This window comes from Bos indicus, chromosome 10 (assembly GCF_029378745.1).
Source record: "Bos indicus isolate NIAB-ARS_2022 breed Sahiwal x Tharparkar chromosome 10, NIAB-ARS_B.indTharparkar_mat_pri_1.0, whole genome shotgun sequence".
Classification (NCBI taxonomy): Eukaryota; Metazoa; Chordata; class Mammalia; order Artiodactyla; family Bovidae; genus Bos; species Bos indicus.
The window spans coordinates 22,009,511-22,131,406 of NC_091769.1; the positions used below are offsets into that span (position 1 = coordinate 22,009,511).

A 121,896-nucleotide genomic window follows, 5' to 3' on the forward strand; every position below is an offset into this window, starting at 1 on the left:
TTTAATTTCATGGCTGCAATCACCATCTGCAGTGATTTTGGAGCCCAGAAAAATAAAGTCAGCCACTGTTTCCCCATCTATTTCCCATGAAGTGATGGGACCAGATGCCATGATCTTCGTTTTCTGAATGTTGAGCTTTAAGTCAGCTTTTTCACTCTCTTCTTTCACTTTCATCAAGAGGCTCTTTAGTTCTTTTTACCTTTCTGCCATAAGGGTGGTGTCATCTGCGTATCTGAGGTTATTGATATTTCTCCCAGCAATCTTGATTCCAGCTTGTGCTTCCTCCAGTCCAGCGTTTCTCATGATGTACTCTGCATAGAAATTAAATAAACAGGGTGACAATATACAGCCTTGACGTACTCCTTTTCCTATTTGGAACCAGTCTGTTGTTCCATGTCCAGTTCTAACTGTTGCTTCCTGACCTGCATACAGGTTTCTCAAGAGGCAGGTCAGGTGGTCTGGTATTCCCATCTCTTTCAGAATTTTCCACAGTTTCTTGTGATCCACACAGTCAAAGGCTTTGGCATAGTCAATAAAGCAGAAATAGATGTTTTTCTGGAACTCTCTTGCTTTTTCGATGATCTAGCAGATGTTGGCAATTTGATCTCTGGTTCCTCTGCCTTTCCGAAAACCGGCTTGAACATCTGGAAGTTCACGGTTCGCGTATTGCTGAAGCCTGGCTTGGAGAATTTTAAGCATTACTTTACTAGCGTGTGAGATGAGTGCAGTTGTGTGGTAGTTTGAGTGTTCTTTGGCATTGCCTTTCTTTGGGATTGGAATGAATCCCAATTTCTCCAAAATCCCAGTTTCTCCATTGTTGCCCTATAAATAAATTCTTCAGTATCATGGTTTTGGATTCTGTATATATGCATTAGAATACGATATTTATCTTTCTCTTTATGACTTCATTTGGTATAATAGGTTCTAGGTTCGTCCACCTATTAGAACTGACACAAATGAGTTTCTTTTTTATGGCTGAGTAATATTCCATTGTGTATATGTACCACAACTTTTTAATCTATTCATCTGTCAATGGACATCTAGGTTGCTTCCATGTTCTAGCTATTGTAAATAGGGGTGCAGTGAACAATGGGATACGTGTGTCTCTTTCAATTTTGGTTTCCTCAGGGTATATGCCTAGGAGTGGGATTGCTGGGTCATATGGTGTTTTTTTTTTCCCTAGTTTTTAAAGGAATCTCCATATCGTCTTCCATAGTGGCTGTATCAATTTACATTCCCACCAATAGTGCAAGAGCATTCTGTTTTCTCCTCACCCTCTCCAGCATTTATTATTTGTAGACTTTTTGATGATGGCCATTATGACTGGTGTGAAGTATATCTCACTGTAGTTTTGATTTGCATTTCTCTAATAATGAGCGATGTTGGGCATCTTTTCATGTGTTTGTTAGCCATTTGTATGTCTTCTTTGGAGAGATGTCTGTTTAGGTCTTTTCCCCACTTTTTGATTGGTTTGTTTGTTTTTATGGTATTGAGTTGTATGAGCTGCTTGTATATTTTGGAAATTAGTACTTTGTCAGTTGTTTCATTTGCTATTATTTTCTCTCATTCTGAGGGTTGTCTTTTCACCTTGCTTATAGTTTCCTTTGCTGTGTAAAAGCTTTTAAGTTTAATCAGGTCCCACTTGTTTACTTTTGTTTTTATTTCCATTACTCTAGGAGGTGGGTCATAGAGGATCTTGCTTTGATTTATGTCATCGAGTGTTCTTCCTATACTTTCCTCTAAGAGTTTTATAGTTTCTGGTCTTACATTTAGGTCTTTAATCCATTTTGAGTTTATCTTTGTGTATAGTGTTAGGAAGTGTTCTAATTCCATCCTTTTGCACATAGCCATCCAGTTTTTCCAGCACCATTTATTGAAGAGGCTGTCTTTGCTCCATTGTATATTCTTGCCTCCTTTGTCAAAAATAAGGTATCCATAGGTGCATGAGTTTATTTCTGGGCTTTCTATCTTGTTCCATTGGTCTATATTTCTGTTTTTGTGCCAGTACCATACTGTCTTGATGACTGTAGCTTTGTAGTATAACCTGAAGTCAGGAAGGATGATTCCTCCAGCTCCATTCTTCTTTTTCAAGACTGCTTTGGCTATTTGGGATCTTTTGTGTTTCCATATGAATTGTGAAATTTTTTGTTCTAGTTCTGTGAAAAATGCCATTGGTAATTTGATAGGGATCGCATTGAATCTGTAGATTGTGTTTGGCAGTATAGTCATTTTCACAATACTGATTCTTCCTACCCAGGAACATGGAATATCTCTCTATCCGTTTATATTGTCTTTGATTTCTTTCATCAGTATCTTATAATTTTCTGTGTACAGTTCTTTTGTCTCCTTAGGTAAGTTTATTCCTAGATATTTAATTCTTTTTGTTGCAATGGTGAATGGGACTGATTCCTTAATTTTTCTTTCTGATTTTTCATTGTTAGTATATAGAAATGAAACTGATTTCTGTGTATTAATTTTGTATCCTGCAACTTTGCTAAATTCACTGATTAGCTTTAGTAATTTTCTGACACTATCTTTAGAGTTTTCTATGTACAGTATCATGTCATCCACAAACAGTGAGAGCTTTACTTCTTCTTTTCTAATCTGGATTTTTTTAATTTCTTTTTCTTCTCTGATTGCTGTAGCTAGGACTTCCAGAACTATGTTGCATAATAGTGGCAAAAGTGGACACCCTTATCTTGTTCCTGATCCTAGGGGGAATGCTTTCAGTTTTTTGCCATTGAGAATGTTTGCTGTAGGCTTATCGTGTCTGGCCTATACTATGTTGACGTAGGTTACTTCTTTGCCCATTTTTTGAAGACTTTTAATCATAAATGGGTGCTGACTTTTGTCAAAGGCTTTTTCTTAATCTATTGAGATTATCATATGGTTTTTATCTTTCAATTTGTTAATATGGTGTATCCCATTGATTGATTTGCATATATTGAAGAATCCTTGCATCCCTGGAATAAACTCAACTTGATCATTGTGTATGAGCTTTTTGATGTGTTGGTGAGTTCTGTTTGCTAAAATTTTGTTGAGGATTTTTACATCTGTGTCATCCATGCTGTTGGCCTGTAGTTTTCTTTTTTTGTGATGTCTTTGTCTGGCTTTGGTATCAGGGTGATGTGGCCTCGTAGAGTGAGTTTGGAAGTGTTCCTTCCTCTGCAATTTTTGGAAAGAGTTTTAGAAGGATAGTCATTAGCTCTTCTTCAAATGTTTGATAGAATTCTCCTGTGAAGCCGTCTGGTCCTGGGCTTTTGTTTTTTGGGAGATTTTTGATCACAGCTTCCACTTCAGTGCTTGTAATTGGGTGGTTCATAATTTCTATTTCTTCCTGGTTCAGTCTTGGAATATTGGAACTTTCCTGAGAATCTGTCCAGGTTATCCATTTTCTTGCCATATGGTTGTTCATAATAGTCTCTTATAATCCTTTGTATTTCTTCATTGTTGTAACATCTCCTTTTTCATTTCTAATTTTGTTGATTTGACCCTTCTGTCTTTTTTTCTTGATGAGTCTGGCTAGAGGCTTGTCAATTTTGTTTATTTTCTCAAAGAACCAGCTTTTAGTTTTATTAATCTTTACTATTGTTTCTTTCACTTTCTTTTTCATTTATTTCTGCTTGGATATTTATGATTTCTTTCCTTCTACTAATTTTGGTGGGTTTTTTTGGTTCTTCTTTTTCCAGTTGTTTTAGGTTTTAGGTATAAAATTAAGTTGTCTATTTGATGTTTCTCTTGTTTCTTGAGGTAGGATTGTATTGCTATAAACTTCCCTCTTAGAACTGCTTTTGCTGAATCCCATAGGTTTTGAGTTGTCATGTTTTCATTATCATTTATTTCTAGAAATTTTTTGATTTCCCTTTTGATTTCTTCAGTAACCTGTTGGTTATTTAGAAATGTGTTGTTTAATCTTCATGTGTTTGTGTTTCTTACAGTTTTTTTCTTGTAATTGATATCTAATCTCATAGCATTGTGGTCAGAGAAGATGCTTGATACGATTTCAATATTCTTAAATTTACTGAGGTTTGATTTGTCACCCAAGATATGGTCTATCCTGGAGAATGTTTCACGTGCATTTGAGAAGAAGGTGTATTCTTTTGCATTTGGATGGAATGTCCTGAAGATATCAATGAAATCCATCTTATCTAATGTATCATTTAAGACTTGTGTTTCCTTATTAATTTTCTGTCTTGATGATTTGTCCATTGGTATGAGTGGGGTGTTAAAGTCTCCTACTATTATTGTGTTATTGTCAATTTCTCCTTTTATGTCTGTTAGTGTTTGTCTTCTGTGTTGAGGTGCTCCTATGTTAGGTGCATAGATATTTACAATTGTTATGTTTTCCTCTTGGACTGATCCCTTGATTGTTATGTAGTGTCCTTCATTGTCTCTTGTAATCTTCTTTATTTTAAGGTCTATTTTGTCTCATTGCTACTCCAGCTTTCTTTTGCTTCCCATTTGCATGGGATATATTTTTCCATCCTCTCACTTTCAGTCTATATGTATCTTTAGGTCTGAAGTGGGTTTCTTGTAGACAACATATATATGGGTCTTGTTTTTGTATCCATTCAGACAGTCTGTGGCTTTTGGTTGGAACATTTAATCCATTTACATTTAAAGTAATTATTGAAGTGGTTTCCTCTGTGTGAGTTCTCATTATTTGATACTCCCTAGGGTTAGTTCTCTTCTTCTGGGACTCCTAGAAGCCCTTGGAGTCAATGCTCCCACTCCAAAGGCTCAGGACTTGATCTCTGGCAGGAGCCCCCTCCCCAGGGACTGCAGGAGCCCACCCTGATGGTGACCAGGAGCCAACCCTCATACCACCCGCTCGCCTGTCTGCTCATGCGAAACTCACTGACCATCCGGGGCCATCCCACTGCGTGCTTGCTCTTGCATGCCCCAGATTTATCATTTTAACCACTTTAAAGTGTACTGTTTGTTGGCATCAAGTACATTCACATTGTTGTGAAATCATCACCATTATGCATCTCCAGAACTTTTTCATCATCCCAAACTGAAATTCCATATCCATTAAATAGTGACTCTCTATTCCTACCCACACTTCCTGGTAACCACCATTCTACATTCTATCTCTATGATTTTGATCACTGTATAATAAACTGTGGAAAATTATGAAAGAGGTGGGAATACCAGACCACCTGACCTGCCTCTTGAGAAACTTGTATGCAGGTCAGGAAGCAACAGTTAGAACTGGACATGGAACAACAGACTGTTTCCAAATAGGAAAAGGAGTACGTCAAGGCTGTATATTGTCACCCTGTTTATTTAATTTCTATGCAGAGTACATCATGAGAAACACTGGACTGGAGGAAGCACAAGCTGGAATCAAGATTGCCAGGAGAAATATCAATAACTTCAGATATGCAGATGACACCACCCTTATGGCAGAAAGGTAAAAAGAACTAAAGAGCCTCTTGATGAAAGTGAAAGAGGAGAGTGAAAAAGTTGACTTAAAGCTCAACATTCAGAAAACGAAGATCATGGCATTTGGTCCCATCACTTCATGGGAAATAGATGGGGAAACAGTGGCTGACTTTATTTTTCTGGGCTCCAAAATCACTGCAGATGGTGACTGCAGCCATGAAATTAAAAGCCACTTACTCCTTGGAAGGAAAGTTATGACCAACCTAGCTAGCATATTAAAAAGCAGAGACATTACTTTGCCAACAAAGGTCCGTCTAGTCAAGGCTATGGTTTTTCCTGTGGTCATATATGGATGTGAGAGTTGGACTATAAAGAAAGCTGAGTGCCGAAGAATTGGTACTTTTGAACTGTGGTGTTGGAGAAGACTCTAGAGAGTCCCTTGGACTGCAAGGAGATCCAACCAGTCCATCCTAAAGGAAATCAGTCCTGGATATTCATGGGAAGGACTGATGCTGAAGCTGAAACTCTAATACTTTGGCCACCTGATGTGAAGAGCTGACTCATTTGAAAAGACCCTGATGCTGGGAAAGATTGAGGAGCAGGAGGAGAAGGGGGCGACAGAGGATGAGATGGTTGGATGGCATCACCGACTCAATGGACATGAGTTTGGGTGGACTCCGGGAGTTGCTGACGGACAGGGAGGCCTGGAGTGCTGCGGTTCATGGGTTTGCAAAGTTGGACACGACTGAGCGACTGAACTGAAGTGATACCTCATATTAATGGAATCCTACTATATTTTTCCTTTTATGTCTTGTTTATTTCACTGAGTATAATGTATTCAAGTTTCCTTCATGTTGTAGAGTTTTATTTATCAGAGTTCCATTTCTTTTAAGGCTGAATAATATTTCATTGTATGTACTTACCACATTTTGTTTATCCACTCATTCAGTCTGTGGACATTTGAGTTGTTTCTACCTTTTTGGCTATTGTGAATAATGTTACTATGAACATGGATATAAAATATCTGTTCAAGCCCTTTCAATTTTTTTGGGTTTATGTCTAGAAGTGAGATTGCTGGATGATATGATAAATCTACATTTACTTTATTTAGGAACTGCCATATTGTTTTCCACAGTGGCTGCATCATTTTGCACTCTCATCAGCAATGCATGAGAGTTCTAATTTATCCACATTCTTGACAATAGTTGGTATAATCTGTTCATAAAAATGTTTTAAATACTATTCATCTTAATGGATATAAAGTAATATTTCATTGTGATTTTAATTTGCATTTCTCTAATCATTAGTGATGCTACACATCTTTTCATGTACTTGTTAGCCATTTGTAGAAGGATTGTTTGTTTTTGTTGTTGAGAACATAGTTTTTTAGCTTATAGTGGCTATATAACCCCTTTTTAAAAATCTTTCCATTGTAATTGGGCCAGTTAAATTTTCTATTTCTGTTTAGATTTTTAAAAATTCTCTTTCTTTAGGGATTCATCCATTTCCTCCTGGTTTTCCTATTTGTTGCTGAAGAGCTACCCATGGTATTTTCTTACATAGATCATTTTATACCCTAAATTATAGTTATTTATGTATATCTTCCTTATTAGATTTCAACTTCTATTCAAAGGATAAATTAAGTATTATCAATGAAATGTGCATTTCCTTGAATATAGTATTCATATAATAATTATTTAAGAATAAATTAACATGTGAATTCCATTATTTAATTAATATTTGATTTACCAATGACTTAAATTTCATTAAAATATTGAACATGTTAGTAACAAGTTTCATAGGTTAAATACTGTATTTAGCTTTGAATAAGATTAATATGACATTCAGAATATAAAATTTATAGTATTTCAAACAGAAAAGCTTTTGTTAGCAACTGGTGTGAAATTCAAAAGGAAGAGAGGAAAGGTAAGATGAGAGATAGATGGAAAAAAACTAACATTTAGTGAGACTTATTAGGTTCCTGTCACTATTTAAGTTTCTTGCATAGAGTATCTCATTTGACTTTTATCATAATCCTTTGGAATGGCCATTGTCATCCCCATTTTACAGATGAGAAAACTGGGGCTCAGGGAAGTAAACAACCGGAAAGAGGAAGAGTCTTTCTAAATAGGAATGAAGAATTTCTATGAATTTTTATACTAAACAAAGCATAAGTAGGTTATGTGCAAGATAATAAGCAGCTAGCCTTTTTTTTTTTTTGAATTTTTACTGATATATATCTGTGGCAAGAATGTAAGTGTGAAATGAGAACAGTGCTAAATGAGGACTGGTCTCTTCTCCTCAAAGTTGTTAGATAAACAGACACAAAGCAATATGCCTGAAAGTACTTTCTGAGTATGGATATTACCTATGACTACAGATTGGTGTTAGAGGCTTATGGTGAATTACAGAGCTAGTGCATGCATGCGTGCCTGCTAAGCTGCTTCAGTCATGTCCGACTCTTTGTGACCCTGTGGATTATAGCCTACCAGACTCCTCTGTAATGGGATTCTCCAGGCAAGAATATAGGAGTGGGTTGTTGTGCCCTTCTCTAAAGAGCTAGTACCTGCTATCAGAGAGCTATATTCTGCTGGGAAGCCAAGCAGACGTTGATGGAATGAAGAGAAATATTCAGATCTGATAATTACTAAAAATGCCTTGAGAGGCCACAGAGCTTATGAATTGCTGCTGAGTTGCACAGTGACTGGCGCCCCAGAAACATGTCATCAAGCTTTTTGTGGATGAGAAAGCCTCCATCTGTTGCAGAGGCCTGATGCTCCCTTAGCTTGACTGGGGATCTTATGTGCAGCCTCTTGGATCCACAGGTTTATTAGAAGAGCTTGTTCACCTTCTCCCTAAACACCTGCTTCACCTGTTTGTTCCTGAGGGTGTAGATGAAGGGATTGAGCACTGGGGTCACCACAGTGTTGAGCAAGGCCACCACCTTGTTCCTGTCCTCCCCCTGGCTGCTCTTGCCTGACCGGACATACATGAAGATGCAGCTGCCATAGAAGAGAGAGACAACAGTGATGTGGGAGGAACAAGTTGAGAAGGCTTTCCACCTCTCCTTGGCTGCGGGGAGGCGCAGGATGGTGTGGAAGATGTGGCCATAGCAGGCAGCCGTCACGGACAGAGTGCCCAGGAGGCTGACGTTGGCCAGGATGAAACCTAGAAGCTCGATCAGACTTGTGTCTGCACATATGAGTTCCAGGAGTGGAAAGCTGTCACAGAAGAAATGATCAATGATATTGGGACCACAGAATGGCTGCTGAAATATGATGGAACATGGAATGGCTATAAGAAGGAATCCCATGATCCATGAAAAAAGAGCTAACTGGACACAGACTCTTTTGCTCATGATGGTGACATAATGCAAAGGATTACATATGGCCACATACCTGTCAAAGGACATCACTGCCAGTAGGAAGAACTCTGTGGTACCCAGGAAGAAATAGAGGAAAAGCTGGAGAAAGCAACTGGCTAGGGAGATGGTCCTGTTTCCAGTCAGGATGTTGGTCAGCATCTTGGGGAAGATGACCGAGGTGAACCAGATCTCTAGGACAGCAAAGTTGTGGAGGAAGTAGTACATGGGGGTGTGGAGGCGCCTGTCCATGAGGGTGAGGACCACGATGAGGAGGTTCCCTAGTAGAGTGAGCAGGTAGGTCAGGAGGAGCCCCAGGAAGAGGAGCAGCTGCAGCTCACAGGCCTCTGAGAGCCCCAGCAGGATGAACTCGGTAACAGTGGTGTGGTTCCCCATGGCTCCTCTGACCTTTGCTGGGAATGCCCAATCAGTGGTGTGCAGCATCAGGAATCATGAGGTTCTGGATCTGAGGACATTTGGAATGTATAGGAAAAAGTGCTGAATGTACCATTTAGAGTTGTAGAAGTCCTTTTTTTGTTCTTTTTTTCTTTCTTTTTTTTTTTCCCAAGCCTCTTTGAGGCTACTTGTCTCTTTTATTGCGCCTGGTGTTTCTACGTGGTAACAAGTGGTGTTGCCAGGGATGCTAAGTAAACATCCTCAACCAAAAGTTATTCTTGCTTGTTTTTGTTAACTGAAATTTTATTTCTGTTCCTCAACAATTCCTTTGCCTCTGACTTTCATTACCTTTCACTGCCTTTCATTTTTATCTTTATTCTAATATTGGGTCTTCATTCATAAGTAGTCCCTATTTGAGGCTGACAAATATTTGAGGCTGGAAAAAATAGCAAAATGGCTAAGTTAAGCCATTTTACTTAATTTAGTCATTCACTATACAGATCCATACTCCTGGGTAAACTGATTATTCATAAACACTCTATTGCTATTTCAGTGTTACCTGAAAATGTGATGCCTTTCACTAGTTTTTGGATTAATAAAGAGAGAAGAGGAAATCTATGAGAGAAAAGCACAATGCTTACCAATCAAAAAGAGAATAATCCAAGTAATGTATGCACAAATAAAAATTTGTTAGTGGAAAAAAATTTGTTAATGGGAATTTGGTATTTATCCTAATGTGGACATTGGATTTGTCCTAATGTGATAGATCCATAGTCTCCTGATTACATATTCCCATGGGCTCAAGATACAATAGACCCTTTGTTTTTAAAAAAAATTTTAGCTGTTTTATATACATAGGTTTCAGCACATGGCATTTCAGCTTGGAACCATCAGCTTTTCAAATCCTGTTTATCCTTTAAGTCTCTCCTTAATGAGTGCTATCATTTCCATAAAATCTTCTCTTTTGAATGCATGAGTCTCTGTATCCCTCATAATTTTATTATATATCACAACTTTTATTGTGTTTTATAGTTGTTTTTCATCTTTGTATTTTATATAGCCCTTAGAACAAGTTTCTTGAAACAATCAGCTTTAATAGCATGTATTGAATGAGTGAACAATACCTCAAATATCTGTGGGATGGATTTGGTGGTTTTTGACACACAATAGATTGAGGATGTGTCACTTACGTGGTACTTCACAGAAGACAGAAATCTTGCTGTCATGTGCCAACTGGCCCATCTGAAGAGGGTTTGCTTTTCCTCATGAGAAGGTGGAGACGTCTCCCCACAAACATTCTCTAAGGAGTAACTCTCCATCTTTGAGATAGTCTGGAGTTTGAGCTAGTAAATAGAGGTCTGTTTGGGTCTGCTAGAATGCTTCCAGCAGAAAACAAAACAAAAGCAAAACCCCAAACCTAAAAAACAGCTCTTTTTAAAAGTCCGCCTCCCTACAAGTTTCCTTCCTTAAGCATTATCAACTACTCACTTAATTATCAGACAGAACTGTAGCAACAATTATTTTTCAGTCACTGGAGAATAAGATTGGGACCCAGTTTAGGTACCTGGGGTGAAGGAAATGCTAGGGGATATTAGTAGAGAGGATGAAATGGTAAACTATATAAACTTTACCTTTCTTATGGTTTTGCCTTCTCTTCAGCACAGGCTACACTAGTCAAAGTTATTCCAAAGCTACTATTGTATCTAACATTTGTTTACAGGTATTAAAGAGCACAAAACAGTTGATCAGCCTCAGAGAATATAACTAAGGGCTCTTCACAAGGGGTTATTTCTAGGCTCAATATCATTTATCTTCTCAGCAATTTGAGAAAGAACTCTCTGTGGCCCAATCATGCAGTTCATAGGTGAGTCCAGGTGGTTGAGAAACTTACCCAACTCATTTTAGAAGAGAAGCAGGATCCAATATGAGTATGATATCCAGACACATCATCAGGAGCTAATAGAATGAGTATCATTTAGGCAAAGTCCTGATGGAACATATTGGGAAACAAATGGGAATAGAGACTAAGGTGAAGAAGAATTGGCTGGGGGTGGAAGGAGAAAGCTCTGGGCTCATACTGAATCATGAAGTTAGTGCAGATAAATCATGAAAAGACACTGTGATTAGCCCAAGGATATGTCTCACAGACAGGATGGCTAATAAACTTTTTATTTTTTCCCTACTTCAAATGGGAGGTCAACAGCTGGGTGGGACAGTCTTCCAGATACAAAGGGAAGGGGTCCACTTCATGAGTTCAGGTATTTCTCCTTTTATCCTTCAGACTTGGTGAGTGAACTGGGAGACGTGCCTGGCACCCTGAAAGCCTAGGCATGACTGCACTATTCACCCAGACTATTCATTGTTTTAAGGGTCAGTTATGCAGTACCCGGTAGGAAAGTCTTTGTGGGTGCCCTGGAGGTTTGTCCTGCCTCTCTATAGTTCTAGTACTTAGAAGGAGGGTGAGATCTTCTCCTTCTAAGGAAAATCATTAAGAGTTTCAGGCAGACTTGATGCTCTCCAGAGCTTTGGGTTTTTCAAGGGGACAGCTACACAGAGCACAAGGAAGGACAGACAAATTTCCTCAATGTGAGTAACTTAATGGTTCTGCCTGGACAAACATTGGCTTGCCTAGCACTGACCTGGATGGTGGGACTGAAGCTACAGATGAGACCCAGTGTGTGTGTGTGCTCAGCGTGCTCGAATATAGAAGATAAGTGCCAAGAAAAGCATGGTTTGGGGAAGTCACTGTTGCTCTGCCATCTGTGCAAGGCCATAGTGGAGATTACCTTCTGGCCCAGGGTTAGGTTTCTAGCTGCCCTCTGAAAAGTGAAAGTGTTAGTTGCTCAGTTGTGTCCAACTCTTTGGGACCCCATGGACTGTAGCCCACCAGGCTCTTCTGTCCATGGAATTCTCCTGGCAAGAATACTGGAGTGGGTTGCCATTTCCTTCTTCAGGGGATCTACCCGACCCAGGGATTGAACCCAGGTCTCCTGCATTGTGGAGAAGGCAATGGCAACCCACTCCAGTACTCTTGTCTGGGAAATCCCTTGGACGGAGGAGCCTGGTAGGCTACAGTCCATGGGGTCTCGAGGAGTCGGACATGACTGATGTGTCTTAGCAGCAGCAGCAGCAGCTCCTGCATTGCAGGCAGATTCTTTGCTGTCTGAGCCACCAGGCAGCCCTCTAGGGAGATTCCAATCAGGCTATCTAAAATACACTACTCACAGGATTTCAGAAGATAACCTGGTTCACATGAGTATATCTTGAGCTTGATCTGAGTGCAGATCTTATACCATTGGTATGAGACCCCTATCTCTCATGAATTTGATGGCATCCTTTAAGAACAACAGTTCTTTTCCAAAGTATCCTGAATGGTCATTTGGGTTTTCCTGGGTGGGAGAATGATTTCCTTAATTTTGTCATCATTCAATTCACAGGATCTGATGAGGCCAGAATGTCTTGAAAATTTCCAAGTTCAGCAAGCTCATCCTGGGAAAAGCCTGGGAAGCATTCAGTTACCATTTAGTGGAATCTTCCTTTATCCTCCTTTTGGACTAATTGAGGGTGATTTTGACTGATAAAGACTTCTATTACATTCTTCACGTTGGGCCAGTCTCTGTGAGATATTTCTCCTGTGGACAATGGGGCTCTATAAGACAGTAAATGAGCTACTCCTGGAATAAACACATCTCCTTGTGGAAGTGACATAAGGGTTGGAAGATTTGGATGGCAGCTTTGTTTTCTTCAGGGATCTACTCTTATCCTAAGATTTATGGTCCCTGGGTTCCCTGGAGAATTAGTATAATGACCCTCACTCAGCTTCTGCCCAACTCTCTTGCCTGTTCCTTATTACAACTTTTCAAATAAAAGTTTCAGCTGTTTGTTCAAGTCAAGAATAACGTTACTTTTAAAGTGATACATCTAATTATTCTTCTGAAGTTGAGGGTCCTGTCTAACATTAGATAGTCCTACTATCACAGGGATGTAAGGAGCCATCACGGGCAATGTAGAACCTTGAGATTTCCTTGGTGGTCCAGTGGCTAAGACTCTGTGCGTCCAACGCAGGAGACCTGGGTCTGATCCCTGGTTGAGGAATGAGAATCTCACATGCCGCAACTAAGATTCCATGCAGCTGAATAAGGAAATACAAATATTAAATATTAAAAGAAAGCTAAAGTGAGGGTATAGAGGGCCCAACCTGTTGATGGAAATTTTGGCAAAGTCACGTTGTAGAAAAGCATTTGGGATGAGAGATATAGTTCTGGCCATATTTAGAAAATACAATCTGCCATGTGCGGGTAATATTATTGCCTATTTCATGAGGCTCTGTGAGTATCAAATGAGAACTGTTCTTAGTATAGGACTTAATCAGCTCTTAAGTATTGATTTACTTGCTTAAATTAAGTGCTTAAATATTGATTAAGCATTTAATCAACACTTAAGTAGTTAATCAGTACTTAACGTAGTTCCTAGTGCATTGGAAAGGCTCAGTAAGTGTTACCATAATTATTACTTGAAGCTTGCCCTTTGGACGGTTTTTGATTTTCTGAATTCTGGTTCTCAGAGAAATCTGATTAAGAGTAGACAATGTACAAAAAAAAAAAATACAAGTGAAATTGAGTAAAAGTGTATTGTGGTTACCTTTTAAATGTCTTCTTGTCACTTTAAAAATTCTGAAGTTGGGAATTTCCTGGTGGTTCAATGGTTAGGACTCTATCCTTCCAATGCAAGGGGCACGGTTTTAACCCCTGGTGGAGGAATTAAGATCCCACATGCCAGAAGGCCAAAAAAGAAAAAAATAAAAATTCTGAAATACAGGGCAGCCTGATGTGGAACTAAGATGTCCCAAACCAGGGGAAAATGCTTTGTGACCCACTTACTTTGTGACCCTCTTACTTGCTTTGAAGTGGTGAAAATGCTTTGGATCCGAACTTGCACCAGAACATTAGCACCTATTGCTTTTGGCTTTGTTTTCTCAGTGTTAAATCTGTTGCAATGAAATCAGTATAAACTTCCTTATCAAGGCTTGCAGAACTGTTTTTTATGACTGGAAAAGTCATAGATTTTCAGGCTTTTGAAATCTAGCAGCAGTATCTTTGGCTTCCCAAAGTGTTTTGAGATGAACACGGAGACAATGAACAACCGCTGACAAACTCAGCTTGTGCTTTGTTGTCAATTCTGATAACTTGAATTCCCCTCTCCTTGGCTCTGAAATTGGTGTCACACCTGCACTAGCTACCAGGCAAATGATCTTTGTATCTGTTTTCAGCTGTGAAAATGTGGTCTTTTTATCACTGTGGACAAAGAAGGACATCTTTGTACCTCAGCACTTTGATTTGAAGGTGATGTCAAACAGATTTTGATGCAAATAAAATATTCAGTTGTGCCAAGAATTACAAATAGAATCTTGTGACTTTGTTTCAGTTCAGAAAAATGTGGAATGAATTAGGGAAAAATATATTAAAATAACATTATTGGTTTCCTTTTGCTACAATATAGTTTATGTTCCTCCTAGGAAGTTTTAGAAAAGCCAAGCAAAGAGAGAAAAATAAAAATCCACCTGCATTCTTATCACCTGGATAAAATAATTATTCACGTTTTAGAATAAGCATTTTTGCATACATACATTTATATACACCGCAGAATTTTTTTAAAAATTGGTCATGACGCACATGTTGTTTAGCATTTGGATTTGTTTAAATAAAAAAACTTGATAGAGGGACTTCCCTAGGAGTCCAGTGGCTAAGACTCTGTGCTTGCAATGCAGGAGGCCAGGGTTCGATCCCTAGTTAGGGAACTAGATTCCACATGCTCCAACTAAGAGTTTGCATGTTGCAACTGAAAAAAGAGTTTGAATGCTGCAACTAAAACAACAAACAAACAAAAACAAAACAAATAATAGAGTGTGGAGGTCTTTCCATGTCAGTAATTACATAAAATCAATTTAAATGATTTTAATCAGTTTCCTATTTGTCTCTCTGCATTTAGATTGTTTCCCATTCCCACAATTATAGAGTGTGTACTTGTACAGATATTTAAAATTTTCTTTAAAAAATTATAGAGGTAGTACACATTTAAAAATTCAAATATTATAGAGAATTATAAAATGAAAGGTAAAAGTTTTCTTTCCTCTTCCTCTACTTCAATTAAAAACAAGCATCTGATAATTCTTTCTGACTGGGATTGCTCACATGATTATTATTTTAGCTTTAATTAATGCCTTTGGTTAATTATATCTTTAATTAATATTTCTGTCTTTAGTAATATCTCTGTCTTTTTCCTTGGTTCATCATCTTTTAACAGTGTCCTGGGCTATATTCTCAAAGATGAGGAATTTATCACTGGTGCAGTACCTCCCACTTCCGTAACCCCTCCAACTCCAGAATGCAGTAGTTATTTTTTTATGTAGTTAACAATATATAGTATAATTGAGTCTCTATTCTTATTGTTAACTTTAGTGTTCCTAGAAATTCTGTAATCAAAGATTAATAAATTGATTATCCTTCCATCTCTCTTTTCTGATATTTTTAGCTATATTGTAATTTTATATTGACTAGATTTATAACATTCCTGTTCTGTTCTATAACTCCAATTAAATCTTCATATCTCATCTCTAGGTTAATTTTAGAAATGGAAAATTAATAAGCAAAAACATTTTTCATGTGATTAGATAAATACCATTATAAGAGTTTGATTCAACCCAAAGAAAGAAATGTAACTAATGTCATTAAAACTTCGTTGCTGGAAGGAAAATCCTTCAAATATTAAAGTCTAATCAAGGATGAGTCCAAGTTTTGTAGGTCTTGAATCTTATACAACTGGGGAGCTGTATTTCAGGAGAAGAAACACAAAATTACAAATACTCGCAGTTAAGGGCTATGCCTTGGTCTTGGAATGGTCTTTAGTGAGTGGGAAGCTCTGAAGCTTATTATTACTAGTTTCCTAGAAAACCTGTCTCTAGGTCTAGCAGATCCTTTTCAACTTCTTTTCAGAATCACTTCTCATAAGTCACATTCAGCTGCTGCCATATATCTAGTGTGTATCCTGTGTGTCCCCTTTCTTGGCTCCCTTTTCATTTTTCTAGAATCTTTCTCTAGCATTTTATTTCACAAAAACCCCATGGTACACTATACTCTGAGTGCTTGTGTGTTGCATATGCAATTATTTTGCCTAAACTTGTTTGATTTTGGGGGCTTGATTTGGGTTGATTGTTTAGAAATTTAAGTTCAAAATTGTTTTCCAAACTTGGAGGATAAATGAGGAACTAACAGAAATGATTATTGGAGAATGGAGCAAATAGGGATGAGAGTGACCTCTAAATGTTTTTTAATATAGTTTCATTCTTTTACCAAGTAAAAATATTATTTGAGTAATATAAACATTCCACCCTTTCCCTATCCTCGAAAGTTTGAAATAGTATCCAATTGTCTTTGAGCATTAAGTGTTGATTAGAAGTTTGGTGCCATTCTCTTTTTTTGAAATTTGTTTATTTATTTAGGCCACTTTGAGCAGCATGCAGGATCTTAGTTCCTGGACTAGGGATGGAACTCGTGTTCCATGCAATTTAAGTCGGGGGGTCTTAACCACTGAACTGCCAAGAAAGTCCTTGGTGCCATCCTTATCCTTATTTCTTCTAGTAACCTATTTTCTCACTGCCTCTCTCAGAATTTTCAGGATTTTCTCTACTCTTGGAGTTCTGAAATTTTACTAGATTGAGCCTAGGAGTGGGTCTTTTAAAAATTAATTTTATTTGCCTCTACATAGATCATTTAAAAATGAAGACTTCATGAAGTTTGGGGAGATTCTCTTCTGCTCTTTCTTAGATTATTTCTTTTCTGCCATTGTCTCTGTTTGAAACTTCTCTTAGATCTTTGACTTTTGGATCCATCTTCCATGTGTTATTTTTTTTCTTATTTTTGAATTATTTACCTTCTAGTTTCCACTATAGGACATTAAATTTAAATATGGTTTCTTATGATCTTATTTTCATTTTATTATTCACACAGTTCAGTGTAATTTTTTGACATTTGTATTTTTAATGTTCCAAAACATTTTTTTCCCCTCTGATTGCTCCTTTTTCCTTACAGACTATATGCTTTAATGAGAGTCATACTTACTCAATCATTTTGAGTACTTCATGAATTTGGGGGTGGTGCTCTTCTGCATAGCTTGTGGGATCTTATTTACCCAACCTGGGATTGAACCTGGGTCTTTAGGACTGAGCATGCAGAGCCCTAACCACTGGACTTCCCAAATATTGCATAAATTAAATAAAATTTTTAGTTTCCTAATCACCTCAGGTTTCTCTGATGTTTGTTGCCCTTTTGTTCATCTTTGTGCCTCTTTCTTCATGCTATTGATTTTTATTCAAATATTTGGTGGTACTTGAGAATCTAATTACATTTATGAACAAACACTGTTAAATAAGGGATGCTGGTGTGGGTTTTTCTCCTGAGAGGAAGAGGTCACTTGAATGAAAAAGCCAACTGCTGGCTCCGTGTAAGCTGGCTAGGTTTGTCAAGAGGTAGACTTCTCTCTAGGGTGGGAAGGTAGAAACTAGGCAGACCAGTGGCAGCCAGGTGGGGCTTCCCAGGTGGCACAGTGGTAAAGAATCCACCTGCCAGTGCTGGAGATGCAGAAGACCTGGGTTCAATCCCTGGGTCAGGAAGATCCTTTGGAGGAGGAAACAGCAGCCCACTCCAGTATTCTTGCCTGGGAAGTCCCTTGGATAGAGGAGCTGGTGGGCTACAGTTCATGGGGTTACAAAATGACTAAGCATGCCTGCACACGTGTGGTTGCTGAGTAGTCCAATTACATTTTGAAGACTGGAAAGCTAATTAAAGATTCAATAATAAAAAGGGGCAGAACCAGATAGAGTCACAGCTCTATTTTGTCTAACATTTCAAGACAAGATAATCTCAATAAGGTCATAGAAAAAGATGGAAATCTCTATGATTCCTTTTGAGAAGCCACCATAACTTTAACCTAAAACTTAAAAATTAGGGAAAGGAATATAAAACAAGCTTGCTTTTGAATATAAGAAGAAACTCTCTAAATTAAATACTAGTAAGTAAAATCTGGTATTTATCAAAAGGATAATAAATAATGTCTAGAAAAGTTTATTTTAGAAATACAAGAAATTCAGTATCAGAAAATCTAGCAACATAAGCTAGAACAATAAAAAATTAAAAATGATATGATCATAACAATAGATGCTGAAAACTTCTGATAAAATTTAGCAGCATTCTTAATTTAAAAACTCTATAAAAATAGGAACAAAAGCAGATTTTTAAAATATAGCAAAAACCAATTACCAAACATGCCAGTAGAGCTAATTGAAATATGATTTCAATTAAAATTAGGAACCAGATAAGAATGCTTGCTATTAACATTATTATTTCTAGCAAATACAATCACACAAAATGAAATAGCTGGTCAAGATGTTGGAAAAGAAGAGATAAACATAAGCTGGTGATATGATTGCGTTAAAACCCCAGAGATTTAGTACTATATCACTGTAGTTAATAAAGAATATGCCAATAGGAAAAATAATGTATTCATAGCAAGAACTATAACAATAAAAACTATAAAATACTTGTTTTAAACAAGAAAAGGAACATCTTTATGAAGAAAATTATTTTATACAAAACCGGAGCAAATTGAAAGACATACCGTTCTCTTGGGAAGCCTTGATATTAAAAAAGTTGATTCTTTCAAAAGTAAACCCAGAGCTAAGACTCTGAACGCTCAGTGCAGGGGCCTGGGTTTCATCTCTGGTCAGGGAGCTGGACCCACCATGCCTCAACTAAATATTCCACACGCTACAACTAAGGCCAGTACAGACAAATAAATATTTTTTGTAAAGTTAATCCAATGCCATTTTAATTGGAATACTAACTTGGGACTTTCCTGGTAGTGCAGTGGAAAGGAATCTGCCTGCCAATGCAGGGGATGTGGGTTGGATCCCTGGTTTGGAAAGATCCCACATGACTCAGAGCAACTAAGCCCATGCACCACAACTACTGAAGCCCGTGAGCTCTAGAGCCCTTGACTGAGCCTGAGTGCTGCAACCACTGAGCCTGAGTTCTGGAGCCCGTGAACTGAAACTACTGAGCCCTTGTGTCGCAGCTACCAATGCCCGTGTGCCTAGAGCCTGTGCTCTGCAACAAGAGACGCCACCACAGTGAGAAGCCCAAGCACCAGAACAAAACAAAGAGTAACTCCTGCTCACTGCAAGAGAAAGCCCTCACAAAGCAATGAACACCCAGTGCAGCAGAAAATACATACATGAAAGAATACTAACCTGTGTGTATGTGTGTGTGTATGAATAAAACAATGTTTAACTAAAAGAATAAGTGCCTTACAATAGGGAAGAAATTTTTTGTGTGAGGAAATGTTAAAAACTAGCAATGATCTGCTTGCCTTACTACGTATCAGAATGCACTTCAAAGCTCCATGGCAAATCAGCATGACAGAGACATAGAGTAGGAGTAGATTGGTGGAAATTGAATGAAATATCCAAATTAGATTCCATTGTGTGAGAACTTAAAATACATGAAAAGTGGACTTCCCCGGTGGTAGAGTGGCTAAGAATCCACGTGCCAGTGCAGGGGACAGGGGTTCAATTCCTGGTCCGGGAAGGTTCCACATGCCTCGGAGCAACTAAGCCTGTGCACCACAACTACTGAGCCTGTGTGCCACAACTACCGGAGCCCATGAGCTCTAGGGCTCTTGAGCCGCAACGACTGAGCCCAGGTGCTGTAGCTACTGAAGCCTGTACACCTAGAGCCTGTGGTGCACAATAGGAGAAGCCACCACAGTGAGAAGCCCGTGCACCGCAACAAGGAGTAGCCCCCACTCACCGCAACTAGAGGAAACCTGTGCGTAGCAATGAAGACCCAGCGCAGCCAAAAAAAAAAAAAGGGTAAAACCACTAAAAAATATATATGAAAAGTATTGCAATCAAATAAAATGGGAAAATGAGACTTTTACTATTTATTTATTTCTACTGTGGGAAGATTGTATTAGTAGTTACTATGTTGAGTGCTGTGGATGACTGGGATATGGTGGAAATAATGGGATTTTTGAATTACAGTTTTCCACATCAAACCACCAAAAGTTGCAAGTAGTACATGAGTTTAGTAAAGTTTCATGATACAAAAGCAATAAACAAAAATCAGCTGAGTTTCTATACGCTAATAAAGAAGTATCATAAAAATTAAGAAAACAACACATTTACAATTGCATTAAAAAGAACAAAATACCTAGGTATGAACTTAGCCAATGATGTGAAAGACCTGCACGATGAAAACTGTAAGACACTTCAATAAAGAAACTGAAGAAGAAACAAACAAAAATATCCTGAGAACTTCCCTGGTGATCCAGAGGCTAAGACTCCCCGCTCCCTATGCAGGGGGCCGAGGGTCAGTCTCTGGTCAGGGAACTAGATCCCACATGCTGCAACTGAAAAAAAGATCCCATGTATTGCAACTAATACCCAGCACAGTCAAGTAAATAAATATGTAAATAAACATTAAAAAGAAAAATATTCTATAATCAGGTATTGGAAGAATATTGTTAAGATGTTCCTCCAGTTAAAGCACCTTACACATCCGATTCAATCTCTAACGCAATTAGAATGGCATTTTTCACAAAACAGAGCTAACAATTCTGTCATGTGTGAGGAATCAAAGAGGACCCCCCCAAAAGGCAAAGTGATCTTACAAAAGGAGAGCACAGCTGGAATCAACTGGCTGACTTCAAACTAAACTGTGAAACTACAGGAATCAAAAAAGTATGGATTTGGCACAAAAACAGGCACACACACCAAAGCAATATGGTACACAGATGGCTATTCATGTGGAAGATATAAGCTGCTTTTTCTGTAAACAAGGACTTTGTGGCTCTAGAAAGACAATTTCCTCTGTCTTGGTTATTTTGTTTTTAATTGAGACTTGTGGAATTGAGGCACAATTTTATTTTCTTTTAGCTTTTCATTTTGACATAACTTTTGATTTGCAATTGTGAGGAATTCCCGTATGTCCTTCACCCAGATTCCCTATATGTTAACAATGTACCACATTTACTTTATCTTTTTCTCTCTTGATATATTTCTCTTAGCATAAGTTTAGTAATAACTTCTTAATAGTTATACTACTAATATTATATATTAATATATGATACTGCTGCTGCTAAGTCACTTCAGTCGTGTCCCACTCTGTGCGACCCCATAGACGGCAGCCCACCAGACTTCCCCGTCCCTGGGATTCTCCAGGCAAGAACACTGGAGTGGGTTGCCATTTCCTTCTCCAATGCATGAAAGTGAAAAGTGAAAGTGAAGTCGCTCAGTCCTGTCCAACTCTATCGACCCCATGGACTGCAGCCTTCCAGGCTCCTCCGTCCATGGGATTTTCAAGGCAAAAGTGCTGGAGTGGGGTGCCATATAGTATATATTGGAGAAGGAAATGGCAACCCACTCCAGTACTCTTGCCTGGAAAATCCCATGGACGGAGGAGCCTGGTAGGCTACAGTCCATGGGGTTGCAAGGAGTTGGATCTAATATAGCATAGTAAGCTTAGTACATTAGATAGCCTCTCATATTTTCTGTCCATATTTCTCTGATCATCTTGATAAATTTTATAACGTAACCTAACATACTTTGCAACTTGCTGATGTTCCCCTGAAACTTCTAAAATCTGGATCCTTACCCTCATTCTCCATCTTTTTCTCTCTTAAGATTTACTTGACTAAACTGATCATTTGTCCTATAGCACGCCCACAGCCTCTTACTGTTTACATCCTCGTGGTGCTGTGCAACCCATTCCTCTGCCCCTCTGTTCTCTGAAGCCTGGTTAATTCAGTGTAGAAGCTTGATTAGATTCAGGTTTGATTATCTTGGCAAGAGCATTTCATATGGTTGGATTCTAATTCTTTCATACTTTCTTTACTTAGTAGCTGGAATACTTCCACAAGGAGATTATTATCAACTATTTCGTCATCCTGTCTAGATTGTTACTTTTGCAGAAAGGAGTCAGTGAATTCTGGTACCAGCCTCAGTAATTAAAAGTCGTTTGGGCTTGTTATAAGTTATGAAGAACCGCATCTGAATATCAAACAGGAGTTCATTGAGACGTCAGATTACTGGAAGTAATTCACAAATATTGTTATTAGGCTATTATTATTTCCTTCACCTAGCTGTGCCTCAGGACTTCTGTTTAATTAAACCCTGTTCATGATTTTTGATAAACTTTAAGGTATTCATTTAAAATGAGTAATGAAATAATGTAACAGTGAATCACATTTACTTATTTACTTTTGTATTGAAGAGCAGGAAAGCAAAAGAGAAATTTGTCCCTTTTGTTTGAGAACACAGTTAAATTTATTCTTATCTGACTCTTTCCCTATGGTTGATTAACCAGCTGTGTTTAATTTTGAAAGCTTATAAAAATGAGTTTCTTATCAGCACAAAACAAGGCATTTTATAATACAGCATCTGAAGTTAAAAGTCTTTTAGGTCCAAGGAGATTATTTTTACAGTTTTTCATTAGAGCTGACTTTCTGTAGCTGAAAACTACATTGCCAAGACCAGAATAACTAGTATTCTGGATGGAATCTAGATTTTGTACATGCAGAAAATACAACTGGAGCTCTGTTACGTGGGGTAGAGTGGCAGGGCATGAGATAATGGGGTTCCCAGCAGATGGTGTCATTTTTCCTGATCCAGCAACTTCCTGCAGCAGAATTGCGGTGCACCCCATCACAGCACAGGGTTTCCCAGGGGGCGCTAGTGGTAAAGAATCCGCCGGCCAATGCATATGATGTGAGACATGAGACATGGGTTGGATTCCTGGGTGGGAAAGATCCCCTGGAGGAGGAAATGGCAACCCACTCCAGTATTCTTGCCTGTAGAATCCCGTGAACAGAGGAGCATGGCAGGCTACAGTTCATGGGGTTGCAGAGGGTTGGACACGACTAAAGTGACTTAGCACACACACAATCACAGCAGAGGTAGTCTGACTAAGGGTTCCTCAGAATTCTGCTTAGGTCCTGTTCCTCCAGTCCTTCCACTGATTTTGTGAACCACACACAAAAAATCACCTTCTACTTATACCAATTTGAATGATTTCTGGTATCTGTAACCTATTTCTCACTAAAAATAAAGCTATTGATTTTTGTGTATTGTTTTTGTATTGAGCCATCTTAACTCTATTGGCAGTAATAGTTTTTCAGGTAATTCTCTGGAAGTTCCTAGTTAAAAACTGTTCAGTTTTCAGCTTCTCTTTGCTAATTCCTTCTTCATTTCTCTTAAATATTTTCACCTTATATTGGTAGGCAATAATGAACATTCTGTTGTTTTTCTAACTTTAGTGGGGAAGTTTTTTATCTTTCCCAACTGAAAATAATTCTGACTTTGGAGATTACAGATATATAACATTATGAAGATATTTATCTTTTCCCATTTTATTAAGAACTTTTAACCTAAAAAAATTAAGAATGTAAATTGATTTTTATAAAAATTTTTTTCCAGCATATATGGAAATAATTATGTTTCTCTTTTTCCTATTCATATGGTGAGTTATTTTAATAGATTTCCTAATATTGAATCATCCTGCATTCCTTGAAAAATTACACTTGGTTATGGTATCTTATTTCTTTACTGCTTCACTGGATTCTTATTGCAAATATTTTGTGATTTTTGCACTGATATTCATAAGTGGGTAGTTTTCCTTTTCTGTATTATTTTTTTTCTGTTTCCTACTGATGCAGTGCTTGCTTTATGAAAGATTTCCTTATTTTCTGTGCTTAGTTCTGAAATGGAGCAGGACCATATGGTCCTTGCCTTTCTACCGTGTTCTCTGCCTGCCTTTTGTGTGTGGAAAACTTTAATCAAAGAATAAGTTTAATCAGAGAAGTGAGAAATGTGGAAACAAAGGAAAACAGTCTGAGACCAAACAATAATAATGTCATCATCAAGCATAATCAAGCACCTTTAGTTCTTTCTCAAGGGCTGTAGATAAATATTCTGAGCCATATCCTGTGAGCTGTCTTATAGATACTAAAACACCAGGTGGAAAAGTTAACTACATGATGACCAGATTGCACCCAGGACTCCAATTGCCACAATTCTGAGAACTGATCACAAAGAAAGGGGATCAAATGGACCCCGGAACTGAAGACTAACTGTACCTAAAACAACCAAGATGATGCTAGTCAGACCACTGATGACCAATTTGAAGATGACTGTTAAAGATAACTGTGATGTTTCTGCGTGTTGCCCACCCCCCCACCCCACCTTAAATACCCTCACCCCCTGCTTGAGGGAGCGGGGCAGGGGGGCAGTGAGTCGACCTCTGGACAAGTGTCTGCTACCCTCTCCCACCAGTTGCCGGCATGTGAAATAAAGCAAACTTTCCTTTCCAACAACCTGGCTTGCTTATTTGCTTTTGAGCAGTGGATACCCCATGCATACCTTTAACAGTTCTGATGAATTCTCTGCTGGTGATTTTGGGGTGGGGAGAGAGTGTGTAGAGGGTAAATGACAGCTTTCTTTATTCTATGTTACTCTGTACTACTTGGTGTATTTAGATTTTCCATCTTTTCTAGGGTCAGTTTTGATCCATTTCATACAAGTTTTCAAATATATTTGGATATATGTGAGCAAAACCAAATATATATATATATCTTTATACACACACACACATATATATTTCTGCTGTGTCTGGTTATTTCTTCCTTTCCTATTTGGTGTGTTTGTGCTTTCTCCTTTTATAAAAAGTTAGGCTAATAGATTAACAGTTAATCTATTAGTTGATTTTCAAAAATCAGTTCTTGTATTTGCTGTTTCTGGTTATAAAAATTCACTATTTTGTGCTTTTCTCTATATTAATTTCTTCCTTCTAACATTTCTTCCTAATATATTCTTTTGCATCCTCAATTCAGTAATTTTTGTTCTTTCTTGTTTATTAATATAAGCATTTTAGACTATGATGTTTCTCTTGGTGTTTATTTAACTATATAATTTAATATGTAAGGTAATAACATTAACAGTGGCGAACAAATCAGCCTCTCATGAAAACAGTTTACAACTATGTATGAACACACAGTCTTCTGAAAACAAACATTTTACACACATATGGTTTCCTATAACAAATATTTTTAACTTCAGTGTTATAAGACAATGATCCATGGAAGTATTAAAAAAAAAATCTTTCAGTAGAGACTTCCCTGGAGGTCCAGTGATTAAGACCCTGAGCTTCCACCTCAGGGAGCAAGAGTTCAATCCCTGGTCAGGAAATTAGGATCCTGCATGTCATGTGGTGTGGCTAAAAAATAATTAAAAGAGGGAAAAAAAATCTTTCAGTACTGTGGGAATGCTCCTTGGTCTTTTTAGTTGACTGATTCAGACAAACGGTCAATTCTGTACACACAAGATCCAGAAAAAAAGTAGATTTCACTAAATTTTTGAGTAACTTATATGTAAATATTTTTGCTGTTTTCTATCTATAAGATTCAATGGTTGGTTTATGACTCTGCTTTCTTAAAGCCTTTGTGTCAGTGGGCTCCCTTTCTTTCAAGGCAATTTGTTACATTGTTAACTAAGGGTTACAACGTTTGTCTTCAGTCATAATTTCTAACCAAGATCAAATTAGTGCATATCAAGCTTATATTTTTCTGATTTCAGTGTTAGAATTATTTTAATATTTCACCATTGAGTATAGTCATTAATTAGGTTTCTTGTGAATATTTGAAACTTTTTCTGATCCTTAGGAATTTCACATATCCATTGAAGCATAGATGGTCACTAATAGTTAAAAAATTGCATCAGGTGGTGGGTTTGGGATGTTCATTGCACTATTTCTTTTTTAATGCTTTCCTGTGTATTTAAACATTTTCATAGTAAAAAGCTGGAAAAAACTAGATCTGTTTATATAATTATGAGACATCTAGGAATGCTTCGGAAATTATAAAAGAAGAAAGTCAGTCAGTCATGGGGAAGGACACAGTAGCTGTTTGAATTAAAAGCAGACAGTTGTTGCCTTCTGTTGTTTTTCCTCATGGACAGCGGGAATTGCTCGTGTGTGACAGGAAGTATTTAGGTCGGAGAGTACAGGAGGGTATGACTTTTTGTAGGAGACTCTGCAGTCCATTCTAAAGGAGATCAGTCCTGGGTGTTCATTGAAGGGACTGATGCTAAAGCTGAAACTCCAATACTTTGGCCACCTCATGTGAAGAGTTGACTCATTGGAAAAGACCCTGATGCTGGGAGGGATTGAGGGCAGGAGGAGAAGGGGATAACAGAGGATGAGATGGCTAGATGGCATCACTGACTTGATGGACATGAGTTTGAGTGTACTCTGGGAGTTGGTGATAGACAGGGAGGCCAGGCGTGCTGCGATTCATGGAGTCGCAAATAGTTGGACACAACTGAGTGACTGAACTGAACTGACTGGTGCAGCTACTTCCCCTTGCTTGTCTTTAAGAGCTACAGGTGTAGCATGGTGCAAGCGAGATGACTATCCCTTTGGCTGGAGGGAGGAGACAGAGAATAGTTTCTCAAACAGATTCAGGAGCAGCTGCAACTCACAGAACTATACAGGGTTAGTAGGATGGTGTCCAGTAGGGTTCCCAGGTGGCGCTAGTGGTAAAGAACTCAACTGCCAATGTAGGAGATGTAAGAGATGTGGGTTTGAAGCCCTGGGTTGGGAAGATCCCCTGGAAGAGAGCATGGCACCCCACTCCAGTATTTTTGCCTGGAAAATACCATGGACAGAGGAGCCTGGCGGGCAACAGTCCATAGGGTTACAAAGAGTCGGACATGACCAAAGCAACTTAGCACACATGTCCAGGTATAAATTAAGTTCTGCCTATACAGTGGACCTGGTGAGCTCCATAGGTTCCCTCTGTGGTAAAGGTTCTGCCTTGCATCTTGCCCAGAGCAATTCCATTAGAACTTTTTTTTTTTTTTTGGGGGGGGGGGGACAGAATAAAATAAGTTTTACTTTTATATTCAACTGCTTTCCCTCAGATGGTTGCACAATAATGGGTAGTTGGTGGGACGTGAATCAGATCATCTTTAGACAGCATTTTCAGCACAATCTTTATACAGAACAAAATACATTTCTCCACATTGTACTCAATGCAGCAGAGCCCAGACTCTGGGGCTGTTGTTTTTAATCCTCAGTGGAGACTTCAGGCTTTGCTACTTAGCACATTCTCCAGGGCTCTAGTTACCTGATCAGCACTGAAGTTGTTCAGAGAGACATTCTTCTCTTGGCCAAATGCGTAGCGGGCCCAGAGCTTGGGCTGCACATCCGAGCACTCGCGGATTAGGATGGGCAGGTCGGGATTCGCTTTCTTCAGCTCCACATAGCGTTTCTCAATGAAGTCCCTGACGCCCTGGCTGCCAGGCGAGCGCTGGCACAAATGGATACGAATTTCACGAAGACCCAATTTGCCTCGGACCCCAGAATCGCTGCAGCCGCCGCCATCGCGGCTAGTACTCAATCATCCGCTCCATTAGAACTTTAAGCACAAGGCAGGGAGGGGCCCTGGAGTTCATGGAGCCCAGGTTATTACTCTTCTGGGAAAGGTCAGTTCACACCAACCTAGCACTTAACAAAAGTAGGGGATTTACCATCAGAGAAACAGACTTTAAGACATCGGTCAGGCAAATTTCCCTGACAGTAAAAAGTCATGCACACAAAAAAGAGTTGGTGCCCACTATATCCAGAGCTATACTGAGACTATTCAGACTTTAGGGTCGTTTCCAGAGTGCCACGCATGATAACATCTAGGGGAGTGGGTTCTGGATTCTGACCTGAATTTAAATCCTGACTCTTCCAGCAATATGTAACTTTGGAAGCAAGCGCCTTATTAGTCCGTATGCCTCCGTCTTCTTGGTGGATTGAGTATCATGATAACAGCACCTAACTCATAGGGTCTGCTTGGAGGATTCAAGGAAACATGTGAAGCACTTGGAACAGCACATAAAAAATGTTCAATTAATGTTCACTTTTATTATTTAGCTTAGTTGTGTTGCATCCTCTTTGACAAGCCACATGCTCTTCATTTTGTGGTCACTTGGCTACCTTAAACAGAACAAGTTCTCAGGGCTGAGAAACAGCTACTCTTGGATCTTCCTGATCACCCAGCTGCAGAGGGTTTCCAGACTCTCAGGAGCTTCTTGCCTTTTTAGGTTCATCAAAACCATTACATTCTCCAGACAGAAAAGGCGAAATAGAGGCTTTCCTGGTGGCTCAGATGGTAAAAAAATCTGCCTGCAATTTGGGAGACCTGGGTTTGATCCCTTCGTTGGAAAGATCCCGTGGAGGAGGGCATGGCAACACACTCCAGTATTCTTGCCTGGAGAGTCCCCATGGACAGAGAAACCTGCAGGGGCCCATGTGGTTGCAAAGAGTCAGACATGAGAGACTAAGCACAGCATAGCACATAGGTGGAATCTAAAAATAAATGATACAAACGAACTTACTTACAAAACAGACTCCCAGACTTAGAAAATGAAGTTACGGTTGCTGGGGGAAAGGACTAGTTGGGGACTTTGGGAAGGTCGTGTACATACACAGCTATGTTTACAATGGATAACCAACAAGGAGTTACTGTATAGCACATGGAACTCTGCTGAATGTTATGTGCCAGCCTGGATGGGAGGGAGTTTGGGGGAGAATGGATAAATGTATACTTATGGCTGAATCCCTTGGCTGTTGACCTGAAACTGCCACAACATTGTTAACTGGCTGTACCTCAATACAAAAGAAGAAGTGAAAGCTTGGAAAAACAAACCAAAACATAACAGTCTCAGCTGAGAGGACTCTGACCCTTGCTCTTGGGTTCTGTGGGTGAGGGAGCAAGTGCACCATCCCATGGCAATGGCCTTGGAATCTGTCCTCCTGCCTTTTCCTTCTGAGCTATGGGTGTAATTGTGGGTCATGAGATTCACTTAGCGCAACCACAGACGGCCCCAGGGGTCCTGCTAGATTATCCTTCATCTGCATTCAGGAATAATATCCCTAAAAAGGCCTTGGTATAAGCCATTTTGGGGGAGACTTTGTGACTCCATGTGTCTGTGGTACATAGATGTGTTTGGATGGTTTTCCAATTTCTATGGAATTTTGAAACTTGGAACCCTAAGTGCTGATTCACTGAGGGAAACTTCTCCCTCTCTGGAGTGATGGTGTGAGGTTTCTCTGGAGGCTCATTACAGCACTGTGATAACAAGGCCCCAGCTACCTCAAATCCCTTGGCTGTTGATTGCTCTAACTTTCAAGCTGGAAGTTTGCCCTTTCATCCCCCTGTTGCAGAGCATAGTAACTTTGGAAAAGTTGAATGAGTCTGGTTGACAGAGTGAGGGGAAAATGGTAGGCAAGGCCCTTTCAAGGGTGGAGCAGTGGGGTTATGAGCATGGGCATTGTGTGACTGTGATGGGCAGGACTGGACCACACTCAAAGAGCTGCAAGATAATTCCCCTCTGTCCCTTTCCTAGAAATCTCTGCCTGTCCCTGTTCCTGTTCAATGAGCTTGCCCCACCCTGAGTGGGCTTCTCAAAACCTGGGCCCAATTCTAGGTGTGGGCCCCCATACTTATGGCCTTTCTCTGTTCAATGTCACCTCTTTAGATGGGCTTTTCCTGCTCATCTTATTTAAGACAGACCCTCTTCCCTTTTCTGTCCCCTTACTCTGCTTATTTTTTTTCTTTTAATTTTTTATTGCAAGGTATTGGCTTTACAACATTGTGCTGGTTTCTGCCATACATCAACATGAATCAGCCACAGGTGTACATTTGTCTCCTCCCTCTTGAACCCCCTCCCATCTCCCACTACTTATTTAGTTTTATTCATAACCCTACCTGATATTTTATTTATGTATTTATATTTGTCTGTCTTCCCTCAGTTCAGTTCAGTTCAGTTCAGTCGCTCAGTCATGTCTGACTCTTTGCAGCCCCATGGACTGTAGTACGCCAGGCTTCCCTGTTCATCACCAACTCCCGGAGCTTGCTCCAACTCACGTCCATTGAATCGGTGATGCCATCCAACCATCTCATCCTCTGTTGTCAGGGTCTTTTCCAATGAGTCGGTTCTTTAAATCAGGTGGCCAAAGTATTGGAGTTTCAGCTTCAGCATCAGTCCATCTAATGAATATTCAGGACTGAGTTCCTTTAGGATTGACTGGTTGGATCTCCTTGCAGTGCAAGGGACTCTCAAGAGTCTTCTCTAACACCACAGTTTAGAAGCATCAATTCTTTGGCACTCAACTTTCTTTATAGTCCAACTCTCACATCCATACATGACTACTGGAAAAACCATAGCTTTGACTAGATGGACCTTTGTTGGCAAAGTAATGTCTCTGCTTTTCCCTACTAGAAGGAAAATTCTGTGGGGGCACAGATGGGTGTGTTCATCATTGTGTACTTAGAACAGGGTTGGCATCGAGGAGGTGCTAAGTAGGCATTTTTAAATGAAAATAAGAAAGCAAAACACCTCTTTCCCAGAGGAGCTGTTGCATGGAGGAGAGTAGCTGTTGGGTAGGGGTGGAAGGGGAGATGTACATTTCTTGCAGCATTTTTCAGGAGCTTTGGGTATGGGATTCAGGAGTGCCTTTTGAGAAAGGGATATGAGGCATGAGAAAACTAAGGGTGAGTCATTTAAACCAATTCCCATCCTCTTGGGATGATTGACCTCTCTTTGAGAATGATACCAGTTAACTTGAGTTGTCTTCAGCACCTTTGGTTGTTCCGATGAGATGAGCTTAATACGTGCTCATCTTTGGGCCTCAGAAATGGGACCTAAAGTGATCTGAAGTATGGAGGATGAATACTCAAGAAGATAGGCTTGATTCTAGCCAGACAGGACCACTTCTTGTTTAAAGCCCAATTGTGGGCTTCCTTGGAGGCTCAGTGGTAAAGAATCCGCCTACCAGTGTCAGAAACATGAGTTCAATCCCTGATCTGGAAACATCCCACATGCCACAGGGCAACGAGCCTGTGTGCCACAACTATAGAGCCTGTGCTCTAGAGTCTGGGAGCTGCAACTACTGAGCCATGTGCCACAAATACTGAAGCCAGTGTGCCCTAGAGGCCATGCTCTGCAACAAGAGAAGACACTGCAATGGGAAGCCCTTGCAAGCAATTAGAGACGTCCCCACTCTCCACAACTAGAGAAAGCCCATAAGCAACAATGAAGACCCAGCACAACCATAAATAAATAAATAAAATTATTTAGAGCACAATTGCCTTTGGTCTTCCTGCTTTTGCTTCTGCCATTTCTCCCAACAAGAGTGCCCTTCCTGCTGCTCCTCCCCCTTTCCAACTGCTACCCTCTCTTCTAGACTAAGTTCAAATTCTTTTGTGAAGCTTTCCCAGCCATCATGGGGAAGAGCAAACTTTCCTTCCTCTAAACTCCTTTAAGTCTTACTATTCATGCATTCATGACATTTCAGTTCAGTTGCTCAGTCGTGTCCGACTCTGCGACACCATGGACTGCAGCACGCCAGGCCTCCTTGTCCATCACCAACACCCAGAACCTACTCAAACTCATGTCCATCGCATCAGTGATGCCATCCAACCATCTCATCCTCTGTCATCCCCTTCTCCTCCCACCTTCAATCTTTCCCAGGATCAGGGTCCTTTCCAATGACTCAGTTCTTCACATCAGGTGGCCAGAGTATTGGAGTTTCAGGTTCAGTATCAGTCCTTCCAATGAATATTTAGGACTGATTTCCTTTAGGATGGACTGGTTGGATCTCCTTGCATCCAAGGGACTCTCAAGAGTCTTCTCCAACACCACAGTTCAAAAGCATCAATTTCTCGGCACTCAGCTTTCTTTATGGTCCAACTCCCACACCCATACATGACCACTGGAAAAACCATAGCTTTGACTAGATGGACCTTTGTTGGCAAAGTAATGTCTCTGCTTTTTAATAAGCTGTCTAGGTTGGTCATAACTTTTCTTCCAAGGAGCAAGCATCTTTTAATTTCATGGCTGCTGTCACCATCTGCAGTGATTTTGGAGCCCCCAAAAATAAAGTCTCTCAGTGTTTCCATTGTTTTCCCATCTATTTGCCTGAAGTGATGGGAACAGATGCCATGATCTTAGTTTTCTGAATATTGAGTTTTAAGCCAACTTTTCACTCTCCTCTTTCACTTTCATCAGGAGGCTCTAGTTCTTCTTCGCTTCCTGCCATAAGGGTGGTGTCATCTGGATATCTGAGGTTACTGATATTTCTCCTGACAATCTTGATTCCAGCTTGTGCTTCATCCAGCCCAGCATTTCACACGATGTACTCTTCATATAAGTTAAATAAGTTGGGTGAGAACATACAGCCTTGACATACTCCTTTCCCGATTTGGAACCAGTCTGTTGTTCCATGTCCAGTTCTAACTGTTGCTTCTTGACCTGCATACAGATTTCTCAGGAAGCAGGTCAGGTATTCCCATCCCTTTAAGAATTTTCCACAGTTTATTGTGATCCACACAGTCAAAGGCTTTGGCATAGTCAATAAAGCAGAAGTAGATCTTTTTTATGGAACTCTTGCTTTTTCAATAATCCAGCAGATGTTGGCAATTTGATCTCTGGTTCCTCTGCCTTTTCTAAAACCAGCTTGAACATCTGGAAGTTCATGGTTCATGTAGTGCTGAAGCCTGGCTTGGAGAGTTTTGAGCATTACTTTGCTAGCGTGTGAGATGAGTGCAATTGTGTGGTAGTTAGAACATTCTTTGGCACTCCCTTTCTTTGGCATTGGGATGAAAACTGACCTTTTCCAGTCCTGTGGACACTGCTGAGTTTTCCAAATTTGCTGGCACATTGAGTGCATCACTTTCACAGCATCATCTTTTAGGATTTGAAATAGCTCAACTGAAATTCCATCACCTCCACTAACTTTGTTCATAGTGATGCTTCCTAACGCTCACTTGACTTCATATTCAAGGATGTCTGGCTCTAGGTGAGTGATTACACCATCGTGGTTATCTGGGTCATGAAGATCTTTTTTGTATAAAGAATACACAGACAAACTATACAAAAAAGATCTTCATGACCCAGATAACCACGATGGTGTGATCTTCTGTGTATTCTTGGGCTTTCCTGATAGTTCACTTGGTAAAGAATCTGCCTGCAATGTGGGAGACCCCGGTTCAATTCCTGGGTTGGGAAGATCCCCTGGAGAATGGATAGGCTACCCACTCCAGTGTTCTTGGGCTTCCATTGTGGCTCAGATGGTAAAGAGTCTGCCTGCAGTGCTGGAGACCTGGGTTTGATCCCTGGGTTGGGAGATCCCCTGGAGAAGGGAAAGGCTACCCACTCCATTATTCTTCCCTGGAGAATTCCATGGACAGTCCATGGGGTCACAAAGAGTTGGACACGATCGAGCGACTTTCACTTTCACTCTGTATTCTTGCCCCTCTTAATATCTTCTGCTTCTGTTAGGTCCATACCATTATTGTCCTTTACTGTGCTCATCTCTGCATGAAATGTTCCCTTGGTATCTCTAATTTTCTTGAAGAGATCTCTAGTCTTTCCCATTCTGTTGTTTTCCTCTATTTCTTTGCATTGATCACTGAGGAAGGCTTTCTTATCTCTCCTTGCTATTCTTTGGAACTCTGCATTCAAATCGGTATATCTTTCCTTTTTTCCTTTGCCTTTAGCTTCTCTTCTTTTTTCAGCTATTTGTAGGGCCTCCTCAGACAACAGTTTTGTCTTTTTGCATTTCTTTTTCTTGGGGATGGTCTTGATCACTGCCTTCTTTACAATGTCATGAACTTCTGTCCATAGTTCTTCAGGCACTCTCTCAGATCTAATCCCTTAAATCTATTTGTCACTTCCAATGTATAATTGTAAGGGATTTGATTTAGATCATACCTGAATGGTCTAGTGGTTTTCCCTACTTTCTTCAGTTTAGATCTGATTTGGCAATAAGGAGTTCATGATCAATGGCACCCCACTCCAGTACTCTTGCCTGGAAAATCCCATGGATGGAGGAGCCTGGTAGGCTGCAGTCCATGGGGTCGCTAAGAGTTGGACACGACTGAGCGACTTCACTTTGACTTTTCACTTTCATGCATTGGAGAAGGAAATGGCAACCCACTCCAGTGTTCTTGCCTGGAGAATCCCAGGGACAGGAGAGCCTGGTGGGTTGCCGTCTATGGGGTTGCAGAGAGTCGGACACGACTGAAGTGACTTAGCAGCAGTTCATGATCTGAGCCACAGTCAGCTCCCGGTCTTGGTTTTGCTGACAGTATAGAGCTTCTCTTCTTTTTGGCTGCAAAGAATATAATCAATCTGATTTTGGTATTGACCATTTGGTGATGTCCATGTGTAGAGTCTTCTCTTGTGTCGTTGGAAGAGGGTGTTTGGTATGACTGGTGAGTTCTCTTGGCAAAACTCTGTTAGCCTTTGACATGCTTCATTTTGTACTCCAAAGCCAAATTTGCCTGTTACTCCAGGTATCTCTTGACTTCCTACTTTTGCATTCCAGTGCCTTATAATGAAGAGGACATCTTTTTTGGGTGTTCTAGTAGATCTTGTAGGTCTTCATAGCACTGTTCAGCTTCAGCTTCTTCAGCGTTACTGGTCAGGGCATAGACTTGGATTACTGTGATGGATACCATGAATGGTTTGCCTTGGAAATGAACAGAGATCATTCTGTCGTTTTTGAGATTGCATACAAGTACTGCATTTCAGACTCTTTTGTTGACCATGATGGCTACTCCATTTCTTCTAAGGGATTCCTGCCCACAGTAGTAGATATAATGGTCATCTGAGTTAAATTCACCCATTCCAGTCCATTTTAGTTCACTGATTCCTAGAATGTCGACGTTCACTCCTGCCATCTCCTGTTTGACCACTTCCAATTTGCCTTGATTCATGGACCTGACATTCCAGGTTCCTATGCAATATTGCTCTTTACAGCATTGGACTTTACTTCCATCACCTGTCACATCCACAACTGGGTGTTGTATTTGTTTTGGTTCCATCTCTTCATTCTTTCTGGAGTTATTTCTCCACTGATCTCCAGTAGCATATTGAGCACCTACTGACCTGGGGAGTTCATCTTTCAGTGTCCTATCTTTTTGCCTTTTCATGCTGTTCATGGGGTTCTCAAGGCAAGAATACTGAAGTGGTTTGCTATTCCCTTCTCCAGTGGACCATGTTTTGTCAGAACTCTCCGCCTTGACTCGTCTGTCTTGGGTAGCCCTACACGACATGGCTCATACTTTCAGTGAGCTAGACAAGGCTGTGGTCCACGTGATCAGTTTGGTTAGTTTTCTGTGATTGTGGTTTTCGTTCTGCCTGCCCTCTGATGGATAAGGATAAGAGGCTTATGGAAACTTCCTGATGGGAGAGACTGACTGAGGGGGAAACTGGGTCTTGTTCTGATGGGTAGGGCCATGTTCAGTAAATCTTTAATCCAGTTCTCTGTTGATGGGCTGGGCTGTGTTCCCTCCCTGTTGCTTGAGCTGAGGCCAAACAATGGTGAAGGTAATGAAGATGATGGCAACCTCCTTCAAAAGGTCCAATGCACGCACTGCTGCACACAGTGCCCCCGACCCTGCAGCAGGCCACTGCCGATCTGTGCCTCAGCTGGAGCCTCCTGGACACTCATGGGCATGTCTGGGTCAGTTTCTTGTGGGGTCACTGCTTCTTTCTCCTGGGTCCTGGTGGGCACAAGGTTTTGTTTGTGCCCTCCTAGAGTCTGTTTCCTCAGTTCTGTGTAAGTTCTGGCAACTCTATGGTGGGGTTAATGGCGACCTCCTCCAAGAGGGTTTATGCCATACCCAGGTCTGCTGCACCCAGAGCCCCTGTGGCAGGCCACTGCTGACCCGTACCTCTGCAGGAGACACTCAGACACAGTTCTGGCTCAGTTTCTGTGGGTTGGGCATGCATTTCATGCCCTTCCCAGGTCTGAGCATCTCAGGCGACCAGGTGCCTGGTGAGCGCACTGTCCCAGGAGGGCTGTGTCTCAATCACCTCCCCAGTCCTGGCCGCTCTGTTTCCCTGGTGTGCTGCGAGAGTGCTGTCTCAGGTGTGCTGTCTCCTTTGAAGAGCAAATCTCAGGCTGCTACCATCCTGGCAGATGTCAACCATCCAGGATCTCAGGAAGATGTAGTTAGCAGCTGGGAGCCTGCTCACAGTTTGGTGAAAGTGAAAGTGAAGTCGCTCAGTCGTGTCCGACTCTTTGCGACCCGGTGGACTGTAGCCCTCCAGGCTGCTCCGTCCATGGGATTCTCCAGGCAAGAATACTAGAGTGGGTTGCCATTTCCTTCTCCGGGGGATCTTCCCTACCCAGGGGTCAAACCCAGGTCTCCCACATTGCAGGCAGACGCTTTAACCTCTGAGCCACAGTTTGGTGGAAGATGCCATCTCTGGAGCTGAGATGTAGTAGCCCCTTGCCTTCCGGCTCTGGCTGTCACAAGCCTGCCTCTCTGCCTTTGGGTGGGGAGGGTCTAGTACTAAGCTGGATAGCTTTCCTTTGGTATTTGCTCAATCCTTTGTTCTGTGAGCAGGCCAGGCTGTGTTAGGTTGTTAGATGAGAGCCTTTTTCGGAAAATTCTCTTTTCCAAAGTTGCAGTTAGGCGTGTATTCTGTAGGGTTTTTTTTTTTCCTCTCCCAAGTATGTGATGTTGCCTTCTGAGATTCCAAAACTCCCCACAGACCCGCCTGTGAGAGGGTTTCCTATTGTGTGGAAACTTCTCCTCCTTCATGACTCCCTCCCCAGGTCTCCATCCATCACTCTTTTGTCTCTCTTTTTGTCTTTTCTATTTTGTTCTACCTCCTTGTGAAGAGAATGGGCTGCCTTTCTGGGAGCCTGGTGTCCTCCGCCAGTGTTCAGAAGTTGTTTTGTGGAAGTTACTCAGCATTCAGATGATCTTTTGATGAATTTTTGGGGGAGAAAGTGGTCTCCCCTCCCTACTCCTCCACCATCTTGACTCAGCAGTGACATTTGGCCAGGAACAATTTGGGGGCAACTCAAGGACTAACTAACTTACTAACTAGCTAACTAACTAACTGAAGTCTTTGGCTTCTCGAGTCTTTGAAAGTCATCCTTCCTTTGGTGCTTAAGATCACAAGTGCCCAAGCTCAGACCCTGCTCCACAACTGAAAGTTCAGCTATGGACTGGTTCCCCGCCCATGTAATTCCCAGAGAACGCTTACACTTTCCTGCTGGTTCTGGAGTTCTGCTAGGCCATCTTGTGACCAGCTTCTTCAGCTGCTCCCACTTTCCCCATACCTCCTCACCCCCAGTGCAGATGAAGGCCCCTCTATTATCTGTCCAAGCACATCAGAGACCACCTATAGTACCTACCAAAACTTTGGGAAATGAAGGAATTCTAGTATAGGAAAGAGGGAGGAAAATCCCATAGAACAAGATACAGGAAGTTATTAGTGTCAACCAGCCACCTACCTACACAGGCTATTTTTTTCTTCTGTACTTTCCTCATCTCATTCTGCTCCCACCTGGCCATAAACCTACATTTTGCCATATAGTACCCTTACCTATATCTCTCTCTGTTTCTTTCATCTCTGGGTGCAGGATTCTGATCTTTGAGACCCAGGAAGAAGGTAAAACCCCATTTTAACCTCATACTCACTTCCCAGGATACATCTTATTCTGCAGAGACAGATCTCATTCCATAATGCAAGCTGTTTCTATGTCACGAAGGAGAGCGGTGTAGCTCTATCTGTCTTAAGTCATTGTTTTGGCTTTGCTGCTGTTAACGCGAGTGTATGTTCCTCGGTTTTTTGTCTCGTCACAACAAAGATTTGGAGCAACGGACATTAAAGCCCTCGGCGCTCACAACTCTCGGGTCTTGGACAAACCATGCTACAGCTCTTAGGCAAATCAGTGTTACAGTTCTATTTTATTTAGAAGATAGCAGGAGAGTGAGAAAGAGAGAGAGAGAGAGAGAGAGAGAAAAGAGCGCACGCACGTGGCAGAGAGAGTCCGAGAGAAAGCGCTTTGGCTCCTCCTTTTATATGTTTTTTTCCTCCACCTGGGCCTGCCCTATGCAAATTAGGCTTAGCCAGGAGTGCTGTTTGTTCTGCCTGAAGTCTTCACTCTGGTCCTCGGACCTTCCTTTGACCTTCCTTGTCTTTTAGCCACTGCCATTTTGGACTCCTTTTCCCTATTCTACCTACCTAACACTGCCATAAAGCCATTGAAATGTTTTCCCAAACAAATATACGCTCTTCCCAAAATTGAATCTGAAAATTGCTGATAATTTTTAAATAAATTATTCTGGCTTTTAGACATTACATATTCAAAACTCTGAGGATTCTATCTCATTAGAACCCTCCAGTACACTTTTGTTTCTTTAACTGTCTTTGTACCTTACAGAAATTAGCAGAATAGTAAAGCATCTCAGTTCAGTTCAGTTCAGTCGCTCAGTCGTGTCTGACTCTTTGCGACCCCATGAATTGCAGAACTCCAGGCCTCCCTGTCCATCATCAACTCCCAGAGTTCACCCAAACTCATGTGCATCAAGTTGGTGATGCCATCCAGCCATCTCATCCTCTGTTGTCCTCTTCTCCTCCTGCCCCCAATCCCTCCCAGCATTAGGGTCTTTTCCAATGAGTCAACTCTTCATGAGGTGGCCAAAGTACTGGAGTTTCAACTTCAGTATCAGTCCTTCCAATGAATACCCAGGACTGGTCTCCTTTAGGATGGACTGATTGGATCTTCCTTGCAGTCCAAGGGACTCTCAAGAGTCTTCTCCAACACCACAGTTCAAAAGCATCAATTCTTTGGCACTCAGCTTTCTTCACAGTCCAACTCTCACATTCATATATGACCACTGGAAAAACCATAGCCTTGACTAGATGGACCTTTGTTGGCAAAGTAATGTCTCTGCTTTTCAATATGCTATCTAGGTTGGTCATAACTTTCCTTCCAAGGAGTAAGCGTCTTTTAATTTCATGGGTGCAATCACCATCTGTAGTGATTTTGGAGCCCCCCAAAATAAAGTCTGATAGTGTTTCCACTGTTTCCCCATCTATTTCCCATAAAGTGATGGGACCAGATGCCATGATCTTCGTTTTCTGAATGTTGAGCTTTAAGCCAACTTTTTCACTCTCCTCTTTCACTTTCATTAAGAGGCTTTCTAGTTCCTCTTCACTTTCTGCCATAAGGGTGGTGTCATCTGCATATCTGAGGTTATTGATATTTCTTCTGGCAGTCTTGATTCCAGCTTGTGTTTCTTCCAGTCCAGCGTTTCTCATGATGTACTCTGCATATAAGTTAAATAAGCAGGGTGACAATATACAGCCTTGACGTACTCCCTTTCCTATTTGGAACCAGTCTGTTGTTCCATGTCCAGTTCTAACTGTTGCTTCCTGACATGCATATACGTTTCTCAAGAGGCAGGTCAGGTGGTCTGGTATTCCCATCTCTTGAAGAATTTTCCACAGTTTATTGTGATCCACACAGTCAAAGGCTTTGGCATAGTCAGTAAAGTAGAAGTAGATGTTTTTCTGGAACTCCCTTCCTTTTTCGATGATCCAGCGGATGTTGGCAATTTGATCTCTGGTTCCTCTGCCTTTTCTAAAACCAGCTTGAACATCAGGAAGTTCACAGTTCACATATTGCTGAAGCCTGGCTTGGAGAATTTTGAGCATTACTTTACAAGCGTGTTAGATGAGTGCAATTATGCGGTAGTTTGAGCATTCTTTGGCATTGCCTTTCTTTGGGATTGGAGTGAAAACTGACCTTTTTCAGTCCTGTGGCCACTGCAGAGTTTTCCAAATTTGCTGGCATATTGAGTGCAGCACTTTCACAGCATCATCTTTCAGGATTTGAAATAGCTCAACTGGAATTCCATCACCTCCACTAGCTTTGTTTGTAGCAATGCTTTCTAAGGCCCACTTGACTTCACATTCCAGGATGCCTGACTCTAGGTGAGTGATCACACCATCGTGATTATCTTGGTCATGAAGGTCTTTTTTGTACAGTTCTTCTGTGTATTCTTACCACCTCTTCTTAATATCTTCTGTTTCTGTTAGGTCCATTCCATTTCTGTGCTTTATCAAGCCCATCTTTGCATGAAATGTTCCCTTGGTATCTCTGATTTTCTTGAAGAGATCTCTAGTCTTTCCCATTCTGTTGTTTTCCTCTATTTCTTTGCATTGATCACTGAGGAAGGCTTTCTTATCTCTCCTTGCTATTCTTTGGAATTCTACATTCAAATGGGAATATCTTTCATTTTCTCCTGTGCCTTTTGCCTCTCTTCTTTTCACAGCTATTTGTAAGGCCTCCTCAGACAGCCATTTTGCCTTTTTGCATTTCTTTTCCATGGGGATGGTCTTGATCCCTGTCTCCTGTACAATGTCACAAACCTCCGTCCGTAGTTCATCAGGCACTCTGTCTATCAGATCTAGTCCCTTAAATCTATTTCTCACTTCCACTGTAGAATCATAAGGGATTTGATTTAGGTCATATTGGAATGGTCTAGTGGTTTTCCCTACTTTCTTCAATTTAAGTTTGAATTTGGCAATAAGGAGTTCATGATCTGAGCTACAGTCAGCTCATCTAGGAGGAGATTAATGGTGTCATCTGATAAAGGCCAGGGGAATCTGTCCCTCCCTTTTAAAGGCTCCAAAAGTGTCTGGGGGTGGGTGTGTCATGTTTTAAGAGAGTCACATCAAAGAATGTACCTAGGACTGATGAGCATTTCAGAATGACACTTTGTTAATTTGCAGGAGAAATAGGACTGCTAGACCTATTTCTAGAAAATTCTAAAGAATTCTCTGCTCAGTGCATTTTCTCCCTCTGCTCCCTTCCTCTTAGTCAGTACCATTCCCTGAGATCTCTCTGACCCTTTGTAGAAGAAAAGTATGTTCTTCCCTCTTAGACAGTGGATGTCTAGTCTGAAGAAATCTTGGGAAGCAAGGAAAACTTCAGAAAGAGATAAAAATTCCTCCTTGGTCATTCTGCCTGTCAGGGAGCAGGCACTGGGCTGCTCACTTGGATGAGCCCAAAGCCATCCAAAAGAACAGGGGTGGCCACTCCCTGGATAAGATTATCCTTCCTGGGACAGAGCCCCTGGAAACTATGAGACAATGGCAGTCTTGAGGTGTGGTCCCCTCCTCTACCGCTAGAGGTCTGCTGTGAGCTGGTGAGGAAGGCAAGTCATGGGCAGAGTAAAAGGTGAGACGTGGAGGGTGAAGGGGGTGGAAAGGTGCTATTGCTTGATTACTTACCAAGAACTTAGAAATAAGGGAAATGGATGGTCTTGATCAGTGATTCTTAACGTTTTATGAGTCACAAACCCATTTGAGATTTTGACTCTTCCTACCCCTGCAGCCATTGAAGTTAAAAGATCGTTTCTCCTTGGAAGAAAAGCTATGACAATCTAGACAGTGTATTAAAAAGCAGAGACATTACTTTGCTGACAAAGGTCTGTATAGTCAAAGCTATGGTTTTTCCAGTAGTCATGTATGGATATGAAAGTTGGACCATAAAGAAGGCTGAGCACCGAAGAACTGATGCTTTTGAATTGTGGTGGTGGAGAAGACTCTTGAGAGTCCCTTGGACTGCAAGGAGATCCAACCAGTCAGTCCTAAAGGAAATCAACACTGTATATTCATTGGAAGGACTGAAGCTGAAGCTCCAATATTTTGGCCAGATGCAAAGAGCCGACTCATTAGAAAAGACCCTGATGCTGGGAAAGATTGAAGGCAGGAGGAGAAGGGGGCGACAGAGGACATGATGATTGGATGGTATTATCGACTCAAAATTCTCCAAGCCAGGCTTCAGCAATATGTGAACCGTGAACTTCCAGATGTTCAAGCTGGTTTTAGAAAAGGCAGAGGAACCAGAGACCAAATTGCCAACATCCGCTGGATCATGGAAAAAGCAAGAGAGTTCCAGAAAAGCATCTATTTCTGCTTTATTGACTATGCCAAAGCCTTTGACTGTGTGGATCACAATAAACTGTGGAAAATTCTTCAAGAGATGGGAATACCAGACCACCTGATCTGCCTCTTGAGAAATTTGTATGCACATCAGGAAGCAACAGTTAGAACTGGACATGGAACAACAGACTGGTTCCAAATAGGAAAAGGAGTATGTCAAGGCTGTATATTGTCACCCTGTTTATTTAACTTATATGCAGAGCACATCATGAGAAACGCTGGGCTGGAAGAAGCACAAGCTGGAATCAAGATTGCTGGGAGAAATATCAATAACCTCAGATATGCAGATGACACCACCCTTATGGCAGAAAGTGAAGAGGAACTCAAAAGCCTCTTGATGAAAGTGAAAGTCGAGAGTGAAAAAGTTGGCTTAAAGCTCAACATTCAGAAAACGAAGATCATGGCATCTGGTCCCATCACTTCATGGGAAATAGATGGGGAAACAGTGAAAACAGTGTCAGACTTTATTTTGGGGGGCTCCAAAATCACTGCAGATGGTGATTGCAGCCATGAAATTAAAAGCCACTTACTCCTTGGAAGGAAAGTTATGACCAACCTAGATAGCATATTCAAAAGCAGAGACATTACTTTGCCAACAAAGGTTCGTCTAGTCAAGGCTATGGTTTTTCCTGTGGTCATGTATGGATGTGAGAGTTGGACTGTGAAGAAGGCTGAGCGCCGAAGAATTGATGCTTTTGAACTGTGGTGTTGGAGGAGACTCTTGAGGGTCCCTTGGACTGCAAGGAGATCCAAGCAGTCCATTCTGAAGAAGATCGGCCCTGGGATTTCTTTGGAAGGAATGATGCTAAAGCTGAAACTCCAGTACTTTGGCCACCTCATGCAAAGTGTTGACTCATTGGAAAAGACTCTGATGCTGGAAGGGATTGGGGTCAGGAGGAGAAAGGGACGACAGAGGATGAGATGGCTGGATGGCATCACTGACTCGATGGACGTGAGTCTCAGTGAACTCTGGGAGTTGGTGATGGACAGGGAGGCGTGCTGCGATTCATGGGGTCGCAAAGAGTCAGACACAACTGAGCGACTAATCTGATCTGATCTGATCTGATCGACTCAATGGACATGAGTTTTAGCAAACTCCAAGAGATGGTGAAGGACAGGGAAGCCTGGTGTGCTGCAGTTCATGGGGCTGCAAAGAGTCGGACACGACTTTGAGCGACTGAACAACAACCCCCACCCTAATCTACATAGGCACACTATTTTGCATACAATATAAGGGTTTTTCCCAGAATACCCTGAAGTTCATCTGTGGACCTTTTTGTCTAGACTATGAACTCCTGGAGGGCAAGGACTGGGCTTCTGTGCTGATGTGTGTCCTGTGCCTACCCAAAGTGCCTGACATAAAGGAAGTGCTGATAAATATTTGTTGAGAGCTAAAAGGCAGAAGCAAACCTGTATTTGCTTGACAGAAGCCAGGCCAGGGTGTGCAAAAGCCAGGGGCATCAGTGCCATGAGGGGCTTTGATAGTGACAGCCCTGTCACTGTTCTGGACCTGATGGTGTGTGAGCTCTTCACCCTTCCAACCCTCTGGTCCTGACCTAGTGTGACCTGAGACATGTAGGTCAGTGGTGGTCTGAGGAAGAGATGAGAGGTGACATTTTGAGGATTCTCACACTGCTACCTGGTTTTTGCAATGGCATGATATCAACTTATTCTAAATGCTTCTCTAAAGTCATCGTTCAGCTGCATTTACTGAGCTTGATAAATGCTGAGGACTGAATGACCATAACAGCTGGTCTGGGTCACTTAAAAGTCCTCTGCCACTGCTAGAGAAGCAACAAGAGGGACCATTATTATCACTGCCATTTTTAGAAACTTCTATATCACTAACACCCTGTGAACCATGCTGAATAGTCATGCTGCTCATAATTGGCTCAGGGGTAAGTTCTATAAGTTCAGAAAGGGATGGGACTCCATAGTAAAGAGAACTGAGTCCCAAATATCAGAAGCTTAATTGAAAAGGGTCTATCAATTTGGAAGTCCACAAATTCAGATTCTCCCAAAGTCCTGCCAGAATGACAGATACACAGTGAACGGAAGGTTTGGTGCTGCGCACAGCCCATCATTCACACACCATCTTCCCTGGTGGTGAGCTCCCTGTGAGGGAGTCCAGAGTCCTTCCCTGAGAGTTATCCTCAGTCTGGGGCCACCTGTGTTTATCAGATCTATTTTTATATCCTTGAGTCAAAAATGAATCCCTTTAAACCCCTGGGAAAGCCCTTATTTTATATGCAACTTTGCATATGCAAAGAGATACGAGGGGGCACTTCTTACCTCTATTTGCTACAGAATTCAAGGCACTAATTAACATAGTGGATGCTCTGGGGTATGAGCTCAGGAAGTATGCCAGTAGGTAGATAGATGCTATTTGCTTTTCCCAGATGCACTGAAACCCCAACTCTAGCCCAGCTGAAATATGCTGCTGGTCTAGCTTAATAATAGATATTTGCCATATTTTATTTTTTTAAGAATTTTTATGTGGGCCATTTAAAAAGTATTTAACTTGTTACAGTATTGTTTCTGTTTTACTTAATTTATTTTCTTGGCCGTAAGCCATGTGGGATCTTAGCTTCTCCACCAGGGTTCAAACCGGAACCCCCTAAATTGGAAGGCAAAGTCTTAACCCCTGGATCACCAGGGAAGTCCCATGCCTTATTGGTAAAAATTACCTAATGGCTTTTTCTTCATTCTTGTTCTTTGTTACCTTTCCATATATTTGGCACTGTTGACGCTCCTGTCATCTTGAATTTCTCCTCCCCTGCTTGCTAAACCTGCACGATTCTGCTTCTGTTGGTTTGCTTTTTATTCTCCAGGGGCTTTCACTGAGCCCCATTCTGTTTTTCCTTCTCTACACAAACTTCTCCACAGTGTACAGTTTTGTATCTACCCATTGCTCACTCACTCACTCACTCACTCCTGTTCACTCATTACTCAGCCTCTCTCATGTCCCTTATGTGGTACTCGGCTTAGAGAACACCAAGATGAATAAAATCCAGTTTCTGTTTTCAGGGAGTCATATAACCAATAAGTGGTAGCCTGACTCAGTATCTGGGTCTTGCACACATTCCAGTGCTCTTTGCCCTCTGTGTAAAGACTCTAAGGTACACATGCACACTCAATTTTAATCTCACGTCTTCCATGACTCCTTTGCCTACAACTCTTTCACTGATTTTCTTCTCCATCAAACTGTTCTAGTCAGGAGAACTGGGTTTTATACCTTCCTCAATTTACTTAGGTTGGGGAACTCATCTGACCTGCATTGGACTTAATATCTTCATCTGTGGGATGAGAAGGTCATAGCACCTGGATTCTTCCATCTCCAAAATGCTATGATTGTTTACGATTGGAGGAAGGTGGTGGCTAATACAAAACAGCAATTGTATAGTGAAGCTAATGCATTTTTGGGAAAAATTTAGCATCCTTATGGGGGTTGCTAGCACATCATAAAATTGTTTGCTGGTCTGGAAAATATTTATCTTTATCACTTATTATAATTAGCTAGTTGCTAGAGCTAGTAATATGTTCAGATAAAGGGAAGGCAGGCATGGGAAGAGTTGACATTAAAGCAAGATAAGATGGTAGCCTTGAACTTTCTGGAAGGCTATGTAGGGACTGTCCTCATATAGGGACTGTTCTGAGATCATTGGCTTTTATAGTAAGTTTGTGCCTTAATCCATAAATTTATGTGTTATTCATGTTAAGTAAATTTCTGTAGAGTAACTGTTCTGCTTTGGATCTTGAAAAATAACTTCTTGATTAGAAAAATAATATTCTTTTCTTAATCATTGATATTTTGAATTTAAAAAACAGGTCCATTCAAGCTGGTTGACTAAAGGGTCATGTGTACATATGTGAAAGGATGAAATATTATACGGCAATGAAAAGAAGTCACATGCAGCACTCTTGAACCTTACAAATACAAGGTTAAGCAGAAGATGTGAGACATAGAGCAATACCTACTACATGGATCCATTTATATGAATTTCAAAAACAGGCAAAACTAACCCATGATGTTAGGAACCAGGATAAAGGTTACCTTTAGAATGTAGGGAAGGAGCTAGAGAGGGTCTTCTGGGATGTTAGTATTGTTCTATCTCTTGACCTAGGTGGTGGTTACAGGCATGTGTTCAGTTCATAATAATTCATGAAGCTTGTGATTTGTGTGCTTGTCTGTGTCTGTGTTATATTTAAGTTTTAAATGTTAAAAACGCTTGAGCTCTACTCTGTAGATTCCTGCTTCCAAGTGCAAGAAAATTATGTTTAGGTAGGGAGAACCCAGCGTAGGTGAGAGCAGGGGAGCACAAGAGCTGAGCTATAGAAATTAGGTGTGTGGAGAAGACATTCCAGTTGGGCTAGCAGCAGGCAGAGTGGAGGAAGTGGTTAGACTGAAGTAAAAGACGTGTACCAGAGTGTGTAAGGTGGGAGCTGAGGCTGGGAGGTAATTCTGGGAAAGACCATGGGTGGGGCTTTGAGTACCTAGCTGAGCAGCTTGGTTTCTTCTTTTGGCTCATGGAAGATCATGGACAATTTGGCCTATTGATAGCAGAACTTTAGGATGTTGGAAAGGAGGGGTGTCCAGAGCACAGAGTGGTAGGGGTGGACACAGTTGTCAGGATGGGACTGGAGAGTGGTAGATGAGGACTCTGAACTCTGAGACTCTCTGAGATGTGTCTGGTGGTGTTGACCTTGGCTAGTGCTCCAACTCCAGTTCTTGCTAGTGTAGACACGTTTGGGTTTGCATCCTTTCCTAAGTGGGCTTCAGGGGCATCGGGCTCAGGCTCAGTGTTCAGGGGCAGCTTGGTAAATTGCACCCCTGAGGACTCCCCCATGATTGGATCCTCCTTGGAAAGTGTGTGCTCTCACCGGAGCCAAGCCTGCTCGCCCCACTCCAGTGAAAGCAACCATGGGACCCATACTTGAGACCCTTCCATTGTATTGTCCCTCTCAGCCTTTATTGTGCAAGTCTATTTGCGGCAATAGAAGCCTCCACGTGACAGTGCCCAAGCCTGGGGCTTCCCTGTGGGCAGGACATGCTGGAAACTGGCCAGCGTGCCTCATTTGGGCTAATGTGAGTATTGCTGAGCCCCTTCTGTAGAATGCAGACAGTGGAGGACAGTTCATTTCAGGAACCCCAGGCAAGAAGGGTTCAGCAAAATTCTCATGTAGAGAACCATCTTCTATTGTCTTCACTCTGGTTGTTTGTAGACAACCAGATATGCTGTCCAAGGAGAATACAATAGATTAAGGCAGAACTGTGATCTGATGAGATGTATTCCAGGGCCAGAAGTGACAGTGTTTCAAGGTGGAATGTTTAGTATCTCATAAAAACGCTTGCTCCTTGGAAGAAAAGCTATGACAAACCTAGACAGCATACTAAAACCCAGAAACATTACTTTGCCAACAAAAGTCTATATAGTCAAAACTATGGTTTTTCCAGTAGTCATGTATGGATGTGAGAGTTGGACCATAAAGAAGGTTGAGCACTGAAGAATTGATACTTTTGAACTCTGGTGTCGGAGAAGACTCTTGAGAGTCCCTTGGACAGCAAGGAGATCAAATCAGTCAATCCTAAAGGAAATCAACCCTGAATATTCATTGGAAGGACTGAAGCTGAAACTCCAATACTTTGGCCACCTGATGTGAAGAGCCGACTCATTGGAAAAGACCCTGATGTTGGGAAAGATTGAGGACAAGAGAAGAAGGGGGAGGCAGAGGATGAGATGGTTAGATAGCATCACTGACTCAATGGACACGAGGGACAGGAAACCCTGGCATGCTGCAGTTCATGGAGTTGCCAAGAGTTGGACATGACTTAGCAACTGAGACAACAATAGCAAAAAAGACAAGGAAAACAGGAAGTGTTCTTTGTCAGTATTACAGGGTAGTAGAGCTTCTTGAAAGAACAGCAACATTTGATTATGGTATGTTTATGATTTCCTAAGGCACTTCATGGGAATTATCTTTTTTTCCATTTTGAGCTTCTCAACCAGGCTGTGAAAAAGACAGGGAAAAGAGCCCTGCTTATCACGTGAGGATTTATGTGCAGATGTCTGGAAAGGTGAGATGATTTGTCCAGTCTCAAAGGTGGTAAGAAGTAGAATTTGAAACCAGGTCTTTTGGCTCCATGTCCAGATTTTTCTGAGTACATTAGCTATATTTCCCCTGACAGGATTCAGCTGTCCTGCAGTAATCCTAGGAGACATTTAGCCCTAGGGATACTTGGCTTAGCAGTCTCCGAAAACAACTGATGGGAACATGGTCTGTGTTGGGTTGAGGGGACAGAAGAGAAGAAAATGAGAGAAGCAGAATAATAATTGCTGCCCATCAGGTGAGTGCAGTGTTCCTTTTCTTAAGAAGCAACTAGGAGTGGGCTATAGGCTTTGAGAGGACTGGAGAGGGAGCAAGGAAGATGGCAGCATCAGAGGGGGCAAACCACCATCCAGCAGCTTGCTGGTGAGGCTACCCCCTTCCTCCTTAGCCGGGCCAAATGTATAGACAGTAGCTGGGTCAAATGTATAGACAGCATGGGAGGCGCCAGTTGGTCAATGGATGGCCCAGCTGGACTGACGGCTACTTACTGGAATGGATGGGCCCAGTACTGGAATGGATGCCACTCCCTGTAACTTCATAAAGAATATAAAAATCCAATAGACTAAACGTTTCAGCTGTCTACACCATGTGCATGCTCATTAGAGACAACTTTATAGCCAGGACAGAAGTCCAGATGAGTGGAAAATGAAAGTGTTAGTTGCTCAGTTGTGTCAGACTCTTTGCAACCCCATGGACTGTAGCCCACCAGGCTCCTCTGTCCATGGGATTTCCCAGGCAGGAATACTGGAGTGGGTTGCCATTTCCTTCTCCAGGGGATCTTCCAGACCCAAGGATGGACACTGGCTCTCCTGCATTGCAGGCAGATTCTTTACCACTTGAGCCACCAGGGAGGGGTTCATTTCCCCTGTTAGGTGCTACTGGTCTGATGTGGAGTACACTGTGGCTTTTGATCAAGGTAATTACTATAGAAGGTTCTAGATGTCTGCAAAACCTGGATGAGCAGATCTGAGCTTAGAGGTAGCATGATTTCTGGGTTGCCTAAAGCGCAGAAGATCCTATTACAATCTAATGCATGTATTTTTGCCTTCATTAAACTTTTTCTTTTTACTAATTTGGCCATGACCATGTGGCATGTGGGCCTTGAGCTCCCTGAACAGGGTTCCAGGACTAGAGATTGAACCCAGGTCCCCTGCATTGCAAGGTGGATTCCTAACCACCAGACCACTTCACTTCCTACTGAAGGGGAGTCCCCTTCAATAAAATTTTTTAAAAATTAAAAAAAAGAATTTATATGGATTCACCATCGCTTCAACATTTGTTTTTATCATATTGCTATTTTTTGTGACCCTATGGACTATATATAGCCCACCAGGCTCCTCTGTCCAAGGGATTCTCCAGGCAAGGATACTGGAGTGGGTTGCCATTTCCTTCTCCAGGGGATCTTCCTGACCCAGGGATTGAAACTGGGTCTCCTGCATTGCAGGCAGACTCTTTACCGATATAAGGGGTATAAGAATAGTATCTGGACATCACCAGATGGTTAACAACGAAATCAGATTGACTATATTCTTTGCAGCCAAAGATGGAGAAGCTCTATACAGTCAGCAAAAAAAAAGACCAGGAGCTGACTGTGGCTCAGATCATGAGCTCCTTATTGCCAAATTCAGACTTAAATTGAAGAAAGTAGGGAAAACCACTAGACCATTCAGGTATGACCTAAATCAAATCCCTTATGATTCTACAGTGGAAGTGAGAAATAGATTTAAGGGACTAGATCTGATAGATAGAGTGCCTGATGAACTATGGACTGAGGTTCGTGGCATTGTGCAGGAGATAGGGATCAAGACCATCCCCATGGAAAAGAAATGCAAAAAGGCAAAATGGCCATCTGGGGAGGCCTTACAGATAGCTGTGAAAAGAAGAGAAGCAAAAAGCAAAGGAGAAAAGGAAAGATATAAGCATCTGAATGCAGAGTTCCAAAGAATAGCAAGAAGAGATAAGAAAGCCTTCCTCAGCGATCAATGCAAAGAAATAGAGGGAAACAACAGAATGGGAAAGACTAGAGAGCTCTTCAAGAAAATCAGAGATACCAAGGGAACATTTCATGCAAAGATGGGCTTGATAAAGCACAGAAATGGTATGGACCTAACAGAAGCAGAAGATATTAAGAAGAGGTGGCAAGAATACACAGAACTGTACAAAAAAGAGCTTCACGACCAAGATAATCATGATGGTGTGATCACTCACCTAGAGCCAGGCATCCTGGAATGTGAAGTCAAGTGGGCCTTAGAAAGCATTACTATGAAAGCATTACTAGTGGAGGTGATGGAATTCCAGTTGAGCTCTTTCAAATCCTGAAAGATGATGCTGTGAAAGTGCTGCACTCAATATGCCAGCAAATTTGGAAAACTCAGCAGTGGCCACAGGACTGGAAAATGTCAGTTTTCATTCCAATCCCAAAGAAAGGCAATGCTAAAGAATGCTCAAACTACTGCACAATTGCACTCATCTCACACGCTAGTGAAGTAATGCTCATGCTCAAAATTCTCCAAGCCAGGCTTCAACAATATGTGAACCGTGAACTTCTTGATGTTCAAGCTGGTTTTCGAAAAGGCAGAGGAACCAGAGATCAAATTGCCAACATCCACTGGATCATCGAAAAAGCAAGAGAGTTCCAGAAAAGCATCTATTTCTGCTTTATTGACTATGCCAAAGCCTTTGACTGTGTGGGTCACAATAAACTGTGGAAAATTCTTCAAGAGATGGGAATACCAGACCACCTGACCTGCCTCTTGAGAAACATATATGCAGGTCAGGAAGCAACAGTTAGAACTGGACATGGAACAACAGACTGGTTCCAAATAGGAAAAGGAGTATGTCAAGGCTGTATATTGTTACCCTGCTTATTTAACTTCTATGCAGAGTACATCATGAGAAACGCTGGGCTGGAAGAAGCACAAGCTGGAATCAAGATTGCTGGGAGAAATATCAATAACCTCAGATATGCAGATGACACCACCCTTATGGCAGAAAGTAAAGAGGAACTAAAAAGCCTCTTAATGAAAGTGAAAGAGGAGAGTGAAAAAGTTGGCTTAAAGCTCAACATTCAGAAAACGAAGATCATGGCATCTGCTCCCATCACTTCATGGGAAATAGATGGGGAAACAGTGGAAACAGTGTCAGACTTTATTTTTCTGGGCTCCAAAATCACTACAGATGGTGACTGCAGCCATGAAATTAAAAGACGCTTACTCCTTGGAAGAAAAGTTATGACCAACCTAGATAGCGTATTGAAAAGCAGAGACATTACTTTGCCAACAAAGGTCCATCTAATCAAGGCTATGGCTTTTCCAGTGGTCATGTATGGATGTGACAGTTGGACTGTGAAGAAAGCTGAGCACTGAAGAATTGATGCTTTTGAACTGTGGTGTTGGAGGAGACTCTTGAGAGTCCCTTGGACTGCAAGGAGATCCAACCAGTCCATTCTAAAGGAGATCAGTCCTGGGTGTTCATTGGAAGGACTGATGCTAAAGCTAAAACTCCAGTACTTTGGCCACCTCATGTGAAGAGTTGACTCATTGGAAAAGACTCTGATGGTGGGAGGGATTGGGGGCAGGAGGAGAAGGGGACGACAGAGGATGAGATGGCTGGATGGCATCACCAACTCAATGGAAATGAGTTTGAGTGAACTCTGGGAGTTGGTGATGGACAGGGAGGCCTGGCATGCTGCAATTCATGGAGTCACAAAGAATTGGACATGACTGAGCGACTGAACTGAACTGAACTGAATTACTAATGAGATCAAGCATCTTTTGGTACATTATTCTGCATTTCCTCCTGCTTAAATGTAGTTCAGGTCAAATGTTTGGTCTACTTTTTATTAGATGGCTTATCTATTTTTTATGGCTTTGTAAAAATCAATATATTGATTCTACTATTCGTACTAAACATTTGTACATTATCTGTCACAAATATGTTCTCCCTGTTTGTGATTTGTCTTTAACTTTACTTTGGGGTTGTTTAATAAACAGAAACTCTTAATTTAATTTAATTATATACACATATATATATTTTGGCCACATGCTGTGCGATTTGCAGTGTCTTAGTTAATCAAAATTGAGAGCTTGGACTGTCAGGAAATTCCCAGAAAACTGTTAATTGTAATGTAGCGTAATTTATCCATGTTTCCTTTTTTGTTTAGAAATTTTCTGTTCTTTAGTAAACTCTTTTGTATACTAGGGCCCAAAACAATATTCTTCTCTCTTTTCTTCTGGAAGTTTTGATTTTTACTTTTAATTTTCTTGTCCGTCTGAAATGGATGGTAATGTCTGATGTGAGGTAGGGAATCCAATTTTACTTTTCCCACATATAGACAATCAGCAACACCACCTTCCGTTCATCTCTGACATAGAGCACTGTGCCATATTTGTGTGGGGTTGTTTCTTGGCTCTTTATTTTGCTCCGCTGGCCGTTTTGTGTGTATCCGTGTCATGACCACCTTGCCTTAATCATTCTTGTTTTATGTCTTGTTATCTGCCTAGTCAAGTCCTCACTGCCATCTTCTTCTTTAGCAATGTCTCGACTATTCTAGAGTCTTTGCTGATTTACATTTTACTCCCAGAATGGGATCATAACGTTATTGCTGGTTGATAACTTGCTTAAAAAAAAAACCTTAATAAATATTGTGAATATTTTGGAATTACATAATGCTGTAAAATATAATTTAAATAACTACATGATATATTATAATGTAGATATTCTATAATTTACTCATTTCATCCCCCATTCTTGATATTTAAGTTGTTGCCAAATTTTCCTTGTTATAAGCAGTTTTGTGGTGAATATTCCTGTGGTAAAATATTCACGCCTATTTTCTCAAGATGGAAGTAGGATGTCTAAGGATTTGCTCAATTTTAAGGTTTTTTGATAGAAATTACTATGCTATTTTTTAGGAAGTTCATATGAACTGTGTGATAATGAGGTCTCAGGGCAGGCACCCTTACTAAAAGGGAACATTATCATTCCCAAAACAAAAAGCAAAAAGAACCCTCACATTTTCCAGCTCCATGGGCAAATAATTTAAGACCAGGTTAAATTTGGTTTACAAATCTAATCTGGATTACCACATTCTGTGTATTTTTCTAGTGAATAGCCCTGGGATTTCGTACCGTGAACATGCACGTAAATATCATCTCCCTTTGTCCCATTAGAGGTACTGAGCTGGGCGGATGGCCCATGGAGGATCAGAGTGCCGCGTTGATGGAGTTTATCTTGCTGGGATTTCCTCTCAGCAGGCAGGTGGAGCTGCTGTTGCTGGTGCTCCTGCTGCCCACGTTCCTGCTGACACTCCTGGGAAACCTGCTCATCATCTCCGTGATGCTGTCCTAGGCCCACCTCCACACCTCCATGTACTTCTTCCTGTGCAACCTCTCCATCCTGGACATCCTCTTCACCTCTGTCATTTCCCTGAAGCACTGGCCAACTTAGTGCTTCCCAGCTGCCCTTCTGTGACTCTGACATCATTAACCACTTCTTCTGTGACAGTGGAGTTTGCTGGCCCCCGCCTGTGCGGACACCACTGCCATCGAGCTGATGGATTTTATGCTTTCATCCATGGTCATCCTCTGCGGCATAGTCCTCCTGGCCTTTCCCTACACGTACATCATCTTGACGATAGGAAGCATCCCTTATGTAAGTGGAAGAAACAAGGCCTTCAAACCTGTGCTTCCTACTTGACCATACTTGTGATTCCCAGCAGTATCACGGTGTTTATCGATGTGACTCCCTTCCAGAAAGAATATCTGGAGGTCAACAAGGTCCCTTCAGTCCTGAGCAGTGTCGTGACTCCATTCCTCAACCCCTTCATATATACTCTGAGGAATGATACAGTGTTGAGGGTCCTCAGGGATGTGTGACTGGGTTCGAGTGGGTTTGGAAAAGAGGATGAGGACAATGCTGAGGAGAGGAGTGTCCTCTGTCAGTGACCACAGAGGAGGGGGATAGTTCCTCTTCCTCTTCACTACCAGGTACCCATTGTGCAAACTCCCAGTACTAAAACAGAGGAATTTTTTAGAAAAGAAAAAGAAAGGGGCATCCCAGGTGGTCCAGTGGTTAAGACTCTGTGCTTCCATTGCAAGGGGAGTGGGTATGATCTTTGGTCGGGGAACTAAGATCCCATATTCCATGCGGCATGGCCGAAAAGCAAAAATTAAAGAAATAAATAAAAATAAAAGAGAGGACTTGCCTTAGCAAGAGTGAGCTAGCTGAGGGATCCTCAGTGGTCTATAGCAGAAAGAAGCTGAGCTTGGAGACAGGGACTTGGACTCTGGCCTTGGTTCTAACTCTAACTCTGTGGCCACAATGGTGTCACCGTGTCACCTGCCACTCTGGCCCTCAGTGCTGTCCTCTGAAGTGCATCAGGGCTTGACTTGATGATTTCCAAGTTCTGTCCACACTGAATATTCCAAGAATTGCAGAAGGGTCTACAGCCTGTGTGTGTCCTATTTGAAGTTCCAACATATTTGACCCCCTTTCCTCATGGATCCTGAATACAACTCTTCTATCAACTTGACACAAAGTCTTTCCTAGTTCTTTCTCCATGGACGCCCTTTCCTTCTGTTTTCTCTAAGAAGCTTTCTAGGAATAATCTTCATTATTCTCCAGGCCATTGTCATATCTGTGACGCACTGTCTTCCCTCAGTGGACATTTGTAATGACTGTGGTGGATATATGTAGTCCATGTTATTTAATAACACTGCTTTCTGTACTAGAACATGTTCATAACACCCAACACGCTCGCATGCTTATGTAAGACACGCCCTCAGCTTCCAAGGACTGACGCGCAGATGGATAATTTGACTGAAGGCACAATCCATTGCCTGGCCAGTGATCTATGACCTGTGTGGCTTGGCTAGGACAGATAAATTGTACAAACAAATGTCTCTTTTTTGAGAGTTTGAACTAAGAGATGCAGTGATTCTACAAGACAATGGTGATGTTCCTTCTGGAAGCTCAAGGAGACTTGGTGCCTGGAGTGGCCATTTGGGGCAGGTACAAGCTGATGAGTAATTACTTTGGTGGGGGCAGGGATCCCTCCATCTCTCTTTTTTTTTCTTCTTTTTTTTATGATTGAAGTGTAGTTGATTTACAATTTATGTTAGTTTCAGGTGTACACCAAAGTGATTCAGTTATATATATTCAGCTATGTATATTCACATATGTGTATATATGAATATATATTCTTTTTCAGACACTTTCCATTATAAGTTATTGCAACAAGCTGATGAGTAATGAGGAGCCCAGTCTGCCCATCATAGAGAATAATAGAGAAAATAGAAAATAGAGAAGAGATGGATGAGAGTCTACTCAGTTGCAGAGACATAAGAGTGAAGGGCCCTCCTCTGTAATGACTTCCCAGGTCAAGACACTGACAGCTTTATTTCCTGTTCCTGAATTTGATGAAGTTGCCAGTACCCATATATCAAACCCCTCTTTATTGAGCGCTTTTGGGAAGGTCATTATTTCTCATGACTAAAAAACAGTTTGAATAAAGCTCTCTCTCTGCACCAAGTGTAGCCCTTCCCCCTTTCTGAGGAATTAGAAAGATGCCTATTTCTAATTAAACTTTTTGAATTCTTGGTGCCCAGACACTGCCTCAGATATTTGACTGGCACCATGTAGGTCTATGGCTCAGGTTAGTTCAAGCCAGACTTTTCTCAATGTCACCAGAAACACTAGGGTTTACATTCCTGTCCTCCCTGACCTCTAGCACTGCAGTATCCACCTTGCCTGAATTAACACCTGTGCTTTTCATGGAACACACACCTAAGGCAACTCTATAGAGTGCTGTGGAAGCAAAGGCCACTCAAATGAGAATAGGGGCTGTGGACTTCCCTGGTGGTCCAGTGGTTAAGACTCTGTGCTTCTGATGCAGGGGGCCCAGATTCAATCACTGGTCAGGGAACTAGAATGCAAATGGTGACAAATGGTGTGGTCAAGACCTCTTACATTTGTCACAGGTAATATCCTAATTTCATCTGGTAATTGCATAGCCATCTGTTAGCTAATTGGCTTTATCCAGAGGAAAAATAAACTTCTCATATCTTTATGACAGAAGGTAGTTTGAGAGTGAGGCGTCCTCCAAGCTAGGTTCTTATTCTCCCATGGAGACTGGGAGGAAGGGTGCCATCTTTCTTGATTCTACTTCAAAGAGATGGTTCCAAGGTCCTGAAGAAAGACTTGCTGGGTCACAAAGCTGGCCAGAGGCTGATTTAAAATTTAAAACTAAAGATTTATGTACATTTAAGATTTATATACATAAATATACTTTAATATTTATGTACATTTCAAAGAACAGACAGAACTCACAAGTTTTCTAAAGTATATATCTCAGAAAAGGGTAAGAGACAGCTCTTCTCTTATTTTCAGCAGGGAGAATTTAGCCTTGTAGATGAAAAATTAATCAGTCAATCTAATAAACAAATGGAAACTTCTATTTGAGCTGACTTTGAGGATTATAATCCAGGAGGAGCATCTCAGAAAGCTCTGAGAACTGTTGAACCAGTAAGAAGTCAAGACACAGTTATATGAGTTCCTTGACATATGACATATGACAAAGGGTTGTATATCAAATGACATATTATTGACAGTTTATGTAATCCAGATCTAAACTTCATTATGGACTTCCCTGGTGGCTCAAATGACAAAGAATCTTCCTGCAATGTGGGAGACCTGGGTTCACTTCCTGGGTTGGGAAGATCCCCTGGAGAAAGGAATGGCAACCCACTCCAGTATTCTTGCCTGGGAAATCCCATGGACAGAGGAGTCTGGCAAGCTACAGTCCATTGGGTCACAGAGAGTCTGACATGACTGAGCGACTAACACACATACACACACACACTTCATCATGGTAGATCAAGTTACACCTTATAAGGTCAAAAAGAAATGTTATCTTTTGAGGGTGTGGCCTCCCTATGTGGCAAGTGGGATCTTCCCTGATTAGGGATAGAACCCATGTCCCCTGCATTGGGAACCCAGAGTCTTAACCACTGGACAACCAGGGAAGTCAGAAATGCTATCTTTAAGTTGTCCTGTTGATTCTAAGAGAATGTTGCTTTTTATGTTTGAGCAGGTATTCCTGCCAACTGGGGAGGTTTGGTTGATGCATAATTCAGATACACAATGCACAGTGGGGAAGAGAGGAGGCTAAAGGGCAGAGAAGAAATTTTTCTGTTAAAATTTTTCTTGTCTTGCTATAACATGAATTTTACCTCACAGCCTCTTACTTTACTTCTATTTGACCTTACCCAGCCCTCTGGGAGTCCATTCCTGCAATGCTTTTTGCTTCTCCAAGCTTTGTCAACTATTAGGTAAATCCCTGTCCTGGGCTAGGTAGGAATCAAAGTGGGCACACCTGATTCCCATCTGATAGTGACAGAGGAATATAAATCAAAATGAGGATCACCTTTGACTGGAGAGCTTTTTTGTTTCTGATCTTTAACTATAAAAATACACATTCATTGTAAAATTTCAGCCAGTACTGAAAATAAACCATAAAATAAACCATGAGAATTTTATCAGCCAATTCTACTCTCCAGCAGCAAACATTATTAACTAAGCAATTTGTGTTTTTGAGACCATGCACCTCAGATGGGTCTTGAACCCACATCTTTTAACTGAGATCATACACTTGGTCTTAGGACTTAATAAAGCTTAGGTTCTTGATGTCTTGTCACAGAAAGAATTCAGTTAGAGACAGTGATAGGTAAGGAGTGGACTTAGGAGAAGCACATTCCACAGACAGGTTGTGGACTGTCAGAAGGTGAGAGGCCCTAAAATATAGGGCCTAAAATATGGGGTGGTTAGTTTTTGCTGGAGTCCAGCTCCAGCAGCCAGGGAATCAGCCTGAAGGGGTGAGGGTGTTGGTGGACGATGAACTAGCCTCTGACTCATAGTACGGAACTACATCGGTGAACGATGATGTAGTCTCTGACTCACAGTACGAAACTACATGTTTATTTCAAGCTTCAGCTTCTCTTTTATACTTTGACAAAAAGCATTAGGTCAGAGGTCTGACGTTTTTAGTTTCCCCCACCCAGATTTGGGGCTTCCCTGGTGGCTCAGAGGTTAAAGCATCTGCCTGGAATGCGGGAGACCTGGATTCTATCCCTGGGTCGGGAAGATCCCCTGGAGAAGGAAATGGCAACCCACTCCCGTACTCTTGCCTGGAGAATCCCATGGAGGGAGGAGCCTGGTAGGCTACAGTCCATGGGGTCGCAAAGAGTCAGACACGACCGAGCAACTTCACTTTCACCCAAATTTACTGTACTTAACTTGTGATTACATTGTAACTCATGCTACATTCCTCAGTTTATTTCTTTTCTTTCTAAATCCTGTTTGCCCCTAGCATCTTAAGATCACTATCTCCTAAAAAAGGCTTCTAGCTATTCTTAATTATTCCTAAACCCTAAACTCAGCAATGCCAAAAATGCTCAAACTACCGCACAATTGCACTCATCTCACACACTAGTAAAGTAATGCTCAAAATTCTCCAAGCCAGGCTTTAGCAATACGTGAACCGTGAACTTCAGATGTTCAAGCTGGTTTTCAAAAAGGCAGAGGAACCAGAGATCAAATTGCCAACATCCTCTGGATCATCGAAAAAGCAAGAGAATTCCAGAAAAACATCTATTTCTGCTTTATTGACTATGCCAAAGCCTTTGACTGTGTGGATCACAATAAACTGGAAAATTCTGAAAGAGATGGGAATACCAGACCACCTGACCTGCCTCTTGAGAAACCTATATGCAGGTCAGGAAGCAACAGTTAGAACTGGACGTGGAACAAGAGACTGGTTCCAAATAGAAAAAGGAGCACGTCAGGGCTGTATATTGTCACCCTGCTTATTTAATTTATATGCAGAGTACATCATGAGAAATGCTGGGCTGGAAGAAGCACAAGCTGGAATCAAGATTGCTGGGAGAAATATCAATAACCTTAGATATGCAGATGACACCACCCTTATGGCAGAAAGTGAAGAGGAACTCAAAAGCCTCTTGATGAAAATGAAAGAGGAGAGTGAAAAGTTGGCTTAAAGCTCAACATTCAGAAAATGAAGATCATGGCATCTGGTCCCATCACTTCATGGGAAATAAATGGGGAAACAGTGGAAACAGTGTCAGACTTTATTTTTTGGGGGCTCCAAAATCACTGCAGATGGTGACTGCAGCCATGAAATTAAAAGACGCTTACTCCTTGGAAGAAAAGTTATGACCAACCTAGATAGCATATTCAAAAGCAGAGACATTACTTTGCCAACAAAAGTTCGTCTAGTCAAGGCTATGGCTTTTCCAGTGGTCATGTATGGATGTGAGAGTTGGACTGTGAAGAAAGCTGAGTGCTGAAGAATTGATGCTTTTGAACTGTGGTATTGGAGAAGACTCTTGAGAGTCCATTGGACTGCAAGGAGATCCAACCAGTCCATTCTGAAGGAGATCAGTCCTGGGATTTCTTTGGAAGGAATGATGCTAAAGCTGAAACTCCAGTACTTGGTCACCTCATGCACAGACTTGACTCATTGGAAAAGACTGTTGCTGGGAGGGATTTGGGGCAGGAGGAAAAGGGGATGACAGAGGATGAGATGGCTGGATGGCATCACTGGACATGAGTCTGAGTGAACTCCGGGAGTTGGTGATGGACAGGGAGGCCTGGCATGCTGCGATTCATGGGGTCGCAAAGAGTTGGACATGACTGAGCGACTAAACTGAACTGAACTGAACTGAAACTCAGCAATCTTCTTTTGCCATAAATATTTCCCTCACAAACAGGTCTCAGATAACAATCCTTCCCATGGCCTCAAGCTGCAGCCTACGTGCTTATCCTGGGACATTCTTTGTAAAGATCATTGAACAAATGTCAATGGTTATTTTATAGATTATTTTCTGGGCACAACTGTAGAAGGCTTTGTGCTTTCTCGTGCTTCTCTCAAGCACCTTAACATTCTTTCCAGCCAACTCAACTGAAGAAAGGAAAGAACAAGTCAGAATCACAAGGCCTAACTCCTTCATCCTGGGGCCGTGCCTGCGAGATGAGCAGAGGGGGTTGGGGCTGTGCCTCCATTTTGTCAGTAATGCCTAACACAGCTCTGGACAAGTTTTTATGCGTTGGGTAATTTCATAGGCTAATAAGTGGGAGATTTCCAGGAATTAGGCCACCGCCCACTTTTTGGACTTTCATGATTGGCCTCAGAACTGTCATGACACTGGTGGGTGTGTCATGAATTATAATGAATGTATAATGAGTCTCAAGGTCCACTGGAAGTCAAATCTTCTGCCATCTTGAGCTGCGTTGGTTCTAACCAGTTTTTTTTTTTGTCTTTCAAACTTTTATTTAAGGGAACTGATCCATGATGGATTTTAGATCTTGTTGAATGCAGCCACGTCCATAGATTGTACATACTTGTCAAAAGCAGTGATCTGCTCTCCAGCATGTCTGTTCCAAGTTTGTCATCTTCAACTACACATTGTATTTGAAATTTTTTAATGCCATACCCAACCGGAACTAGTTTAGAAGAGCCCCAGACCAAGCCGTCTGCTTGAATGCTTCTGACGCATTCCTCTAGTTTTGCCATATCAGTCTCATCATCCCAAGGTTTCATGTCTAATAAGGTGGAAGACTTGGAGACAAGTGCTGATTTTTTGGCTTTCTTTGACTCATACTGGGCAAGGCGTTCTTCTCTTAGCTCTTGGCTTCTTCACTTTCCTCTTCCTCCTCAGATCCAAAGAGATCAATGCCACCATCATCTTTACTATCTGTAGCTCCTCTTTCTGTGGTGTCTTCCACATTGGCAGGGCCATACTTGCCCAAAGCTTTCTTCACTCCTGGCAGGCTGGCCTTTTCCTTCTCATAAGATTTGATGTGATTATACCAATGCAGGGCATGACATAAGTCGGCAGGTGGTGGGCCAGAGATGGCTTCAAATACTGCCACATCTGCTTGTGATGGCACACACCCCTCCATGTAACTCTTGTCCGCCAAGTAGTCATTGAGCACCTGGAGGCCAGCAGGGCTTTTCAAAACCCATGGTGATGGCTAATCTAGAACTGGGAGGCAGTGGAGGAAAAGAGGCGAGCAACTGGTCAGCGCCAAGCGCTGAGGAAAAAAGGCGGTTCTAACCGGTTTTTGTCATGCCCTACCGCTGTGTCTTTCTTTTAAAGGTTGTTCCCTGCCCCCTTCCCTCCTGTTTCACTCGTAGAACATGCACATATTTATTTATACAAACTTTTATTTTACAAAAATGGGATGGCATTATATGAAATGTCTGCAAACTGATATTCTAAAATATCATTCCATGTCAATACCAACAAAACTACATAATTTAGGTGTCACATTTATAAACAATGGACACTGAAATTTCTAGTATATTGTTAATGGTGCTAAAATTTATTAGCATAAATTCCTACTCTTAGTTCTTGTTGTTGTTTAGTCACTAAGTTGTGTCCAACTCCTTTGCGACCCCATGGACCTGTCAGGCTTCTCTGTCCGTGGGATTTCCCAGGCAAGATCACTGGAGTGGGTTGCCATTTCTTCTCCAGGGGGTCTTCCTAACCCAGCGATTGAAACTGCATCTCTTGCATTGCAGGCAGGATTTTTTACTGCTGAGCCACTAGGGAAGCCCTGATTATCTTGTAATAGAATATAAAAGTTTCTTCCCTATTACAGGGTGGCTGCATTTTTATATTCTATATTTACTGATATAGAAAGAATACATGTATATATATACATATGTGTTTAAAATATTTAATGTGGTTATTTCTAGATAGTGTAATTATGGATGATTTAGAAAATATTTTAATTAATTAATGTATTTATTTATTTTTGGCTGCACTGGGTCTTTGCAGCTGCTCTTGAGCTTCTCTAGTCGTGGCGAGTGGGGGCTACTCTCTAGTTGCGGTTTGTGGGCTTCTCGTTGTGGTAGCTTCTCTTGTTGCGTTACTCGGCCTTTATGTGCACGGGCTTCAGTACAGTAGTTGCTGCTCACAGGCTTAGTTGCTCTAAGGTATGTGGAATCTCCCCGGACCACGGATCTAACTGATGTCCCCTGTATTGGCAGGCAGAATCCTATCCACTGGACCACCAGGGAAGTCCTGAATGATTTTTTTAAAGTCCTGCTTCTCCTTATTTCTTTAAAATGAAAATATTCTGTTCACAAAAAAAGGAAAAATTTCCCAGAACTGAACTTCTGCTCAGGTCAGAGTCCAGTGGAACCATCACATCTACCTGGGAATGCAAAGAATGAGCCCTAACATTGCATTAGTTTTTTTGGCAGCCTCATCCTTTACCACTTCAAACTGACCTTTCAGTCCACTAAAACCTTCATATTGGTTTAACATTTTCACATGAACTGCGTCCTTGCTTTACTTGTTTGGTTCATTTTTTAGTGTAAGAGACTTGTCATTTGTCCCTCTCATAGTTTGATCACATCAGAGAGCAACCAGTGCAGTTTTGTAATTGGTGAAGGCTCTTTTTTTCCTCAGCAGTATCCTTTGGGGGAAACAAAATACTGGAACTTCACACAGGAGAACTAGCTGTCCCCTTTGAGCCTCTCAGGTAATTTTTCTTGGAACATTTTGAAATCTGACTTGAAATCTATAAAAGTTATGTCTGACCATCTTTCTTTGACATTCTAGGAAGTGACAAAAACAAAATAGTAACAGACTCATAGACACAGAGGACAAAGGAGTGGTAGCCAGAGGGGACAGGGCTGAGGGAGCAGGTGAAATGGGTGAATGGGATGAAGAGGTACAGGCTCCTAGTTATAAAATAAACAAGTCATGGGGGTGTAATGTACAGCTCAGGGGCTAGTGTCAATAATATTGTAATAACTGTGTTGGTGACAGATGGTTACTAGGCTTATCATGGTGATCATTATATAATGTATAAAAATATCAATCACTATGTCATATACCTGAAACTAGTATAATATATCAATTATAATTCAATGTAAAAAAATTCTAGTAAGTGAAACTGTCAATAGGGCAAGAATATACTAGGTGCTCTGCTTCCAGCAGAGGGAGACTTGGAGTTGATGCCCTGATTCTGGGACCTCTGGCACCTTGGTATCTTGCCTTGGAACAGTTTTGCAACCTGAATTTAAAAACCATCATCCCTCCATGTCTTCCTTTAATCTTAACATCTATTCTGTAACTCCTGCCAGGTGTTATTTTCCTGTCATCCAAATGCTTTCACTTACAGTTTTGTGATTTCCTTTTGGACTTATAAACTAACTGTTGAATCTTTAATTACATCTGCTTCCTCTGAACACTGTTATCTTTCCATGGTCATCCTCCAGTCATGAGTTCTACATCAACTATTTGTCTTCTTGTGAAAAGATTCGGCCTTGCAGACGCCGCCACCCCAGAGCTTCCCTTGCTGTCTAGCCATGGTCAACCCCACCGTGTTCTTCGACATCGCTGTTGACGGCGAGCCCTTGGGCCGCGTCTCTTTTGAGCTGTTTGCAGACAAAGTTCCAAAGACAGCAGAAAACTTTCGTGCTCTGAGCACTGGAGAGAAAGGATTTGGTTATAAAGGTTCCTGCTTTCACAGAATAATTCCGGGATTTATGTGCCAGGGTGGTGACTTCACACGCCATAATGGTACTGGTGGCAAGTCCATCTATGGCGAGAAATTTGATGATGAGAATTTCATTCTGAAGCATACAGGTCCTGGCATCTTGTCCATGGCAAATGCTGGCCCCAACACAAATGGTTCCCAGTTTTTCATCTGCACTGCCAAGACTGAGTGGTTGGATGGCAAGCATGTGGTCTTTGGCAAGGTGAAAGAGGGCATGAATACTGTGGAAGCCATGGAGCGCTTTGGGTCCAGGAATGGCAAGACCAGCAAGAATATCACCATTGCTGACTGTGGACAAATCTAATAAATTTGACTTGTGTTTTACTTAAGCACCAGACCATTCCTTCTGTAGCCCAGGAGAGCACCCCTTCACCCCATGTGCTTGAAATATCCTATAATCTTTGTGCTCTTGCTACAGTTCTTTGGGTTCCATATTTTCCTTATCCCCCTCCAAGTTTAGCTGGATTGCAAAGTTAAATTTATGATTATGAAATAAAAACTAAACAATTAAAAAAAAAAGAAAAGATTCAAGTTCCTTTACCATCTGGTCTCTGATGCAGCACTTCCAGGCTTTAGGATTTTATTAAAGTTAACTAATTATAGAGTAAAATCCCTTGAAATTGATAAAAAAGAAATGATATTCCCTCTTATTCCAAACAATCTTAGAATGTCACCATTTTTTCATAAAAGAACATAGCTTAATCTTTGTAGGGTTAGAAAGGATATAATTTCAGAATTAAAAAGTATTGAAAAAATATGATTTCATTTTAGACCAGAAATCCTTTATCACGGTCCAGCTCCATTCTGCAGATTCATGTAGGAAACCACTACTGTAATACCTGTTTGCTTGTTTGTTTTTAATTTATTTATTTTTAAATTAAAGATAATTGCTTTAAAGAATTTTGTTTTCTATCAAACCTCAACATGAATCAGCCATAGGTGTACATATATCCCCTCCCTCTTGAACCTCCCTCCCATCTCCCTCCCCATCCCACTCCTCTAGATTGATACAGAGCCCCTGTTTGAGTTCCCTGAGACATACAGCAAATTCCCATTGGTTATCTATTTTACATATGGTAATGTAAGCTTCCATGTTACTCTCTCCATACATCTCACTCTCTCCTCCGCTCTCCCCGTGTCCGTAGGTCTGTTCTCTATGTCTCTGTCTCCATTTGAATATTGACTTACTTATTTGGTTCTTCCAAGTCTTAGTTTGGCTTCCCAGGTGGTCCAGTGGTAAAGAATTTGCCTGCCAGTGCAGGAGACATAAGAGACGCAGGTTAGATCCTTGGGTTGGGAAGATCTCCTGGAGAAGGAAAGGGCAACCCACTCCAGAATTGTTGCCTGGAAAACTCAGTGGGTAAAGGAGCCTGGTGGGCTACAGTCTATGGGTCACAAAGAGTCAGACACGACTGAGTGACCACACACACACACACACACACACACACACACACACACGCACAGGTCTTAGTTGTGGCGCACAGGCTGGGATCTTTAGTTGAGGCATGTGAACTCTTAGTTGGGGCAGGTAGGATCTAGTTCCTTGCCAGGGATTGAACCCTGGCCCCCTGCATTGGGAGCCCAGAGTCCTAGCCACTGGACCACCAAGGAAGTCCCTGTAATACATATTTAGGCAGCTTTATTTGGACACTTTTCTCTTTCCCTGAAAATTATGGGAAGTACATGATGCCGGTTTTTTTAGTTACCGTATAATTTACCAGAGGTCCATAAATCTTTTGTTATAAGTCACAAGCCCTCCCCCAAATCCTGTTCTCTGACCCCATGTCAATTATCGGGTGTCAGCCTTGTGCTCTTTCTTTTCCAAAGTCAGACTCTTCACACAAAGATGAAAATACCATCCACAACCCTATGTCCTTCAGAGTCATCTTTGTCCCAGGCTTCTTAAGGTTGTATAACTTGTTTTCACATGTATCAACTCAAATACGAGATTGCCTAATTTTAACAGACTCCACATCAGGCCTCAGAACACACTGGAGGAAGGAGTATCATTAGCAAGGTCAGGTCTGCAGAGCGTTCCTCCTACCCTTTTACATAATCACCAACCAACAGACTGGGGTCTTGTCTTCCTGGGTTGGAGGAGGGCTCTGTGCATATATTGGCATCAACAGATCCTCCTTAATCTTGGAATTCATCATACTCATAAGTGTCAAGCTAGGATTGTCTTTCCTCCTCAACCCTAGTGAAGAGTGGTATTTAGTAGGATAAAGGTAAAGACTTCTCTGGTATAATAATGGTGAATAATGCTATGGAGAACAGTCAACATGAGCAAATGAAGAAATGGTTTGTCTTGAGCTATTCCCCCTGGATGGTGTTGGGACTGACCCTCAAAATCTCAGGTGCCTCACTTGCTTCTTTCCGCTAGACCAGGACCCTGGGGACTTCCCCGGTGGTCCAGTGGTTGAGAGTCTACCTTGCAATGCAGGGGATGTGGGTCTGATCCTTGGTCAGGGAACTAGGGTCCCACATGCTGTGGGGCAACTAAGCCCACGCACTGCCATAACTGAAGAGAAGCCCATGTACTGAAACTAAGACCTGACACAGCAAATAAATATTTTTTAAAAAGAGAGAGTTATAGATAAACCAGGACCCTGGTAGAGAGGGTGGAGCTCAGAGAGAAAAGACCCTCAAGACCCCATCTAAGGAGGATTCAGTGTGAACTGATAGGTCACATGATGAGAAAAGTGATGTCTTGCATCAGTTGTTGCACACTATCATCAGTCAGTAGGATTATTTTCTATCTGGTTACAGACTCTACCTGCAGCTGTGGGCTTTTGGTATGACATGCCAGAGTGAAGAGGTATTCATCAAGATTTCATCACCCTTTTGGCAATGAAATCAGACTGCATTTTTAGCACACGTATTTTGGTGTCTATCCTCGAGGAGGAAGTTATATTTAGCACATTTTCTGCTAGCCACTGAACAGTGCAAGACCTTCTGAGTCTGGAGTTAGTCACAGCCCTTTATGTCTGTCTGTGGAAGGTCTCCTTGTAAACTGCTAGGCCTGTGAGGAGCCTGAATTTATAGCGTGAACTGTAACCATAAATCCTTAGAACCCACCAGGAAAGGTGCCGATTGGGTGGTATGTTCATAGTGATTTCTTAGTCCCTGCCCTGGGAAGGTTAGGAAGGCCCCTGTCAGATAGAGTGTGTGTGTGTGCACGCTGGCATGCATTCACGTGCTGGGTGTGGTAGTATAAACAGGGCACTCTGACTGACCTTCCTCAGACTTAAAAAAAATTTTTTTTGAGTGGAGTATCGTTGATGTACAATGTGTTAGTTTCTGTTGTACAGCAAAGTGAATCAGCTATACATATACATGTATCCATTTTTTTTAGATTCTTTTCCCATACAGGTTATTACAGAGTATTGAGAAGAGTTTCCTGTATAACTAGTGTATAACTATACATTAGTCAATCTATTTTATATATCAATTACAATTTCCCAATTTATCCCCTCCCTCTTTTCTCCCCTGGTAGTCATAAGTTTGTTTTCTACCTCTGTGAATCTATTTCTGTTTTGTAAGTAGGTTCATTTATACCCTCAGATCCTTCTTGTACCTGCTTCTGAGCAATGTGTTTGCACTGTGTTGGAAAATCAGGTCAGTATGTTATGCAGCCTCCCAAAGAGAAGTGGTTCTGGAGCACACAGGGGATGGACTTTCAGGGCCATAGGCCCTACTTCTCTACATGGATCTTCTGCGTCAAGGGTCAGAGACACAAAGTCCCTTAGATCAGTGCCTGCAGACAGGGGGCATCAGAATCTCCCAGGGCATGTGTTTAAATGCAGATGTCACGGTCTAACTCCACACAGGTAGACTGAATCAGACTCTGGGGTATACAGTCTGGGAATCTATATTTAAAAAAGTACCCCAAGTTGTTTTGTGATGTGAGCAGGTTTGCTGACTACTGTCTCACTTGGCCTTTTCTCCAAGGGGATGGTAGCAGCACTCAGTGCTGGCATCAAGCCCTTTTGACTTTACCTCCTAAACATTTCTTGAATCTTCTATGTGTCCACTAGTCCCTGGCCAAGTCCAGGCTGCCAGCATCTCTGGCCTGGACCACTGCAGTGGCCTCCAAGCTTCCCCTGCAGGGACTCACCCCCCACCAGTCAGTGTCCACATAGCAGCAGCGAGAGTGGTCATTTCCAGTCTCAGATTCTGTCACACTCCCCTAGATTCTGACCTTGACTCTGGTTATTGTTTCCCATTGCTTTTAGATGAACACGACATTCTTCTCACAGCCAGAGGCCCAGATCCCCATCCACCTCTCCAGCCTCATCTCCCAGCCATTGTCCCTGCTAATCCACAGACCTGCCCCCACCCCCTTCACTGCCCTTCCTTCAGGCTCAGAGGTCATCACCTCTCCAGGTATGCCTTCCCAACCTCTCAGGGGCCACACTTTTCAGTTGCAGTTTTATACTGATTGATGTAATAATGTGATTAAACACGTTTCCATGTAGAATGTAATTTCCCATAAAGGCAGGGACCATGTTTCTTCATTATCATAGCCCTAGTGCTTAGCACACAGTAAGCACTAAATACCTGCCTTGGGAATTCTTTGGCAATCCAGTGGTTAGGACTCGGCACTCTCACTGTCAGGGTCCCAGGTTCAATCCCTGGTTGGGGCATTAAGATCTCACAAGGAGTGTGATGTGGCCAAAAAAAAAAAAAAAAGCAACCCCCCCTGTCCTGGCCTCCATATGGCAGGTGTTGGCAATCAAGCAATCTTCAGTCACAGAGAAGATGCAGGTCCTGGGATGGACCTGAGCTTTGTAATTATACCCAAATTACATTATGTAATAAAATCACATACAGATTACTAATTTGTCTATTCATTCATTCATAATGGCAAATGCAGTATTAAGTGCCATTTTGAGATGCTGAATTCTGTGCCTAGCTGGAGTCAGCCAGCACAGCAGGCACTGCTGGTAATGATTTGAACACGTTTGGACACTTGGCACACCTCACTTCTCTTGGCTCATTCAAAATAAACATTTACTGAACAAGAACTAGGTGCCAGACATGCCCCTTATTGCTTCAGCAGCTTGTGGTCTGGGGAGGAAAGACAGACATGAAACAAGTGACTACAAGTGTAAGTTTTACAAAGGGGCATTTGAGTAAGCCACGGAGACACCAGAAGGGATGCAGGTCTCGTCTGGGAGGGGGTCAGTGGCAGGCTTCCCTGCATAATGCATAAGGAATACTTGAACTGAGGTTGAGGATGAGTGGTTTCCCTGGTGGCTCAGATGGTAAAGAATCTGCCTGTAATGCTGGAGACCGGGGTTCTATCCCTGGGCCTGGAAGATCACCTGGAGAAGGGCATGGCAACCCACTCCAGTATTCTTGCCTGGAGAATCCCATGGATAGAGGAGCCTGGCAGGGTGCAGTCTATGAGGTTGGAATGAGCTGGACACCACTGAGTGGCTAACACCAGGTAGAGGCCAAGGTGAACTTCAGATGACAGGGCTATTTAATGGACAGCAGGGAGCACTCAGTTCAGCCTAATTCTCTTGTGAATTGGGGCTTGGCCCACCCACCCCTCATCTATCCTCTCAAGTGGTTGGCTGAGATGACCTGTGCTGACCTGGAGACTGGGCGGGGTCCAGAGGGCAGATGATGCACTAAATGGGAGGTGGGGGGGCTTGTGCATGGGTACCTCTCAGGGCCCCTCCTCTGACTCAGACATCACAGGAGAGGTTGTGAATTCAGCACCACCCCAGCACTCTTGTCAGAGCAATATTAAACATCATCACCATGAGCGATTTTGATTCATTTCTTTATTAATATAGAAAAGGAGCCCAAGGCAGCTGGACCAGTAGTACAAAGCACCAGGAGTTAATACTATTCTGGTGAAAGGGTTGGCTTTACAAAAGTGAAGAAGTAGGTGGGAGCTACCCTAGTTCTGGGGCCAGGCCCCGCCTACTGCCCAGAACCAGTCCCCGGGAGAGAGTGACAGGTAGGTCGGGGACAGATGAGCTGGAGACCAGAAGGACAGGCAGCAGGGATGGAGGGCCAGGCAATGAGAACCATCCTGTGGCTGATGAGGACAGGGAACTAACTGCTGGCTGGAGGCTCCCCACTGGATCCTGGGCAGAGGTTCACGTGAGCAGGCAAAAAACCCTGCAGATACTAGAGACAATGGGGATCCAGACACGGCTTGGGGTTGAAGGGCCTTCCCTTCTCTCCATCAGGGGTCACTGTTCTCAGTACTGTGTGGGTGGGGCTTCAGGGCCCAAGGCACAGAGGGAGGCCAGAGGCCTCCCAGTGGGAGAAAGAAGGGGCAGGGAAGGAAGCAGTTGAGTGTTCCGGGCTTAGGCAGCCAGGGCTGAGACACAGCAGGAAAACAGAATCCTTGTACAAAGAGGCTGGAATGTGCGGCCAGGTGGGCTTATCCTTGGCCAGGACCAGCCCCGTGACCTCCATGCCTGCCTCAAACCTTAGCAAACAGAGTCCGCCAGGAGCCCTGAGCTGTTTCTCCATGGACCAGCCATGCCCTGCCCTTTGCCTCCTCTGCTAATGAGAGCTTTGGATATGACCTCTTAGGTCACGAGAGCTCCAGGACCTGCTCTTGGTAGCTCCCCAACCAGCCCCTGAACAGAACTGGCATGGGCTGGGGGGCCAGGGGTGATGGAGGAGGAAGATGTCCTGCATGGAACCTCCCCCACCCCTGCAGACACACTCCAGACCTGGGCAGGCTGTTAAGAGCCTCTCCTTTGTGCAGGAGGAGCAGCTGCCCTCCCTTGGCACAGGGGGCGTGGCTTGGTGCAGTCCCCTCACAACCACCGCCTGGTGACGCCGGCATGGAGAGAATGGGGTGGCACTCTACAACCCTTTACGCTCTCCCAGGGTGGGGAGTGCAAGGCCTCTAGCAGCTTTTGCCTCCAGCCTTCAGTGTGGGGTCATAGTGCTCTTTGTTCTTCTGTGGTCCTGCCCTGGGGACAGCCCAAGACTCCACCTGGCTGGCACATGTTAGTCGGTGAGGAAAGGACAGAGGGGTAAGTAAGGAGACAGGAAGGTGAGAGCAACTCTCTGGCTTTCTCCACGTCCTCCAGGAAGAGCAGCTCAATCGACTGAGTCGCAGATCTCCTCCACCACCGCGTTGAAGATGTGCGGCTGGTCTGCGTACACGTGGTGCGAGGCACCCTCGATCTCCTATGGAGGGAGGACCCCGCCAGGGGCAGGATGGCCCTTTATTCTAGGCACTGGAAAGCAGCCACACCATTTCTTTCTCTTGTAAACCTGCTCGCCTGCTGCCATAAGCACTTATTTTTTCTAAGACAACTGTCCACCTTTCTCCCCATATCTTGCACTTCCCAGTGGCAACCAGTGAATCCCAATGTCTCATCCTTACTTCTCCTATGGTCCCTGATTGTATCTTTCCTTCCACACTAGTCCCACCATGCTCATGGCACCCATAGGTTCGATACCCAGGACCCGTGAGGCACCAGTCTAAGTAAGCACGAAGTGAAAATTCTTCAGCCCCTCTGTCCATGGACTTCTCCAGGCAAGAATACTGGAGTGGGTAGCCATAAGTAAGCACACTCCTTAGCAAATGAAGGTGGAGGCAGGAGAATGGTGGGAAGGCTTCTTGGCAGCCTCTATTGTACCCAGCTCTGATTTGGAGTGAGAATTACAGGGGAAGAGGGCAGCATGCTCCCTATGCCTGACTACTGGACAAGAACCTGCCTTTTAGCTTGACTGGCTACACAGAGGCAAGGAACCCTGAATTATGATATTACAGAGAGCCAACCCTTTCAAATTCATGACCCTATCTCAAACTTTCCACTCTTTCTCCCTGACTCTCCCGTCACCCTTCGCTACCTGGTCTCTTAGCTACACTGAGTCAAATCAACACGTGCTGCATGTTGCAAGATTTCCACCTCAGTCTGTCTCCCCTGGTGGCAACGTACCAAATCTCGGACGTAGGAATCCGGCCGCTGCAGCTTCACCTTTTTTCCCGTGCTGGTGTCTATCCAGGTGTTGGCCCCATAGATCATGGTGATGGGCACATCTTTTCGAATCAAGTGAATTCGCTCTAACATGGGGCGCCGGGCCCAGCCAAAGGACTCCATCATGGCTTTGAATGCCGTCTCCCCACTGGAAAAGCAAAACAGGGTGAGGCGATGAGTAAATGCCACAGCATAAAATGTCAATCTGAGGGTCCTCGGAGGCTGGGGCACATCTTTGGCCTCTTTTTGTTTACCTCCAAGCCCAGCACTAGGCTCAGTAAATATTAGGAAGATTACAAGACAGGACTGAATCTCCAGAGGGTCCGCACAGAGATGAGGTAGGAGGGACACACATGTGAAAACCCCTTGGCGCTGAGGAGTGCCATATTAACCTGTATTACATACAGGATAATATGTATTTAACAGCTATTGATGTGGCAGCCTGGGCGGAGGGTGGGCACATACGAACAAGACACACGCAGTGCCTGCCCTCCCGGAGTTCCCATTTTCCTCATCCTTCAGGCACTACATAATGAATTACAGGATTAACTTAACTTCAGATTTCCCAAGAATTATGAAAGGGTAGGGAGTTCTAGGAGAACACAGATTAGGGAGTTGGCTGGCTGGGGCTGGAGGAGAGGGTCGAAGGGCTCCTTGAAGTGGGCTCTGACGGGCAAGGCCTACAGAGGCACAGAGGGTTAACTGAGGAGCCTGGGGAATGAGACGTCAGGCTTGCGAGGACCCAGGGGGAGTTTGTGCTACCTGAGAAGCAAGGACGGCCAATCTAATCTACTTTGCTCCCTGGTCATTTCCTGAGGGAGAGCTTTCAGAGGCCGTGTCGGGAGGGGTCTGCAAGGCTGGAGGGGAAGCCAGCTGTCCGGACGGCTCTGTCACTGCTGTGGGAAGCAGGCAAGGTTGGGGAGACTGGCACCCAGCAGGCTTGGTCTGTTACAGGGTTATGTTCCCAGTCTCCTTAGCATCCCTGAGATGAAGGGGAGCCTGAGTTCTGCACAGGTCACCAGGAACAGAGTCCTTTTCTAAGACACTGCAGCACAGGGGAACAGTCATGGACTCTGGAGTCAGAGAGACATACCTTCAAATCCTGGTTCTACTTTCTTAGCAAGTTGTGGAACCAGAATACACCTTAGTTCTCTCATCTACAAACTGGAGAGAAATTATACCCACTTTTTGAGGTCATTATGGGGAAAATGAAAATATGTACAAAGCCCCTAAGTTTAGTGAAGCGAAATAAGTATCCCACCCCCCAAATAATTATTCTTTTGCTAAATTATGTTTTCCAAGGGAATGGTAACAGTTACCATGAACTCAAGATTACAACTCAAAAAGACTCAGGGGCTTATAAAATTGAGTGACGGTGTTTGGGGGAAGCGGCGGGTTATCACCAATATCATCTCTGCTTCTTCCAGGACCTAAGTGAGTTGTGTGACTACATACCTGTGGCTTAGATGGGAGGCCATTCATTATACTGAAGTAGGACTGAGACTGGGGAACACTCTGGGGAAGGACTAGGGGTGGGCCTGCAAGGCCTCAGGGGGTATGAGACTGGCACCGAGCCCAGTTGAGAGGGATCACGAGCAGAAAGCTGATTTGACTGTTGAACTGAGTTTCTAGACTGCTGTTTAAGCAGGGCCTTTCCATCAGTTGAGCTTCTGAGGAACGCTAGATGGACAGTTCCCACGCTGCCTGAAAGCAGTCTGAATTTGAGGTTAATGCTCAGACAGTGCTACTGGAATGCAAAGTCCCAGTTGCTTCACAGCTTCAGGCTGAACAGGCCTGAAATGAGGCAGGGCAGTGCTGCTGCTTCCAGTGATCTTGGCTCGCCTGCGATGCTTCCTAGCAGCTTGGGGTGAACTCCCCACAGAGGTGGTGCCTCATGGTATCAGCAGCTCACATGGCACTGCCCAAGGGAAGATTACCTCCCTTACTCCACCCTGGCTGGTGGCTGCCAAGACTGCGGATCACAGGGTACGGGCCAGGGGCCCACTGTCTGAGTTGTCACAAACATAAACTTGTTCAGATTCTGGGGACATCCTCAATTCTCCAAAAGACAGAAAAGGCATTCCTATCCCAACAGTAAATATTTCAAGGTGCACAAACATTATGTTTTAAAATATATAATCTTTCCATCAGCAATTCTATTTGTAGGACTATAGCCTAGAGGTACAGTCACACATGTGCCAAGGAAGATATACAAGGAGGTTCTCTGAAGCAATATCACATGATATCTCAGACAGAAAATAACAAGAAAATGAGGGAATTACAGGTCTGGGACAGGAGAGGACTTGCTTCCTTTCTTTTCTTTCTTTTCCTTTACAACAATACCATGTTCATAATACTTCTTCAGTTCAAAAAAAAAAAAAAAGATCTTTGCAAGTGTTTTCCAGACTCTTTGCCTGTCAGGCTAACTGCTTACCTCCAGGAAAGAGTAAGGGTCTTCCTCTATAGAGAGAGGTGGTATGTTTAATTAATCTATTATCTTCTCCATCCCTTTTTGCCTATCCCTGGGGAAGTCTCTGGAAATAAGCAAGCCTGCTAACGCCTATGTTTCCCTAACTGGATGAGAGCTCTGTGGAAGAAAAAAAATACAGCACAGACTGATCCTGGGATAGTTCTGGAGTTTTCGCTCCAAACCCATCGACGCTGAGCTGACTCCCAGAGCTGCCCTCACCTGGGATTCTGTGCATTGCAGTGGTAGATATACTCTGATATAGTATCATCATCAAAGAAGTCTGCAAACTTGCGCTTGAAGTCCGGTCGGAATCGCTGTACCAGGCCGGGCCCTGGGAGAGAACAGAACGTGGGGGAGCCAGTTTGAGTGGGGAGGAAAGACCCCTGTCATTGTTTTAACAACTTTAACCAAACGTTATTTCTCTTAAGGGTTTGTTTGCTTTGTACACTTAAGGTTATAGTCACAGAGCATGTTAAGTCTTTTGGGAAGCTCCAGGTAACCTCAAACGAGAGTCAGTTAGTTGCCAAAGAATTTGGACAGTCTAAGGTCACTGAGGAACTGGATTACTTGCAGCTCAATGAAATCCCAAGATCCTTTCCTCCAAGGATCACAAACCCCACAAGAGTCCATGGTTGAGACGCTTTGCTTTTATGGTCTGAGCTATGTTCTTTCTCCCTGAGACCACCTGTGGCCTTTTAATCTTCTGAGGGTAGTGGATGGAACCAAGAGCCCTCTCAGGTTCAGGCCTGTAACAGAATACAAGTGATGAGGCAAACCTAACACTGGCATCTCAGACTCGGGGCAGTTTTAGAGAAATCTGCTCCTTTCACCTTTCTTTAAATAGTCCATACACAAGCAGTAGGGCACTGGGAACACACTGTAAAAATTGGGCCTAGTCTCCTGGCCTCTCTCTCTCTTCCGGTCTGCTCTCTCTGTGTGCGGAGGGGTGAGAGGGAGGTGTGGCAGGATCCCCTGGGCACTCGCCCTCCTCCATGGCTGCCAGCCACCTGTCCCTACCATACTAGCTCTGATGTCTATGCGTGGCCCTGGCCAGAGGCAAGTCCAGAAATGGGGACAGTGATTAGAACAGGGCTCCTGCCTGGAGGATTAGGGAAGGTCTGCTGGAGTGCTCAGTGCTGGGCACCTAAGAAGACCAGTCCTCTGCCCGTTTAGTACCCTTGGCACCTGTGTCTCTTGTTTTCCTTCCTTTCTCCCCAGACTCCTACCTTTTGCTCATATGCTCGCTTTTCTCTTTTACCCAGAGCCATTCTGTTTCTCTTGAAGGGCCTAGAGAGACAACTCTTATTCAGCCACTAGCAGTTAACCCCTAATAATTGGCTGCTGAACATTACCGTGTATATATAAGCCATCAGTGCAAGATAGAGCGTCACCCACCTTTACCATAAAGGGAAGCTGCTTTTACTTCCTTAAAAGGCTCCTCTCCAGACAGGAAGGTGCCAGTAGTGTGAGGTCAGAAGGCTGGGGCCTACTAAATTTATGCACTCTGGCTGCCCTGCCTCCTTCCTCCCTTCACTCACAGGATTTGCTAACAGCTACTAAGTGGTGATGTGGTGTCTGACTAGGGCAGGGCATGGTGTAGAGGGGCTTGCCTGCCTCTGTAGGTGATGCTGGAGGCTCTGGTTCTGACCTCTCCTGGCAACAGATGCTGGGTGAGTTGCAGAGATGGGATCCATAGTGACCATGTTGAAACACCAACAGCTGCCACAAACCCACACATGTAGCATAAAAACTCAGTAGAGGAAGAGTCATCTCGAAACCCCTTTCTCTCTCTCTGGGGACACAGAGTAGAAGTTCTGCTCCATCTGTCTCTTGAATAGAAAAACTTTTTCCGGGCAGATGAAGGGGGGAAAAAAAACCTTCTGAAACTGCCGACCAAGACATTTGGTCCAGATTAACAGCTTTAAATAATAACGCTAGGCTTATTCCCACTTTTCATGAACAAAAGGGGATGGTGAGCGTCCAGACGCAGGGGGGCCTCTAGAATGGGACAGCTGTGGTTGGAGGAGACAGTTTCTCTATCTGCAGGCTACTCACCCCAGGGCCCAGCGACTCGAAGAACAGCCAGTGGATTGGAACGCCCTAGGACAGAGGCCACAGCCTTGACCCAGGTCGGGGGTGCACGGACCTGACTGGGGTCAGCTGGTCGGAGGGGAAAGCCCCACGGGTCCACCAGGATGAGGTGTTTAACTCTAAAGGAGGGAAAGGGAGAAGACAAGTTTTCTTTGCTTGAAGGTACCATAGCCCTAAGTTGCCCAGGAAGAGAACAACTGGAAATGAGTAATGGAAGATTCCCAGCAAGGCACTGTTATGATGCAGACAGGTGGCTCCTCCTTACCTGTCAGGGTACTTGATCGAGTAGGAAGTGGCCAGGAATCCTCCCAGACTGTGCCCCAGGAGGATCATACTGGGGATTCCCATGCTCTCCCGCCACGTCTCTATTGAGGTCACAAACTCGTCCTCGGCCCCCTCTGGATCCCTGGGGAACGTTGGCCTCGAGCTTCGCCCGAAGCCTAGCAGATCGAAGGTGTGCAATGTGCGGCGGGTGCTCAGTGAATCCATGTTGAGGATCCAGAGGCCCACGCCGCCCCCGAAGCCGTGCACCATCACCAGTGGGGTGCGGTCCCTGAGCTCAGGGCTCACTGTCACTGTCCAGATCTTGTTCTGGTTTGGGAGGGACACATATCGAGCCAGGAACTTGTTCTGGAGGCCTGGGGAGAGGGGGTCCAGGGCAGAGGATAAGACTGTGTGCTGACCGCATGATCTTTTTGCTTGGACCCTCACTTTTCAGCCCTCTCTCATCCCCAAACCCTTCCTGGCCTCTCTCACCTTTCCTTTTACAACTCTCTGATCATACAGCCTAAGAGTTCAACTCCAAGTACAATTTGTAGATGTCTAGTGTTAGTAGTCTTAATTGCTCAGTTGTGTCTGACTCTTTGCCACCTCACGAACTGTAGCCTGCCAGGCTCCTCTGTCATTGGATTCTCCAGGCAAAAATACTGGAGTGGATTGCCATACCCTTCTCCAGAGGATCCTCCTGATGCAGGGATCGAACCCAGGTCTCCTGCGTTGCAAGCAGATTCTCTACCATTTGAAGGGAAGATCCTTGTAGATATCCGTAGGCGTTAAGAGGGGCCATTGTATTCCTTGGGCTCCCTTTGGGTCCAGGGTAGAAGTGACCCCACAGAGCTCTGGCATTCATCACTCTTGTACCTGTATATGCCTGGGGCTTGACGGAGGGAGAGTGTGTCCTCACTGAGGGTATCTGGGAGGGTCAAGCCAGGTCCTTCTTAGGGAAAGATGAAGGTGGGCAGTGTTTGCTCTGCTGGCGTGAAGACAGTCGCACAACAGAGCTACCTGAGGTAAGTCACATGGATTTCAGACAAAGGCTTGAAAACTGACTGTTCTGTGGCTGTACTTACTCAGACCCATAAGAGAGAGAGTAGCCACGGCTAGGGCAATAGGTGCAGGGCAAGAAAGATCATATGAGAAATATGGGAAGATGGGGCCCAAGGGTCTTGTTTGAGCTGGTGGCTGCTGGTGCTCCTAGGGGGATGCCCTGACCCCACAGAACATTGCCTAGGAGAGCTGGCCAGTGGGAATCCCCAACTACTCTGGTAACTGGATGAAGGGGAAGGGTGGCTTATTGGGTAGAATACAAGGAACAGTATTATTAGAGAATATAGGATTGCTGGTCCTTGGCTAGGAAGGTGGTAAATCTAAGTGTTTGTCTGATGAGAAAGGGAGAAATGGAAAAAGAATAAGAGAAGGAAGAAGTGAATGTGTATTTGCACACATTGTGTGTTAATAGCTGGTACAGGGTTTGAGGTGAAGTTGTGGGATGTGGCAGAATGGTTTCTGCTGGAGAGTTTCTGTTCTGATGGACAGGGCAGGAGATGTTAAGGAACTGCTATCATAGAATGTGCATCCTCTGCCCAAATTGCCTCCCTCCAATCACGGACATCCCTTCCTTCCACATTGAGCATTGTCGACCAGGAATCAGTGGGCTCAGTGGGCCAGGCTCTGGGAAGACCCTGTATCCTGGGGCTCCTGAAGGAGGTGGCACAAGCCACCTTCTACTTACACTGGAGGATCCTGGCTTCTACATTCTTCAGTTGAGACATGGAAGTGGGGCGCCAAGTGGGCAGCCAGCTGCTCAGCCAGCCTTGAGGCCTGGGACAGGAACACACAGAAACATTCACTAGCAATATTGCAAACATTGATACCCCCAGTCTTGCTGGCAGTTACAAAAGAGTTATCAGGGTGCAGGGTGTTTCCCAGGCTCAGGAAACCTGCCCCTGTGGCAGTCAGCAATTCCATGGCTGCCTGATACACTGTTACTCTTCTCTGGTAAATGGTTATTAGCAACAACATACCCTTTGTTGCAACAGATACTCAGAATACTATGTGTACAGCACTTTACAGTTTATAAAGCTCTTTCACATTTTTTATCTCATTTGAGCTTTACAACTCCCCTTTGTTATTGGTTATTATAATGTTCAAGGAGGTTACAAGGAGGGGAAAAAAACCCAACTTTTAACTAATGTTTCAGTTTTCCTTTGCCATCCCTAGGACTGTATGTTCCTTTAGAGTAGGACAAATTCCCATGCCACTTGCCCTCCTGGCAGAGTACCAGGGTTGGTGTATGCCTGCTTCCCAGCCCCTGGGAGTCCAGAGCACTGTGTCAGTGGCCAGTGGGGCTCTCAGGCAATCAGTCCAGCCTTGAATGATGTGTTGGGATAGGCAGGGAGTAAGAGGAGGGAGACCTGGGTTCAAGCTCAGTTTTGATTCCCTGATAGGACACATGTTGCCTCTGGCCTTGTTTCCAGATTATAAAATGAGTAGAAATTTCGCCACCAATGGCTTGCAGTAAAACAGGTAAGATAACCTATCTTGTTTTCTACTTTACAGCCAGGGGACTTATTGCAGGGTACAGGTTGAACGTACCAGTATTAGAGTAATGTTTTAAAAACCCTAGAGTTACGTCATAGTAATGTCATTTATGAGCAGAGTGGTGTTGGCCTGATAAATAATCTGTCTTTGAGCATCCAGATATGAAAGGAATCTCATAAGGTGCCCGGGATAAAACAGATGCTCAATGAATCGCTTTTGTTATTCCTCTTCCATCCCATATTTTTCTTTTCTTGAACTCTGCCTGGCTGAAGTGGATTTCAGGATGGACATTACCAGCTATAGGAAGGGCCTGTATACATCAGAATAGTCAAGCAGGGGCATTCTGTGAAGGAGTGAGGGCAACTACTACTAATCCCCTCTCGCTACACACTGGGCTGCATCATTTGAACTGCAGAATTTTAGATTAGGCTACTTCCGTAGAAATCTAGTCCAGCCTCTTAATTTAACAGATGAGCAAAGTGATGCCCCAAGAGGCCATACATCTAGTTAAAGAAAAAGAAGCAGAACCAGGACCTGGATCTCAAATCCAGGTTTCAGGTATTCCCTGGTGGTCCAGTGGTTAGGACTCTGTGCTTTCACTGCTGAGAAACAAGGCCAAAAAAAATAAAGTCAAATCCAGGTTTCTCCTTGTGTTTCCTCTGGACATTCCAGCCTCAGCTTTTTAAGGCCACACATGGATACTCAATATACAACTAGTTTTACACTTGCCTGCTTTCTGAAAGAACATGTGACCTAAAGCCAAAGGTCAGAGTTCTAATCCTGGCATCACTACTCACCAGCAATGTGTCCTTAGCACATTATTTAGCCTTTCTCTGTCAGAGTTTCCTCATCTTTAAAAGGGAGGTAATAATAGTATCTACTTCATAGAGTTGTCATAAAGATCAAATAAATTAAAGCACAGAATAATGCCTACCATAATACACACTTTCAGTAGATGTTCTTTCCCCTGGCCAAATCATAAACTATCCATATTCTGTGCTTTTCAAGTAGCAAATCTCAGTTACTCAAATCTTAAGAGGTTTGAATTGCTGGAGCTACAGCTGAAACTGGTCCATCAATGGCTTTGGCCAGATGAGAACTGTTGGTCTCAATTCTATGAAGACTCAGAACCCTTCAAATGATCCACTGGAATTCCTTACAGGCTTGAAGTGTGGGCACCAAGACCATAGAATGTTGCTGGTCTTAGGAGACAAACTTTCTCTCCATCCTACAGAGACTGTGACAAGTCAGAACATGTCATCTGGACCCCACATGGCCTCGTATCTGCCCAAAGCAGCATTCAGGAGAGATGCTGTCCCAAGGAACAACAGCATCATGGGCTGCTCTGCAGAGATCTTCAGATACCCCGCCTCTCTTCTTCACTGAAAATGTTACCAGTAAAGTGCTGGAAGTAGCACCTGGCACACTATTGCTCAGTACCCCTGGGGAGATGTGGAAGCCTGCGGTGGGAAACTGAGGCAAGAAGCAAAGTGGTCCCTTAGCCACAAGCTTAGCCTGACTAGGGTGGTCTCATCTCTCTAGGATCTTTACCCTGATGGTGGGTGAGCCGGAAGAGCTTCTGTGCTGTAAGAACCCTGTTCTAGACCTCTGTGATATTGGGGTCTAACTTCTTTGGACACTGGATTCTTCATTTGTAGAAAGAAACTGCACTGACTGAATATCAACTCTAATATTCTGTGTTTAACCTAAGTCATTGTAGGTATTGTAAATTTCCTCTTGAAAGCATCATTTTGGAAAGTACCACTCTCCTTGGCAATTCCTTCAAGCCTGGGAAGCTATTACTGTCATAACGTTATTAGTTTTGCAAGCAGCTCCAAAATGGGGGGAACACGGGATTCAGGAAAGGCCCAGTTCTGGTATAACCCGGGCTTGGGTGGAAGCTGAGTCATTCTCCTAGCAACTTTTCCTTGTTCCTATCAGACGGTGAACTGCTTGCCACACCACCTACAGGTGGCATCCCAAACTTGATGTCATTGAGATCGCGGTAACAAAATCCAAAAGCTCTAATTCTGAAACCATAGCATTAAGGAGATTGTTAATGATGATTAAAAACTATCAACTAGGATTGCTGGCGACTAAGCGTCTCGCCGGGCGAAAGCTAAAGGAACTTGCAAGCCTATTAACCCAGACCAATCCCAGCCCAGAGGAGCCCTCTCTCCGCTTTCCAAGCCTTCGCGTAGCGGGGCTAAGCGATGCTCTTCCCACACCTCCGACTCGCGTCGGGGAGCAAACGCAGACTAGCCGCAGACCTGGCTGCTACCCCCGCACCCGCGTCCACACACGCTTGCTTTGAGGGATCTGAGACATCATCACTAAATCTAATCCCAGGGCGCAGGCTTTAGAGGGGAGCGAGGAATAATCGCCGAGACTAAAGTGGAAAGTAAGAATCGCTGGGCTGCAGGCAAGCGTTATCTTCCATCACTCCCTAGGCTCCGCGGCCGCAACTCCTGGGCAAAAGCAAGCAAGCAAACGCAGCCCCCAGCCCTCCCCGGAAGCCGACCTGAAAAGGAAAGGCGGGAAGATGTCTAAAACTGTTCCTCAGCCACAGACAGTCCCAGGTTCACGGCCCCGAGAGAGAGAAGGAGAGAGAGAAAAGAGACAAGGTTAACTCACTGCTGCTCCAGATCATCGGCCATAGTAAACAAGCCCTGCCGGGTCGAGCTGAGCCAGCCCATCCCTCCACCTGACGCCAGCACCAGCTGACCGAGAAAAGCGTCGGATAACAAAGTGGGGCGTGGCCAGCGCCGCGGCCGGGGAGGCGGGGTCGCAGGACTCAGGCTGGGCCGGCTGGGACACGTGAGCTGTCTCTGAACCCCTCCTAAGCTAGGACCGCAGTCCGGCCACACATTTGGGGACAGTGAGGGAGGTAAGTAGTACTGAAACTACGAGTTCCTCCGTCAAACCTCCATTCTCTGATAATTAAAAGGTAACAGAATTACCCCTGCACGCTCCCACAATCTTCCCTATTACAGACCCCAGTCCTCCCAGGTCCTCTCCTTAGCGTTCCTTCTAAGCAGATGCTTAAGATGTTTGTGTACACAGTACCAACGGTGGAACGCTCCTACGAAGGGCCTGGGGGCTTGTGGCCCAAATAGACTGCTAGATTTTGTAAATAAAACCAGGACGCCTAGTTAAGGTTGAATTTCAGATAAACACCAACTACTTTTTTAGAGTAAGTCTGTCCTGTGCAATATTTGGGACATAACTGAGCATCCTGTATTTTATCTGGCCACCCCAAACTTAAGCCACGCCTGCCAAGATGAACATTCCTCAGCCCCGGGGATGTCTTTGGCCCCAGCCTGGTTCTCAGGAACAAGGTGGCTCAACCCCAGGTCTCCATCAGTTTGGACGATCCCTGCCTCCCCTCCCCCCAGGAAGGAAGCTGAAGAACTAACCTGTAAACCTGGGTCGGTTTTAAGCAGCTGGAATGGGGGTTGGGGGATGTGGTGAGGGGGAGAGAGGTCCTGATTGGTTTGCTCAGCAGAGGAGCCAAATCTTAAGGCTGGCTGGCTCCAGAACTTGCTTGAACTGGATAACAAGGCCTGATGTCCCTGAAGCGGGCATCCTCTTGATAAGGATAAAACCAGACTAGAGTAGTGGAGGGTGGGAGAATACTGATGGTAGGGTTTGTCAAGGTGGGTTTTTTTGGTTTGTTTTTTTTTTAGGCTTTCTGCTGGACTCAGAAGAGTCTGAGATTTCTTCTTTCATGTAACACAGTGTTAAATTGACCTTATTATCATTATAAGGGCAGGAAGTTCAAGAGAATGGGTATTTAATACACTACTGATACTATGTATGAAATAGGTTAACAAAGGTCCGTCTAGTCAAGGCTATGGTTTTTCCTGTGGTCATGTATGGATGTGAGAGTTGGACTGTGAAGAAGGCTGAGCGCCGAAGAATTGCTGCTTTTGAACTGTGGTGTTGGAGAAGACTCTTGAGGGTCCCTCGGACTGCAAGGAGATCCAACCAGTCCATTCTGAAGGAGATCAGCCCTGGGATTTCTTTGGAAGGAATGATGCTAAAGCTGAAACTCCAGTACTTTGGCCACCTCATGCAAAGAGTTGACTCACTGGAAAAGACTCCGATGCTGGGACGGATTGGGGGCAGGAGGAGAAGGGGACGACAGAGGATGAGATGGCTGGATGGCATCACTGACTTGATGGACGTGAGTCTCAGTGAACTCCAGGAGTTGGTAATGGACAGGGAGGCCTGGTGTGTTGCGATTCATGGGGTCGCAAAGAGTCGGACACGACTGAGCGACTGATCTGATCTGATCTGAATGAGAACCTACTGTATAGCTCAAGGAACTCAGTGCTCTGTGGTGACCTAAGTGAGAAGGAAATCCAAAAAGAGGGTATATATGTATACGTAGAGCTGATTCTCTTTGCTGTCCAATAGAAACTAACACAACATTGTAAAGCAGGAGGGAAAGGGTCCCCACTCCAGTGTTCTGGCCTGGAGAATTCCATGGACTGTATAGTCCACGGGATCAAGCAAAGAGTAGAACAGGACTGAGTGACTTTCACTTTCACACTCCAATAAAAATTAATTAAAAAGAGAGAATGGAAAAAAAAAAAACAGAATGGGCATTTTTAGAGCTTAGGGGTCTGGGAATTTGCAAGGTATGGGGCAAAGTAGTACTAACAAAAGAGGACCCATCTTGTCACTTGTTCTTACCACAGAGTGGTCCTAAACCTCAGGGTGCATGACCATCATCTGGAGGGCTTGTTTAAAAATGCAGGTTTCCAGGACTTCCCTGGCAGTCCAGTGGTTAAGTCCATGCTTCCAATGCAGGCTTTGAACCCTGGTTGGGAAACTAAGATCCCACATGCCTGTGAGGTGCAGCCAAGGAAAAAAAAAAAGTTTCTAAAACCCTACCCTCTGAGATTCTAATTCATTAAGTTTGGTTTGATGCTAATAGCTGCATTTTTAGGAAGCACTTCAGATGCTAAAGTTCAGTAGGACTCATTGGAAATTAGAAGATAGTTTCTAGGGTCAGAATTCTGGGTGCAATTTTGGCTTTGCGGCTTATCTGCTACATGTTTGTGAGTAAATTATATAGCATCTCTAAATTTTCTTCCTCTGTCTCCTATCTTGTTGTAAGAATTAACCAAGATAATTCAAACATGTAGTACATTTGTTTATGCTAAAAAGTTACTATTATTATTAACATACCTATTCAAAGCCCAGCATTATGTTAAGCACTGCTACTGCTACTGCTAAGTCGCTTCAGTTGTGTCTGACTCTGTGCGACCCCATAGACGGCGGCCCACCAGGCTCCCCGGTCCCTGGGATTCTCCAGGCAAGAACACTGGAGTGGGTTGCCATTTCCTTCTCCAATGCATGAAAGGGAAAAGTGAAAGTGAAGTCGCCCAGTCATGTCCGACTCTTCTCGACCCCATGGTCTGTAGCCTACCAGGCTCCTACGTCCATGGGATTTTCCAGGCAGGAGTACTGGAGTGGGGTGCCATTGCCTTCTCCAATGTTAAGCACTAAGAACACCATTATCAAAAGTAAAGAAACAGGGACTTTCCTGGTAGTCCAGTGGCTAAGACTCATTTTGTTGCAACAACATATCCTGCATGATGCAACTGGAACCTGATTCAGCCAAATTAATTAATTATAAAAAACACACACCAAAAAAACCAAGGTGCTAAGTGTTATGAAAAGGGAATGTTGCGTATAATTCCAATAAACAAAGAATGTTACCTGCCGTTCCAGTAAACAATGAATGTTGCCTGCCATCAGGCCATCAGCCAGAGCAACTGCTGGCTGCCCACTCAGCCCACCCCTCCATGGTGTGCCCTGAAGGGAATTCAGGATGGAGATAAACAGGAAACTGTCTGTCTTAGATAGTTAAGGTGCATATCTAAGGAATAATTCTTATAGGTAGTCAAGGACTAAAATCACTAACTTGAGATGTCTGGTTTTTGTGATTTCCATGTTCTACTACATGTCTCCACCCCCTGACACCCCCACCCCCACCCCCCATCCCCAGCAGAAACTGCAATATATCCTGGCTCCTCCCTTTTGGGAGCAGTTCCTCAAAGCAGTCTGAGAGGCTGTCTTCTGGGTTATAGTCCTCAGTAAGGTCCCCAAATAAAACTTAACTCTCAACTTTCAGTTTGTGCAATTTTTCTCTGATTGACAGTGTCAAGGGCTTTTGGAAGCTGTACCATACAGGATATTCCAGGTTACATCACTGTTAGACAGGTTAACAGAATCTCCCACTTTTCAGAAAAACTGTAAGATGTAGAACTTTTCACTTTCATGCATTGGAGAAGGAAATGGCAACCCACTCCAGTGTTCTTCCCTGGAGAATCCCAGGGACGGGGGAGACTGGTGGGCTGCTGTCTATGGGGTCGCACAGAGTCAGACACAACTGAAGCGACTTAGCAGCAGCAGCAGCAGACCTGGCTGAGCACTGAAGAATTGATGCTTTTGAACTGTCATGTTGGAGAAGACTCTTGAGAGTCCCTTGGACTGCAAGGAGATCCAACCAGTCCATCCTAAAGGAGATCAGTCCTGGGTGTTCATTGGACAGACTGATGCTGAAGCTGAAATGCCACCTGATGTGAAGAACTGATTCATTTGAAAAGACCCTGATGCTAGGAAAGATTGAAGGTGGGAGGAGAAGGAGATGACAGAGGATGAGATGGTTGGATCGCATCACTGACTCAATAGACATGAGTTTGAGTAAGCTCTGGGAGTTGGTGATGGACAGGGAGGCCTGGCGTGCTGCAGTTCATGGGGTTGCAAAGAGTCAGACACAACTGAGCGACTGAACTGAATTCAACTGATGACCTGGCTGGAACTGATATTAGATCTCTCGAGACCTCATCTTTTGAGGCAGTACAGAGGTGTTTGTATTTTGTCTTTGTGTGCCAAATCAGCTCTACTGTAGAGGTTGGTCATGAGTAGGAAACTTGAACATATGGAAAATGCCTTTTATAACTAAAGTTAAGAGATCTCTTAAGATGTCCCTGTTACTGAACTGAACTCGTGTCCACTCGCTGAGCAGCAAAGCTAATTTGTTGACACTGGGTTGTGGTGAAGGAAAGTATAGTGGTTATTGTAGGCTCCTAGCCAGAAGTACAAGTGGCTTCTGCTCAGAAGACCTGAACTCCCTGAAGGCTTTCAGGAAAGGGTTATTATTTTTTCTTCTTAAAAAAAACTTATTAAAATTTTTAAAAATCAATGTATTTTAATAGATATTGTGACTTCCCTGGTGGCTCAGACAGTAAAGCGTCTGCCTACCATGCGGGAGACCCACGTTCGATCCCTAGGTTGGGAAGATCCTCTGGAGAAGGAAATGGCAATGCACTCCAATACTCTTGCCTGGAAAATTCCATGGATGGAGGAGTGTGGTGCGCTATAGTTCATGGGGTCGCAAAGAGTCAGACACGACTGAGCACTTTTTTTTTTTAATAGAAGTATAATTGACTTACAATGTTGCATTGGTTTCTTCTGTACAGCAGAGTGATTCAGTTATACACATACATACATTCTTAAAGGCAACATTTGAGGTGAGGGTTCCAAGGTGCATGACTTTCCTCTGATTGGTTGGTGGTGAGCTAACAGGGTGAGGTTTCAGGAATTTTAATCATCAGCCTTCTGGTTCCAAGCAGTCTGAGGTCTGTGAGCTTGTGTTCAGCATGTAGTCACAATCCTCCACCTGGATTGGGGGCATTAGTTCCTGGAGAACACCTCAAACATAAATTTCAGATCATTATGTGTGTCCTTTGGGGAGGAACCAGGGCTGCTTTAAATTGTTTCTTAACTGCCGGTCTTTTGTTTCTGTATTCCCTCATCTCCCTAATGAGTAACCGCTTGGGTCTGCTCTTTGGCACTCAGGGAAGGCCTAGGAGACCAAAGACTTTTTCTAAAAAATGATTTTATTTATTTATTTATTTTTGGCTGTGTTGGGTCTTCCTTGCTGCTCGGACTTTTCTCCAGTTGGGGCTACTCTTCGTTGCAGTAAACAGACTTCTCATTGCCATGGCTTCTCTTGTGCAGCATAAGCTCTGGGCTTGTGGGCTCCAGTAGCTGTGGCTCATGGGCTCAGTAGTTGCAGTTCCAGGGCCCTAGAGCACAGGCTCAAGAGCTGTGGTACAAGGGCATGTGGGCTTTCCCCAGATCAGGGATCAAACCCATGTCTCCTGGCTTGGCCGGCGGATTCTTTACCACTGAGCCACCAGGGAAGCCACAAAGCCTTTTTCTTCAAACAAGAAACGGGGACACAGAGGAGCTTTTGTACCAGGGAGGGTCCTATAGGGCTCTGCTTGGTTTCATCCCCAGAGCTGAGATATCTCAGGGTTAGGCTGGATCTGTTAGAATTATAGAATGGAGAAGACTTTCAGGGCCTGCTCTAGGCAGGCCTCTGGGGAGAAACACAAGGTACTTGTTTCTCCCCAGCTTCAAGACAAAATACACTGTGTACAAGTGTATCTTTTACCTCTAACATATGTGATATTATGTATGATTTAATGTATGATTAAAGTATGAATATGGTCTTTATGAATGGAAACTAATTTTTAACAAACCCTCTTTCCTGTGCCTGTAAATCACATTAAATTTTTCGGAAATAGGTGGAATTGATGACCTGATAACTTATGTCTGCCAGGGATAGATTGTGCTTTGGTTTCAAACGGGTGTCATTGCCTTTTGAATGAACTATGAATAAGGTCTGATCCTCAGATTAAACAAAGAAAGTGAGTAAAATAGCTCTAAAGTCGCTCTCTCCAATATGATAGCTGTTAGCCACACGTGGCTACTTGCTGCTGCTGCTGCTAAGTCATGTCAGTCATGTTCGACTCTGTGCGACCCCAGAGATGGCAGCCCACCAGGCTCCGCCGTCCCTGGGATTTTCCAGGCAAGAATACTGGAGTGGGTTGCCATTGCCTTCTCCGCATGTGGCTACTTAGATTTGAATTAATTAAAAAAATCAAAGTTCCTTAGTCACATTAGCTACATTTCAAGCACCCAACAGCCACCCACGTGTCTAGTGGCTACCGTATATTGCATGGCACAGAGGCTTTTTTATCATCACAGAAAATTCTTTTGGACAGTGTTGCTCAAGCAGTGAAGATTTCAGTCCCATGTTATGGACAGTGTTTGGCCCTTGGAAAGGACAATATGGTAAACTCTCTTATGGATGTCAGGGAGGAAGCAAGATTGGGGGGTTCTCTTTATGGGACTCCCTAAGACTAGAAGGGAAGAAAATGAAAGGAGCCTGTAAAGTTATTCTGTTCTATCAGGGACTACAAGGACAGTTATGTTAGGATGAAGTGATATGGGCTTACTGAAGCTATTTGCTGCTGTACTAGGTCTTAGATCAGAAACTTGATACTTGAGAAATTTGACTTTGTGCTGTTTGCAATTAGATTCCTCAACATTTTTTTTTAAAAGAAAATAATAACCTATTTATTATATTAGAAAACAAAGTAAAAGAAAAGAAGATTCCTTTTTCTGTACTCAAACAACAACACTTCTGACACCAAATGTGTGGATTTTCCCATACGAGGCATTTTCCCAGTTCTCAGTCAACACCAACTCGGTGTTCCTAATATTACTCGGTTCTGGCATTGACTGCCCTGACTTAGTGCAGATGCCACAGGTTAAGGACTCAGTCCCACAAGACTCTCCCCTCCTTCTACTTTAGATGCCAATCTCAAGTTCAGGTTTCACCTGTGCCTCTTATCACCGGCTATAACTTGGAGGTTCCCAAGACCCCCTCCTAAGGTTTGATAACTTACTGCAATGGTTCACAGGCCCCAGGAAAACAATTTACTTACTAATGTTAAAGAAGAAACAACAGGGAATTCCCTGGTAGTCCAGTGGTTAGGACTTCGTGCTTTCACTGCCAAGGATGTGGGTTCAGTCCCGGGTTAGGGAACTAAAAAACAAAAACAAAACAAACAAAAACCAACCAAGCGAAAAAACACAACAGGTCCAAAATGGAGTCACTTGTGCTAAAACCAATTTCTAATTAGACAGTGCAGAATTTTCTAGTCAGGACCAATGAGATGCTTTCCATCCTCCAAAGAAAGATTAGGTAATTTGTCAAAAGGACCCATTCTGTCTCCCATAGGTAGGTTATCTAAACCTGAAATAATCTTTTTATTTATTTATTGCTTTTTTGACTGTGCTGAAAGGCAAGCAGGATCTTAGTTCCCTGACCAGGGATCAAACCTCTGCCCCCTGCTGCAGAGGAAACATGGAGACTTAAGCACTGGACTACCAGGGAAGTCCTGAAATAATCTTTTTTGTTTATGATTTTTTTTGTCTTGCTCCTGAAAACCTCTCCCTTTCTGTAACTCTGGAGCTCTTCTCTACTGGTAAGTTGGGATGCTGCCTGATTCATGAGTTGTTCAGTAAAGGCAGTTAGATCTTTAAAATTTACTTTGTTGAATTCTTGCTAACACTAGATTACTGGTTTATTATAAAAAGATACAATTTAGAAACAGCCATAAGGAACAGATGCACAGGGTGAGATACAGGGGAAAAGGCACATAACTTCCTTTATCTTTTAGATTGTGTCACCCTCCCAGCATCTAACTGTGATCAGCAACTCACAAGTTCTCAGAACCCCTTTGGTTAGAGTTTTTTATGGAAGCTTCATTACATAGGCATGATTGATTATATAATTGTCTACTGGTGATTGAATTCAATCTCCAGCCCTTCTCCCCTCACTGGACCTTGAGAAAGAAATGAAAGTTCCAACCTGGGAATCATGTGGTTGGCTCCCCTGGCATCCAGCCTCCATCCTTAGGGGCTTTCCAAAAGTCACTTCATTAATATAAACTCCAGTGTGGTGAAAGGGCCTTGTTATGAAAAGCAAAAGACATTCCTTCCACCTTTATTGCTCCGGAGCTATTTCAGAAACGGGACAAAAACAAATATAACAAAAGATGCTCCTATTGCTTTTACCACTTAGGAAATAATGAGACCTGGAGATAAAGAACAAATATGTATTTCTTATTGTATCATACTGTCATACAAAGAAAGGGGGTTTTGGCCACACTAGGCCAAAGTTTAAAGGGTGGAGCTGTTACATGCAATAGCAGAGAGAAGAAAAAAAAGGATTTGAAGGAGAAAGTGAAAATAAAAGGGAAAAGAACTGGAAAACAGACTTTTTCACACAAAGATTATCTTTAGAAGAGTCCTCTTTTTAGGAAGATATATGTTTCTTTTGATAAAGAATGTCATTTCTTACCATAGTGAGATACACTGTACATTCATGGCTTTTGTTTATCAGGGGAACTTCTTGACCTTCCACTTTCCCATTGTTTTATAATGTTAAGTGTTCAAGGGTAGCAGAATATGCCACCCCAAACTATGCCACTTTAGTATAGCATTATTTTGAGCTGAAGGCAACTGAGAAGACACAGATACAAGAAAAGTTCTGGACTTTCCTGGTGGTCCAGTGTTAAGAATTGCCTGCCAATGGAGGGGACACGGGTTCGATCCCTGATCCAGGAAGATTCTGCAGGCTGCTGGGCAACTAAGCCCGTGCTCCACAGCTACTGAGCCCACGCGCCGTAACCACTGAAGTCTGAATGCCTAAAGCCTCTGCTCCACAACAAGAGAAGCCACCTTAATAAGAAGTTCATGCACCACAACTAGAGAGGAGCCCCGTTCACCACAACTAGAGAAAGCCTGCGAGCAGCAAAGAAGACCTAGCACAGCCAAAACCAAAAATAAATAATTAAAAATAAAGGTTCTCTGCCCTCCTCTTATTTGCCTAAAAGCAGGACAGAAAGGTGTTCCTGCTCCTCTCTCTACTGCTGCTGCTGCTGCTGCTAAGTCACTTCAGTCGTGTCCGACTCTGTGTGACCCCATAGACGGCAGCCCACCAGGCTCCCCGGTCCCTGGGATTCTCCAGGCAAGAACACTGGAGTGGGTTGCCATTTCCTTCTCCAATGCATGAAAGTGAAAAGTGAATGTCAAGTCGTTCAGTTGTGTCCAACCCTCAGCGACCCTATGGACTGCGGCCTACCACGCTCCTCTGTCCATGGGATTTTCCAGGCAGGAGTACTGGAGTGGGGGTGCCATTGCCTTCTCCTAGGAAGGACAGAAAACTCTTGACCTTAGCAGCCCAGAGAGGGCACCAGAGGAATCTACATAACAAACTTTACTAACTAGCCCTTATTTTTCATTAATGCTTAATATATTTACTTGCTCAACTTCATATATTTCCTCACAACTTGCTTTCCTCTGTTATTTCTCTAAAAGTTTATTGCTTTCTTGGGTTAAGATACTACTGTTAAAAACAAGACAACAGGCTCAAAATGGAGTCACTTATGCTAACTTAATTACAATTTCAGTGCTCCCAGAGATGAAATCTTAAACCAGACAATCAGGGATTGCCTGATCAATACTGTGTGCATGCTCAGTCGCTTCAGTTATATCTGACTCTTTGCAACCCTGTGGACTGTAGCCTGCTAGGCTCCTCTGTCCATGGGATTCTCCAGGCAAGAATACTGGAGTAGTTTGCTGTACTATTAGGTAATCTGCCTGATAGATCCCTGCCATCCCCTAAAAGGATTTCCCTGGTGGTTCAGATGGTAAAGCATCTGCCTACAATGCAGGAGACCTGAGTTTGATTCCTGGGTCAGGAAGATCCTCTGGAGAAGGCAATGGCAACCCACTCCAGTACTCTTGCCTGGAAAATCCCATGGATGGAGGAGCCTGGTAGGCTATAGTCCATGGTGTTGCAAAGAGTTGGACATGACTGAGCAACTTCACTTCACTTTATTTCATCCCCTAAAGGAAAATGACCTTGCTGATTTTTGTCTAGTATAATTAATTGTTCTGTCTCCTTTCTGCCTATAAAAGTCTCTTATTTTAGATAACTCCTCAGAGCACCTTTATATCTGTTGGTTGGATGCTGCCTCATAAATTATTGAATAAAGCCAATAAAATCTTTACATTTGCTGAGTTGGATTTTGCCTTTTAACATTATATAAGCCCAAGTTCTGACCACCCTTTTGAGTCACTACTGACTATTCCCCATGCATGTGCAATGCACATGTTAAGAAACATGTTGGTTTTCCTCTTGTTAATCTGTCTTTCGTCAGTCTAATTATAGGCCCAATGAACCTGAGTAGAGGGAAATAGTTTTTCTTCTCTAACAGTGTTTTAGTAACAAAAGGTCTAAGTTCTACACTGATTTCAGCTTCAACCTAATTTGATTTGTCCTCTGAAAGCCATAAGAGTTGCAGTCCCTCCAGTACCCATTATTTTGCATGCCCAATTACTGGGGCTCTGTGCTTTGCCCAACTTCTAATTATTCAGAGAAATAACAAAGCAGACATAGTTAATTACCTGGGTTAACGATAGTTAATAAGAACAAATATTTCCTTAATATTTACTTTATGTCAAGTGCTGTGTTAGTTACTGTTAACATTATCTCATTTAATCCCCACAACCTTTGAACTAAAGAATGTCACGCTTGTCATGTATCTCTAAAAGGATTGAGTCATTAGTCACTGTGGTGGCTGACCTTCAACACACTCTGAAAGGAGTTGAGGGCAGAGATCAGGAATGAGGCACTCTGTGCTTTGGGAAAACTGGCAGAACAGGCCTTCAGATGGATATTTTCAGGAGAAAATTTGAATCCAATTGAGACAGGAGGGAAGGAGGCAGGGCACAACCATTAAAAGAATGATACACAGGGGAATTTCCTGGTGGTCCAGTGGTTAGAACTTGGTGCTTTCACTGCAGGGGCCCAGGTTCAACCCCTGATGGAGGAACTAAGATCCCACAAGCCATGTGGCCTGCCCTCCATCCCCCTCCCTTCCCCCTCCCCCCACACAAAAAAATAGAGGATAAGAAAAATACCATTTAGAACCAAGTAGGCCCAAGATGGTGGGAGATTCAAATTCCAATAGACCTTGAGCCTCATTATAAGCTCACTGTAATACATGTGCATGCTCAATGACATACCCGCAGGCACCATAACAGTTCTGAGATTGGCCATAAAAGCCCAAAAAGTGAGAGGTAAACCAATTTCTAGAAACCCCCACTCCTTTTCCCAAATAGTTGGAATGATCTTCCTACTTGTTAGCTTATGAAATTACCCAACCTATAAAAACTATCAACCATGGGGCTTCTCTCCGAGATGGCCCACACTCTGTCTATGGAGTATGTAACTCCCTCAATAAATCTGCTTTCACTCTACTTCATCTAGTTCTTGAATTATTTCCTTTAGGAAGCCAAGGACCCTCACTTTGTGGCTTATCCCAGGGTCTTGCCGAAGACTTGGGAAGTGACCATCCTCTCATGCCCCATTTTCCTGCAACACAACTTCTTGCATTTCCCCATGCTTAGAAAAGCACTAAAATCATTAACTAAGACATCTGTGCCTTGTGACTAGCAGTAGCCCTCTACCAAGATGTGCTTGACGGCACTTACCCACTCTCTTCTCCACAATCAAAGACATGATCACCTCTCCCCTACCTCTTCAGAGCAGTTCCTCAGAGCTACCTGAGACAGTCTCTTGGGCTATGCTGCTGCTGCTGCTAAGTCGCTTCAGTCGTGTCCAAGTCTGTGCGACCCCAGAGACAGCAGCCCACCAGGCTTCCCCGTCCCTGGGATTCTCCAGGCAAGAACACTGGAGTGGGTTGCCATTTCCTTCTCCAGGGCATGAAAGTGAAAAGTGAAAGTGAAGTCGCTTAGTCGTTCCCGACTCTTAGCGACTCCATGGACTGCAGCCTACCAGGCTCCTCTGTCCATGGATTTTCCAGGCAAGAGTACTGGAGTGGGGTGCCATTGCCTTCTCCGCTCTTGGGCTATAGTCCTCAGTAAATCCCCAAGTAAAACTGAAACTCACAGCTCTCACATTGTGCATTTTTACTTCAGTCAACAATCCAATAAGCCAGGTATTGTTCTTTACATCTTGAACAAGAGGAAAATGAAGCTGTCAGACTAACTAACTTGTTCTGGATTAGAGAACCAGTCAACAGCAGGGCTTCCCTGGTGGCTCGGTGGTAAAGAATCTGCCTGCCAATGCAGGACACATGGGTTTGGTCTGGAAGATTTTCTGGAGAAGGAAATGGCAACCCACTCCAGTATTCCTGTCTGGGAAATCCCAAAGACAGAGGAGCCTGGCAGGCTACAGTCCACGGGGTCACAAAGAGTCGGACATGACTTAGCGACTAAACAACAACAAAACAGCAGAATCAAGGCTCAAATCCAGGATTGTCTGAGTCTTGAGTATGTCCACTACTTAGGATGTGACTTTTTACATAGAGATTCTGATTTAAAATATTGAAACTAACACCAGTATTAGCAATTTCCCACTGAGAGATCAGTCAAAAAAATGTTTCAATGATTATAGAATTGTTGCTGGAAGGGGGACCCCTTCCAGGGCCCAAAACTGGGCTCTTTTCTAACACTCGGAAATGAATTGTCCGAGGAGACACATGTGCTGACAAAGCAAGAGATTTTATTTGGAAAGGGCACCGGGGTGGACAGCAGTAGGGTAAGGGAACCCAGGAGAACCGCTCTGTCGCGTGGTTCGCAGTCTCGGGTTTTATGGTGATGGGATTAGTTTCCAGGTGGTCTTTGGCCAATCATTCTAATTCAGAGTCTTTCCTGGTGGCACACGTATCGCTCAGCCAAGATGGATGCTAGCGAGAGGGATTCTGGGAAGTGTACGGACTTGCGGTGTCCGCGGTGTCTCCTTTTGACCTTTCCGGAACTCTTCCAGTTGGTGGTGGCTTACTAGTTCCATATTCCTTACCAGGATCTCCTGTCATAAAACAACTCATGCAAATAGTTACTATGGTGCCTGGCCAGGGTGGGCGGTTTTCAATCAGTGTGCTTCCCCTAACAGAATAATAAACTGAACACAGAGGACTACTTGCTGTTTTAAGTAGTCAAGAAAGCTTTAGTTCATTATATCAGTGTTTGACTTTGCAGATCTCAGAAAAGGATGTATTCAGTAAGTGAATTTGATGTTTTTCATCTCTTCCGCTTTCCCCCTTTGGGAGTTCCTGTGGAGATGCTAATGATGATAGTAGATAAGGATCAAAGGTAGACAAAACATAAGGGAGAGACTACTGGAAGGAGCCCGGATGATTCCCCTCAGGAATCCACTCCTAAATGATTAAACAGCATCCGCCTAGTCTTTAAAGTTTGAAGTTGAATACTGGTGAGGAAGCTATCGTCCTACTTACTGATGAGGCAGGGAGAAAGTTTCAACTTGTCAGAGAAACTGAGGCTTCTTGCCTTATTATATTGAAATTCAGAACTGGCATGGTTATGCACTTTTTTCTCAGCAATATAAGAGAGTTTAGATTGAAGTTCTGATAACAGTGTAAATCTCCATGAGTGTGAATATGAATATATCTTCAAATAGATTATAAAGTTTTTTGAGGACATGGATTACATCTCTTCTTTCTAGAACTAAGCAAGGTTTTGCTCATGACTATTAATCAGTACATTTGTGATGCTCATTTGGTTCCAGTTTAAACACAAATAAAAAGTGAAAATGAATGAAGGAAACTTGCTGTTTTAGGAATTTTGCTTGAATGCCTAGAATAGTTCAAAGTTATTAAATGTAAGCTGTAAAAATACCTGGTTCATGTACCACTTGTAGCTCAGAGGGAGAAAGACTAGGTCTGGAAGGTCAGATTCATATGAAATTAAAATGCAGAAAATGCCAGAAATTAAGGTATATCTTATTTTTCAAAAAGTTAAAATGTTAGATATGAATAGTTGATCTCACTTGTTAAAATACAAACCCTCAAACCTTCATAGTTTCCTCTGCAAAATAAGTTGGAGCTGGTAGGGTTTGAACAAGGCACCAGGCAATGCTCTTACAGACCTTTCAGAGCTGTCATTCTGGGATAGTACGACAGGTTCAAGATGATAGCTTGGGAATAGAAGGCTGCTAAACTTAGAGAAGGAAATGGCAACCCACTCCAGTGTTCTTGCCTGGAGAATCCCAGGGACAGGGGAGCCTGGTGGGCTGCCATCTATGGGGTCGCACAGAGTCGGACACGACTGAAGAGACTTAGCAGCAGCAGCAGCATACTTGATCATATACCCTTATGCAATTTAATGGACTTTCTCCCCGCCCCTGCCCATCACCAGCTCTTTTAAGACTATATCATATTTCCCTGAGGATACCTACAATCTAGCATAACGACCTGCTGCTGCTGCTAAGTCACTTCAGTCGTGTCCGACTCTGTGCGACCCCATAGACGGCAGCCCAACAGGCTCCCCCGTCCCTGGGATTCTCCAGGCAAGAACACTGGAGTGGGTTGCTATTTCCTTCTTCAATGCATGAAAGTGAAAAGTGAAAGTGAAGTCGCTCAGTCGTGTCCAACTCTTAGCGTAACGACCTACAATTTAGCAAAATGGGGGCTGGAGGAGGCGTCCAATAAATGTCTGCTGATTGAATGAACACTTGCGGGACTAGGTTTTACCGCACTTATTTCTAAGCGTCCTCAAGAGGTCAGCTCCCAAATCGAGTTCAGGGTCTGGCGGAGGTTCCCGCACCTTCGCACCGCACTTGCCTTCTGCAATAACCAAGTCTAAACCGATGCCTTCGCAGTGACCGGCTCCGGTGGTTCTCACTGCGGGACAACTTGAGTTCCTCTAATGATCTGGGGCAGGCATCTGCAGTCAGTGCCCTTAACAGATTTAGGGCCGAGCGGGTACCGAAACCCAGGAAGCGCCAGACATTGACTTAAAGCAGATCCAATTAGGACGCCCAAGAACCAAAGAAAGCCGGAACCCTCGGGTAGCCACGCTGTCCTCTGAAAAACCTATCCTCCTCTTCCTCCCACGCTACCCTGTTGCTAGAGCAACTGTGGGCGTCACTAACCTGACGGCGGAAACAGGACAAAAAGAGTACACGTCTCCAGCTCCAGGACAGATCCGTTGCGCAGGCGCACTAGCTTTCTCTGGCTATAGTTCTCCTGCAGTAGACGTATTCTGCGTCTGCGCATTACTTATTTCGCGCCATGGCCGGCCTATACGCCTGCGCAAAGTGGCAACTCGAGGAGGGCGGAGCTTGCATATTAGCTGTACGCATGCGCCGAGCCTATATCCGGTGTGGTGGTCTGTTTAGTTAGGAGTCTGAGGGTAGGCCGGCGGGAATATTCAGCTTGTAGCTGACTGTAGCCATGTCGGCGTCTGTGTTGTCGGTCATCTCGCGGTTTTTAGAAGAGTACTTGAGCGCCACACCTCAGCGTTTGAAGTTGTTGGACGCGTACCTCCTGTATATACTGCTGACTGGAGCGCTGCAATTCGGTTATTGTCTCCTCGTGGGGACCTTCCCCTTCAACTCCTTCCTCTCGGGCTTCATCTCTTGTGTGGGGAGCTTCATCCTAGCGGGTAATGATTCTATAAGTGATCTCAATAATAATGTGTTGCTTTGGTGCGTACTTCTATTTCCACACAGTTCCCTGGTGGCTCAGACGGTAAAGCGTCTGCCTACAATGTGGGAGACCCCGGTTCGATCCCTGGGTTGGGAAGATCTCCTGGAGAAGGAAATGGCAACCCACTCCAGTACTCTTGCCTGGAAAATCCTATGGACGGAGGAGCTTGTTAGGCTACCGTCCACAGGGTCGCAAAGAGTCGGACACGGCTGAGCGATTTCACTTCTATTTCCACAGTACTCGGTTCTGTATCAGACCACCGCCTTCTGAAGTTGTGAGGGTAATCTGCATTGCTGTGTTTTTGTGAGTGGGGAAATTGAGGCTCATTCAGGTTGTCGTACCTAACGCCAAAAAGCCGCCGAAGAACTGGACTTAAATCTAGAAACACCTTCATTCTGCTCCTCAACCTGGTGATCCACTTCACTTCATATTGGTCCAGGGAAAACTGCATTTCATCTTTAACTTAAGTTTAACACAGCTTTGAAGTTGGTAAACTTTTAAAACGGAAAACCCAACTCTGAAGCTGTTATTTTACTGTCTTGAACTCAGCTTTCATTCTTATAATTCTATTATTGGTGTGATACAATCAGAAGAATTTTATTTTTCCTTATGCCAAGTCTTTGGGTTTGAGGCTGCTGTGGCTAAAATTGAATTGGCAGACCCCCTAACTTCCTCCCCAATGAGAAGTTGATGGCTTTTCATTGAAGAAAATGCCTAGTGAGAGGGAGTAATGGAGTTCTTGTGGGGGATTGTGATTTCATAGCTGTTGGATAATAGGTAATTGGGTCTAAGAAATGAAAATTGCTTTAGGAAAAAGGATTCAGGGCAATTCATAGTTGCTGTGGAAGGGTATTGGTTGCATTTCTTTTTATTTTTTAAATTTTGTTCTTTTAAAACTTATTTTTAACTGGAGGAGAACTGCTTTACAATGTTGTGTTGGTTTTTGCTATACAGCAGAGTGAATCAACCATAAGGATACCTATATCCCCTCCCTCTTGAAACTCCCTCCCACTTCCACACCCCCATCCCCCATCTCTGGGTTGTCATATAGCACTGGGTTGAGCTCCCTGAGTTACATAGCAGCCTCCCACTAGCTATCTGTTTCACACATGGTAATGTATATGTTTCAGTGCTACTCTCAATTCATCACACCCTTTTCTTCTGCTGTGTCCACAAGTCTACTGTCTGCCTCTCTGTTCTGTCCTGCATATAGGTTCATGAGTACCATTTCTCTGGATTCCATATATATGTGGCAATATATGATATTTGTTTTTTTGTTTCTGACTGACTTCACTCTGTGTAACAGGCTCTAGGTACATCCACCTCAGTTCAGCACCCTCAAATCTGTTCCTTTTTATGGCTGAGTAATACTCCATTGTGGAGAAGGCAATGGCACCCCACTCCAGTACTCTTGCCTGGAAAATCCCATGGATGGAGGAGCCTGGTAGGCTGTAGTCCATGGGGTCGCTGGGAGTCGGACACGACTGAGCGACTTCCTTTTCACTTTTCACTTTCATGCATTGGAGAAGGAAATGGCAACCCACTCCAGTGTTCTTGCCTGGAGAATCCCAGGGACTGGGGAGACTGGTGGGCTGCCGTCTATGGGGTCACACAGAGTCGGACACGACTGAATCGATTTAGCAGCGGCAATACTCCATTGTATGTATGTACAGCTTCTTTATCCATTTATCTGTTGACAGGCATCTCGGTTGCTTCCATGTCCTGACTATTGTAAATGGTGCTGCAGTGAGATTTGGAGTACATGTGTCTTTTTGAATTACGGCTTTCTCAGGGTGTATGCCCAGTAGTGGGATTCCTGGGTTATACGGTAGTTTTATTCCTAGTTTTTAAAGTAATCTTCATACTGTTCTCCATAGTGGCTGCCTCAGTTTACATTCCCAACAGTGGAAGAGGGTTCTCTCTTCTCCATATCCTCTCCAGCATTTATTGTTTGTATAATACATTTTTTGATGGTGGCCATTCTGACCAGCGGAGAAGGCAATGGCACCCCACTCCAGTGTTCTTGCCTGGAGAATCCCAGGGGCGGGGGATCCTGGTGGGCTGCCATCTATGGGGTCCCACAGAGTCGGACACGACTGCATTGACTTAGCAGCAGCAGCAGCAGCATTCTGACCAGTGTGAGGTGGTGATACCTCATTGTTGTTTGATTTCTTTAGATCATTTCTCTATTAATGAGCCATGTTGAGCATCTTTTCATGTGTTTATTGGCTGGATTTAGAAAAGGCAGAGGAACCAGAGATCAAATTACCAACATCTGCTGGATCATCAAAAAAGCAAGAGTTCCAGAAGAACATCTAATTCTACTTTATTGACTATGCCAAAGTCTTTGACTGTGTGGATCACAATAAACTGTGGAAAATTCTTCAAGAGATGGGAATACCAGACCACCTGACCTGCCTCTTGAGAAATCTGTATGCAGGTCAGGAAGCAACAGTTAGAACTAGACATGGAACATCAGACTGTTTCCAAATCGGGAAAGGAGTACGTCAAGGCTGTATATTGTCACCCTGCTTATTTAACTAATATGAAGAGTACATCATGAGAAACTAGATGAAGCACAAGCTGGAATCAAGATTGCTGGGAGAAATACCAGTAACTTCAGATATGCAGATGATACCACCTTTACGGCAGAAAGTGAAGAAGGACTAAAGAGCCTCTTGATGAAAGTTAAAGAGGAGAGTGAAAAAGTTGGCATAAAGCTCAACATTCAGAAAACTAAGATCATGCATCTGGTCCCATCACTTCATGGCAAATAGATGGGGAAATAGTGGAAACAGTGTCAGACTTTATTTTTTTGGGCTCCAAAATCACCAATGGTGATTGCAGCCATGAAATTAAAAGACACTTGCTCCTTGGAAGAAAAGTTATGACTAACCTAGACAGCGTATTAAAAAGCAGAGACATTACTTTGTCAACAAAGGTCCATTTAATCAAAGCTATGGTTTTTCCAGTGGTCATGTATGGATGTGAGAGCTGGACTGTGAAGAAAGCTGAGTGTTGAAGAATTGATGCTTTTGGAGAAGACTCTTGAGAGTCCCTTGGACTGCAAGGAGATCCAACCAGTCCATCCTAAAGGAAATCAGTCCTGGGTGTTAATTGGAAGGACTGATGCTGAAGCTAAAACTCCAATACATTGGCCACCTGATTTGAAGAACTGACTTGCTGGAAAAGACCCTGATGCTGGGAAAGATTGAAGGTGGGAGGAGAAGGGGATGACAGAGGATGAGATGGTTGGATGGCAACACTGACTCAATGGATATGAGTTTGAGTGAACTCTGGGAATTGGTGATGGACAGGGTGGCCTGATGTGCTGCAGTCCATGGGGTCCCAAAGAGTTGGATATGACTGAGCAACTGAACTGAACTGATGCGTCTTTGGAGAAATGTCTGTTTAGGTCTTCTGCCCATGTTTTGGTTGGCTTATTTGTCTTATATTGAGCTGTGTGAGCTGCTTGTATATTTTGGAAGTTAATCCTTTGTCTGTTGCTTTCTCCCATTCTGAGGGTTTTCTTTTTATTTTTGTTTATAATTTCCTTTTCTGTGCAAGTGTTTTTAAGTTTAATTTGGTCCCATTTGTCCTTTTTTGTTTGCATTTCTTTTGACACCTTTGAGCTTACTAAATCTACCACTGCCTTGTGTCTGTTTCTTGTGCTGGGGTTTCTAACTTCCCCAAGTTGTTCTATCTATTGGAAGAGAAGGGAGGAGGTGAGTTTGGCTGAGAAAGGGAATTGTAGGCGATTATGTGGAAAGATTAGGTAGTTCTGGGTGCTAGAACCTTGAGGGCCAGGCCAAGGAGTTTTATCCTGTAGATAATAGGAATGCATCTAAGCATTTAAAACATTTAAAAATGTTTTTAGATTTGAGTGAAGGAGAGACTTAAAATTGGTGTTAATGTGTAGGATAAATTGGAGGGGAAAGTTCTCTAACCTGGTTCCCTTAATTTCTTTTTGGTAGTCTGTTCTCTTCCATCCCTTCTGCATGTGTTATTTAGCATATGCTGTTTGGAAATTGACTAGTACATTATAAATCAGTACAGGATCCTGTCACTTTTTTTTTTTTAAAGCCTGATATTATTTGGGCCCAATGAAAATGATCTGTTTTCTTCTATTCCCTCATGACTGGGGAGACTTACCCATGGTTTCAAGAAGGAGCCAGAGGTAGAAAATTGCCATTGAGAAATCTTTTTTTTTGTTTTTTTTTTTGATCAACAGTTTACAGTGTAGAGGACTTCAATGATAGAATATTTTTTTCTTCCAGACAGATTTCAGACATCCTCAGCAGCTGACTGTTTATCTTGTGGTTAGATATCTCTAGAAGAGACACCTGTCCCCTTTTCAGAATAGCATCCCAGTGTTGGCAGCCTTTCTAGTTTTTCCTTTTTTACTTGATTGAAATACCTCTTTTTGCTCCTTTAAAGTGCTATTTAGGAGGGATGTGTGGAAAACATTAAGACTCTTTAAAATAAGTCTTTGATCTTGAAATCAGTTTTTAAGTAGTTTCACAGCTTTTGTCTATTCTGTTTTCTAATCTTTATGAAATACTTTTGGAATTAACAAAGTTTTGTTTCCCCTGGTTTATAGATCCAAAACGGTTTGAATTTGAAAGATAAGGAGGCCTAATTCAGAGTGTTTTCTTTCTCATGGCAGCTCTTTGGCCGTGAAGACTGGAGTCCAGTGTTTCTTTGAATTATCTCTTAGATTCCTAGGCCCATAACTGTTATCAAAGAGATTGGGAGTTTGGCAGCATTATGCCTGACAGTCCTGTTTCTAAATGTCATACCCATTGCTAGCTGTTGTCTTCTGTCACTCAGGCTGTCAATATCTGCTATCTGGACTACTGTAATCTTCGTTATTGATCTCCCAGCCTCTTGTCTCTCCCTCCAGTCCCTCTTCCACTATGTTTGCAGGCTTGATTTGACTTGAAGATCTAACTGTTCTACTCCCCACAGAAAATTTGTCTGTATCCAAAGAGAAATTTAAAAGATTTTTTTAATGGTGTAGAGGCTTTTTGTTATCTGGCTCTGGACACATCACAAGCTTCATCTCTTGTCTCCACCTCCTCTGTACTTTATATTCCAGTATTATTGTGTTACTTATTATTCCCTGAACATTCCAAGGTGTATTAGGCTATTTTACCTTTGTTTGATTGCCTGGAAAATTCCTTCACTTCTTAGACAGCTCAAGTGCTGCTTCCCTTTGAGCCCTTGCCTGGGTCTTGAGATTTAGGTCTTCCTCCCATGTTCTGTAGGCGTGTAATGCTCTGTTCATCAATCAGTGCTTATTAATGGATATTCAGTTGTGAGTGTGCCTCTGATAAGTTAAGGAATGTTGAACATTTATATGTCAGGTTTCCTGGCAGGGAACTGAGAATTTAACTATGGAACATGAGGATGTGGTCTCTACTCCCACAGGGTTTACAGTCTGGTGGGAGATGCAGGCAAGTACATGGATATGGTGCAGTGATGGAGAAGTGTTGGTGAGAATAGTGGTCCTGTAACACTTCCCTAATACGTTTGCTTTTCCAAGATATGCTTCGTAATTTCTCTCTGCACTCTCACCTGTCTTTTCTCTTTTCCTTTATTCTCAGTTGATCTTGCTTTGTTTTTTTGCTTTCCCTTTCCCAGCAAGGAATCATAGCAGCTCACCTCCACTTGTACCCCTGCTCTCTGAACTTCCTGTGATGGTGGATGATATATCCCTTTCCTATCAGAGGCCACCTCCTCCACGTGTGAAGAGCATCTTGATGTCTCTTGCTCACTCAGGGACTCAGCTTCTGTAATCATCCCTCCATTCTGTACCATTAATTTCCCTCCACTGGATCATTCCCATCATACACACATGCTGTAATTAATTAGAGCATAATTAATTAATCCAATTAAAAATTAATTTGACTCCAGATACCCCTCTAGCTACTGTTCCATTTCTTTTCCATCATCACGGAATTCCTTGAAAAAATAGTCTAGTTGTTGTTTCCGCTTCCTGACTTTCCATTTGCTCTTAACCCACTCTTGGTGGTCTTTCCCCACCACTACAGTGAAACCACTCTTTCCATCTTGCCAGATCTAATGGCACACACCTCACCTTGCCTGAATGCTCAGCAACATTTAGCAGTTAACATAGTTGGCTGCTTCCTTCTGAATGAATGAAGTACTTCTCAAAACTTTTACACCACACTCTTCCTGGTGGTTCTTCCTTACCTCATTGGTTTTTCTTTCCTACTGTTTGTGCTAGATATTTCTCGGTCTGAGGGTGTGGTTCCAGACCCAGTCTCTATTTCTTTCCTTTGCTGCTGCTGCTAAGTCGCTTCAGTCGTGTCCGACTCTGTGTGACCCCATAGACGGCAGCTCACCAGTCTCCCCCGTCCCTGGGATTCTCCAGGCAAGAACACTGGAGTGGGTTGCCATTTCCTTCTCCAATGCATGAAAGTGAAAAGTGAAAGTGAAGTTGCTCAGTCGTGTCCGACCCCCAGCCACCCCATGGACTGCAGCCTTCCAGGCTCCTCCATCCATGGGATTTTCCAGGCAGGAGTATTGGAGTGGGGTGCCATTGCCTTCTCCGTTTAGGTGAATGTAAATAATACCTATGTAACTGCGACTACCACATTAATATTTTCAGTTTTTTTTTTTTAATTAATTTTATTTTATTTTTAAACTTTACATAATTGTATTAGTTTTGCCAAATATCAAAATGAATCCACCACAGGTATACATGTGTTCCCCATCCTGAACCCTCTTCCCTCCCCATACCATCCCTCTGGGTCGTCCCAGTGCACTAGCCCCAAGCATCCAGTATCGTGCATTGAACCTGGACTGGCATCTCGTTTCATACATGATATTTTACATGTTTCAATGCCATTCTCCCAAATCTTCCCACCCTCTCCCTCTCCCACAAAGTCCACAAGACTGTTCCATACGTCAGTGTCTCTTTTGCTGTCTCGTATACAGGGTTGTCGTTACCATCTCTCTAAATTCCATATATATGCGTTAGTATACTGTATTGGTGTTTTTCCTTCTGGCTTACTTCACTCTGTACGATAGGCTCCAGTTACTCAGCCATTAAAAAGAATACATTTGAATCAGTTCTAGTGAGGTGGATGAAACTGGAGCCTAATATTTTCAGTTTTAACCTGTTCCCTGAATTCCAAATTAGTAAGTCCAGTTGCCCACTTGACACCTTCACTTGATGTCTAACACACAACTCCAAATTGAACCTTCCGGCCCAACCATCTCTCTTCGCCAGTCAGAACATAGTGTCAATGTTGGTTAAATTGTTGAAGCTAAAAATTTAGGAGGTTTTCTTGATGCCTTGATTTCTCTTATCTCCCACATCCATTACATTAGCAAGCCCTTTTCCAAAACACAGCCTGTATCTCTCCACTTCTGTCCATTTTATTACCATTGCCCAAGCTCTTTGGCTTCTACATGAGTCTTTTGTTTCTTTAACTCTGCAAACCATTCTCTATATTGCAGTTCTACCATCCTTAGAAAATGTAAATCAGATTATTTTACTCAAAACTTAGAAATATTACTCTATTGCTCTTAGAACTACATCCAGAGTCTTTACTGAAGCTTACAAAACCCCACTGGATTTGGCCCTTGTCCCCCTCTTGCCCTTGATCATGAGTCTAGTCAGTCTGACATGTTGTACCTAGAGCATGTCAACATTGTTCTTGCTGCCTGGAACGCTCTGCCCCTAGATCTTTCCATAGTTGGCTCCTATCAAATTTTGGTCTTAAAATAGCACCTTGTTAGAGAGATCTTCTGTTACCACCAAATAAGAAATAGCTTCCCAGTCATTCTTCTATTACCTTGTTATCTTTAGAGCATGTATCTCTACCTCATATTTCTTTATTTGTTTTCTTGTTTATTATGTTTCTCTTCATTGAAGTGTAAGTTCTTTGGGAGCCAGACTCTTGTCTTATTCTGTGCCAAAATCCTAGCACACTGCATGGCACATAGATGCTCAGTAAATATTTTGCTGGATAAATGAGCATTTAAGGAGATAAATTAGAACCACTAAAATGGAGCAAGCTGCCTCAGGGGGTAGTACGTTTCCATTTTTGGAAGTGCTCAGGGAGAGACTGTGTGGGGGTTGTTTCTTGAACAGAGGGCTTTCATGATGACTCAGACAGTAAAGAATCTACCTGCAATGCAAGAGATGCGGGTTTGATCCCTGGGTTGGGAAGATCCCTTGGAGAAGGGAATGGCAACCCACTCCAGTATTCTTTTTGCCTGGAGAATTCTATGGACTACAGTCTATGGGGTCGCAAAGTGTTGGACATGCCTGAGAGACTAACACTTTTCGAACAGGCTTTCTTTGCCTTTTTTTTCACCCCTGCATGTGGGGGATATGTTGCCTCTGTGATAACACAGGCTCTGGATGGTTTGTAATTCTCTACCTGGGCATGACTTATCAGATTCTGGAAATGGTAAGTATATTTTGAAATGATTCCCAGCTGATTCATGCAGCCCTCTTGGCATACCCATCCCCACCACCTCTTGGGCATTTTGTGCTTTGTAAGGGATGTTGGTCTCTATGACATTCAGGGTCCTTTGCATCTCTGCAAGATTCTGACTTTTATGTTACTATTGAAGTAAGTTCGGTTACTGTGATTGTGAAAATGGTAACATCAATTCATTTCCTTATCCACCTTCATGTGGAGTTTCTCTTTCCTTTTGCATTTCCTTTTCCATTCTCGAGCATTACTCTACTCCCACCTTCCACCCCAGTCGCCGCTGATAATTGTGTTTGGTATCTCTTTCCCCAGATTTTTTCCTACATTCCAAGAAAAATGAGAAAATATATTTACTTTAAGAGAAATATGGAATAGAAGAGTAGAATATTTTTGGCTCTTTTTCAATTAATGTATTTTAGATATCTTTACTGTCAACCTATTGAGAATTCACCTCATTCTTTTGAATAATTGCATGGGGTTTTATTGCATGTCTGTAGTGTAATTTATTTAAATAATCCCTTGATGTCATTTGGACTGTTTTCACTTTTTTTTTCAGCTTTAGGTACATGCTGTTAGAATGTCCTTGTTCTGTAAGATAAATTCTTAAGTTAAAAGGTGGAAACATTTTAAACATTAATAGATGTTGCTAGTTGCCCTGGCAAATGGATGAAGCAAGCTGTACTTGCCCCAGCAGATTTTAATTGGCCACCCTTGTTTCAGTCAGTGTCGTTCATGTTTTTAAGAGTCCAGTTTCCTGAAAACATCAGGGCTGTTTCCATGTTTAAGCATAATGACAACTCTGTTGCCATAGTGATGGACTCTTGAGAACTAGTCTAGTAGTTTTCTGATCTTTGGATTAGATCTTAGTTTGTTGCCTTCTCTTGGTTAGTGGTAAAATGGATGCTCAGTTCAGGTCAGTCACTCAGTTGTGTCTGACTCTTTGTGACCCCATGGACTGCAGCACACCAGGCCTCCCTGTCTATCACCAACTCCCGGAGTTTACTCAGACTCCTGTCCATTGAGTTGGTGTTGCCATCCAACCATCTCATCATCTGTCATCCCCTTCTCCTCCCACCTTCGATCTTTCCCAGCATCAGGATCTTTTCCAGTGAGTCAGTTCTTCACATCAGGTGGCCAAAGTATTGGAGTTTCAGCTTCAGCATCAGTCCTTCCAGTGAACACCCAGGACTTATCTCCTTTAGGATGGACTGGTTGGATCTCCTTGCAGTCCAAGGGACTCTCAAGAGTCTTGTCCAACACCACAGTTCAAAAGCATCAATTCTTTGGCGCCCAGCTTTCTTTATAGTTCAACTCTCACATCCATACATGACTACTGGAAAAACCATAGCCTTGACTAGATGTACCTTTGTTGACAAAGTAACGTCTCTGCTTTTTAATATGCTGCCTAGGTTGGTCATAGCCTTTCTTCCAAGGAGCAACTACCTTTTAATTTCATGGCTGCAGTCACCATCTGCAGTGATTTTGGAACCCCCCAAAATAAAGTCTGTCACTGTTTCCGCATCTATTTGCCATGAAGTGATGGGAACAGATGCTAGTCTGAAGTAAATTTAAGTTCTGTAATCATTTGTCACAGGTAGAAAGATATTTTGGAAAAGTGTATCCCTAGAACTTTCTTTTCATGTCAAATGGTCACTTTGGCTACAGTATCAGGTTGGAATCTTCAAGGGTACAGAAGGTGGCAATGGAGAGTTCTCTGTCAGAGCTGTGTAATTTAGATCTCTTGCCTTTTTTGAGACCAGCAGCTGCTAGAACTGGGAGATCAAAGATTATAACTGTGAGGTCCTCGTGTATACGCATCTCTGCCGTCTAATATACATGTTCTGTTGGAAATAATTCACAACTTTATAACTGGGTCTCAGCCTGCCTCCTTTGTTACTCCTTTGTTACTCCCTCAAGTACATCTCAGTCTTAAAAAGTTTATAAACTTAAGTCAGGAGATAAGAGAGTTCTCAAGATTTTCTGGTTGTATATATATTTTTTCTAAGTAAGCCTTTGATTTTTAGTTTAACTCTGAGAAGTCATATTGTTCCCTTTAACAAACAACAGCAGAAAATTTAAGTGTACAACTTGATGAACTTTAAAAAATTTACCCTTTTAACCACTACCACATCAAGATATAGAACATTACCAGTACCCTAAAGGTCTCTCCGCATGCTTTCCAAGTCATCTCTCCTGTCAAAGATTAAAAACCATTATCCTGACTTGTATTACTGTAGATTGTTTTTGGCCGGTTTTAAGCTTTGTAGAAGTAGAATCATAAGAATGTACTTTTTGGCGTCTGGATTGTGTTGCTCATCATGATATTTGTGGAAATCCATGATGTGAAGTTCTTTCATTGCTTTATGGTATCTGTTGTATGCATATGCCATAATTTACCCATTTTGCTGTTTTGTTTGTGGGTTTTTTTTTTTTTTTTTGGGTTGCTCAACTTGTGAGATCTTAGTTCTCCAACCAGGGATGGAATCTGGGTCTCTGTCAGTGAAAGTGCTGAGTCCTAACCACTGAACTGCTGGAGAATACCCCCTGTTTTACCATTGATAGGTATTAGATTGCATCCATTTGGGGGCCACCATTGGTATCATTCCTGTACACGTCTTTTGGTGGACTTGGTATCACTTCTGTTGGAATAGAAGTATTGGGTCAGGGGGTCTGAGTATGTGCATTAGTCATACATGTTACATACTTGATAATCATTTTTGTGTTTTTGTTCTTGTACAGTTTGTCTGAGAATACAGATCAACCCACAAAACAAGGCGGATTTCCAAGGCATCTCCCCAGAGCGAGCCTTTGCTGATTTTCTCTTTGCCAGCACCATCCTTCACCTTGTCGTCATGAACTTCGTTGGCTGAATCATTCCTGTTTACTTAACTGAGGAGGAGGAGACTAGAAGAATGTAAGTGATGATCTTAGCACTTATCACATGATGTTGATTTTAGGAATAGAGATTGGAGGGCTGGTTTTGATCATGGTTGGCAGAGTTCCCATAGTGCTGATGAGAGGTTTGCAGAATTTTCCATATTGGTCTGCAAAGCTTGTGTTAATATCATCATGATTCATCAGTGCTGCTGATCTTGGTCATTGCCTTCTCTTCTCACTGTTCTGGAAATCATTAAGATAGCAGAAAATGGGAGTTTGCTTGTAGCTAATACATTAATTTCTGCACCAATAACCCCATGAAAATAACTCTGAGATCTTAGAAGAGACATAAATTGTAGATTTTGGTTTTAGTTTTGCTCTATAATTTTTTCTCAGATGACTTCAAGTGCTGGGCCATTGTTCCCGTAGTACCTAGTATAGTGCTTACACCTGATACATGTATAGTACATGCTAAATGAATGATAGCTTCATGATGACAGCTTCTTGCTAATATATGTGCTAAATTAAAAATTAATGGGAAAATTGGATTAGCTTGGGAGAACACCTTAAAATATAAGATGAGATGCTATTTGGTTCATTTGTCAGTTTTCCTTTTTTTTTTTAGCAGTAGAGCTCTTTTATTTCCTAAGTATCTTAATCAGTTCAGTGCAGTTGCTCAGTTGTGTCCGACGCTTTGCGACCCCATGAACTGCAGCACGCCAGGCCTCCCTGTCCATCACCAACTCCTGGAGTTCACCCAAACCCATGTCCATTGAGTCGGTGATGCCATCCAACCATCTCATCCTCTGTCATCCCCTTCTCCTCCTGCCCTCAATCTTTCCCAACATCAGGGTCTTTTCAAATGAGTCTGCTGTTTGCATCAGGTGGCCAAAAGTATTGGAGTTTCAGCTTCAACGTCAGTCCTTCCAGTGAGCACCTAGGACTGATCTCCTTTAGGATGGACTAGTTGGATCTCCTTGCAGTCCAAGGGATTCTCAAGAGTCTTCTCCAACACCATAGTTGAAAAGCATCAATTCTTCTGCGTTCAGCTTTCTTTATAGTCCAACTCTTACATCCATACATGACAATGGGAAAAACCATAGCCTTGACTAGATGGACCTTTGTTGACAAAGTAATGTCTCTGCTTTTTAATATGCTGTCTAGGTTGGTCATAACTTTTCTTCCAAGGAGCAAGCGCCTTTTAATTTCATGGCTGCAATCACCATCCGCAGTGATTTTGAAGCCCCAAAAATAGAATCTCAATATATAAAGTGGCAGAGGAGCCAGGGTTGTTTTGATTGACAGAGTTGAAAAGCCCTCTTTGCTTGGGCTCTCCTCGTGTGTAGTATGCCCTCCCCTCCATCCTTCCCTCCTAAGCAGAATCCTAAAGCTCTGAGAAGCACTTGACTTTGTATTAATACTTATTTTATATATGAGGAAAGAGAGTTCCAGAACAGTCTAGTAGGTTTCCTTGGCCATGCAGCTCAGTGTTAGCAGAGCAGTGTCCTTGTCCAGTGGTGCTCTTCCAATATCCTATGTTGCCTACTGATGAGTAAATGCACTCTATTCTCCGCCTTTCCCTACAGAATTAAATGTTGCTATTACTGGGGTAGAGAAAAGAGAACCTTAGGAAATGCTACTGTCTCTGGGGGAAGAGGCCCAACCTCTTTCTGTTGTACTTGGAAAGCTGTCATTTTTGTATTAATCAGAAATCTAACACATGAGTTACAATAGCCATGGGCAAGGTAAATGTAATAATGTGACTGTACTTCAATTTCTATCATAAGTCAATCAGTTCCTTAGTATATTACATAAAGCCTTTCCATTTTTTATATTGTCTCAAAAGCAGTTCTGTTAGTTCAGGTGAAGTTTCACTTTTGGCAATAGTTAAGTTGACAGAGATGGTTTCTATCAGTGAAAGAGGTTGAGAACCATTTCTTTCTACTATCCTAATACAGTTGAATTTTTTGGAGACCTGATCAGGACTTGAATTGTTCTCTCATATGCCAGTCAATGCCTTGATACTGGGAATACAAAGAAAAGGAAAACATAGTTCCTGCCTTCAAGAAGTGAACAGTCTAATGGAGAAGCCATGTACCCACAGCAGTTAGAGCCATGCTAAAGACCTGAACAGAGTGCTGTGGGGGCTGAGAGAAGGTGGCTGCCATACTATCTGGGAGCAGAGGCCACAGGCGAGGTGTCTGACCAGTGACAGCTTCTTCAGTGCAGGTGGAAAACTTAGCCAAAAACACTGACCTTCATTGACCTGTGAACGTCCTGAGTAACCCTTGGGCTCCGATAGTAAACTTGCTGGAAAGGTCATAAGTCTTCTGATTGCCTTCCTCTAAAAGCAATGCCTTACTTTAGAGCAATGCCTTAGTCTAAAAAGTAAATGCCTTAGTTTTTTCTAGATGAGTCATGGTGGTGTATGCTTTAACAAGGGGACAGAGCATACAGTCCAAGGATGTTCTCTAGGATCAGGGAGATGCCAAATCATGAAAAATTATTTCTTAGGGCTGTCACGATTGGAAGAGGACTCTGCTGCAGAGAGCCTAGTATTTCAAAATTATGACAAAAACAGACAAAAAAGCAGGCTTGGCAGAAACTGAGTTTGCATACTACAGACCATATTAACGACCTAGGGCCACCTGTTCAGCTGGGAATTATGGGTCCAGGGTACAGCATAATCTTCCAATCCCAGATTACAGTGTTAAATCATTCTATAGAGGGTGTATTCATAGAGAAGTTCTTCTGTGGGGGACTCATCAGGGTTTTTTGTTCCCAGAGATCTTTCATTTGACATACAGTATACTGTCCTGCTCTCAATCTTCAAATAGACATTTTTCTGCTCTTTTTCTGTGTTTCTAATTCAGTTCTATGTGCAGTGTCCTAAAACACTTTTAAAAATGGTTTTTAAGTGAGTTTTCAATATTTATATCAGAGGGTACAACAAAAATTTAATACTTTCCATTTTTGCCAAGTATGTTGGGAGTTGGGTATAAAAAGGATAAACATATATAGCGTACTGCTTTTTGTGAATTTCGGGGTAGCATTTAAAACCAGCAGCGACTTTGAAAAAGGCAGATCAGAAGAAAATGGCATTGAGTTAAATAAATGTTTTCAAGGAGAAGTAAGGAAGTTAGCAGATAGTGAATGCTCACATGGATCAGGTTTTAAGTGCTTCTTATTCTGTTTTATTTTCAGAACAACCTCTTGAGGATAAACTTGCTTATTCCATTTATGAACGGGAAACTAAGATTCAAAGAGCCTTACTGGAAATCTTTTAAGTTTGATAATTCAGTCTGATGTAAAAAAATGTTTTTAATCTCTATTTTCGCTTGTGTTACTTGCTCAATTTTGTCCGACTCTGCATCCCCACAGACTGTAGCCCACCAGGCTCCTTTGTCCATAGGGATTCTTCAGGCAAGGGTACTGTAGTGGGTTGCCATTTTCTTCTCCAGGGAATCTTCCCGACACAGGGAAACCTGGGTCTCCCGCACTGCAGACAGATTCTTTACCATCTGAGCCACCAGGGAAGCCCTAATTTTTGCTTAAAATTGCTTATTATAGGAACTTCCCTGGTGGTCTAGTGGCTAAGATTCCATGCTCCCAATGAAGGGGGCTGGGTTCGATCCCTGTCAGAGAATTAGATTCTACATGCCGCAACTAAGAGTTCCTTCACCACAAGTGAGGTTCCTGTACCGCAACTAAAGATCCTGCATGCTGCAATGAAGATTGAAGATCCTGCGTGCTGCAACCAAGACCCGGGGCAGTCAATAAATACATACATAAATATATATATATGTAAATCAGCCTTAAAAAAATTGCTTATTATAAAGTATTTGACAATTGCACAGTCAGAGAAATGTGTTTAAAATGGCCACAGTTATTTTACCACCATCTTTTCCTTTATTACTTACTTTCTTTGCTTGTATGGCAATGTTAAAAATACAGAAAAGTACAGAGAATAATATAACACCCCCATGTTCATTACTTGCAATGAACAGATTTTGAACAGAAACTAAGCTAAAGTTCCTTTGAATCCCTCCAGTCCCCATTGTTTCCCTCTGCTGTAAGACTTTACTGTCTTCTTGAAGTTTATAAATATATAAAAACTACTGTTAGCACAACCTTATCCAAACTTCAGACTTTGTGGCCCCCTGAAAACATGCCCAGAGATAGCAGAGTGAGACACCTATGGTAAAAGTTGGCTGTTCAGTTGGCAACACTGGTATAGGTAGCTATTGCTGGGTTCAAGAATAGACTTCATAATATTTAAAAAATTATAAAAAGGAAAAATGCTCCTGGTGAGCTTCTGAGTTGGGAGAATCCATGCGCCTCTAAAGTGATGGTATTTGGCACTTAGGTGGCAGTAAGTCTATTTTGAATGCATCATATTCAGTAGATTTGAATATTTAAAGATTTACATAACTACAGGTGAATATTTCCTGTTTTGTTTTTCCATGTCTCCTTGTGAAATTCTTTTCGGAAAATGTCAGCCTACCTCAGGTGTTCGGAAGGGAAGAGAGACTTAGCTACATTGGATCACAGCTTGGGAAGGGAAGTTCCTGATGACTCGGCCCTGCTTCAGGGGGAAGAATGAGCAGGGCTTTGACAAAGGGACAGACCTGGGCTTGGAAGTGTGCTTAGCCTGGGGGAGATAGTTTGCCACCAGCTTGTGCTGAAACCTTGTTAGTGTTACTTTGTTTTTATGGTGGAGGCTGTTCTACAGGTCTTTAAAAATTCATAGTGTTTAATCCTGGCTGAAGCGAGGGTGCTACAAGGCTGGGCAGAACATAACTCTGGGAATTATATTCCAACAAGCAATTGCTGTTGGCTTTTCAAATTCATCAGTAAATATCAGTACTATAGTAATCTAGAAAATTACCTCTAAAGGGAATCTTAATGTGGTTTTTTAGGCTCTACTGCCACCTAGTGGCTTGTAGATTTCATTGCTGAGAGTGTACTACAAGCTCAAAAGAGAAACTGAGTTTAGGGGAAGAGACCACAAATACTTTTGTGATAAAACCTAGTTTCTTTCCAGTCACAGGAGGGCAGCAGAGGTCCAGGTGGGCCTAGATGTTAGGTGGGGGTTGCTTTACATTCTGACCAGAAGTGGGCAGTGTCGAGAGAGGCACAAAAGGGCATGCAACCTTACAGTGACCATGGGATTCTGTTACATGTGAAGACCAAGTGCACAGTGGCCCACAGATGTACTTTTTTATTTCTTTTTCTTATCTTGTCAGTTCAGGAGCTCCCATTTTGGCTTATTCTAGACCTGTTTCTGACTTGATGGACGGGAGTTGGTGATGGACAGGGAATCCTGGCGTGTTGCAGTCCATGGGGTTGCAAAGAGTTGAACACAACTGAGTGACTGAACTGAACTGAACTGAGGCCTGGTTTTACTCTTCTCCTGGCAGCCAGCTTTAAGTTTGTGTGTGTGTGAGGGGTTAGTGTCTATTTCATTTTCTCTGTGACATTTCACCTTACATTGAATTAGCCATCAGATAAGTTCTGAAAAAGGGGAATACTCTAAATTTGTAGAAAACATTTTGAGTTAGCATAGTCTTTTTTTCAACCCCCCTTTTTTCCCTTGGTTGGAGAATGAGCTTAGTTTTTTTACCTATTCTTAAAACCTTGAATCTGCTTATTTTTTTTTTTACAAAAAACTGATAACTGATGAATTTTAATTGGTGATTTTGCTCTATTTTTTATTTGGTTCATTGAAAACCAGCAAAAAAAAAAAAAAAGAGGGACTATCAGGTAGATTTTTTTTTTTTTTTTAATTTTGTTCTGTTTTTTAAATTTGGCTGAGCTTTGTGTCTTATGGAGTCCTAGTTCCTGACTAGGATGGAGCCTGGGCCCCGGTAGTGAAAGTGCTGAGTCCTAACCACTGGACCGCCAGGGGACTGCTACAGATTTGTGTTTATGAAGTCCCTGCCTTATTTTCTCTACCCTTGCAGCTCAGATGATTCCTGCTGCAAGGCATTCTGCCCCCAGGTTGCATAGGAGCCTCTTGGGGCTCTCACGGTCCCCGGTGCCTGCCCCTAATGCTGCACTTACCATACACTTATGAAACCATTCATTTTCCTGTCTCTCCCACTGGACTCTTAAATGCCCAGGGAATAGGACCTTAGAGCTTAGCACAGAGCTAATAGTCATAGTGCATGTTTGGTGTGTAAATCATTTTCAGCAGCCAGAACTGCTGTATAAAATGGCTGTATCCTTAGTTATGTGGATGCTCAGACATGAGGAATGTGCTGTAGAAGAACGAAGCCAAGGAAACAGTCTGCATGAAGGGTGGTAGAGTGGGGCACGAGCAGGAGACTAGAAGTCAGAAGACCTGTGTTGTAGACTTTGCTGTGCTGTTAACTAGTTGGATGGAGAAATAAGCTTGTCGCTGAGCCCTCATTTCCCCTATCTTTACAGGAAGGGAATTGGCCTGGGTGGTCATCAGAGTCTCTTGCAGTTGTTGAAGCCTCTGATTAATAGTATTCATGATAGTCCCATTGTGTTTGAGGAGGATCACACTGTGTGGATCCTCAGCTGAGCTTTGCTTTTTTTTCCCCTGCTTTTTTCCTTTAGTTTTTGCTTTTTATACATTACCAGGTTTTCATCATCCATCAGGGTGGTGGAAAGTTAAAAATGCACAATGTTTGTATAAAGCCTTTTACAAAATTAGACATTTGTTGAATGTTTTACCTCTATCACATGACCAGGTTTTCAGGACTCACACATTCCACGTGCACTTTTATACACAGCAACCTGTGTCATCCCCCAGCTCACGCTGGGGTCAGTTCAGTCCAGTCGCTCAGTCGTGTCCGACTCTTTGCGACCCCATGGACTGCAGCACGCCAGGCCTCCCTGTCCATCACCAACTCCCGGAGCTTGCTCAAACTCATATCCATCGAGTCAGTGACCCATCCAACCATCTCATCCTCGGTCATCCCCTTCTCCTCCCGCCTTCAATCTTTCCCAGCATCAGGGTCTTTTCCAATGAGTCAGTTATTCACATCAGGTGGCCAAAGTATTGGAGTTTCAGCTTCAGCATCAGTCCTTCCAATGAATATTCAGGACCAATCTCCTTTAGGATGGACTGGCTGGATCTCCTTGCAGTCCAAGGGACTCTCAAGAGTCTTCTCCAACACCACAGTTCAAAGGCATCAATTCTTTGGCACTCAGCATGGCACTCAGCACGCTGGGGTGGAGGTAGACAAATAGTAGTAATCCCTTTCTATACATGAGGTAAGAAAACCTTGATGAAATTTAAATTAGTTTGTCCAGGGCCTGGAACTAGTAAGTGACTGAGTAGGAACTCGTTAACTGACATTTTTACTCCAAACTTTCATATTCCTTCTTCTCTATGGTGTTCAAAGACTTTTGGATGATAAATATATATGTCTTGTTAGAAGGTTTCTTTTAACAGTATCAAAGTTGCTTCTCTTTTTTAAATGGGAAAAACTTAGAGGTAAATGTTTCTGCACAGTAAGTCATCTTTAATATGATCTGGAAGAAATGGAGGAGAATGCACATCAGGAAACCTGACTTTATCTCAAGAGGGTGACCCTGGGCCAGCGCTGTCCAATAGAACTGTGCTTTAGGCAAACTTGAGCCTGCAGCCGCCCAGCATGGTAGCTACTGGTCACATGTAGTTAGTTATTAAGCATTAGAGATGTGGCTATGTAACTGAGGCACTATTTGTTTTTCCTTTTTGGCCACACCCCGGCATGTGGAATCTTAGTGCCCTGACCAGGGATTGAGCCCACACCCCTTGCACTGGAAGCACAGAGTCTTAACTACTGGGCCGCCAGGGACGTCTAAGACACTGAAATTTTAACTTTATTTAATGTTAACTCAGTTTGAATAGTCACCTGCGGCCAGTGGCTCTGGTGTTGGACAGCACAGCTTTGGACAGATCTGTCAGACTCTCAGATGGCAGTTGCCTCATCTGTAAGATGAGAAGACTAGATGTGCGTTCATTCCTATTTTCTCCAATTTTAGTTTTAATTGGGTGAGTAGAATCTAGGATGAGATGGATTTGAAGGAAAATCGGTATTTGAGCATATCTGCTCAGTGCTGGTGTCTGAATAGACATGGTGCTGAGGAAACAGACATTCCAAATGGAAATGACCCTGTCTGGCATCATCTTTTGTGACTTCACAGAGAGTAAGTATTTTGAATAGTTCTTTGTGTTGTGCCTTGCTTTCTCTTGAGATGACGGGAACAGGTTGATGGAACGGTGCTATCTTTCCTGCTCGGGTGGATAGACGGAAGAAGCCATGCTCACTCTCCTGGCTTCCACTTTACATATCTTGTTATCAGGGGAGGACACTTTATTAGTCAGTTTCCTGAAACCTTTATCCCCTGGTTAACAGTTGAAATCATTCTTCTGACCTGGTGAATCGTTCACTTTTGTTGAGCTAATAATTCAAAGACTCCTAGAAGCTCTGCTTTTAGAATACTGTCTGGTAAATATACTTTTGCCTTAAAGGAGCAGATCTATGTAAATAGGAATTTTCTGAAAACCATTTTCAAAGAAATTTACTCTCATGAATCATTTTCTTGCCTTTTAGATGGACCAGTCCCAATGTCTTAGATTTAAATGTTTTAATATCATAAGATCTCAAAACTTGACTTTCCTAGTAAATGAGGATTTCTCTTAGCATTCTCAGGGGGTCAGGGCTCTTCCCGGAAGTGGCCAGTGCTCTAGTCCTCTCTCACCTTGCCTGTTAGCACTGATGTGATAGTCTGTTGTCAGAGAGTTTGCTTAAGAAATTTGATGGAGTGAATAGGTGAGTTTCAGGAGATCTGTTTGTTCTTTGTTTGGCACTGTGATCACTTTTGCTCCCCAATTTTTGCTCTTTGTTTTACATATTTCTTCTAATTCCACTGATGCAGGAATGTTCTGCAATTATGTAGCATTTCTGTAAGTGCCATTGTTAGTGAAATGACAATCTGGCTAGGAGTGTAAGATCTTTCCTTTACGCTCTGATGCTAGAATCTGCGGATCACCTGAACCAATACACAAAGTAAGGTGGTGCCCTTTCACGTAGGGGGTAGCCCCCCCTTCTGAAAGGTGGGATTTCCCAACATTTCTCAAGTCATGACACACGTGGAAGATGGCACACTGCAGGAAAGTGGGCTGCTTGCGGCTGGGGACGCTGGGGTGCCTAGAGCCAAGGGGTTACCCCTGGCCACGCTGGGTTGGAGCACACTGTGTAGGTAGCCCTCCCAGAGGGATGAGAAAGAAAGCCACTTCTCGGGGTTATTCTCTACCTCGTTCTTGCCAAAAATCGTCTTACCTTTAAATGAAAATTATTCCTTCTCTTTTGGTCCTTTGTTAAACCTGAGGTTGGGGATCTTTTTCTGGGTTTTTCGAATTCTTCTTTCTTCCACTCCCCACCACTCCCACCCCAATGATAAATTAGTGCTTTATAAGCTTTCTAAATCCAGAAAAGTTCTTTAGGTTAAGTTGCAGCCCTCTCACCACAGAGAGGGTTTGTGGATCAGGAAGGTCAGAGTGACTTATATGAAGTCACACAGCTGATTAATTGTAGAGCCAGTGTTAGAACTGCGTCTACAGTTCCAAGTCATCTATATCTTGGAATTGAGATTTGAGCATTAGTTTTTATGGATACTTCTGTAAAATGTTCATTGAAAAATACTCGCTTTATTTTGGTTGTTCTAGCCTGGTTTAAATACTTTCCAGAACTGGGGAACCCTGTAACTGCCTTTGTCTCTACAGGTTTAGAATTTAGGTTAAAGGATTTGACGCACTGTCTGTAGTATCACAAGACATTTTAGAAACCATGAATATCTCTTCTTACCTCTCTGCTTCTTTCTTTCAGGTTCACTTTTTAATTTCCCCTGGATAAGAGCTCTTTGAGATGGCAGTTTGCTGGACACATGGATTTTCTTCAGATTTATGCTCACTACCAACTCCTTGGGGTGCAGGTGGAGAGCCTAGAGAAGTTCCCTAGGTTCCTTCCGAGCCAGAACAACTTTGTAATAAGCATTTGTTAGCACAGCTTCTGCCTTCCATGAAGTGTAACCTTTTTGCCTTCCAAATTAAAAAGTTCCATGCCACTCCTTCTCTGCCTCTGGCTGTGTGTTTTGGTATTAAAATCCTTTTCCTTCAGTCCTCTGTGCAGATTTCTTTAGGAGTTGATAACTTGCAACTGTGAATCTACCTCCATGTTTTCGTTCAGTGTATTGGAAGTTAATGACAAAAGGCAGCTCTGACAACCCTGGGAAAGGAGAGCCCTTTGTCTTTTCCCTGGAGCTGGTTATCCCTTACTAATCCTTCAATTGTTGCAGGTGGTTCTGCTCTTACGACACAACGCATTCCTGGAACTGCATCAGTAAGCACTTTGTGAGAAATTGAACTACATGTGTGCTTCCCCATTTATATCTGTTTCACTGTTATTTAGTGGTGAAAAGTGATACACGTATCTCTTAGTGTAAGAAGAGTACAAAAAGTGTGGGACTTGTGTATATGCTTATTTAATCTCAGGGGTTCCAGTCCTCATTAGGTAGATGAAATTGAAGCTCTGATTTGTAACTTGCTTTAGATCAGAGTTCATGACATGCTTGGGTGGAACAATAGGTCTGCTGGCTGAAGTCTAGGCATATTTATATATTGTGGTGGCATCCTTATTTCCATCCTGGGGGCTGTATATAGGAAATAAGCTATGTTGAGGATTCCACTATTTAAATTTAGCCAACTGCTGCCTTGGTATGTTGGGCTCTAGAGATTCCCCAACTTGGCTGCACATTAGAATTGCTTAGGGAACTTACAATCTCAATGCCCAGGGCACAGCCCATACCAATTAAATAAAAATCTTTGGGGTGGCATCTTCGTACAGCTACCCAGGAGATTCTAACATGCAGCCAGATTGGAGAAGTACCACTGGATTCTTGTTCCTAAAAACGTAGCCCATTGACCAGCAGTATTGACATCACCTGGGAATCTTTGAAAAGGAGACTCTCCAGCCCCACCTCACTCCCTCCTGAAGCAAAAGCTGTTTGAACGTGGTCTGCATGGGAATCACAGGCATATTACAATTTTGAGAAGCACCCATCCAGACCAGTGGTTCTCAAATCTTGGTTTATTTCACAATTCTCTGGGAACTTAGTAATGAGCTTGGGCCTCTGTTTTTTAGCTCTCCATGGAACTCTGATACACACTGAGGTTCGAGAATAGCTCTGTATCAGGAGTCGTCATCACCGAGTGATCTGTCAGTGTTTCACTAAAACTGTATCACAAAGGCAGGATGTTGGTCCTTGGGGCTTGGTTTACCATTCTGAGGGATATTAGTTCGCTCATAACTAATAATGTTTTCAAACTTGTGTGCAGGTATGTATCTTTATCAGGAGGCTTCTGAACAATTTTTAGTGTAGATTGATAGACCAGTATTTTGAATAAGAAAAGCAGTATAAATGGGCTTAAAAACTGGGAATAATAGTACTAATTTTATCAAGGAAGACATTACAACTTTCAGAGCCTCTAATACACACATTTTAATGTCTATCCATGATCTTGAGATACACAGGGCAGATACCAAGCACCCACTTAACCGGGTTAGCTGTTACCTCAGAGGTGATTTACCCAAGCCAGTGACCGTCAGTGGGAAACACTGATCTCGTATTGCCTTCTCACTGTTTCCAGTAGGGCAAAAGCCTATAGACGGCTTTTAGAATCTTGATTTTAAATTCAGTTTAATAAAACTCCATTTTTGAGCTTTGTTCACTTGTTCAGTGGTGTCTTAACTGTTATTTTTTTTTTTTTAATTTATTTTAATGGGAGGCTAATTACAATATGTGGTGGTTTTTGCCATACATTGACATGCATCAGCCATGGGTATACATGTGTTCCCCATCCTGAACCCTCCTCCCACTTCCCCATCTCATCCCTCAGGGTCATCCCAGTGCACCAGCCCCAAGCGCATTGTTTCATGCATTGAACCTGGACTGGCGATCTGTTTCACATATGATAATGCACGTTTCAATGCTATTCTCTCAAATCACCCCACCCTTGCCCTCTCCCACAGAGTCCAAAAGCCTTTGCATCTGTGTCTCTTTTGCTGTCTTGCATATAGGGTCATTGTTACCATCTTTCTAAATTCCATATATATGTGTTAATATACTATATTGGTGTTTTTCTGACTTACTTCGCTCTGTATGATAGGCTCCAGTTTCATCCACCTCATTAGAACTGATTCAAATGCATTCTTTTTAATAGTTGAGTGGTTCTCAACTCTAGAAGCAGAAAATTTACCTGTGAAACTATTTAAAAGTTTAAAAAGTACATCCCCTCTCTCCCCAATGGAATTTCTGATTCTTAGGTGTTTTTTTTTTTTTTTTTTTAGACGAGAGGCACTGAACCAGGATGGGTAATCTTTTTCATCTAATGGGTCTTCCAACCTGGGTCTTGATACCCATCAGCTCTGTTGTGATGGTGCCCCTCTATGGGTCTCACACATGGGTGCCCAAAGGAGCATGCTGCAACAGTGGATTTTGAGTACTATGCCACAGAGTGAGCTATAGTCTAGCATTTTCTGGTGTCTCCAGCTCAACACCTTTATGAAGTAGCTTTATTTTTATTTTCTATGCTCTTCTGTGGGGCCGGAAACCATTCACCACAAGCGCTGTACATGGTCTGTTCCCTGCCATTCTTTGCAGTGGCGGGAAGCCCGGCCCTGAGCACCTCCTGCCCACACACTTCCTGCCCCCTATCACATGGAAACCATCATTTGTGTTTTCTTCTCTTAGCAGCCAATACCTTTGGCCTCTTTGATCACATCCTTTCATCTTAGTCTTCAAAACACTTTTGTTATGATGGTTGAAAATACTTGGGGGGTGGGGGTCAGAGAGGCCTGCTCTCTGGTTTTGGCTCAGCAAACTTGCCCTGGTGGTTGCCATGGGCTGGGGCGCTTGTGTACAGACTCGGTGTGACTGTGTCTGCTCCTGTCTTGGCTTGCGGCTCAGGGCTTCTACAGTCTCAGTGCTGTATGACTTCCTGCC

The 121,896-nt window shown here is 42.8% G+C and overlaps 3 protein-coding genes, 1 long non-coding RNA gene, 1 other non-coding gene and 4 pseudogenes across 8 annotated transcripts; 4 read left to right on the forward strand and 5 right to left on the reverse strand.

Annotated features, from left to right (window-relative positions):
* Positions 1-7,925: 7,925 nt before the first annotated feature.
* On the reverse strand, positions 7,926-9,145 carry LOC109564467 (olfactory receptor 6E1-like). Its single transcript, XM_019967909.2, has one exon. It carries the CDS (start codon positions 9,143-9,145, stop codon positions 8,219-8,221), a length of 927 nt encoding a protein of 308 aa, XP_019823468.2. The 3' UTR covers positions 7,926-8,218.
* Positions 9,146-27,122: 17,977 nt separating this feature from the next.
* LOC109564468 (NADH dehydrogenase [ubiquinone] 1 alpha subcomplex subunit 2 pseudogene) lies at positions 27,123-27,633 on the reverse strand (annotated as a pseudogene).
* Positions 27,634-53,306: 25,673 nt separating this feature from the next.
* Positions 53,307-54,134, forward strand: LOC109564209 (olfactory receptor 6J1-like; annotated as a pseudogene).
* Positions 54,135-56,021: 1,887 nt separating this feature from the next.
* Positions 56,022-56,094, forward strand: TRNAR-UCU (transfer RNA arginine (anticodon UCU)). The gene has a single exon. It is a non-coding gene; the product is annotated as a tRNA-Arg (tRNA).
* Positions 56,095-60,485: 4,391 nt separating this feature from the next.
* Positions 60,486-63,572, reverse strand: LOC109564210 (elongation factor 1-beta pseudogene; annotated as a pseudogene).
* Positions 63,510-64,285, forward strand: LOC109564825 (peptidyl-prolyl cis-trans isomerase A pseudogene; annotated as a pseudogene).
* A 5,256-nt stretch (positions 64,286-69,541) lies between these two features.
* ABHD4 (abhydrolase domain containing 4, N-acyl phospholipase B) lies at positions 69,542-81,884 on the reverse strand. 2 transcript variants are annotated; one of them, XM_019968386.2, is made up of 7 exons: positions 81,744-81,884; positions 78,301-78,389; positions 76,555-76,927; positions 76,254-76,408; positions 74,418-74,529; positions 71,690-71,876; positions 69,542-70,931 (listed from the first exon to the last, which is right to left on the reverse strand). In XM_019968386.2, exons 1-7 carry the CDS (start codon positions 81,803-81,805, stop codon positions 70,842-70,844), a joined length of 1,068 nt encoding a protein of 355 aa, XP_019823945.2. In that variant the 5' UTR covers positions 81,806-81,884; the 3' UTR covers positions 69,542-70,841. The 2 variants fall into 2 exon arrangements, with proteins under 2 accessions (XP_019823945.2, XP_019823946.1); XM_019968387.2 differs by having other exon boundaries at positions 81,631-81,759.
* A 4,135-nt stretch (positions 81,885-86,019) lies between these two features.
* LOC139185215 (uncharacterized) lies at positions 86,020-97,115 on the reverse strand. 2 transcript variants are annotated; one of them, XR_011568767.1, is made up of 3 exons: positions 96,967-97,105; positions 88,925-89,025; positions 86,020-86,837 (listed from the first exon to the last, which is right to left on the reverse strand). It is a non-coding gene; the product is annotated as an uncharacterized lncRNA (long non-coding RNA). The 2 variants fall into 2 exon arrangements; XR_011568766.1 differs by lacking the exons at positions 86,020-86,837; positions 88,925-89,025 and adding an exon at positions 94,559-94,884 and having other exon boundaries at positions 96,967-97,115.
* A 50-nt stretch (positions 97,116-97,165) lies between these two features.
* Positions 97,166-118,962, forward strand: DAD1 (defender against cell death 1). Of its 2 annotated transcripts, none has more exons than XM_019968391.2 (3): positions 97,166-97,478; positions 108,736-108,910; positions 112,078-112,204. In XM_019968391.2, the coding sequence occupies exons 1-2, from the start codon at positions 97,268-97,270 to the stop codon at positions 108,864-108,866; spliced, it is 342 nt and encodes a 113-aa protein (XP_019823950.1). In that variant the 5' UTR covers positions 97,166-97,267; the 3' UTR covers positions 108,867-108,910; positions 112,078-112,204. The 2 variants fall into 2 exon arrangements, with proteins under 2 accessions (XP_019823950.1, XP_019823948.1); XM_019968389.2 differs by lacking the exon at positions 112,078-112,204 and adding an exon at positions 118,722-118,962 and having other exon boundaries at positions 97,167-97,478.
* The last annotated feature ends 2,934 nt before the right edge of the window (positions 118,963-121,896 follow it).

Coding starts and splice junctions, on each gene's coding strand:
- DAD1 (XM_019968391.2), top strand. CDS start 97,268: ATGTCGGCGTCTGTGTTGTCGGTCATCTCGCGGTTTTTAGAAGAGTAC. Junction 97,479..108,735: donor GGGGAGCTTCATCCTAGCGG/GTAATGATTCTA, acceptor GTTCTTGTACAG/TTTGTCTGAGAATACAGATC.
- LOC109564467 (XM_019967909.2), bottom strand. CDS start 9,145: ATGGGGAACCACACCACTGTTACCGAGTTCATCCTGCTGGGGCTCTCA.
- ABHD4 (XM_019968386.2), bottom strand. CDS start 81,805: ATGGGCTGGCTCAGCTCGACCCGGCAGGGCTTGTTTACTATGGCCGAT. Junction 78,390..81,743: donor GCCGATGATCTGGAGCAGCA/GTGAGTTAACCT, acceptor TTCCTGTCCCAG/GCCTCAAGGCTGGCTGAGCA. Junction 76,928..78,300: donor AGAAGCCAGGATCCTCCAGT/GTAAGTAGAAGG, acceptor CCCTCTCCCCAG/GCCTCCAGAACAAGTTCCTG.